Source organism: Oncorhynchus clarkii, chromosome 9 (genome assembly GCF_045791955.1).
Source record: "Oncorhynchus clarkii lewisi isolate Uvic-CL-2024 chromosome 9, UVic_Ocla_1.0, whole genome shotgun sequence".
NCBI lineage: Eukaryota > Metazoa > Chordata > Actinopteri > Salmoniformes > Salmonidae > Oncorhynchus > Oncorhynchus clarkii.
Window position 1 is genome coordinate 49916191 of NC_092155.1, and position 144179 is coordinate 50060369.

A 144179-nucleotide genomic window follows, 5' to 3' on the forward strand; every position below is an offset into this window, starting at 1 on the left:
TCTTTAACCCGTCTCCTCCCATTCATCTACACTGATTGAAGTGGATTTAACAAGTGATATCAATAAGGGATCATAGCTTTCACCTGGATTCACCTGGTCAGTCATGAAAGAGCAGGTGTTCCTAATGTTTTGTGCAGTGACATTCGGTCAGGGTAGGCAGGGAAGGCAGTGCCTACCCTGTGAAAATGAATGAAAATAGAACTGCAATGAAAAATATTGCATGATCAAATTGATTTCTGAACTAGTACTTCCCAAATGTGCAGGGATCTGGTAGAAAATGCACAAGGAGGTGTCACGCCCTGATCGTAGAGATCCTTTTATTCTCTATGTTTGTTTGGTCAGGGTGTGACTTGGGTGGGAAAGTCTATGCTTTCTGGTTATTTGTTTTTGGCCGGTATGATTCTCAATCAGGGTCAGCTGTCTATCGTTGTCTCTGATTGGGAATCATACTTAGGCAGCCTTTTTTCCTTTTCTCATTTGTGGGTTGTTGTCTTTGTTAGTGGCATGTATAGCCTTACAGAGCTTCACGTTCGTTTTGTTGTTTATTGTTTTGTTGGCGACATTTAAAAATAAAAGAATGTACGCTTACCATGCTGCACCTTGGTCTCCTTCTTCATCCGACGACAGCCGTGACAGGAGGCCAGAGGCTATTCAAACTCCAAACTCAATGCAAGGCATTGACATGACTAGCACGTGTGTTTCTACCTTATACTGCCAGCTAACAAAGGCAGAGCGCTTAGCTACCTTTCATGTGTCAATATGTCCCATTAATTTCCATTGCATTCAAATAATAAACGTTTGTGCTTATTGGCATGAAAAATATTATGGGATAGGCAGGAGCATAGACAGAGCTCAGCCCTGCCTCTGGACATTACACATTTGTTTTACTGCTAGCTAAAGTAAGCTGATCAGCATGACTAACATATTGCATCTGAATTAGTTTTAGAAGTTGGATTTTCTAGCAAAACAGAAGGTGATAAGGGATGGAAGACCCACACCTGAGCTTAAGGACCTACAGTACATCAAATGAAGGGACAGAAAATAACAATCATTTCACTCTGAGTGGAATCATCGGAAAGACTGGCTCTGTGGCTGCGCTGCTAGCATCCGACTCTACTGCTTCCCCTGCCTGCTGTTTTGCACCAGTGACAGTGTGTGGACAAAAGCCGGTTACTGCAACTTGAACAACTTGCCTATAGCACTCAACAAGCATGAGAAATCTGTGTCTCACATCCAAAGCTTATGGATAGATCTGGCATTGAATGAACAACAGAGATTGCACATCAGCATGCACAATGCAAAGGTAAAAGAGAACCGTGAGATTTTGAAAGATCTAGCTACATCATGCATTTTGTTGGCATTTCATGGTAACAATGAGATTGCCAGCTCATCAAACAGGCCAAAGGGCAGCTATGCAAAACTATTACATGCCTTTGCTGAAAAAAAGGAACAGTTAGCAACCCATTTAGAGACGCCACCGTGTTTGCTTTTTGCACATGGCCTATGATGGAATTTTCAATGAAACTGATGCTCTCTTCCGTGTTCTGCAGAACAAAGTGATGGATATTGCTTTCTGAGGTACCAGTATCAGTGACACAATGAAAGCACCGGAACAGAAACAACAAGACTAGTTTCTATGAGCGATTCGAGCAGAAATGCAAGGAACTGGGCCTGGCAGAAAGAGAAACTCGTAGTAAACAGCCGATCAGAGTATAGGGGGGCGAATCTACTACAACATACTGGACAATATCATTGTTCAAAGGAGAGCCAGGTTTGACCACTTTGGTGAACTTGACAAATGACCTGGACAGCTCTTCAGCTTTTTGTTCCAGCATGACCTGATACAGACTGTCCCCGAGGCGACAAAGTTACTGCAGCTGGTCCTCACTATACCAGCCACAACAGTATCTGAAACAAATAAAGACATACTGTTGAATCGGGACTGATCAAGGACGACTCTCATCCCTTGCCAACATCTCCATCACTTCGAAACCGAGAAACTTTTAAAACTGAGAGCCAACAGGGAAAGTGCTTACCTGGCCTCAGACCTCACCACACTTCACTGAGCCCTACCATGTTCTGATCTATAGGGATGTCTTCCGGGATCATGTCAGGAAGTAACTCCGACATATGTCTGGGTTGATTAATTAACACTTGGCTCTATGTAAACACATTAGACATTCTCATTCCAGGAGAGAAAAACAGGTTCAATGTATCTTTCTTGTCTCTCGTGTCTCCTCCTCCCCTCCCACCTTCAGCATCATTGAGGACACGCTCTTCCCATATGCACCTGATGATAGATCATCTGTGCTAACGGTACGCAGCAGACGGGTGATAATTTGCAGAGCGCTACACTTGAACACCATCCACCACCTGCACAAGTCATGCGGATTAATGCCGAAACTGATGAAGGCAGGGTGGAATCAATCCCAACGCAGAACACGACATATGAAGCGTAAATCTAATTAACACACTGCCAGCAAACAAGATAGAGAGACACAGGTAAACCACATGTGGAGCTACACAGTGACATGTCCACAGGTGGGTAGAGGACTGGGATATAATTCACCAGTAATGTTTGTGGAAGGAGTAGGAGGGAGGGGTTGTTTTCCTACATTGATGAACATTAACTCAGCCTGATGAGGCTGCTGGGGTGGATGTTATGCTTATATACAATAATAATGGACAAAAAAAGCAAGGGTAAAATAAATAAAAAATAAAAAACAAGGGTTCAGTACCAGATCAATTATGATGTAAGATTTCAGATGCTGATGATCTACTTTTTATTTTATTTTACCTTTATTTTACCAGGAAGGGCTCATTGAGATTTAAAATCTCTTTTTCAAGAGCATCCTGGCCAAAATAGGCAGCACCAAGTCATTACAAAAATGACAGACAAACAACATGGAAAAACTACAAGTAATCTAGTTAAAACCATAGAATTCACAAGAGTATAACAAAATCAAAAACAGCAAATTAAAAACATTGACAGGTCAGGGAATCAGTCTCAAGATCATTCATCAGTGATTTAAAAATACCAATCAGGACAAGTTCTTCCAGTTTAAAAGTATTTTGTAAGGCGTTCCAAGACGATGGCGCAGAGTACATAAAAGCCATTTTACCAAATTCAGTTCAGTCATTTGGAACAGTTAGCAGGATAAAGTCCAGAGAATGAAGAGAGTACCCACCACATTTCTGAACAATAAAAATGCCCAAATAAAAAGGTAGTAAACCCAAAATGGCTTTGTAAATAAAAGTATACCAGTGCCTGAGCCTACGAGTGACTAGAGAAGGCCAGCCAACCCTGGTATACAAAGTGCAGTGGTGCGTAAGGGTTTTGCTGTTTAAAATAAATCTCAAAGTGCCATGGTAAAGAGTGTCAATTGATCTCAAACACTGAGCGGAAGCATTCATATATAAAATATCCCCATAGTCTAGTAAAGGCATAAATGTAGCTGATACTATCCTCCTTCTGGCTTCAAAAGAAAAACAGGCCTTATTCCTAAAATAAAATCCCAATTTCAGCTTAAATTATGCAATTTAAAAGAGAGGCCGTCATCAATTAAAATTCCAAGATATTTATATGAGGTTACAACCTCAATCTCCTTGTCCTGACAGGTAGTAATAGGTGAAAGGTTCAGAGGTCTATTTCTTGCTTTACAAAACACCATTATTTTAGTTTTGTCAGTATTGAGGATACGCTTCAATTGACACAAGGTATGTTGAACAGTATAAAAAGCAGTTTGCAAGTTCTGGAAAGCTTTTGTAAGAGACGAGGCACAACAGTAAATAACAGTATCATCAGCATAAAAATGAAGTTTTGGCATTTTGGACATTTTTGTCTAAATCATTTATACAAATAGTGAATAAGAGAGCACCAAGTAAAGAGCCTTGGGGCACACCATTAAAGACAGACAATTTAACAGACGTAAGCCATCAAATTGAGTGCACTGAGTTCTATCAGACAGATAGTTAGCAAACCATGCAACTGCATGCTCTGAAAGACCTACACTCGACAATCTCTGCCTTAGTATAGCATGATCAACTGTATCAAAAGCCTTAGAGAGATCAATAAAAAGTGAGACACAGTGCTGTTTTTTGTCAAGGGCTTCAGTGATATCATTTAAAACCTTCATGGCTGCTGTAATTGTGATATGCTTCTTCCTGAAGCCCGATTGGTACATTGATAAAATAGAGTTAGTAAATAAAAACTAAAAACTCTCTCACTCACAAGGGTTTCAAGTATTTTCACCAGGGGTGACAGCTTTGAGATTGGCCTACAATTAATTAAAAAGAGTTGGATCTCCCCCTTTTAAAAGTGGTAGGACAAATGCTGATTTCCAGATTTTCATTACATTCCAGGGTTAGATTGAACAGATATGTAAGTGGTTCAGCTATGAAATCAGCTGCCAGATTTAAAAAGCAGGGATCCAAAAGATAAGGACCTGCAGGCTTTCTCTGATCTAAGGATTTCAGGGCTTTATGTACCACCTGCACTGAGAATGGCAAAAAGCTAAAAGTTTGACCAGCTCTCACTGGTTCATCCACACAGGGTTGTGCAAAGACAGAGGATACTGAATCAAACAGCCTACCAGATGATACAAAGTGCTCAGTGAAACAATTCAGCATTTCAGTTTTGTCATATACAGCAACAGAGCCCTTCAAAACACATGCCGGTAATTCCTTAACATTACTGTTACCAGACATAGACTTACTGACGATCTACACATATTATTCTCTAATTACTATCCAAGACCAAGTGACATCAATTTTCCAAATATAGAAGATGAACGTACCGAACTACAAATTACCTGTATTATTGAAAGCCTAAAGTTAAACCAGAAAATCCTGGATGGAGGATGGAAGAGTATCTTGATAAAAACAGGAAACCAGACAAAACAGAATCTACTTAACTTTGGAGAAAATAAAAGATTATAACAGAACATGGCCAAGATGTTCAAATGTTCATAGATGACCAGCAGGGTCAAATAATAATAATCACAGTGGTTGTCGAGGGTGCAACAAATAACACTATACAATCTGTGCAAGGGATGAACGAACATAAGATATACCATGTATGATATGTGCAGCAATAGATATATTAGGGCGAGCTCTGTCGAGTGCAGTGGCGTGTATTCATGGATGCAAGGCTTCTCCGAAAAATTGAAAAATACATATACAGTACCAGTCAAAAGCTTGAACACACATACTCATTCAAGGGTTTTTCTTTATTTTTACTATTTTCTACATTTTAGAATAATAGCGAAGATATCAAAACTATGAAATAACACATATGGAATCATGTAGTAACCAAAAAAAGGTTTTATTTTATATTTTATATTTCTCAAAGTAGCCACCCTTTGCCTTGATGACGACAGGGACAATCTTGGTATTCTCTCAACCAGCTTCATGAGGTAATCACCTGGAACACATTGTTAAATATTAATTAGTGGAATTTCTTTCCTTCTTAATGCATTTGAGCCAATCAGTTGTGTTGTGACAAGGTAAGGGTGGTAGACAGAAGATAGCCCTATTTGGTTAAAGACCAAGTCCATATTATGGAAAGAACATCTCAAATAAGCAAAGAGAAACAACAGACCATCATTACTTTAAGACATGAAAGTCAGTCAATTCGGAATATTTCAACAACTTTGAAAGTTTCTTCAAAAGTGTACAAAGCTGTCATCAAGGCGGCTACTTTGAAGAATCTAAAATATTAAAATTATTTGTTTAACCGTTTTCTATATGTGTTATTTCAAAGCTTTGATGTCTTCATTATTTCAATTTGTATTTGACCTTTATTTAACTAGGCAAGTCAGTTAAGAACAAATTCTTATTTTCAATGACTGCCTTGATCAGGGGCAGAATGACAGATTTTTACCTTGTCAGCTCAGGGATTCAATCTAGCAACCTTTCAGTTGTAAGTCCAACGCTCTAACCACTAGGCTACCTGCTGCCCAGGAATGCAGCAGGTATACAATGTATTAAATAGTACAAATAAAACAAAAACCCTTGAATGCGTAGGTGTATCCAAACTTTTGACTGGTACTGTAATTACTTGCAGAGTGGAATCTTTTGTTTAGACATGTAGCTAGCTAGCTGAACAATTAACCATAATCACACCTTAAACGTTACTACCCTGCATGAATCTGCAGGTTTCTAACCAACCAGGTTCAACCAGGTTCAGCAAACTTCCAAGATGGCGTAGCAGTCGGACGTGTGTTTTGTCTTGTCCCGTGTAAATATCGATTTTCCTTGTTTTCTTTTGTATATATTTTAATATCACTTTCCATCTACGAACTGAATATACTCTCCTGCAACCCGCCTCACCCAATGTGGTACGGATCTGCTATTTTTTATACTTAAGAACCGGAACCCCCATCAAAAGCTAGCCAGCTAACTGGCTACTAGCTAGTAGTCAGTTAGCATTCTGCTGGGCCCATCTCCCGGATAGCCAAAGAGGTCCATTAGCCACTATTAGGGCTTCAAAACCTATTTTGCCGATTGGCCTGGACCCCCGCCGAACCATCACAACTGGACGACGTGATTCGCCTGAGGGGGTTTCTCAACTGGCTCCTGCGTCACGACGTCCCCTGTATGCCCATCCGCTAGCCTGCTAGCCGCGGCCCGCTAGCTGTCTAGAGCACATTGGACTGTTAGCTTAAGAGGCTCATCGGACAAATTCTTTGGCCACTATACCTATTTTGCCAATTGGCCTGGTTTACAACACGGAGCCCTGCTGATCCCTCTGTCAACGTAACAGCATGAGGGGGCCACAACAGACTTTCTTCCATCGCAACGTTCCTCAAAGGCCCTTCTGCTAGCTTGCTAGCCCGGGCCCGCTATCTGCCTGAAGCCACTCACTGGACTTCTATGATCACTTGGCAATGCATGCCACTCCCTAACATCAATATGCCTTGTACAATGCTGTTTTGGTTAGTAATTATTGCCTTATTTCACTGTAGAGCCTCTAGCTCTGCTCAATATGCCTTAGTTAACACTTTAGTCCCACCTCCCACACATGTGGTGATATCACCTGGTTTAAATGATATTTCTAGAGACAATATCACTTTCATCGTCACTCTATGCAGAGGTTTACCCCGAATGTATTCACACCCTACCATTCCTTTGTCTGTACATTATGCCTTGAATCTATTCTACCGTGCTCAGAAATCTGCTCCTTTAACTCCCTGTTCTGAATGTACTAGACGACCAGTTCTTTTAGCATTTAGCCGTACCCTTATCCTACTCCTCCTCTATTCCTCTGGTGATGTGGAGGTTAATCCAGGCCCTGCAGTGCCTAGCTGCACTCCCATTCTCCAGGCGCTCTCATTTGTTGACTTCTGTAACCGTAAAAGCCTTGGTTTCATGCATGTTAACATTAGAAGCCTCCGCCCTACGTTTGTTATATTCACTGCCCTAGCACACTTTGCCAACCTGGATGTCCTAGCTGTGTCTGAATCCTGGCTTAGGAAGACCACCAAAACCCCTGAAATTTCCATCCCTAACTATAACATTTTCTGGAGTTGCAATTTACAGCAAGAATAGCCTGCAGTGTTCTGTATTACTATCCAGGTCTGTGGCCAAACAATTTGAGCTTCTGCTTTAAAAAATCCACCTCTCCAGAAACAAGTCTCTTACCATTGCCGCTTGCTATAGACCACCTTCGGCCCCCAGCTGTGCCCTTCACACAATATGTGAATTGATTGCCCACCATTTATCTTCATGGCTCGTGCTGTTAGGTGACCTAAACTGGGACACCCCGGCCATCCTACAATCTAAGCTTGATGCTCTCAATCTCACACAAATTATCAATGAACCCCCCAGGCACAACCCCAAATCCGTAAACACGGGCACCCTCATAGATATCATCCTAACCAACCTGCCCTCCAAATACACACAACCAGGATCTCAGCAATCACTGCTTCATTGCCTGCGTCCGTAATGGGTCTGCGGTCAAGCGACCACCCCTCACCACTGTCAAACGCTCCCTAAAACACTTCAGCGAGCAGTTCTTTCTAATCGACCTAGCCCGGGTATCCTGAAAGGATATTGACCCCATTCCGTCAATAGAGGAGGCCTGGTTATTCTTTAAAAGTACATTCCCCACCATCTTAAATAAGCATGCCCCATTCAAAAAGAAATTGCCAGCCAGCTAACGTTAGCTAGATAGCTAACAGTACTCTTTAACTTGGGGCTCTGGGTGCAGCGGTCTAAAGCACTGAATATCAGTGCTAGAGGCATCACTACAGACCTGATTCAATTCCAGGCTGTATCACAACAAGCCGTGATTGGGAGTCCCATAGAGTGGCGCACAATTGGCCCAGCATTGTCCGGGTTGGGCTTGGCCGGGGTAGGCAGTCATTGTAAATAAGAATTTGTTCTTAACTGGCTTGCCTTGTGAAATAAAGGCTCAATTAAAATTAAAATTCTTGAAATGAAAATGACTTTCTGACAAAATTAGAAACGTGTAATATCTGAAAATGTAACTAGCTAGACTCTCTTACCCATATACATGGATGGACGCATCCACTAATGGTAACCACGGATGCCAAGGTTACCCTTAGTTTGAAGATGTAATCTGGGGCCTTCTATGTGTTCTCTTTTCGACTGTCTGCATATTTGCAATCAAACTCTATAATTTTTGACATCTCCCTAGCTATCATACTCTAATTCCACTGATTTCAAAACTCAGTCCTCCAGAAAGTGGAGAGCAACACTTGCGCAGTTCTACTATGTGATGTCTTTATGTCTAAAAAAAAACATAATTAGAAAAGATTACCTACACATACTGACCAGCATATTATAGACAGAAAAGCATGTCCAGCCCATCCATTATCTCAATCAATCATGGCCAGCAGGATGGTTGCTAACTTTTTCCATGGCTAAACCGACTAGGCTCGTAATTTAACAATTGTATTCGTATTTACAGATGGCATACCAGTTGGTTATTAAGGAAGATGAAAGTTCACAGGCATTTCTGGCAAAAAAAACTCATTTTAATTTAAAAAAAAGTTTACGTTCAAATGGCGCTCCTGTGAAGTACTGACGTGTGACCTACGCCTAGTCACTATTGTCTTTGTTTTTGGGAAGAATTCTTTCAGGTATTATGTGTTGTTATTGGAGGTGCGTCTTGGCCAGTTTAGCTCAGAAAATGACACCCTCGTCAACCTGGCGCCATAGGCGGCCGCCTAATCCCTCTTAATGAGCGGGCCGCCCGTGGATGGGACCATGTCAGGTCCTTGTCAGGTCCATGTCAGGTCCAAGGAACTTGAAGCTTTTTACCCTCCCTACTGCAGTCCTGTCGATATCAATGGGTGCGTGCTCTCCCTTCTGTCTCCTGTAGTCCATAATGCGCTCCTTGGTTTTGTTGACATTGAGGGAGAGGTTATTATCCTGGCCCCCCTCCGCCAGGGCTCTAACCTCCTACCTGTAGGCTGTCTCGTCATTGTTGGTGATCAGGCCTACCAGTAACACGTCGTCAGCAAACTTGATGATTGAGTTGGAGTCGTGCGTGGACCCGTAGGTGGCCTTACGGGATAAATAAAACCCACCTACCGTACAATAATACCTATCTGAATTATGAAAATTCATCAGAAAAGGAAAGGGCACTTTGTGAAGACATATTCCCTTGAAGTGGGAACTGTGAAGGCATTCTCTAAAGAATCTGATGTTTCTCTGCTAGTTACTTATTTAGACTCCTGGACGGTCAATGTGGCTGTGGTTAATCATTGATGCTGCCTTGATGCCTTTGAGTGGGTGAAATGCCATGCAGCCATTGTTGGCTCCTTTACAAAGAGTGTCAGACCACGGGCTCCAGTTGGTGTCCCACTGAGACTAGCAGACACACAGGTCTTCAGACGAGACAACAGGCCTCCCTCTTTTTCAGACTCCTGATACAGACAATGAAGAAGAATTTACTTATTAATAGTCCTGTTTCCTGGCATTTAGGAGAGAATGACAGTGAAAGACCAATGCTGAAAGAACCAGCTCAATATTGAAGCTCATGCAAACAAACACACTCAGTGCTGTAAATCCACAAACAAATAAATAGGGCCGGGACGGTACCAGTATCACAACGCTCATTAGTATCGTGGCAAGGAAACAAAACACAAAGCAGATTAAACTTCTTTAGGAAAACAGCCCTAATGTTGGAAACAAACATCATTGTGTTGCCTAGTTAAATAAAGGTGAAATAAAAAAATAATACATTAAATGTTGTCATCCAGAGTCACATATATTTATTTTCCAATCTCTAAAGACACATTATTTTACAAATATCAGGTTTTTAAAGGATCAAAGAGTTTGGTCTGCTTCGTGGTTTCATTTTTTCCATGGAACATATAGTGTAATATTGGTATCGTCCCGGCCCTACAAATAAGTGCAACAGTTGAACGAAAGCTATTTAAATTACATGCAAAACAAAGTGAATGAGCCTGAGGGTCAGAGTCCAATTTTGGTGGGGATCTCCTCACTGACATGATAGGAGAGACAAAATGTGGCAATGAGTCAATGAAGAATGAGTCAGGAAAATAAACAATCGTGTGGTTTACCCATTGAGATGGCCTTGAAAAAAACCTGTAGAACTGTTCGTAGGGGAGAGTGAAAACATTCCCCGGTTTGTCTCTAGCTGCCATGGTAGATATTTTGTTTTATTTAGTACCTTTTTATTTACCTTTATTTAACTAGGCAAGTCCATTAAGAACAAATTCTTATTTTCAATGACAGCCTAGGAACATTGGGTTAACTGCCTGTTCAGGGGCAGAATGACAGATTTGTACCATGTCAGCTTGGGGGTTTGGACTTGCAACCTTTCAGTTACTAGTCTAATGCTCTAACCACTAGACTACCCTGTACCTTTATTTTGACAGAGAATCATATTGAGACAGAGGTCTATTTTTTTCTCTTTTTCAATACAAAAAATACACACATAAAATATACGAATATGAAATGCCAAACAGAAATAGGATGCACCAATACGTCACATTGTAGAGCATTTTAAGATTAGTGCACACGTGAGGTGTACAAAAATGAAAAGCTTTTTTGGCTAACTGCAGTGACCAAAGGAATTCCTTGTGACCAGGTAATATGGACGTTTTTGTAAAAGAGCTTTATTCATTAAAAGAACACAATGCTTCGACCTATGTGACATCAGAGAGGGCCAACCTACTTTCTGGTAGAGAATGCAGTGATGAGTACTAAACCTGTCGCCCGTAATAAAAGTAAGTGTCCTTTAAACTGCATCTAACAGCTTTAATAAAGTGGCAGTTGCCTTCATATAGATGACGTCACCATAGTCTAGTACCGGTAGGAACGTCGACTGAATGATCTGCTTTCTACTATTCTACTATTATCATGTGGTGGATATGGTGGAAATCATGTGTTCATATGCAAATCCCAAAAGTTTGAGTAAAGACTTTAGAGAAGGTTGATGGGATGGTGAGAGAAAACGGATGGCGGATATGGCCATGAAAATAACAAGATATTCCAGAAGGCTGACAAGTATCAGAGAGGAGCAAGATAAAACATTGAAGCAACGGACAGACATTGATGAGGCCAGAGAGTAGGCAGAGCAGATGCTCACAGGAGATTTTCTACAGGCTGTGGCGAGAAGAACATATACAAGGGGAGCAATTTCCTCTGTCCATGTGTATGGTGGAAAGAGTGAGGGGCTGCGCGCAGATAGGTCAGGGAGGTGCAGCTCTACAATCAGACATAACCTAAATGTTAAAAGTGACTGCTCGAGGTGCCGTAATAGGAGCAGCAGACATGTGGGTGTGCTATCCTGACAAAACACAGAGAGACTTTGGTTAGACAATTACTACCATCAGCAGTGATCAATTATTGTAATTGTTAACCCTTTTCTTGTTACACTTTATGGTAGCTTCTATGATCTGGCAAATCTGATCATCATAACTGTGTTCTCAAAATATGAAAACATGGGTTAAGAATTGTAGTGGTGGAGTGTATAAAGCAAACATTTTACCCTGTCAATAGCTCACTAGAACTTTGCAAGTTCTAGGCACATGTATTTCTGCACATATTTAAACTTATGTTATTATCAACAAAATAAACATCTAAATCATGGCCTTTTGGTGTTACTTCATTCTACAGTAAAGTAAGACATTAAAGTGGCAATATGTAACTTTTTGTCCGACCTGACTAAATTCAAATAAAAATGTGAGTTATAGATATATCATTCTAGTCTAAGAAGGAGTAGATCTGTTCTATACGCGCTATTTCTATGCTTACCATTCTTAAGTTATGTTTTTACTTTTGGTTTTGTACACCAGCTGAAACAACAATATTTTTGGTTATGGAAAATAATATTTCACAGCGGTTTAGATAGTATAGTAGAGAATTATTGTACTATGATATTTTGTCACAAACTGAAATTAGGCAAAATATTTAAGTTTTAGCAACTACGAAATGGCGGAACAATTTCTACATATTGCAACTTTAAATTGTGAGGTAAAAGGTGTTGCCTTGTTTAATGAGTTGTGGGCTGACACATCATATTGTCACATGGAATAATGCGGTAGAGACGAAACAGGTATGGGGAGTAAAACATTTAATATAGAATGGACATGGAACGAGCCAGGAACAGCGTCAGCAAACGAGTAACACAAACTAAAAACAATCAATGCAGAAGTGGGGAACAGAGCAGGGGAACTGGCAAATATAGGGGAGGTAATAACAGGTGATGAGAGAGCCCAGGTGAGTCCAATATCGCTGATGCGCGTGACGAGGGAAGACAGGTGTGTGTAATGGATGGAAGGAGTGCGTGATGCAGGGCAAGCCTGGCGCCCTCAAGCGCCAGGGGGGAAAGAGTGGGAGCAGACGTGACACATATACTGTATTAATACAAAACAATATATGTTAAAAGTGAAATATTGCCTCCCGGGTGGCGCAGTGGTTAAGGGTGCTGTACTGCAGCGCCAGCTGTGCCATCAGAGTCCTGGGTTCACGACCAGGCTCTGTCGTAACCGGCCCCACCCTTCTCAGCCAGCAACATGTCAACGGCAATGCGATTTTGAAAAGCCATAAGGGAGGTGGCAGCCAGTTGACCATGTACGGCCTCAAAACCTTGTTGAGTCCAGTTACCTAATTTTTGGACATTGAAATGTATATAGATAATGCGGTCAACATTTTTATTCACAGTGCACCACCAGCAGAGGCAAACACAAGGTGGTGCTCTTCAACTCCTGGGGGGTGCACTTAGTGACCCCCACCTCACGCCTAGAAACGGTATGGTCTTGTGGTAGATAAGAGGGAAGAGAGAGAGAGTTAGTTTCACCTGGCAGAGTAGAATTCAGTATGTGAATCTGTAGTGGGTGCATCTGTTGGTCTATAAGCCATGTGAGTGTGCATACAGTGACTCCTCCTATGAGAAGAAAAATAACAAACAGGGGTCCGGAGATCCCCAACCGTTCCCATGGGGTACGGTGTGACTTAGTCAGTGAATATGGGGCTGAACATTCCATTTTCCCTGACTAAGGAGGTGCAAGATTTGGGGCCGAATGTAGACCACTTAGGTCAGTTCTGCGGGAAGGGGTTGGAGCTGGTGTACAATGTGTGAGGTGGTGCCAAGGTGCGCCCAATTTACCTTTGACCTGGACTGAATGTGAAGTAACCTCCTTCACTTCGTACGGACCAGTCCACCTGGGTTCCAGCCACTTTCTCTTGTGGACCTTTACCCTTACCCAGTCTCCAACTTTTACCTTCAGTGGTGGCGTGTCCCCCGGCAGCTCCCCCTCCTGGACCTTGTGAACCTGGGTAGAGAGTGCTGCAGAGAGAACCGTCAGTTTTTTCACATAATTATACATAGAAATTTGTTGCACATCAAGGGCGGGCATATGACCTCCCTCCCTTGGTGGGCCAGGCATGACTCTACCAGTCATTATCTCATGAGTAGAGAGATGGGTGCCTGACCCTGGTGAGGCTCTCATGGCCATCAACGCCAGGGGCAGGGCTTCGACCCATTTCAACTTCGACCCGGCACATACGTTTGACTTGCGCGTTCCATGAGACCTTGGGATTGTGGCCTATAACTGATTTCGCATCCTCCCTCGCCGTTGGAATCGCCTCTACCCATTTGAAAAACCTATCCACCATCACTAATAGGTATTGTTTCCCATTAACCACATTATTCGTCCCCATGTCAGTGTAATCTATGCTAGTGTCTAATGGGTTTCTTAGGGTTGTGGTCACCACAATTGTGGCATTCGTCACAAAATAGGTCAGTCATTACGTCGCAAAATAAGCACACCGAGTCAGTCATTATTTTAATTTGAGGGTGCCACCAGATGTGCGAGACCTTTTGAAGGGTCTTTAGTTTCACCAGTCCTTTGTTCTTTGTTCTGTTTCCTTTCTGCTTCCTCCCCCTCTTGTTTCTGGAAAAGTTATTTAACAGAAACAGCTGTTGTCAGTTGTGCAAAACTTGTTGATGATCTGGGTGCGAGGAGGTTCATTGGTATGGGATTTCTTTATTGCCAGGGCGAGGCGTTCCCTGCCATGCCTTGGAACTGAGGTTAATTGTAGTCTAGCTGTTGCTGCTGCATGTGGCTGGGTCCTGGGTGGTTGTATTGTAGAGGAGGGGGTCCTCCTCTTCCTCTTCATCTTCCTCTTCCTGTGCTCGTGGCTCTGGCTAGTAGTGTTTTCATTGCAGTTGGTGTAGCCATTTAGAGGCTCCTCCATGTAGGCTGGGCATCTGTCCCATCAATGTGGTCTTCCAAGGCTGGTGCTCATCGAAGCATGGATCAGCTGCTGGGCGTAGGGGAAGTTGGTAGGCCCCTTCCTGCTCCCCTCTTTGTCTTTGTTCTTGCAGCCGTACAGAGCGTCTGAGAGGTTTAACGAGGTCTGTTATGTTCCCTGTTAGTACACCATCCACGCGGTAGGCACCTCCTGCCTCTTCGGTGTCCGTCAATAGGGCTCTGGCGAGGTGGAGTGATTGATCCAATTCCCCTCGAAGTCTCAGAACTTCTTCAGAAATGGGGGTTAGTCTGCCTTTGTTCTCATCGTTCTCCTCTGCAACACCTCCTGGTGGGGAAGGCGACCCTAGGCTGGCGTGCATACTGCAGTGGGAGGTGGCACTGCAGTCTTCTCTTCCTGTGGCAGTGGCGGGTATAGAGAGAGCGGGCCGATGGGGTGGGCACGGTGGGCGGTGGTGTGTTGTGGTTGTTGATTTTGCCTTCGCTGATGTCATCTGAGGCCCCAGTAAGCACACCCATCATATCAGGTTCTTTTTGTGGGCGTGTCCTTTTTGTCTCCTCTATTGCCCATGTCCCTATTCTCAGCTCAGCCTCAGCTCACTCCCTCTCCTTCGTTCCTTCATTCTTGAAAAAATGGCTGCTATTCCTTTCTGCCTCACTTTCTTTACCGTGCCTGACTGCCTCCTCTAGTTCTCTTTCCATAGCGCTGAGTTGCTCCCTTGACGGGGCAACTCCACTAATGTAACCTGCCTGGGTCCATCTCAGCCTAATTTCCCCCCATATCTTCTTTACTGATTTATACTCCTGTTTTCCTCCCGCCCTTTCCTGTATTCTCTGATCTAAATATTCGTTGAATTTGAGTTTGGGAACGGTAATTGAGGCCATATTGACGATCACTATGTCTGGGTACTATATCTATTTTAGTGCACTTAGCCCGTCACTTGTCGAAACTAGCGATGTATCCCTGGTGCCAACACAGACTTATCTCTCGTGTCTCACCCTCGTGCACAAAGAGTTTTGTAGAATTACTGTACTATAATATCGAAAAGGGATATTCGCGAGATAATTATGCGTCTAGGGTAGTTTATTTGAGTAATTTTACAACTTCACACATTTCTACTGCCTGGCGAAATGTTAGTGTCCCAAACGCCTACTTTTGGGTCAATGACAATGCATTCAGATGCCTTCTATAATATTTGTCAAATTAATTCTAGGCAACCCCAACAGCACAAAGGGAACAGAAATCAATTCGTTACACAGCACGGCGGCCGCACAACCCCGCCCAAACTTTTGACTCGGCGGTCAAATTTAGAGTCGGTGGTCGGTATCACTCTGTCTCATGGAACGGTGAATCAGTGACATTAATCTGGAGAGATCAGGTTTAATTCCTTCACTCCTAGTCCAATTTTTTTTTAGCTTATTAACTGATGCTCCTAGTGGGATGCCAACTCCACTAGTCCCAGCCTTAGTTATACGTCTCGATCAATTAACAAAACATTTCATCATCTCATTCATATTTCATTTCACTGAGTTATCGAATTCCTCACCGTAACACCTAGCTGATTGCCACATCCACTATTGCCAGACTATATGGATCCGATTAAAACAATGTATCACATTCCATCCTCCAATTCCTCACCGTAACACCTAGCTGATTTACATATCAACTATTGCCAGACTATTTGAATCAGATTTGAACAATATATCACATTCTGTCCTCCAATTCCTCACCGTAACACCTAGCTGATTTACATATCAACTATTGCCAGACTATTTGAATCAGATTTGAACAATATATCTACACAGATATCATTACGCAAATGCCTTTGGTTATTGGATCATTTTTTCATAAATTTAACGGCAATTCATACTCATGCACCCAGTACTCCTGATCATAATTTGGATATTGACTATGATATAATATGCAGATTTTGATTTAACAGGTTCTGCTTACCTTATAGTGTCGAGCTCTTTGATCAGTTTCCTGAGGCGAGTTGAATCCCCGATGGCTCCTGTAGACAGGTCGCCCGTCCTTCTAGAATCTGTCGTCAACTTGTCTTTTCTCTCATCAAGTCTATGGACCGAATTCATGGGTTTCAACCATCCTCATGCTACCATTTTGTTGATGATTAGTTACATGAGAAACGAGACCAAGATGAGACTCTGGACAAGGCGGATACGGTATAGTAAAGGCCGTTTATTCAAGCGTAATGATATTTGGCAAAACGTGCTGCACGGCCCCCATTCATCCAGCTCTTAGGGAACTATCAGAAGAAGAGACCTAAAACATGTTGTGCAGTTCATTTTATGCATTGAAATGACGTAGGTAGATTCTGGTAGTCCTGGCTTCTGGTAGGTTGCTTGTAGGTGATAGACAGTCCTCTCCAGCCTGGTGTCAGTATCCCATTGGTTCTCGACAGAGTTCTTTGTCTTTGGAGCCCATCCCGAAGGGTTTTGAGTGTGTGTGTATTTATGAGTTTCAGTGTGTATGTTATCTTAGTCAGCCACCTGTGCGGGGGGATTCCAGTGCAGTTAGTATATACAAGAAACAGGGAGAGGGGGAGGTTAGGACACAGATTGCAAGCCAGAACTGCATGGTTAGGCCACAGGCAGACAACAGTCAGTGAATGCGTTATTACATGTGTTAATATGTTATTACAGTTTCCTTATGCCATTGTTCTGCAGATCATTGCTAGTAACATAGTTTGTATCTTAGCTTGCTAACTTTACATGTTGCACATAGGCACAAGTTAGCTAGCCACTACAGGGCCTTCAGAAAATATTCGCACCCCTTCACTTTTTCCAGATTTTGTTGTGTTACAAAGTGGAATTTAATTTAATTTAACTGTCATTTTTGTCATTGATCTACACATAATACTCTAATGCCAACGTGGAAGAAAAATTTGAACATTTACAAAATGTATTATGGAAAGTAAAACACTAGTAGGGAAAGGGGATACCTAGTCAGTTGCACAACTGAATGCACTCAACCAAAATGTAACCCAACCCCTCTGAATCAGAGCGTCGCGTGGGGCTGCTTTAATTGAAGCCCATGTCATCGACGCACAGGGAACAGTTTCTGTTTGGGGTTAACTGCCTTGCTCAAGGGTGGAACGGAATAATTTTCCACCTTGTAGGCTTAAACCAGCGACCTTTTCAGTTACTGGCCCAACTTTCTTAACTGCTAGACTACCTGCCTCTGTATCTTGAAGAGAGAGAGAGAGTGAGAGAGCTAGCTACAGTGCATTCTGAAAGTATTTGGACACCTTCCTTTTTTCTACATTTTGTTACCTTAGTCTTATTCTAAAATGGATTAAATAAATAAAAATCCTCATCAATATACATTCAATACCCCATAATGACAGAAGAAAAACAAGTTTATAAATGTTGGCAAATTTATTTTAAAAAATTAAAACAGAAAACATAATACATAAGTATTCAGACCCTTTGCTGTGAGAACCGAAATTGAGCTCAGCTGCATCCAATTTCCATTGATCATCCTTGAGATGTTTCTGCAACTTGATTGGAATCTGTGGTAAATGCAATTGATTGGACATGATTTTGAAAGGCACACACCTGTCTTTATAAGGTCCCACAGTTGACAATGCATGTCAGAGCAAAAACCAAGCCATGAGGTCGAAGGAATTGTCTGTAGAGCTCCGAGACAGGATTGTGTCGAGGCACAGATCTGGAAAAGGGTACCAAATCATGTCTGCAGCATTGAAGGTCCCCAAGAACACAGTGGCGTCCATCATTCTTAAATGGAAGAAGTTTGTAACCACCAAGACTCTTCCTAGAGCCGGCCGCATGGCCAAACTGAGCAATCAGGGGAGAATGGCCTTGGTTAGGGAGGTAACCAAGAACCCAATGGTCACTCTGACAGAGCTCCAGAGTTCCTCTGTGGAGATGGGAGAAGCTTCCTGAAGGACAACCGTCTCTGCAGCACTCCACCAATCAGGCCTTTTATGGTAGAGGGGCCAGATGGAAGCTACTCCTCAGTAAAAGTCACATGACAGGCACCTAAAAGACTCTCAGACCATGAGGAACAAGATTCTCTGGTCTGATGAAACCAAGATTGAACTCCTTGGCCTGAATGCCAAGCGTCACGTCTGGGGGAAACCTGGCACCATCCCTACGGTGAAGCATGGTGATGGCATCATGCTGTGGAGCGTTTTTTCAGCGGCAGGGACTGGGAGATGAACAGAGCAAAGTACATTAATGAAAACCTGATCCAGAGCACTCAGGACCTCAGACTGGGACGAAGCTTATAGCTCATACCCAAGAGGAATCGAGGCTGTAATCGCTTCCAAATTTGTTTCAAAAACGTACTGAGTAAAGGGTCTGAATAGTTATGTAAATGTGATGAGTTTTTTATTTTTTTTTAATTTTCCAAAAAAACTAGCTGTTTTTGCTATGTCATTATTGTGTGTAAATTGAAGAGGGGTAGAATGAATAAGGGTGTAACATGACAAAATGTGGAAAAGTCAAAGGGTCTGAATTCTTTCCGAATGCACTGTATATTTGATTGTATTTTTTAAACTTTCATTTTCAATTAGCTAAATGCAGCCAGCTAGTTTAGCCTACTCAAACACGCTGCTCAACCAAATAGGGATGCTACAGTATGTTAGCTAGCTGGCTAAGGCTATCCAACACTGGAACTCTTCCAGGTCAAGGTAAAATTTTGGTTTAATTAATTTATTGCCACCACTGTAACTGCTAAACTGCTGTCTGACTGTACTCCATGATTGTAGCGGGTTTACTAGTGACTTAGTTCTAGTAGCTATGTTGACTATGAGGTGACAAAAATGTGTAGCGGTTAGCAGTCATGATATGAACGTTTGGCTCTGAAAGTTATTTTTGCCTGGCCACAGACAGCTGATGTGTTGTGCACTGAAGTCCATAAGCAAAGGGAAAATGTGAGTGGAGGAGAGCGCGTAGCAATGATGATCAAGTAAATTGATCATGTTGTCTTTATATGGCTGCTATGAAAGTGAATTGTGTTTGCGAGTGATTAGGAGTGTATTCTTTCCGCCAATTCTGTTGAAATGTTTTTTTTCTTAAACGGAAGCAAACTGAACACGCATACCTGAATTTGTCCAATAGAAACTCTAATTTGCAACTGTTGGACTACTGATTACACCCTAGATCAGCTAGATGCAAGCAAGAGTGTGCAAGGCGTTATTGAATGCGTCACTGTCTGTCACCTTGATTACTCAAAAATTCTCCCGACCTGTGCACCTACGTTGTAAACTTTCACACATAGGCTAGGTTGTAGCAACCTCATGATCGGTAAAGAGAAAATTCTGCTATCATGTAGTAGCCTAAACCTATTGATGTTACATTGAGTTGGGTGAATGGAATATGAATGAGTCATCCAATATGCTGTAATAGAAATAAGGCCATGATATTAAAATAAATCATCCTCCCTCATTTTAAACGTCACTGACTGCCACTGCCCAGTGATGCATGATGCAGCCACCAGCACTTGAAATATGAAGAGTAGTACTCAGTGATGTGCTATGTTGGATTTGCCCCAAACATAACTCTTTGTATTCAGGACATAATGTTAATGTCTTACAGTTTTAATTTAGTGCTTTATTGCAAACAGGATGCATGTTTTTGGAATGTCTTTATTCTGTACAGGTTTCCTTCTTTTCCCTCTGTCATTTAGGTTAGTATTGTGGAGTAACTACAATGTTGTTGATGCCTCCTCAGTTTTCTCCTATCACAGCCATTAAACTCTGTAACTGTTTTAAAGTCACCATTGGTTAAATCGGTTTCCTTCCTCTCCGGCAACTGAGTTAAGACTATATCTTTGTACCATACACAATCCAAAGTGTCACGACTTTCGCCGAAGTCGGTCCCTCTCCTTGTTCGGGCAGCGCTCGCCGTCACCGGCCTTCTAGCCATCGCCGATCCACTTTTCATTTCCATTTATTTTGTCTTTGTTTTACACACCTGGTTTCAATTCCCCAATTACATGTTCATTATTTAACCCTCTGTTTTCCACATGGTTTTTGTGTGTGATTGTTTCAGTCCATTATCGTGTGTGCTCGCTATTACGACATGTTATTGGAATATTTGAGTAAAGTTACTTGTGTTACTCATCTCTGCTGTCCTGCGCCTGACTCTTCTGCACCAGCTACACCCAGACCATTACACAAAGTGTAATTAATAACTGCAACATGCTCAAAGATTTAATCAATGTCTGCTTTTTTTTTACCCATCTACCAATGGGTGCCCTTCTTTGCAAGGTACTGCTCGACTGAGGGACCTTACAGATAATTAATTGTATGTGTGGTGTACAGAGAGGAGGTAGTCATTAAATAATTATTTTAAACACTATTGTTGCACATAGAGTGAGTTCTTGCAACTTATTATGTGACTTGTTGAGCAAATTTAGGCTTGCCATAACAAAATGGTTGAATAATTCGACTTAAGTCATTTCTGCTTTTCATTTTTATTTAATTTGTAAACTTTTGCGAAAACATAATTCCACTTTGATATTATGGGGTATTGTGTGTAGGCTAGTGACATAGCATCTCAATTTCATACATTTTAAATTCAGGCTGTAACACAACAAAACGTAAAAAAAGTCAAGGGGTGTGAATACTTTCTGAAGGCACTGTATGTAAGGGTGGGTGAGTGAGTGGGAGTCAGTCCCAAAAAATTATTCAGAGCAGGTGTGAAGAGTCATTGAACATACTCTCTAATGGGCAGGTGACTGCGCTTTTTCTGCCCATAAGCTTGCTTGGCCCTAATCAGGTCCTGAAACTCAGGGGAGCGCCAGGGTGGGGAGGTTATAAAAAATGCATCAGGGTCCTCTGGGTCATGACACCATGCCTTCAGTTGCCCCCGCAAATCGCTGCTTCTCTTCAGCAGAGAGTTCTTTTGACCAACTGGCTAGAGCTTGTGAAATTAATCAACAAACTTGATTATCAAAGCTGAAAAAGCACACTCTAAAATCTGGGGAATAAGTGTCAACTTTGTACTTGTACGGTATTTAAATGTATGGATTGGTTTACATTTATAAACATACCTGTCTCTGGTGAAGCTGCCTTCGTTTCTTTGCTGTCTGAGGTTTCTGACGATTTATGCCTCTGTCTTTCAGTCCAATACCAATTTGCAGCTGCATTTGAGGAGTCAGTGTAGTTTATTAGCCATGGCTATATGCATCAAAATCCTTGTGAAAATTGTAAGATGTAGAACTGTTATGGACTGACTATGCCTTTATTGGACTACTCCCCTTCATAATCTGCCATGCGCCGCTCTCCATCTGTGTATCGTAATCTCAGTTGACTGACAGGCAGACCCAGTACACAGGTGTTGTGTGGACTCTTCTTCCTGAAACATGAAGTTCAGTTCATGCATGATATTCGCACCACTCTTTCATGTAACAATGCTAAGATAACCATCATACTACAACATACCCTGGTGGCTTTTTTTAAATACACATATATATATATATATATATATATATATACATGTACTGTATATAGTACCAGTCTAAGGTTTGGCCACACCTACTCATTCTGTCACGCCTGCCCCCGCTCTCCCTTCCTGGCACTCGCTCTCCCTCCCTGGCACTCGAGGGCGCCAGGCTGCCCAGCACTACGCACTCCTAATACCATCATTATACGCACCTGTTTCCCTCGTCACGCACATCAGCGATTCTGTTTCCCTCGTCACGCACACCTGCTTTCATTTCCTCCCCTACATCTGTCTGTTCCCGAGGTTGTTCCCCGCTTCAACATAATTGTTGTTTGTCGTTGTGTTACCCGGTTCTAACGCTGTTCTTGTCCTGTTCCTTGTCTGTGCAATATTAAATGTTCACTCTCCGTACCTGCTTCTCTACTCCAGCGTCGGTTCTTACACATTCCAAATATGTCATCAAGGCTCATCAACTCTTTTTTGGTTACTACAGGATTTCATGTGTTATTTCATAGTTTTGATGTCTTCACTATTATGCTACAATGTAGAAAATAGTAAAAAATAAAGAAAAATCCTTGAATGAGTAGGTGTGTCCAAACTTTTGACTAGTAATGTAGATCAAATAGATATGCAATCAAGACATGCTACATTTTCACTTTGATTTAGACTGTAATCCTAATTCGGTCTATCTTGCTCTGCTTCTCCTTACAACAAAAATGCATTATTAGCCATTATCATTTGCCTTTCCAAATGTAATTTGTCAGCTTTCCTTCATTTTTTTATGGAAAAGATAGCAGAGTAAATATATGTTTTAATATCATCAACAACACCTTTCTCAGATATTGAAATGGATGGCACTTCTGATTTTTAATCTTTCTCTGCTATTCGAGTGTCACTGTTGACAAATGCATGGAATTTCTTAAATGTCTCCTGAGATCTCACCTGTGGGATAATGCTAATATTTCAACCCCACTTTTGCAAGTAAACGGATCGTGCCTCCATCTGGCGACCGTTTAGGTAAAAGAGTTCTCAGCTGAGGTACCAAATTTCATTCATGAATATGAAGTATTGAATAAGAAAAGAGGTGGGTGAAAAACTCACTTTAGCAAGCATTGGCCAATCAAAACCTAATATAGATGTGACTAACCATACAATTATTACATCTAGGCTAATTAGATCAAGATCTGTCTTTCTCATCCACAAAAGCCTTGAGCCATGAATAGCTGTTAAGCAGGACTCTTCTAGCTCTGAAGAGAGGCTATACTGTAGATAAGTACACTGGTAAATATTAATATAGGTGGTTGTGACAGACTGGGACTGGAGCCTGCAGACAGAGCAGAGCAGCCCTCCAGCGTAGCCAGGCCCTTTGATTAGCCTGGCCTGAGGACAGCGAGTGAGTCAAGAAAGACCCCCATCTCCCTCAGCAGACAAATGTCAGTTTACAGGGGTATAAGATAAGAATCCCTCATTGACAGATAGCGAGAACTTCTCAGTTTGACAAATGTGTCAATGTTAAAATTATGCCAAGCAACCATCCAGCTGAGAGCCAGAACACAATGAATGCTACAGTGTTGAATCCACTCAATATAGCTCACTGCGCACTGAAGCAGATAAACAAGGATGGATTCTGAGAATTATCTTTTTTAAATGCTGTATTAAAAACAACTTGTGGAGATGTGTCTGAGGTGAACTGTGTGCAACATCAGACTTGCCTGCCTCAGTGGGCTCTAAAGCAGCAGATACGACATCCCATCGCCTTTCAGAGGCTCGGCGACATTCTTTCCTTTTCTTTGAGTTTGGGTCATCATCACCAGGCGACTCATTATGTGCAATCTACCGTTTATGGTTTCCAGCTGTGAAAGAGTTTTTATTTTTAACCTCTGCACACTGTGGGGAGAGTGTGTGAGTTATGCACCTGTAACAACATGTGTGGAGCATACCAGCGCCCACTTCTTCCCACCTATGTCATCATCAACTTTGCAACAAGATGTCACGGTTTTACCAATTTCAATTTAGATTCTGACTTTTATCCACGTTTCTCGAAAGGTTACATTTTTAAGTTGTCAAATTTGTATGTTTTTTTTCACACCCTGGGTTGCTCCTCCTACTCCGCCACATCGTTCAGAATGGTTGAGAGAGAAAGAGACTTTTGGTCTTTCTTTAATGAAACATTCTCATTTCATCAAAGCCCCCCCCCCCCCCCCCCTTAAAATAAAACACCAAAATGTATCCTGTAGAGAGAGCTATCATCTACACACAACCCACTGGGCACACACTGCTTGAATCAACGTTGTTTACATGTCATTTCAATTAAATTATGTTGAACCGACGTGGAATATCAAATAAAATTGTATTCGTCAATGCATCGAATACAACAGGTGTAGGTAGACCTTACCTTGAAATGCTTACTTACGAGGCCCTAACCAACAATGCAGTTTAAACAAATATGGATAAGAATAAGAAATAAAAGTAACAAATAATTAAAGAGTAGCAGTAAAATAGCAATAGCGAGACTACATACAGGGGAGTACAGATACAGAGTCAATGTGCAGGGGCACAGGTTAGTTGAGGTAGAGTTATTAAAGGGACTATGCATTGATGATAACAACAGAGAGTAGCAGCGGTGTAAAAGAGGGGGAGGGGGGATGCAAATAGTCTGGGTAACCATTTGATTAGATGTTCGGGAGTCTTATGGCTTGGGGGTAGAAGCTGTTTAGAAGCCTCTTGGACCTAGACTCGGCGCTCCGGTACCGCTTGCCGTGTGGTAACAGAGAGAAGAGTCTATGACTAGGGTGGCTGGAGTCTTTGACAATTTTTAGGGCCTTCCTCTGACACCGCCTGGTATAGAGGTCCTGGATGGCAGGAAGCTAGGCCCCAATGATGTACTGGGCCTTTCGCACTGCCCTCTGTAGTGCCTTGCGGTCGGAGGCCAAGCAGTTGCCATACCAGGCAGGGATGCAACCAGTCAGGATGCTCTCAATGGTGCAGCGTTTGAACCTTATGAGGACCCATGCCAAATATTTTCAGTCTCCTGAGGGGGAATATATTTTGTCATGCCCGCTTCATGATTGTCTTGGTGTGCTTGGATCATGTTAGTTTGTTGGTGATGTGGACACCAAGAAACTTGAAGCTCTCAACCTGCTCCACTGCAGCCCTGTCGATGAGAATGGGGGTGTGTTCGGTCCTCTTTTTCCTGTAGTCCACAATCATCTCCTTTGTCTTGATCACGTTGAGGGAGAGGTTGTTGTCCTGGTACCACACGGCCAGGTCTTTGACCTCCTCCCTACAGGCTGTCTCGTCATTGTCGGTGATCAGGCCTACCACTGTTGTGTCATTGGCAAACTTAATGATGGTGTTGGAGTCGTGCCTGGCCGTGTAGTCATGAGTACAGGAGGGGACTGAGCACGCACCCCTGAGGGGCCCCTGTGTTGAGGATCAGCATGGTGGATGTGTTGTTACCTACCCTTACCACCATGACCAGCCTTTCAAAGCACTTCATGGCTACAGACACGAGTGCTACGGGTCGGGAATCATTTAGGCAGGTTACCTTATTGTTCTTGGGCACAGGCATTATGGTGGTCTGCTTAAAACATGTTGGTATTACAGACTCGGACAGGGAGAGGTTGAAAATGTCAGTGAAGACACTTGCCAGTTGGTCAACCTAAATACAATTAACAATGGTGTGTGTAGTCAGTAATCAGCAGTGTAAGTGAGTGGTTGCGTGCATAGATGTGATAGTGAGGGGTGTTGAAAGGTGTCAAAGCAAACAAACAAAACGGCAACAAAAATGTCACAACCAAACTAACAGTGTGTCTGCATGGAGAGAGTCTCAATGAATGGGGAAGAGGTTTATTTATCCCAGGACACACCCGATCCCAGGTGTGTCCCATTTCGCTGACAACCCTCGCGGCTCCGCCCACCGACAAGGCGGTCGAACAAGGCTTGAATACGGACAGATGTTCCTCCCAAGTATCTACATCGTCCAGATCAACAGTGCACCCGGGCCAGACTGGAGACAACCCTGCGCATTACGCAGGCCGAAACTCATAACCGAATACGAGTACAGACCAGAGATTTCACGTGCCCTACTCGTCAGTGGCATCTGCCAATAGCCCTTTAACAGTTGGGAGAAGCCCAACTGGAGAAAGAAAGCGCTGCTATATCACTCTCCAGCATGTACCTGACCTCAGCATCCAGACAAAGCAGTTACTCTGAAGAAACCCTATAGAACCACTGACGAATGGGGTCAGCATCCCTAACGTCAATATCGTGTTGTATTAAGTTTGTACGTGTAGGTGTATCAGAAAACAAACCTTGAAATCTCTGAATCAAACCAACCATCTCTTCCCGCCCATCAACATGTAGGTGAGCGTGAAGGCTGTCTAAAACATCCAGTGTCTCTGAATTGTTCAACCTACAAGTACTTTGTTTGCATCTTTTGTTACAGCTTTTGAGTTGTAATGTTTGGTAGGCCCAGTGTTAGTTGCCTTTGTTTGTTTGGTAAACTTGCCATTGCGGTGGATAGCTTGTTCTGTGCTGCGTTGGAGAGAGTACATTGGTTAGTTTCCAGGCCCAGGCTGGAAGCTCTTTCTCTACTTGCTGTTGGGACATTGGTCTGCGGTGAGTACAATCGTCTGTGTACCTCAGTGGGAGATTTGGGTAGGGTACTGACACTTGCTACCTGGAGCTATGGCCTTTCTTTTTCCCCTGTTAGGCTTAGCGACGTGTTTCATTTTGGAATACGTTGGACATGGTAATTTTGTTTGTTATTTTTGTGTGGTGTCCGTGGACTGAACAATTGTCTCGGGGGCACATCCATGGCTTTGGGGAATCTGCCAGCGTGCTGAGTGTTTTTTCCTTGCCAGCGGGCTACAGTGCGTAATTACCCACCGCAAATTAAAGACTAGGGCTCCGCCCACTGACATCCTATTAAGGAAAACAAGAGCAAAGAGAAAGCTATATATATTTTGTTACCTTTATTTAACTGGCCAAGTCAGTTAAGAAACAAATTCTTATTTTCAATGACAACCTAGGAACAGTGGGTTAACTGCCTGTTCAAGGGTAGAACGACAGATTTGTACCTTGTCAGCTCAGGGATTTGAACTTGCAATCTTTCGGTTACTAGTCCAACGCTCTAAACGCTAGGCTACCCTGCCGCCCCAGATTTTGGGTCGTCACAGCGTGATCACACAGTCTTCTGCAACAGCTGGTGCTCTCAAGCATGTTTCAGTGTTCTTTGCCTCAAAGCGAGCATAGAAGTAGTTTAGCTCATCTGGTAGTCTTGTGTCACTGGACAGCTCTCGGCTGTGCTTCCTTTTGTAGTCTGTAATGGTTTGCAAGCCCTGCCACATCCGACGAACGTCAAAGCCGGTGTAGTACCATTTGATCTTAGTCCTGTATTGATGCTTTGCCTGTTTGATGGTTTGTCGAAGAGCATAGCGGGATTTCTTATAAGTGTCTGGGTTAGAGTCCCGATCCTTGAAAATGGCAGCTCTAGCCTTTAGCTCAGTGCGGATGCCATGGATTTGTATGTACGGTCACTGTGGGTGGGGGGGGGGGGACATCATCGATGCACTTATTGTTGAAGCCAATGACTAATGGGGTGTACTCCTCAATGCCATAGATATTGTGCACCAGCTGTTAGTTACAAAAATACATAGTCCGCCCCTTGTCTTACCAGACGCCGCTGTTCTATCCTGCCGATACAGCGTAAAACCAGCCAGCTGTATGTTGATAGTGTCGTCGCTCAGCCACGATGCTGTGAAGCATAAGATATTACAGTTTTGAATGTCCCATTGGTAGTTTAATCTTCCGCGAAGGTAATCTATTTTATTCTCCAAAGCTTGCACGTTTGATAGAGGAATGGAAGGGAGGTTTATTCGATTGCCTACGAATTCTCAGAAGGTAGCCCACCCTCTGGCCCCTTTTTCTCCACCTCCTCTTCATGCAAACCACAGGGATCTGGGCCTGTTCCCGAGAAAGCACTATATCATTCGCGTCGGGTTCGTCAGACTTGTTAAAGGAAAACAAGGATTCTGCCAGTCCGTGGGGAGTAATCGTAGTCCTGATGTCCAGAAGTTGTTTTCGGTCATAAGAGACAGTAGCGGCAACATTATGTACAAAATAAGTAAAGAAATACGTTGTAAATAAATGAACAGAAAACACAATCGGTTGGGGACACGTAAAACGTCAGCCTTTTTCTCCGGCGCCATTGTTACCATAGACACTAAATTGACATCTGTCCCCAGTGGAAAGCTTCTAAGGATGTGGTAGCTTAAATCTTCTCCATGGGGCCCTGTGTAGAAATATGTAGGAGGAGAGGGAGTCGGCACCTTCTCCAACACAAAATCCATTCAAAAAGATTTAGGTGCTTCTATATCCCATTAGCAATAAGGCTGTACAAAGAGCCCTCTAAACTAATGCATGCAATCATTGTCTGCTTAGTTGATTACATTTTTGTTTACATGTTCTTTTTTTGCTGCTGTATATTTCACATTGATTAGGCATTATCCTCTGCTCTGCTGCTCTCCATACAGATGTGAGTTACTGTAACCATTCATCATGAATCTTTCTCTTGGGTACACACACACACACACACACACACACACACACACACACACACAGTCTGGCAGTCTCTGATACAAAGAGTAGTTAAGCACACCCAAGCACTCTAGTTTTCTAAAACTATTACATATCAAAATCCAGAGATCACTTGTCATTTTCATTCAGTCATTTCAATGTCCATTTTTTTCCCCCAAAATATATTAGTCAAATAGCCAATGATATTTCAGTCAACATTTATAGACATAGATGAAGGCTATCTACTTTCTAAAGCCATTAATGGAAATAATCCGTTTATAATGATCAAGTCTACTTTAGGTATTCAAGGTGAAATATCAATGCATATATCAACAAAAAAAACACAATTTACTGAATGCCACTGCGTCATCGTACAAGGTTTCGAGTCAAAGCACGCCTCCTCCTGTGCCAGATATAAAATCATCACAACTTGCCTCCTGGGCTCTAATCCGCACTCTCGCTTTGCTGCTTTTACGCGCAAACTCACTTCCCTCACTGACGCTACATGTGTTTTCTCAACGGGATTTTTATATTTTGCAGTCTTTAACAAGTGATTCTACGAGTCAATTATTTACATTACACAATATGGAGGGTAATTTTACACTGACAGGGCGCGACTTTCTAGATTTACGCGCGTTGGCTCAGAAACTTCTGACTCGGGGAAACAACTACTCTCTGCGTCTGGTGAACTACTCTCTGTTTGACAACGGATCGGGGTTCTATGAGGAGGACTCATTGGACGTGAACACTAACATCTACTCGAAAGTCCTGGTCACTGTGATCTATATCGCGCTCTTTGCGGTCGGTTGCTTAGGAAACTCCGTTACGCTGTACACCCTGCTGACCAAGAAGTCACTACAAAATCTCCAAAGCACTGTCCACTACCACCTAGCGAGTCTCGCCGTCTCCGACCTGCTCATACTTGTCCTTAGTATGCCCGTTGAACTCTATAACTTCATCTGGGTCCATCACCCTTGGGCGTTCGGGGGAGTCGTTTGTAAAGGTTACTATTTCATTCGGGATGCTTGCTCTTATGCCACAGCATTCAATATCGCCAGCCTCAGCGTGGAGCGTTATATGGCAATTTGCCACCCTTTCAAGGCGAAGAGCATCATGTCGCGCAGCCGCACCAAGAAGCTGATCAGCGGGATGTGGGTGGCTTCGTTCCTCCTGGCCTCTCCGATGCTCTTCACCATGGGCCAGAAGTACCATGGGCCCCAAAGGGAGAAGATATGCACCACAATCGTGTCACCTGTCTTATTGAAGATAGTGATTCAGGTGGGTTTGAAACGCCTCCTTATTTCACAACAATCAGTTGAGTAGTGCACAGGAGGTTGGCCCGTACCTTAATTGGGGAGGACAAACTTGTGGTAATGGCTGGAGCAGAATGAGTGGAAAGGTATAAAATACATCAAAGACATGGAAACCATGTGTTTGATGCCATTCCATTTACTCCGTTCCAGCCATTATAATGAGCCATCCTCCCCTCAGCAGCCTCCACTGGAGTAGTGGTATTTTACGCACCTATTTAGTCACTGCACAGCACACACAGAGAGAGGGGGAGAAATGGTGCAGGAGAGTAGGATGAGAGAGATACAGAAACAGAGATGAATACCCAATAATCAGAACATTTTCATTAATTTCCCCACTCATGAGAGACAACCTTGTGGTATATTTTGGAGATGCAATACGTAATACTGTTGAGTGGTCCTTGGATGGAAGTGGTCTGGTTGTCATGGTGATGGGCTGCTGCAGTTGTTTGTGGAAGTGTGTGACTGGTGATATTGTGGCATCAAGTAGCCTAGTGACTAAAAAAGCGGGCCAGCAACTGGAGGGTTGCTGGTTAGAATCCTAGCTCAGAAGATTTATTGCAGAGGGTTGCTGGCATTATCCTAAATTCTATCGCCTGCTGTTGTGCATCTAAACTAGGCACTTAACCACCTATAATTGCTGCACTGTGATTTCTTCCCACCACCATATGTGTGTGTCTCAGGGGGTTGGGTTGTGCATAGAGATATGTTTCCAATCCCTGTACATTAATGCACTATAAAGTACATATAATCTTGTCCCTCCTTGCAATGTCCCCACACCCTCTACTTCCATCCTCACATATCATTGTCATATACAAAAACTGAGAGAACAGCAAGCAAATACAGGAAATCCTGTCTTCTAAGGGTGCTGTTGTTGCGCAACATATTTCTTCAGAATGAATGGGATAGCAAGGTCGAGCTCGGAGCTTGATGGAATGGGACCATAAATTGTATGAATTTTGCGCTTCCACAGAACTTATCATAATCTCCAAACTCATAAGAATTGCATTGCCAGAGCTGTCAGTTTTTTCTTTCCACTTCTCTTTTCCCTACATGACCATTTCTTACATCATGTAATTTCACTTCTTCTCCTCCTCCTACGCATAGGGATGTCATTACACATGCTGCAGGAACACACACTCTCCTCCGCAACAAACCATGTGTAGCCTAGGATACCTGGAGGGCAGCCACAAATGTCTTCGCTTATTTTATTTTGTTGGGCATAAATACTGACATTGTCAAGCATCAGGACACGGGAGGCAGTTTATCAACCTAAGGAATGGTGTGTGTGCATGTGTCAGAGATGTATTAGTGACTCCCATTTCAGAAGCAACTGAACTAATAAGTCTGTTGACCTTTCAGTTTAGCTTCCTGCTGTTTGGTAGTGCAGGGCCCTATAACACTTCATCCACCAGTTTGACCACTACAGAGAAAGAAAGAGAGTCAGATAGTTGCTCCACCAGCTGCCCACAGATGTTTTTGGGTGTGGTGGAAAAGTAGCCCTCTAAAATTGTTGACACAGCAGTGTATACTTGTTTGTTTGTCAGTGTATACGTGCATGTTTGTGTGTGTGTGTCAGTGTTTGTGTGTTTGTGTATGTGGGCGTGTGCAGTATTACTTAGTTTTTGGCATAGAGCACCACAGAATAATAGGGGAACTCCGGGATTAACATGAGTGGTGTCCCTCTGTGCAGGGAACTCTCTGGTTGTATTTCTGGAAAAGTCCATGCTGTGTGAAACACTTGGGATTGTGGTCTTTCTTATTCCAACCACCTCAGCCTGCTGTGACGTCACTGGGAAACAAACCAAACTCTAACACTCATGACTGATGACAGAACCGTGGCACAGCTTTCTGTGCCTTCCAGGTAACACCTCACAAACTCAGCCAAGGCTCGACATGAGTCTTAAAGTGTCTTGCTGTGTTTAGGCAGCCCAATTCTGATCTTTTGCCCAAGTATTGGCCAAAGATCTGATCTGATTGCTCAAAAGACCAATTAGTGAAATTGGTCTGCCTGTGCACTGTATAAAAGTTGAGATTCAGTCAAAAGGTCTCATCTTATCAAGCCAAGTCAACAAAATTAGGAAAATGTTAAGTTGACTCACTGAGAAAAAAAAATAATTCAGTTGAGTAAACAAAAACAATGTGTTTCCTCAAAGTAGAAGTACACAGCCATGAAGTCAAAGAAACTGAAGCAACATCCATTTTGTTGACTAAAAATGTGACTGAATGGCTCAAATCAGTCTAATGTAGCAAAATTTGAAATTGTGTTTTTTACATTGGAAAAAAGTAGCGACTCAGAGGTACAAAATGGTATATCATACACTACAGTTAAGGAACAATGGGGAAGTAATTCTGCTTTGAAAGTTGATAAACTTGTGAACTCACTTTTGAGGAAATGGATTTAAAAATGTTTTGGTACTACTACTGGAGAGCTGTTCTTTATCTACACCCATTCAGCATCGTTCACACCCTCTTAAGCTTTAACCCCACCCATCCCACCCACCCACACCCACACCCAGTACATTTGGTGTTAGTTTGGAAAACTCTACATTTAAAGTTATAACTAAAATTGGCTAGGAAAATTGTAGGTTTTTGTTGTTTTTGTTGTTGTGTTATTTTTTACATTATTTGCTCAGAACATTTCTAATACTATTACCTACAGCTGAAAATAACTTTTGGATATTAGATCAACAGTCACTTACCTACATAAGGGACGCCGATGGCAGCTTCCGTATGGTTGATGAGCAATTTTACAAGGCATGACTTCCCTTACCAGAAAAGTCCCTTTGTTTGAACTGCCCGAGTCAGCCCCGTTCATCCCGGAGATACTCCAAAATGTCACCGCTGGAGTGGGGTCTTAGTCAGACTCGGGAAGCAGGCATACCACTCACCGCTTCTGAGTATATTACTCTCTAACGTTCAGTCCCTGGAAAATAAAATAGATTAACTCAGGGCGAGGATCTCCTTCCAGAGCGACATAAAGGACTAACATACTCTGTTTTACGGAATTGTGTCGCTCTCTGGATATATTGTCCCCGTCCATACAACCAGCGGGGTTCTCCATTCATTGCGCGGACAGGAACAACAAACTCACCGGGAAACACAGAGGTGGAGCAGTATGTCTCATGAAAACTCATGGTGTGATTGGGGTAACGTACAGAAACTCATCCTTTTATTGTCCCGATCTGGAATACCTCACCATCAAATGCAGACCACATTACCCCTCAAGATAATTTTCTTCCATTATAGTCACTGCCGTGTACATTCCCCCACAAACCGACACCAACACGGCTCTCAGGGAACAACACTGTACTGGGCGGCAGGTAGCCTAGTGGTTAACCTGTCTGGGAACGGGGTTCCGCTAGCGCCAACAGCCAATGAAATTGCAGGGCGCCAAATACAAATCAACAGAAATCTCATAAATCAAATTTCTCAAACATAAAAGTATTAGGCACCATTTTAAAGATAAAATTCTCGTTAATCCAGCCACAATGTCTGATTTAAAAAATGCTTTACAGTGAAAGTTCCACAAGAAAATCCCAGCCATTTTTCCAGCCAAAGAGAGGAGTCACAAAAAGAACAAATAGAGATAAAATGAATCACTAACTTTTGATGATCTTCATCAGATGACACAATACATGTATGTTTTGTTCGATAAAGTGCATATTTATATCCAAAAATCTAATTTTACATTGGCGTGTTATGTTCATTAATGTTGCAGAGAGCCACATCAATTTACAGAAATACTCATTATAAACGTTGATGAAAATACAACTGTTATGCATGGAACTTTAGATTTACTTCTCCTTAATGCAACTGCTGTGTCAGATTTCACATTTTTTTACAGAAAAAGCATACCATGCAACCAGCCAAAAGAAATATCCGCCATGTTGCACAGTCAACATTAGTCAGAAATAGCATTATAAATATTCAGAATCAGAATGCACTCCCATGAATCCCAGTTCCACAATAAATGTTTGATTTGTTCAACAAAGTTAATAATTTATGTCCATATCCCTCCTCTTGTTAGGGCGTTTGGTAAACAAATCGAAACGCGCGTGCTTCCAGCGGAAAGGTCGGACGAAAATTCCAAAAAGTTAGATTACTGGTTGTAGAAACATATCAAACGTTGTATAGAATCAATCTTTAGGATGTTTTTAGCATGAATGTTCAAAAATGTTCCAACCGGAGAATTCCATTGTCTGTAGAAAAGCCATGGAACGAGAGCTAACTCTGTGACACTCTGCCAGAGCACTGACTCAAAGAGCCCTCATTCCCCCCTCCTTTATAGTAGAAGACGGTTGACATCTATTGGAAGCCTTAGGAGGTACAATTTGACCCCATAGACACTGTATTCGATAGGCCAAGCTTTGAAAAACTACAAAACTCAGATTTCCCACTTCCTGGTTGGATTTTTCTCAGATTTTCGCCTGCCATATGAGTTCTGTTATACTCACAGACATCATTCAAACAGTTTTAGAAACTTTAGAGTGTTTTCTATCCGAATCTACTAATAATATGCATATATTAGCATCTGGGACTGAGTAGGAGGCAGTTTACTCTGCAGTGGAAAGGGTCAAAAGCTTCAAGTTACTTGGCATGCACATCATTGACGACCTGAAATGGTCCCTTCACACCGACAGTGTGGTGAAGAAGGCGCAACAGCACCTCTTCAACCTCAGGATTTGGCTTGACCCCTAAGGCCCTCACAAACTTCTACATATTGAGAGCAACCCGTCAGGTTGAGAGCAACCATTGAGAGCAACCTGTCAGGCTGTATCACCACCTGGTACAGCAATTGCACCGTCTGCAACCACAGGCCTCTTCAGAGGGTGGTGCCCTCCAGGACATCTACAGCAGCTGGTGTCACAGGAAGGCCAAGAAGATCATCAAGGACCTAAGCCATGGCCTGTTGACCCCCACTACCATCTAGAAGATGGAGACAGTACAGGTGCATCAAAGCTGGGACCGAGTGACAAACAGCTTCTATCCCCAGGCCATCACACTATTAAACAGCCACCACTAGACGGCCTCCGCCTATTACCCTGCCCTCTGCCCAGTACGCTGCTCCTCAGTCACTGTCACTAGCCAGCTACCATCGGGTACTCTACCCTGCACCTTAGGGACTGCTGTCCTACAGAATTTACATAGCCATTGAACACTAGTCATTTTAATATTGTTTACATACTATTGATATATCTGCTGCTGTACTAAACTTTTGATATTTTTTTTTATTTTGTATTATTGTGTGCTTGTTGACATTTACTTTTTCACTTTATTGATTGATAGGTACTAGGAGCATTTCACTGCAGCCACCACAACACCTGCTATACTGTGTATGGGACCAATAAATACAATTATTTTATATTTTATTAGTACATTTTGTGTAAGCTAAGTTGATCGAGCTTGATAGAGGCCATGCAACTTTATGACTAGAAATAATAAGTTGAAACAACAAATACTTTTTTACAGTGGTCTAAACACAGCCTATTAGTGACTATTGCTGTGACTTGCAAACATACTCCATCTGCTTTATCACCAAAGCTTACATTCGGCAAACAAATCCCTTACAATTTGGGTAAGATTCAGGGGTAAATTACCACTTAATAACATTTTAAAGCTAGCTGTGTCTCTTCACCCACCGAACATATTAGACACAAAGGGACACACAAACATGTCCTGTCATTCCCACTACCATGCCAATTCATCTGCCATTCAGAACCTAGCATTAGGGTTGGCCAATGCCTCTGCGATATTGACATGTTGCACAGAAACACTCTCACAGAGAGTTGGGAGGATGGACACTAACACCCGTTTGGCTCTCTGGCCTGCTGGCATGTGGTCCTGGCACCACTCCCCTTGGAGAGAGAGCCTGTGCTGGGGTCTGGACACTGGTTTCCTGGCCCGTCTGGTCCACCTAGCTGCTGGCTAGCTGGTGATGCGATGACTCCTCTATCCCCACTCCTTCCCTCCTACATCCCCTCCCAACACTCAGGCTCAGAAAGAAGAAGATATTTGGTTTGAGAATTTGAAAACCCTACAATATGGCCAACAGGAACTAGTCCACCAAGCCTTGTGTAAAAAGTAGATACACTTTCTCAATGCAATCTAATCAACTTTTATGTTTTGTGATTATTCAGACCAAAGCATATTTTCTCCTGTGTGTTTGTATTGTAGGCTTCTGGCCTCAAACTCAGATACAATAACACATGATAAAGAGTTAACAACACCGCAGGGAAGGCAGTACCCAGACTCCTGTTTCCACTGTTCCATCTCTGAGGCTGGAATTCAGCACAAACTTGGCTGACAGGCAAACATTGTTTTCAACCAAAGCAATTGAGAATAAACAAAATAAACTGAGTTTAAACTGAGAGTAGTTTGGGTCTCATGTTGGTGATGCCTGTGGTTTTGTTTTGTTCATGCCAGTTTTTTCGGTGCCAACAAGTTTATTTGGGTGTCTTTTCCAAACTAGCCAAAGCAAAATATGCCATTGTGGTGAGGTTGGCATGCTCATGTGTGAGGGGGAGGATATTTGGAAGGGTTGTGCAACCCGATGTATCTCTGACTCTAGAATTACTTCAACAATGGATGATCAGTGAACTGCTGTTCAATGTGCCCTCATAGGAAAGGGAGAGGACGCATTGTAAATGATAATATGGATTGAACCTTGGGGCTAAGAGTTAATTTCTTTATTACAAAGGTATTACATTTTTTGGAATCCCATACCCAGGGCATAGGTATCAAAAACATTAATCATTTGTAATTTGCTCTCCATCACCCAGAGAGCTTCTAGACACCAGGTGAATTTAATCTCATTTCAGCTCCAGACTAAAAGCTATATCAATAGCATGAGTTACACCATTCAGAGAACTGCTCAGCTTAGTGTGCCTACGTGACCCAGGGACCCAGGATTTTTTTTGGCACACTAAGGGCTATGCTGGCCATAAGATTAACAGTAAGGTAATCACAACCTACAGTTAATTAATTAATTGATCTTCTACAGGGCAAACAGTAAGAGTTATTGCTTTTTTGGTGTGTGTAATAGCCTGCTAAATCCTAGAATAAATATTAAATCTATCCTGGTGCCATTCTAGTGATTTGGTTTTAGATTAAAATAAGAAAATCTAACAGAATAGCAAATGACAGTTTTCTTGGCTCATCTATGTATATTGTTATGGCTCAGAGAGCTATCCAGTTGATTCCCTTGCTCTGTCCATCCACCAGGAAGAGACAGAGATCGTGAGCAAAGTATGTGAGCGGAGTATGCCCAATTTGACTTGAGTGCGGAGCGAGTTTCCCAAAGGCTGGAGAATCGGCCTTCACGCCCTCTCCAATTTCCGTAATGAGTTCAGGGCATGCCCAGCCCAGCATGTATTTGTAGGCTACTTGTGTGCCGCCATAACCCCTGTCATGGAGTTTGCTAAATATTTAAATAAATAAACTGATAAAAAACACAGGTGCAAAATCAAGGTGACTTACAAAGATGAAGTGGACCAAAAGCAAGAGAGGGAGTGCAGTGATGCAGTGTCCACAACTAAAGAATCATTGTGGAATCTAGATGCGTATTCCTGAAAGCGTGATGCTATACTACATGTACATGCTAACAGAAAGGAACGAGATGGGTAGCCAACTAAGTGTGTCATTTGAGCAAAGTATTTTATAAGCAAACAATCAGATCTCTTAAAAGTTTTGTTAATTTTCAGTTCTATTATCTATACAATAGGCTATCATTGATTTTGGCCCAATAGGCCTGACATATTACCTCTTTCAAGGAGCTTTCCGTTTCTATTGGGTTATTTTGCCTAAAAACCTTTAGGCCTACCTATAGGAAAAAAACTCTGCATCCCTGCCCATTCTGGGAAGAGTGGCCTGAAGGGTGTTAAACATCTCCAGTGGCTCTGCAAGCGCAGAGAGGGTATTCTCTGCTGCTGGCCTGCTTTCCAGGCACCATCGCATGAGCCTGAAGCCACAGACTCTGGCCAAACACCTCTTTCTAAAAGTTAATTCAAAGGAATATTTATTTAATTCTAAGTCACAGCCTATTTGCGCTATTTATAGACTCTAATAATTTAAATAAATATTTTCGTTCCTTCTTCTGATCTATTTAGTGTTTATATACTGTTTTAATATATGATATGTAGCCTATGTAAGAAGCGCTCATCATTTCAAAGTCACCTTTTCATGTTGTTTATTGAAATGCTTTTTATTCAGATCATATGGTTTGGTTTCAGTACTTCAAAACCAAATGGTAGGTCCAGATAATCACAAAAATAGATAGGTGTTGGTTAAATTGTGATTTTAATGAATGAACGAATTTGGAGTAGCAGTGTTTTTTTCCTGTGAGCCAGGAGTGGTTGAAAAAGAAGTAGGGCGCTGGAACGGTGGAGCGATCGCTGTCTTGAAAATGACCGGATCAAGGTGCAGCGTTGTGTGCGTACATTGTCTCTATATTTTTAAATGTCGCCAAAAAAACAATAAAAAACAAAAACGAACGTGAAGCTCCGTAAGGCTATACATGAATTAAACGAAGACAACTACCCACAAATACAAAAGGAAAAAAGGCTGCCTAAGTATGATTCCCAATCAGAGACAACGATAGACAGCTGTCCCTGATTGAGAACCATACCCGGCCAAAACACAGAAACAAAGAACATAGAGTTTCCCACCCGAGTCACACCCTGACCAACCAGACGGAAAATAAAAAGATATATATGGTCAGGGAGTGACAGTACCCCCCCATACCCACAAACCTGACACTATAAGGGGGGGGGGGGGGGGTCCGGGCTGGCATCTAGTTTGGTGGCAGCTCAAGACCACTGATAATCTCCCTTGATCTGGGGCTCCACGCAAGATCTCACCCCGTGGGGTCAAAATGATCACAAGAACGGTGAGCAAAAATCCCAGAACCACATTGGGGGACCTAGTGAATGACCTGCAGAGAGCTGGGACCAAAGTAACAAAGCCTACCATCAGTAACACAATACGCCGCCAGGGACTCAAATCCTGCAGTGCCAGACGTGTCCCCCTGCGTAAGCCAGTACATGTCCAGGCCCATCTGAAGTTTGCTAGAGAGCATTTGAATGATCCAGAAGAAGATTGGGAGAATGTCATATGGTCAGATGAAACCAAAATATAACTTTTTGGTAAAAACTCAACTCGTCGTGTTTGGAGGACAAACAATGCTGAGTTGCATCCAAAGAACACCATACCTACTGTGAAGAATGGGGGTGATTTTCTGTAAAGGGACCAGGACGACTGATCCATGTAAAGGAAAGAATGAATGGGGCCATGTATCGTGAGATTTTGAGTGAAAACCTCCTTCCATCAGCAAGGGCATTGAAGATGAAACGTGGCTGGGTCTTTCAGCATGACAATGATCCCAAACACACCGCCCGGGCAACGAAGGAGTTGCTTCGTAAGAAGCATTTCAAGGTCCTGGAGTGGCCTAGCCAGTCTCCAGATCTCAACCCCATAGAAAATCTTTGGAGGGAGTTGAAAGTCTGTGTTGCCCAGCAACAGCCCAAAAACATCACTGCTCTAGAGGAGATCTGTATGGAGGAATGGGCCAAAATACCAGCAACTGTGTGTGAAAACCTTGTGAAGACTTACAGAAAACGTTTGACCTCTGTCATTGCCAACAAAGGGTATATAACAAAGTATTGAGAAACTTTCGTTATTGACCAAATACTTATTTTCCACCATAATTTGCAAATAAATTCATTAAAAATCCTACAATGTGATTTTCTGGATTTTTTTTATCTCATTTTGTCTGTCATAGTTGAAGTGTACCTATGATGAAAATTACAGGCCTCTCTAATCTTTTTAAGTGGGAGAACTTGCACAATTGGTGGCTAACTAAATACTTTTTTGCCCTACTGTACTGGAGGCCTGGTACGTGGAGCAGAGACGCACTGGAGGCCAGGAGTGCTGTGCCGGCACCATTCGTCCTGGCTGGATGCCCACTCTAGCCCGTCCAATGCGGGGAGCTGGAATGTAGCGCACCGGGCTGTGAACGCGCACTGGAGACACTGTGCACTTCACCACATACACGGTGCCTGACCAGTACCACACTCCCTACCGTGAGCACGGGGAGTTAGCTCCGCCAACCTCCCCGTGTGCCTCCCCAAAAATCTTTTTTCGAGTGGCCTCCCGGTATTCCTTGCCAGCCGTGAACCTGTGTAATGCTGGTCCCCTTTTCTCTCTGCTTCCGCCGCCTTCCTCGCTGCCTCTGCCTGCTTCCACGGCAGGCTCTCGTGTCCTGACATCACCTCCTCCCAGGTCCATGATGTCCTCCACTCTGTCTGCCCCTCCTGGCCACTCTGCTTGGTCCGTTTGTGGTGGGTAGTTCTGTCAAGATCGCTGTCTTGAAAATGACCGGACTAAGGTGCAGCGTGGTGAGCGTACATTTTCTCTTTCTTTTTTAATGTCGCCAACAAAACAATAAACAACAAAAATTAAACGAAGACAACTACCCACAAATACAAAAGGAAAAAAGGCTGCCTGAGTATGATTCCCAATCAGAGACAACGATAGACAGCTGTCCCTGATTGAGAACCATACCCGGTCGAAACAAAGAACATTTGTTTCCCGCCCGAGTCACACCCTGACCAACCAAACATAGAGAATAAAAAGATCTCTATGGTCAGGGCATGACAGCAGGATTTCCGACTGCTCAAGTCAGCTCACATACTCTGATCATGAGAGATGATAGGTTGGGATTAAAGTGCTTTAGAGAGACGAGTCTGGACCTTAAAGGGATACTTTTTGATTTTATCTCTTCCCAATAGTCAGAAGGAAGTTGGAGGTAGTTTTGCGAGCCAATGATAACTAGCGTCAACGTAATGGCTGGAAGTCTATGGGTATCTGCTAGCATGCTCATTTCCACAATCCTAAAGTATCCCTTTAAATGTATTTCAACCCTGAAAGACGAGGCAGAAATGGAAAGGTGAAGGAGAGTTCTGTGTTTGAAGATATATTGTCATTATCTGAGAGAAAGAAGAGGAAAAATAGAGACCTTTACAGCAGGGCTGCAGGAAGATGTTTTGGTTTGGGGGTGCTGTCGACAGGGGATGCTGAGGAAAAATAGAGACCTTTACAGCATGGCTGCAGGAAGATGTTTTGGTTTGGGGGTGCTGTCGACAGGGGATGCTGAGGAAAAATAGAGACCTTTACAGCAGGGCTGCAGGAAGATGTTTTGGTTTGGGGGTGCTGTCGACAGGGGATGCTGAGGAAAAATAGAGACCTTTACAGCAGGGCTGCAGGAAGATGTTTTGGGTTGGGGGTGCTGTCAACGGGGGGTGCTAAGGAAAAATCTAGACCTTTACGAGTGGAGGGAGATTTAATTTCACCGTATTTTCTTTCATTCCAGTGAAATTTGTTCCACATCTGCCCCTACTGTTTCTGAAAAGTGTAAATAAATTCCTTTGCATATTCAAGGTCCTTTTCATTATTACATCAATAGTAATATCAAATGCCTTCATTGCATGTACAAGTTGGTAACTTGAAAAAATGTGAGGTGTGAAATGGAAATCCAAACTAGGGCTGTGGTGGTCGTGAAATTTTGTCAGCTGGTGACTGTCAAGCAAATAACGGTTAGTCTCATGGTAATTGACCGTTAATTAACAAAAACATTTAGCATCTCCTGGCATCTCCTGATGCAGACCTTTGGCACATCTACATTTTAAGGCGTCTAATAAATCCATGTAATATAGTCTACACCTTCACAATAAATCCCTTATTTATTTTAGACAGGTCTAAAGAAGCATGATATGAAGAAAATGTAGTCTATTTCAAAAGGACAGAATATCATACTCTGAGAGGTCCTGATATGGCTATGCCAAATGGCTGTGGGCTACACTAGTTGATTTGCTTAGATTTCCTCTGCATTATTTTATATTATTTTATAGTATGAAGAATACAATTGTACATAGCTGAATAAAATACACTGGATATTTTCTCCAAACGATTTGAGGGAGTGCTCACATGCTGCTATTCTGTATTGAGCGGTTAACAAAGAAATAGGTACCCCTTTGTGCTTCATTTAGAGTTGTTAATATAACTTTAGTTCTACAAACGTTGGGCTATATGTTTTGATTTTTAATACATTGTAAGGCTGCATGATGGGACACTAATGATGATTTGAAAAAAAGTTGCATGAAAGGCATGTGCTCTGCTTTGTTTTTTTTGCGCAAGCTGTACACACTTCAGTCTCTCATTCAACATTTGACAAGCACTTGATAATGCCTCAAATTTCACGGTGGCATCCCTTTTGGGTGGCCCTAATGCACCCCAAAAAAATCCATGTCTTTTGTGGCCATTGTGCCCTTGGCCCAGAGTGCTGCGTTGTGCCCTTCTCCCTGAGTGCTGCGCGCTCCAAAGCACCTCTCACTCACATGGCTCTCTGTCACTTGATCGGGTCTTTCTCACAGGCTACAAGTGAAGACAGACACAGAGGCAACTGCATGCGCCCTTATCCAATTCCGAACTGTCCACATTTACTTTTCATCAGCCAACAAGAACAGCAAAAGCACTAGCCTATGTCAATCTACTATCCCCCATAGTATAAAAGTTGACCTATTCTTTGTGAGAAATAAATATTCCAAACATGGTCTAGGACAGTTGTGGGATGCGATAGATCCCAAATTAATTCAACCGCTACCGTCAAAAACCTTTTTTTCACTATGAGGCTGACACAACAGATCAGAACATTTAGCTTTAAATGTTGATCAACTATTAGGCTATTTCTTCACATTATAAGCGCAGCAATGTGCACATGGCAGTAGGTTATAAGTGGGAAAACACCATTATCAAAAGTGACCACAAATGTGACTGACCGGCTCAAATCGGTCTTATGAAATTGTGTTTTTTACGTTGGATAAAAGTAGAGACTCAAAGCTACAAAATTATATATCATACAAAAATATAACAGTACTATACACTAACATACAACAGCACGTTCATCTCTAACCAACACCAGGGTTACAATATTCAATCCCGCACAAAGAAACGGGTGGGCCGGCTGACTAATAAAGCCCAACTAATTACAAACTTAAAACAGGTGCTATCAATAAACATATAAGGAGGGGGAGGAAAGAAATCAGTGGCAGGTAGTAGTCCGGCGACGACGACCGCCGAGCGCCACCTGAACAGGAAGGGGAGCCACCTTCGGTTGGACTCGTGACAGTACCCCCCCCCCCCCCCCGCGGCTCCAGCAGCACGCCGACACTGGGCTCGAGGTCGACCCGGAGGACGAGGTGCAGGGCGATCCGGATGGAGGCGATGGAAATCCCTCAACATTGACGGATCCAAGATGTCCCCCACCGGTACCCAGCACCTCTCCTCCGGACCGTACCCCTCCCAGTCCACAATGTACTGCAGGCCCCTCACCGGGGACCCCTCGATGTCCAGAGGGGGAGGAGGGACCTCCGGCACCTCACTGTCCTGCAGGGGACCAGCTACCACCGGCCTGAGGAGAGACACATGAAACAAGGGGTTAATACGATAATAGGAAGGGAGTTGTAATCGATAACACACCTCGTTTATTCTCCTCAGGACTTTAAAGGGCCCTACACACTGCGGCCCCAGCTTCCGGCAGGGCAAGCGGAGGGGCAGGTTTCGAGTCGAGAGCCAGACCCTGTCCCCCGGTACAAACACGGGGGCCTCACTGCGGTGGCGGTCAGCACTCCTCTTCTTCCGTCCACTCGCTTGTTGGAGGGATTCCTGGACAGCCCTCCAGGTCTCCTTGGAACGCTGCACCCATTCCTCCACCGCAGGAGCCTCGGTCTGGCTCGGATGCCATGGTGCCAGTACCGGCTGGTACCCCAACACACACTGGTGTGTGGCGTAGTGAGTTCTGGGCCATTTCAGCCCAGGGGATGTATCTCGCCCACTCCCCTGGCCGATCCTGGCAATACGACCGCAGAAACCTACCCACCTCCTGGTTCACTATCTCCACCTGCCCATTACTCTTGGGGTGATAACCGGAGGTCAGGCTGACCGAGACCCCCAGACGCTCCATGAACGCCCTCCATACTCTGGATGTGAACTGGGGACCCCGATCAGAAACGATGTCCTCCGGCACCCCGTAGTGCAGGAACACGTGGGTGAATAATGCTTCCGCAGTCTGTAGGGCTGTAGGGATACCGGGCAACGGGAGGAGACGGCAGGACTTAGAGAACCGATCCACAATCACCAGAACTGTGGTGTTTTCTTTAGACGGGGGAAGATCGGTCAGGAAATCTACGGATAGATGAGACCATGGCCGTTGTGGAACGGGGAGGGGTTGTAACTTCCCTTTAGGAAGGTGCCTAGGAGCCTTACTCTGGGCGCATACCGAACAGGAGGAGACATAAACCTTAACGTCCCTAATCAAGGTGGGCCACCAATACCTCGCCCGAAGGCTCCCACTGTCCTCGCCACCCCAGGGTGACCCGAGGAGGGTAGGACATGAGCCCACCGAATCAGTTGGTCCCGGACACCAAGCAGCACATACTTTCGCCGCGCCGGACACTGAGGAGGCGCGGGTTCCGCCCGTAACGCCCGCTCGATGTCCGAGTCCACCTCCCATACCACTGGTGCTATCAGCCTCGAGGCGGGAAGGATGGGAGTAGGTTCGGTGGACCTATCCTCCGTGTCGTAAAGGCGGGACAGTGCGTCAGCCTTTACGTTCTGGGAGCCCGGTCTATAAGATAATGTCAACTGGAACCGGGTGAAGAACATGGCCCACCTTGCCTGACGTGGGTTCAATCTCCTAGCTGCCCGAATATACTCCAGATTCTGGTGGTCGGTCCAGATGAGAAAGGGGAGCTTAGCCCCCTCAAGCCAGTGTCTCCACACCTTCAGAGCCCTGACCACCGCTAGCAACTCCCGGTCCCCCACATCATAGTTACACTCCGCTGGGCTGAGCTTCCTTGAGAAGAAAGCGCAGGAGCGGAGTTTTGGTGGCGTACCCGAGCGCTGTGATAGCACGGCACCCACCCCAGCCTCGGAGGCTTCCACCTCCACAATGAATGCTAGAGAGGGGTCCGGATGCGCCAACACGGGAGCATCCGTGAACAGCGCCTTCAACCTGTTGAAAGCTCCGTCCGCTTCTGCTGACCACTGTAACTGCACCGGGCCCCCCTTCAGCAGTAAGGTAATGGGGGCCGCTACCTGGCCAAAATCCCAAAACCGCTGCACCTCTTTTACCGTGGTCGGAGACTGCCAATTACGCAGGGCCCTAATGCGGTCACATTCCATCACCACCCTCGAGGAAGGAAGGAGACAGGAAGGAGACAGCTCGTTTGGAGAACACGCACTTCTCAGCCTTGATGTATAGGTCATGCTCCAGCAGTCTACCAAGCACCTTGCGTACCAGAGACACATGCGCGACGTGAGTGGCTGAGTAGATCAGAATGTCATCGATATAAACAACCACTCCCTGCCCGTGCAGGTCCCTGAGAATCTCGTCTACAAAGGATTGAAAAACGTCTGGAGCATTTTTTAACCCATACGGCATGACAAGGTACTCATAGTGGCCCGATGTGGTACTAAATGCGGTTTTCCACTCGTCTCCCTCCCAAATACGCACCAGACTATACGCGCTCCTGAGATCCAGTTTTGTGAAGAACTGCGCTCCGTGAAATGATTCCACCGCCGTAGCGATGAGAGGTAGTGGGTAACTAAACCCCACTGTGATGGCGTTTAGACCTCTATAATCAATACACGGACGCAAACCTCCCTCCTTTTTCTTCACAAAAAAGAAACTCGAGGAGACGGGCGAGATGGAGGGCCGAATGTACCCCTGTCCCAGCTACTCCGTGACGTATGTCTCCATAGCCAACGTCTCCTCCTGGGACAATGGGTACACGTGACTCTTGGGAAGCGCAGCGTTTACCTGGAGATCTATCGTACAATCCCTTCCCGGCCGATGAGGTGGTAATTTAGTCGCTTTCTTTTTACTGAAAGCGATTGCCAAATCGGCATGCTCGGGAGGAATGCACACCGTGGAACCCTGGTCTGGACTTTCCACCGACGTGGCACCGATGGAAACTCCCAGACACCTTCCAGAACACTCCTCTGACCACCCCTGGAGAACCCCCTTTTTCCACTAAATTTTAGGATTGTGCCGGGCCAGCCAGGGAATCCCTAGCACCACTTGGAAACGCAGGCGAATCAATAATAGAGACTGATACGCTCCCTATGATTCCCCTGCGTCACCATGTCCAGTGGAACCGTGGTCTCCCTGACCACCCCTGACCCTAATGGCCGGCTATCTAGGGAGTGCACGGGAAAGGGAGAAGCGGCACAAGCGGAACACCTAACTTAAGGGCGAGTCCGCGATCCATAACGTTCCCAGCTGCGCCTGAATCGACTAGCGCCCTATGCTGGGAAGAGGGAAAAAAGGGGGTTCTGGGTGAGTTTGGTGCTGACTCACCTGGGGTGATCGAGAAGTGTTGCGCCTGCCCCCCCAGCACCGATCGGCCGTGTGTCCTCTCCGACCACAGCTGGTGCAGGGTGGGCCTCCTCCTCCGGTACCCCTCGGCACGGCCCCTCCCAACTCCATCGGAATGGGAGCGGAGGGGCTGGGTGGTGGAACACACAGGACCCTCTCCGAACGCCCTCGGGCAGCCAGCAGATTGTCCAGTCGGATGGACATATCAATCAGCTCATCAAGGGAAAGTGCAGTGTCCCGACACGCTATCTCCCTGCGAACGTCCTCCCGGAGACTACACCGGTAGTGGTCGATAAGGGCCCTGTCGTTCAACCCAGATCCTGCTGCCAAGGTCCGGAACTCCAGCGCGTAATCCTGGGCGCTCCTCTTCTCCTGCCTGAGATGAAATAGTCGTTCTCCCGCCGCTCGGCCCTCTGGAGGGTGGTCAAACACGGCACGGAAACGGCGGGTAAACTCTGGGTAGTGCTCCTTCGCTGAGTCTGGGCCATTCCAGACTGCGTTCGCCCACTCCAGAGCACGACCAGTGAGGCAGGAGATGAGGACACTCACCCTCTCCGCTCCCGAGGGAGTGGGTCTTACGGTGGCCAGGTACAGTTCCAGTTGGAGTAAGAACCCCTGGCACCTCGCCACCGCTCCATCATAAGCCCTCGGGAGCGTCAGACGGAGAGCGCTGGAGTCGGGGGATGGGGAGTCCGGAACTGGGGGAGCCGAAGATGGAGAGAGGAGACCACTCCTCTCCCATCGGTCCATTCTCTCCATCATCTGATCCATAGCCGATCCGATCCGATGAAGAACAGTGGTATGGTGGAGAACCCGTTCCTCCATCGATGGGAGAGGATTGGCCGCTGCTCCTGCTGACTCCATTTTAAAGGATGGAGGGATTCTGTAAGATCCTGGGTGTCGTGAATGTGGAGTCAGGCGCAGGGAAACAGAGAGTTCAGTATAGTGCTCTTTTAGTGAAAACATGGCTACTAAACACTAAACACTGGGTGCTTAAAACAAAATGCCCCAGATACGGGGAACAAAAATATAACAGTACTATACACTAACATACAACAGCACGTTCATCTCTAACCAACACCAGGGTTACAATATTCAATCCCGCACAAAAAAACGGGCGGGCCGGCTGACTAATAAAGCCCAACTAATTACAAACTTAAAACAGGTGCTATCAATAAACATATAAGGAGGGGGAGGAAAGAAATCAGTGGCAGCTAGTAGACCACCGAGCGCCACCCGAACGGGAAGGGGAGCCACCTTTGGTCGGACTCGTGACAGGTACCTAGTGAAGAGCCCTTCTTTGTCTACACCCATTCAGTATTGCTCTTAAGCTTTAGCCCCACCCATCTCGTTTCACTCTTGGCACATTCAGAGTGCACACTTGATGCTCTGGCCGATGACTTGTTTACCTCTGGATAACATGAAAACAGCCTAATCAGCTCTGCTGGCAACAATTTCATTAGCCTTTTTGGCCGACTTTTACTGACACTGAACATATTCAATGGGTGTTGTGCGCTTTTTTGCCAATGTTTACTGACACCGGATATATTCAACGGGTGTTGTGCATTCGTAAATTCATCAGTTATTCTGAACCCTGGCATACTCAAACTGAATTTACCAACGTACCCGAAATGGTTACTTGCATAGTGGAGTCTTTTGTTAAGACATGTAGCTAGCCAGCTAGGTAAACAATGTGTAAGATCATCACTGGGGCCAAGCTTCCTGCCATCCAGTACCTATATAATAGGCAGTGTCAGAGGAAAGCCCATAAAATTGTAGACTCCAGTCAACCAAGTTATAGACTGTTTTCTCTGCTACCGCACGCCAAGCAGTACCGGAGCGCCAAGTCTAGGACCAAAAGGATCCTCAACAGCTTCTACCCCCAAGCCATTAGACTGCTTAACAAATCCTCAAAATGCACTGGTTGGTTCAGGGCTTGTAAGTAAGCATTTCACGGTAAAGTCTACACTTGTTGTATTCAGCGCATGTGGCAAATAAAGTTTGATTTGATTTCAACAACATAAAATTCAATGTGGAAAACTGATTTGGATTTGCAAAAATGAATCAACCTGAGGGATTTTTGTTTTCTCTCAACTTTTAACCTAAATCCAATTACATGGTGACATTTTCTGTTGAATTCACGTTAGTTGCCAACTCAATTAAACCTAAATCAAAACTAGATGTTGAAATTGGGTCACATCAACTTGTGGTCACAGTGAGTCACAGTGAGTCACAGTAAGCAATCTGTATACCCCCCCAATCTGTATCGTTGAAGTGTTACAGATAGCACACTAGAAATGTAAAGGTAATTTCCGATTGAGCCAACATATGCAGCGTTTACCATGAATGCATTGTCTGCTAACGTGGGAACATTGCCTTAAATTTCAATCACGCTGTAACGCTGAACTTCTGTTTATGGATTGAATAGAGCCCAAGTCATAGTGACCCATAGGGCAGGAGGACCCCCTGTTTCTGTAGCGAGTGTCACGCCCTGACCTTAGAGAGCCTTTTTATGTCTCTATTTGGTTTGGTCATGGTGTGATTTGGGTGGGCATTCTATGTTTTGTATTTCTTTGCGTTTGGCCGAGTGTGGTTCCCAATCAGAGGCCTCTGTCTATCGTTGTCTCTGATTGGGAATCATACTTACGTAGCCTTTTTTCCCACCTAAGTTGTGGGATCTTGTCCTTGTATTGTTGCAGTTGAGCCCTTCATGGCTGTAGGTTTCGTTGGTTTTCTCTTTCTTCTTGTTCCTGGTTATCATTAAATAATGAGTAACCTACCTCACGCTGCATCTTGGTCCACTTCTTCAGACGAGCGCTCCTGAGATCCAGTTTTGTGAAGAACTGCGCTCCGTGAAATGATTCCACCGCCGTAGCGATGAGAGGTAGTGGGTAACTAAACCCCACTGTGATGGCGTTTAGACCTCTATAATCAATACACGGACGCAAACCTCCCTCCTTTTTCTTCACAAAAAAGAAACTCGAGGAGACGGGCGAGATGGAGGGCCGAATGTACCCCTGTCCCAGCTACTCCGTGACGTATGTCTCCATAGCCAACGTCTCCTCCTGGGACAATGGGTACACGTGACTCTTGGGAAGCGCAGCGTTTACCTGGAGATCTATCGTACAATCCCTTCCCGGCCGATGAGGTGGTAATTTAGTCGCTTTCTTTTTACTGAAAGCGATTGCCAAATCGGCATGCTCGGGAGGAATGCACACCGTGGAACCCTGGTCTGGACTTTCCACCGACGTGGCACCGATGGAAACTCCCAGACACCTTCCAGAACACTCCTCTGACCACCCCTGGAGAACCCCCTTTTTCCACTAAATTTTAGGATTGTGCCGGGCCAGCCAGGGAATCCCTAGCACCACTTGGAAACGCAGGCGAATCAATAATAGAGACTGATACGCTCCCTATGATTCCCCTGCGTCACCATGTCCAGTGGAACCGTGGTCTCCCTGACCACCCCTGACCCTAATGGCCGGCTATCTAGGGAGTGCACGGGAAAGGGAGAAGCGGCACAAGCGGAACACCTAACTTAAGGGCGAGTCCGCGATCCATAACGTTCCCAGCTGCGCCTGAATCGACTAGCGCCCTATGCTGGGAAGAGGGAAAAAAGGGGGTTCTGGGTGAGTTTGGTGCTGACTCACCTGGGGTGATCGAGAAGTGTTGCGCCTGCCCCCCCAGCACCGATCGGCCGTGTGTCCTCTCCGACCACAGCTGGTGCAGGGTGGGCCTCCTCCTCCGGTACCCCTCGGCACGGCCCCTCCCAACTCCATCGGAATGGGAGCGGAGGGGCTGGGTGGTGGAACACACAGGACCCTCTCCGAACGCCCTCGGGCAGCCAGCAGATTGTCCAGTCGGATGGACATATCAATCAGCTCATCAAGGGAAAGTGCAGTGTCCCGACACGCTATCTCCCTGCGAACGTCCTCCCGGAGACTACACCGGTAGTGGTCGATAAGGGCCCTGTCGTTCAACCCAGATCCTGCTGCCAAGGTCCGGAACTCCAGCGCGTAATCCTGGGCGCTCCTCTTCTCCTGCCTGAGATGAAATAGTCGTTCTCCCGCCGCTCGGCCCTCTGGAGGGTGGTCAAACACGGCACGGAAACGGCGGGTAAACTCTGGGTAGTGCTCCTTCGCTGAGTCTGGGCCATTCCAGACTGCGTTCGCCCACTCCAGAGCACGACCAGTGAGGCAGGAGATGAGGACACTCACCCTCTCCGCTCCCGAGGGAGTGGGTCTTACGGTGGCCAGGTACAGTTCCAGTTGGAGTAAGAACCCCTGGCACCTCGCCACCGCTCCATCATAAGCCCTCGGGAGCGTCAGACGGAGAGCGCTGGAGTCGGGGGATGGGGAGTCCGGAACTGGGGGAGCCGAAGATGGAGAGAGGAGACCACTCCTCTCCCATCGGTCCATTCTCTCCATCATCTGATCCATAGCCGATCCGATCCGATGAAGAACAGTGGTATGGTGGAGAACCCGTTCCTCCATCGATGGGAGAGGATTGGCCGCTGCTCCTGCTGACTCCATTTTAAAGGATGGAGGGATTCTGTAAGATCCTGGGTGTCGTGAATGTGGAGTCAGGCGCAGGGAAACAGAGAGTTCAGTATAGTGCTCTTTTAGTGAAAACATGGCTACTAAACACTAAACACTGGGTGCTTAAAACAAAATGCCCCAGATACGGGGAACAAAAATATAACAGTACTATACACTAACATACAACAGCACGTTCATCTCTAACCAACACCAGGGTTACAATATTCAATCCCGCACAAAAAAACGGGCGGGCCGGCTGACTAATAAAGCCCAACTAATTACAAACTTAAAACAGGTGCTATCAATAAACATATAAGGAGGGGGAGGAAAGAAATCAGTGGCAGCTAGTAGACCACCGAGCGCCACCCGAACGGGAAGGGGAGCCACCTTTGGTCGGACTCGTGACAGGTACCTAGTGAAGAGCCCTTCTTTGTCTACACCCATTCAGTATTGCTCTTAAGCTTTAGCCCCACCCATCTCGTTTCACTCTTGGCACATTCAGAGTGCACACTTGATGCTCTGGCCGATGACTTGTTTACCTCTGGATAACATGAAAACAGCCTAATCAGCTCTGCTGGCAACAATTTCATTAGCCTTTTTGGCCGACTTTTACTGACACTGAACATATTCAATGGGTGTTGTGCGCTTTTTTGCCAATGTTTACTGACACCGGATATATTCAACGGGTGTTGTGCATTCGTAAATTCATCAGTTATTCTGAACCCTGGCATACTCAAACTGAATTTACCAACGTACCCGAAATGGTTACTTGCATAGTGGAGTCTTTTGTTAAGACATGTAGCTAGCCAGCTAGGTAAACAATGTGTAAGATCATCACTGGGGCCAAGCTTCCTGCCATCCAGTACCTATATAATAGGCAGTGTCAGAGGAAAGCCCATAAAATTGTAGACTCCAGTCAACCAAGTTATAGACTGTTTTCTCTGCTACCGCACGCCAAGCAGTACCGGAGCGCCAAGTCTAGGACCAAAAGGATCCTCAACAGCTTCTACCCCCAAGCCATTAGACTGCTTAACAAATCCTCAAAATGCACTGGTTGGTTCAGGGCTTGTAAGTAAGCATTTCACGGTAAAGTCTACACTTGTTGTATTCAGCGCATGTGGCAAATAAAGTTTGATTTGATTTCAACAACATAAAATTCAATGTGGAAAACTGATTTGGATTTGCAAAAATGAATCAACCTGAGGGATTTTTGTTTTCTCTCAACTTTTAACCTAAATCCAATTACATGGTGACATTTTCTGTTGAATTCACGTTAGTTGCCAACTCAATTAAACCTAAATCAAAACTAGATGTTGAAATTGGGTCACATCAACTTGTGGTCACAGTGAGTCACAGTGAGTCACAGTAAGCAATCTGTATACCCCCCCAATCTGTATCGTTGAAGTGTTACAGATAGCACACTAGAAATGTAAAGGTAATTTCCGATTGAGCCAACATATGCAGCGTTTACCATGAATGCATTGTCTGCTAACGTGGGAACATTGCCTTAAATTTCAATCACGCTGTAACGCTGAACTTCTGTTTATGGATTGAATAGAGCCCAAGTCATAGTGACCCATAGGGCAGGAGGACCCCCTGTTTCTGTAGCGAGTGTCACGCCCTGACCTTAGAGAGCCTTTTTATGTCTCTATTTGGTTTGGTCATGGTGTGATTTGGGTGGGCATTCTATGTTTTGTATTTCTTTGCGTTTGGCCGAGTGTGGTTCCCAATCAGAGGCCTCTGTCTATCGTTGTCTCTGATTGGGAATCATACTTACGTAGCCTTTTTTCCCACCTAAGTTGTGGGATCTTGTCCTTGTATTGTTGCAGTTGAGCCCTTCATGGCTGTAGGTTTCGTTGGTTTTCTCTTTCTTCTTGTTCCTGGTTATCATTAAATAATGAGTAACCTACCTCACGCTGCATCTTGGTCCACTTCTTCAGACGAGCGTTACAGCGAGAGACAGCTTGGTGTACAAGTACGCCCCCTGGATAGAACGCTAGACAGGATGCTAGTCTGTCACAGGGCTTTACCCCTAATTCATCTCCTTAATGCTGAGTGCCAATCAGAGAGGGATATGTTGGAGTCTTTGGTATGACTCGACCGAGGATCCAACTCCCAACCCGCCAATCGAACACCCAACCTTCCGATCACCTTACTTTCCACAACTTTTTTTTAACCTAAAAAGACAGACCCCCACATACTGAGAACAGAATAATCACACATTTCATTAGGATCTTCAATAGACAAATCTGATTGTTTAATGAGTCAATTGTGCAAAGAACTTTTTTTGATTAGTCAAGACATTGTCTAATGCAATGTACCTGGCTGTTATGAACACACATGTTTATAGAACACTGCTGAACTATAAATACAATTTTATTTCACATACACATGGTTAGCAGATGTTAATGCGAGTGTAGCGAAATGCTATAGCTATATGGTTTAGTGGTATTCAAATCATAATTACATTATAGTATAGAGTGAGGGTTTCAAGGGAATTCATAATTCATATTTTCTTATCATGAAGCCTTTATTCAGGTCTGTGGGCACAGAAACTCCAAATTGGCCTGGTCATAAAAGGGTGGTCAAAACAGCCAAACTAAGAAAGGTTCACACAACACCCACCATAAGGGAATGGATGGAGAACAAAAGGGTAAAGAACTGTGAAATTAATTGCTACAGAAATTACGAAAAGAGACTTACAAAAAACATCTGTTAATTAAAGAGAAACGCGGTTAGCAGCGTTTGAGTTTGGATCAGGAGCAGGAGGGCTGACAGAATATGGCTACCCAGGACCAGTCATCATCAGAGCAACAGCCAATACTGCTGTTGGTAATCATGCAATTTCCACACATTGTATTTCCAAACGGAGCCAAAGTGTGTTTGATTAGTCCTGCTGGGTCCCTGTATGCGTAACGCCACAGAGCCAATAGCCTGACGTCAGCTGTCCTCTGATCATAAACAAAATTAATTTTTATTGAACTTAATGAGATTGGAGAGGAAAGGAAACATGCCACTAAACATCAAGACACTTCCATCTACTTCTAAAAAAAACAATATCCTCTCCCCATCTGTACCTGCATAATTTTATGTATATGAGAGAGAGAGAGAGCAAGAGAGAAAATTGAATGCATGGGCATTCCCGGGAGGAGTGTTTTCATGGTGCTGAGGTTTCTGGGCAGGTATTCTTTGTTTTGTGTGTGAGACTGGCCTTGAGCCCAGAGCAGACAGCTCTCCCTGGGACCCAGTCAGAGACAGCACCGGGGTTAAACCCAGGGGCAAACCCAGAGCCAGCCTGTCAGATGCTCAATGGACTCGCACATTCCACAGACTGCAAAACAAACAAAAAATGTGTGTGTGCGTATGAAAAGCAACAATCATCGCCCATCATTGACAATGCAATCTAACTCAACTGTATACCCACAAATGACAACTGGACGCCCACAGAGGAAGTTTCTGAAAGGTAGCGTTCATGACATTGCATTAAACAGTTAACATAGTAACAAAATAAAGCTGTTTTGGCTTTTCATCTTTTACTGGAGGCTAGGAGCTGCTGTGGCTGGAACATACTGTATTGATCTTGGGGACAGACAGAGACACAGTATGATTTAGAGATGTTTTATAGTCTAGACGGGTGTCCTCAGATTCATGATCCTTCCCTCAATCATGTCAGTTCCGCTGAACAAATGGGGAATGCTTAACGAGTGATACAGTATATGCTCTGAAGTTCAAAGGTCTGCTAAAGCTATGGAGTGCTAATAACATGGCATTCTCAAAGCATGCAACAGAGCATGCGAGCAAATTGTTTAAATCCTAATTTAGCCTATTTTTTTTCTCACAAAGTACAAGTTCAGAGAAAAAAATATATAATTAGAAAGTTCTAATCATTGAAAGCTGTCATTGAAAGTGGCTCAGACTGGCTGCAGCTCGTTAGGGTCTTGTCTCCTCTAATTGCCTGCCCCAGCTTAGCCTCGTTAGGGCCATGCAATCAGATGGTTCATGTTTTCCCAAAGCATGTTCTGCCCTGCCGTTTCTGACCCTGTTCATTACGCACACTAAGTCCTCTCAGGTTTTCAGAAGGGGGAGCTTTTACACCAATTTTCCTGGCAGACAGACCAACCACCTAATTTCCAGTCATCTGTCTAAAAGCAGGAGGGCAGAACAGGGCAAAGGGAAACCCCAAACTCCCCGGGACCAGTGCCAAGACAACAGTCTTATGCCGTGTCTGAATACTTGCATTCTAAATAGTAGGCATTTTGGGTATGCGAAAAAACTGTTTTATGAGAAATGTAGAATTGTTTTAGCTTTTAAATGCCAGGATATCATACTCATTTTGTCTTTTAATCTATCAGAATTCGCTGCACACTTGAGGAAGATAATCATCTTCAGAAACCCATGTGTGTCTGATAACGTCTAATAATCATCTGAGGAGACGCACTGTACCAAAATGAATGAATGGCGGGACACAACCTTTGGAGTGTAGGGGTATAAAAAAAACTATGTACTGGCTGATCCTACTTTCAGTCATGTTAAATAGAAGTCACAGGCTCTCTGATTTGAAAGGTCACAGGTGTTTTGAGGGTCCATACTGCTGTCGTGTCTTTGGCATCATTAAAACTGAAGACTTATTTATCAAATAACTCTGTAATTATTATTACGCGATGTAACTGTAATTAACTAGGAAGTCGGGGCACCAAGGAAAATATTCAGCTTAGAAAGTTATTTTCCTAATATCTGATCAATTAGTCTTCGAATTAATGAATGGGGAGTTGGACGTGAATGAATTTGCAAAAGCAAATTAAATTAATCGATAATGATTAATCATGCCTGGATAGGCTATCTGGGAAGTTGGTTCATCTAGGTTACTATTGCAAAGTTTAAGATGTCTCATTTAATTGGAAGAACCTAGAAAGGTATGTTCGACAATTTAAATCAATTCAATGAGACGATGATACCCAATTGAGATTGCTGGGTTGTCATAAAAGTAATGTTAGGTACATTCACCACTATGGTATACTTTCCCCTCAGGCCACAGCCATATGGGATTCCCGCTGGAGGCGGGACAGATTGATTGTGCTTTGCAAAAGCAGATTTTACTGATTGATCAAACCTGTATAAGTTAAAACTTATTAGGGCTGCAATCCTGTTCACGGGATGATATGACAACAGCCAGTGAAAGTGCAGGGCGCCAAATTCAAAACAACAGAAATCTCATAATTAAAATTCCTCAAACATACATGTATCTTATACCGTTTTAAATGTAATCTTGTTGTTAATCCCACCACAGTGTCTGATTTCAAATATGCTTTACAGAGAAAACACCACAAACGATTATGTTAGGTCACCACCAAGCCACAGAATAAACAGCCATTTTCCAGCCAGAAATAGGAGTCATAAAATGAATCACTAACCTTTGATGATCTTCATCAGATGACACTCATAGGACTTCATGTTACACAATACATGTATGTTTTGTTTGTTAAAGTTTACATTGGCGCGTTGTTCACTAGTTCCAAAAACATCCAGTGATTTTGCATAGCCACATCGATTCAACAGAAATACTCATCATAAATGTAAATGATAATACAAGTTATACACATGGAATTATAGATATACCTCTCCTTAATGCAACCGCTCTGTCAGATTTAAAAAAACTTTACAATAATCTGAGACGGCGCTCAGAAATATAATACAATTAGCCGCCATGTTGGAGTCAACAAAAAACAGAAATTACATGATAAATATTCCCTTACCTTTGATGATCTTCATCAGAATGCACTCCCAGGAATCCCAGGTCCACAATAAATGCTTGATTTGTTCGATAATGTCCGTTATTTATGTCCAATTAGCTACTTTTGTATGCGAGTTTGGTATACTTATCCAAAACGCTCGTGCATTTTTTCGGACACAAACTTTAAAAAGTTATATTACAGGTCGAAGAAGCATTTCAAACTAAGTACAGTAATCATTAGGATGTTTTTATCATACATCTTCAATAAAGTTCCAACCGGAGAATTCCTTTGTGTCTTGAGGGGGAATGGAACACAAGTCGATATCATGTGGAATACGCGTGACCAGGAAATGGCTCTCTGCCAGTAAGCTGACTCATTCAGCTCTTATTCAGTCCCACAACACAGTAGAATCCTCATTCAAGTTTCTAAAGACGGTTGACATCTAGTGGAATCCCTAGGAAGTGCAACTTCATTCATATCCCAATGTGAATTCAATTGGGCCTGGTTTGAAAATCCACCAACCTCAGATTTCTCACTTCCTGTTTGGATTTCTTCTCAGGTTTTTGCCTGCCATATGAGTTCTCTTATACTCACAGACATCATTCAAATAGTTTTAGAAACCTCAGAGTGTTTTCAATCCAATACTAATAATAATATGCATATATTAGCAACTGAGACTGAGGAGCAGGCCGTTTACTCTGGGCAGCTCTGGGCACCTTTCATCCAAGCTACTCAATAGTGCCCCTGCAGCCGTAAGAAGTTGATGTGGAAAACCTTAATCTTGTCTCATTGTAGAAGCCCAATAAAATTGGATATTATTTAAAAGGTAAATCTGTCAATTTCACTTGTTAGTTAACTTGAATGAAACATCGATATCCAGTCAATTGCGATTGGCTGGATATCTTAACGTGATCCACGTTTGGATTTACCCTACTTCTTTTAAGAGATGTACTTGCGATTCTTCACCATCAGTGATGCAGAATGCTGAAATCAAACGGAAGTACAAAGGGCTGGACTTCCGTCGCGCAAGGCGGAGGAATTTAAATGGACACAGGAAATAATGTTTCCATTTTGTTAGCTTAGCATCCCGTGCAAGCTAATCCTACGTTGTTCAGAAATATCACTTCCAAGCACAAAATAGGGTCCTCTCACCATGGAAAGGGTGGGTTTACTAGTGACGTCTCACAATAACCCATTCGGCATAGCGTTATGTTGACCGGAGCGACACGGTACATAAATACAGATATGCCTGTGGTCTGCCCACACTTGCTTAGTGCGGTAGGAGGACAGAATACTTCGGCTCGGTCACGGAACAGATATCTTCTAATTTCTAACCTTACTGGCTCTATGTACTTGCTCTAGAAGTTAATATTGACCGACAGAAATAGTACCGTTTGGCCTAACAGACTAAATCTGGAATGTTTCACTCATTGCTCTGACGCTAACGACACACAACCGGAGGCGCTCCGTAATAGCTTGTTCCAATGGGAATACACACACACAACCAATTTGTATAGAAAGCAGTCTGTTTGTACAATTCTGTTTGCACAATTGATATATAGAATTCCACAGCTGTCACGCCCTGACCTTAGAGATCCTTTTTAGGTCTCTATTTTGGTTTGGTCAGGGCGTGAGTTGGGGTGGGCATTCTATGTTTTGTGTTTCTATGATTTTCTATTTCTACGTTTTGGCCGGGTATGGTTCTCAATCAGGGACAGCTGTCTATCGTTGTCTTTGATTGGGAACCATACTTAGGTACCCTTTTTCCCACCTGTGTTTGTGGGAAGTTAACTTTGTTTGATGGCACATAGTCTGAAGCTTCATGGTTTGTTTTGTATTGTTTGTTTTGTCGGCGTCATTTCGAATAAAAGAGAAAATGTACGTTTACCACGCTGCACCTTGCTCCAGTTCCTTCAACAGCCGTGACAACAGCAAAGTCTAGTTCTCTTAGATTCCTCGCACGGGGGCATCAAATATGTCGTGTCTTTGGCATCATTAAAACTGAAGACTTTTTTTTTTTTTTAACTCTCTGTAATTATTATTACGCGATTAAACTGATTAATCATGTAACTGTAATTAATTAGGAAGTCATTACCTCATTCCAAACATTGTAAATTGTTGGTTATCTGCACGAACCCAGTCTTCACTATGAGTCATCCATACATCAATTGTCTTAAAATGATTTATTTACTAACTAAGTACTCACAGAAATGCACAACAAACAGTAGATATGGTTACAAGGAAATTATAGGAGAATGTGCCCTAGTGGACTAAACCGGCATGGTGGCTTGTAAGAGACAAAAGGGGAGTGGGGGGGGGGGGGGGGAGGGGGGGGGTCAGCTGAGAAGACACTACAGAGTTGATAATTATAACCATTGAAATGCTAATCCTTTGCACATGAACGCTCACTCATTCGGAAATAATTGCAATCAATATATACAGTGGGGCAAAAAAGTATTTAGTCAGCCACAAATTGTGCAAGTTCTCCCACTTAAAAAGATGAGAGAGGCCTGTAATTTTCATCATAGGTACACTTCAACTATGACAGACAAAATGAGAAGAAAAAAATGCAGAAAATCACATTGTAGGATTTTTTATGAATTTATTTGCAAATTATGATGGAAAATAAGTATTGAATGGGTGTGGACAAAGAAGAGCTATCCAGTAGGTTTACCAATTCATTTAAGGGCCATTTTCTCAAAAGTGGGGTTACAAGTTTATCAATTTTCAAAGCAGAATTACTTTCCCATTTCTTCTCAACTTTAGTGTATAATATACCATTTTCTAGTCCCTACTAGAAGTCCCTACTTTTATCCAATGTAAAAAACATAATTTCAAACGTCGCTACTTAAATCCGAATTGAGCAGGTCGGTTACATCAGATTATTTTTCAAAACATGTGCTTTGTCATTATGGGGTATTGTGTGTAGCTTGATGAGGGGGAAAACAACACTTTTAATCAATTTTAGAATGAGGCAGTTGCATAACAAAATGTGGAAAAAGAGAAAGGGTCTAAATATATTATTCTTTAACCTTTCTTTAACTAGGCAAGTCAGTTAAGAACAAATTCTTATTTACAATGATGGCCTAACCTGGCCAATCCCGGACGACGCAGGGCCAATTGTGCGCCGCCCAATCACAGCCGAATGTGACGCAGCCTGGATTCGAACCAGGTACTGCAGTGTCTTAGACCACTGCACCACTCAGGATTCCGAATGGCGCAGCACTTTCCGATGCACTGTAAATGAGATTTTTCTGTATTTAATCTTCAAACAATTTCTCAAAAATGTCTAAAAACATGTTTTCCCTCTGTTATTATGTGTTATTGTGTGTAGATGGGTGAGCTGTTTTATTTATTTAATCAATTTGGAATTCAGGCTGTAACACAACAAACGGTAGAATTAGTCAAGGGGTATGAATACTTTCTGAAGGCACTGTAAGAGCGAGGAGTGTAATTCGACCAGATACAATTTCTCTGTGCCTGCTCTACCTAGCATTTTTCATTTCCTTTATAACTATTATTTTAATTAGCCTACCCCACCCTCATTAGCCAGTATCTAGTTTATATTCTACTTTATAACATTATGATATGTCGTTTCTATTTTAAAGGAATTCAAATCTATTAACGAATGTTTTAGGTAGGAAAGACATAGGCTACTGTAAAATGTAATTGAATTTCTCTTGGAATAGAAGCACCATAATATAAATTAAATCCTGTCTCGGCGCTCTGCAGACAATTTCTTCAACCTCATGGCTTGATTTTTGCTCTGACACGCACTGTCAACTGTGGGACCTTATATAGACAGGTGTGTGCCTTTCCAAATCATGTCCAATCATTTGAATTGACCACAGGTGGACTCCAAGTTGTTGAAACAACTCATGTATGATCAATGGAAACAGGATTCACCTGCACTCAATTTTGAGTCTCATAGCAAAGGGTCTGAATACTTATCTAAATTATGTATTTCTGTAGTTTTTTAAAAATTATATAAATGTGCAAAATAAAACAATTACAACCCTTTTCGCTTTGTCATTATGGGGAATTGTGTGTAGATTGATGTGGGGGATTAAAATAATTTAATCAATTTTAGGATAAGGCTGTAATGTAACAAAATGTGGCAAAAGTCAAGGGGTCTGAATACATTTAGAATGTGTGGGCATGTGGACTCAGCAGACCAAAAACATAAAGCATGGCACGTCTTTGTACTTGAGCGGCTGTGCCTTTTTAGGTCTTCTTAGCTCAAACTCCTCTCCTAATGTGCATTATGTCATTATACATACATTGAAGAAAGACTGACAGTTAAGTACTGTGGTCAGTTTGTATTACCTTATAAATTAAAGTATAGTGGCTGTTGGGGTCTAATTTGGGAGAGAGGGTCCACCTAGAGACTGAAATGGGATCAGTGGAGGCACCACACACGCCTAAGATAAATGTCTGATGCCCTCCCAGTCACCCCAACCCAATCCCCTGGCTAAAGCCCCTCTCCATTCTCACCAATAACCACCATTGAACCTTTGTTATTATGACAAGCAAGGTATAATAAAGATTAAACATCCTTTCTTATCTGTCCAGAACTCTTATTCATTTTACAATGGGTTTGCAAGTCACACAAAAAAAGCATTGTAGTATATATATTTAAGTCCTTCCTTCTCACTTTCTCTCTCTATCCCAAACCAAATCCATCCCTCTCCACCACCCCTCCCAGTTCTCCCCCCTTTACCCCACCCAAGTTTATTCCAACCTCACATTTGTACTTTTTACTCACCCTTTTTGCCAAACAAGCTTGTTCCACCCTCCCATCCATACCCATCCTTGCGCCCCCAAGACAAGCTTATCACCACCTCCCATACATGTCCTCTCTTACCCACCTAGGGCAAGTTTTCCCAACATCCATCTTTTCCACCCTCCCTTCTTCTCAGACATGTCTACACCCCTCTCTAAATCAAATAAAATCAAATGTATTTGTCACATACACATGGTTAGCAGATGTTAATGCGAGGGTAGCGAAATGCTTGTGCTTCTAGTTCCGACAATGCAGTAATAACCAACAAGTAATCTAACTAACAGTTCCAAAACTACTACCCTATACACACAAGTGTAAAGGGATAAAGAATATGTACATAAAGATATGTGAATGAGTGATGGTACAGAACGGCATAGGCAAGATGCAGTAGATGGTATCGAGTACAGTATATACATATGAGATGAGTATGTAAACAAAGTGGCATAGTTTAAAGTGGCTAGTGATACATAAAGATGCAGTAGATGATATAGAGTACAGTATATACGTAGACATATGAGATGAATAATGTAGGGTATGTAAACATTATATTAAGTAGCATTGTTTAAAGTGGCTAGTGATATATTTTACATCAATTCCCATTTTTAAAGTGGCTGGAGTTGAGTCAGTGTGTTGGCAGCAGCCACTCAATGTTAGTGGTGGCTGTTTAACAGTCTGATGGCCTTGAGATAGAAGCTGTTTTTCAGTCTCTCGGTCCCAGCTTTGATGCACCTGTACTGACCTCGCCTTCTGGATGATAGCGGGATGAACAGGCAGTGGCTCGGGTGGTTGTTGTCCTTGATGATCTTTATGGCCTTCCTGTGACATCGGGTGGTGTAGGTGTCCTGGAGGGCAGGTAGTTTGCCCCCGGTGATGCGTTGTGCGGACCTCACTACCCTCTGGAGAGCCTTACGGTTGTGGGCGGAGCAGTTGCCGTACCAGGCGGTGATACAGCCCGACCCGATGCTCTCGATTGTGCATCTGTAGAAGTTTGTGAGTGCTTTTGGTGACAAGCCGAATTTCTTCAGCCTCCTGAGGTTGAAGAGGCGCTGCTGCGCCTTCTTCACGATGCTGTCTGTGTGGGTGGACCAATTCAGTTTGTCTGTGATGTGTACGCCGAGGAACCTAAAACTTACTACCCTATCCACTGCTGTTCCATCGATGTGGATGGGGGGGGGGGGGTGTTCCCTCTGCTGTTTCCTGAAGTCCACAATCATCTCCTTAGTTTTGTTGACGTTGAGTGTGAGGTTATTTTCCTGACACCACACTCCGAGGGCCCTCACCTCCTCCTTGTAGGCCGTCTCGTCGTTGTTGGTAATCAAGCCTACCACTGTTGTGTCGTCCGCAAACTTGATGATTGAGTTGGAGGCGTGCGTGGCCACGCAGTCGTGGGTGAATAGGGAGTACAGGAGAGGGCTCAGAACGCACCTTGTGGGTCCCCAGTGTTGAGGATCAGCGGGGTGGAGATGTTGTTACCTACCCTCACCACCTGGGGGCGGCCCGTCAGGAAGTCCAGTACCCAGTTGCACAGGGCGGGGTCGAGACCCAGGGTCTCGAGCTTGATGACGAGTTTGGAGGGCACTATGGTGTTAAATGCTGAGCTGTAGTCGATGAACAGCATTCTCACATAGGTATTCCTCTTGTCCAGATGGGTTAAGGCAGTGTGCAGTGTGGTTGAGATTGCATCGTCTGTGGACCTATTTGGGCGGTAAGCAAATTGGAGTGGGTCTAGGGTGTCAGGTAGGGTGGAGGTGATATGGTCCTTGACTAGTCTCTCAAAGCATTTCATGATGACGGAAGTGAGTGCTACGGGGCGGTAGTAGTTTAGCTCAGTTACCTTAGCTTTCTTGGGAACAGGAACAATGGTGGCCCTCTTGAAGCATGTGGGAACAGCAGACTGGGATAAGGATTGATTGAATATGTCCGTAAACACACCAGCCAGCTGGTCTGCGCATGCTCTGAGGGCGCGGCTGGGGATGCCATCTGGGCCTGCAGCCTTGCGAGGGTTAACACGTTTAAATGTTTTACTCACCTCGGCTGCAGTGAAGGAGAGTCCGCATGTTTTGGTTGCGGGCCGTGTCAGTGGCACTGTATTGTCCTCAAAGCGGGCAAAAAAGTTATTTAGTCTGCCTGGGAGCAAGGCATCCTGGTCCGTGACTGGGCTGGTTTTCTTTTTGTAATCCGTGATTGACTGTAGACCCTGCCACATACCTCTTGTGTCTGAGCCGTTGAATTGCGATTCTACTTTGTCTCTATACTGACGCTTAGCTTGTTTGATTGCCTTGCGGAGGGAATAGCTACACTGTTTGTATTCGGTCATGTTTCCGATCACCTTGCCCTGATTAAAAGCAGTGGTTCGCGCTTTCAGTTTCACGCTGCCATCAATCCACGGTGTCTGGTTTGGGAATGTTTTAATCATTGCTATGGGAACGACATCTTCAACGCACGTTCTAATGAACTCGCTCACCGAATCAGCGTATTCGTCAATGTTGTTGTTTGACGCAATACGAAACATATCCCAGTCCACGTGATGGAAGCAGTCTTGGAGTGTGGAATCAGATTGGTCGGACCAGCGTTGAACAGACCTCAGCGCGGGAGCTTCTTGTTTTAGTTTCTGTTTGTAGGCAGGGAGCAACAAAATGGAGTCGTGGTCAGCTTTTCCGAAAGGAGAGCGGGAGAGGGCCTTATATGCGTCGTGGAAGTTAGAATAGCAATGATCCAAGGTTTTGCCAGCCCTGGTTGCGCAATCGATATGCTGATACAATTTAGGGAGTCTTGTTTTCAGATTAGCCTTGTTAAAATCCCCAGCTACAATGAATGCAGCCTCAGGATATGTGGATTCCAGTTTGCAAAGAATCAAATAAAGTTTGTTCAGAGCCATCGATGTGTCTGCTTGGGGGGGAATATATACGGCTGTGATTATAATCGAAGAGAATTCCCATGGTAGATAATGCGGTTGACATTTGATTGTGAGGAATTCTAAATCAGGTGAACAGAAGGACTTGAGTTCCTGTATGTTGTTGTGACCACACCACGTCTTGTTAACCATAAAGCATACGCCCCCGCCCCTCTTCTTACCAGAAATATGTTTGTTTCTGTCGGCGCGATGCGTGGAGAAACCAGCTGGCTGCACCGACTCCGATAGCGTCTCTCCAGTGAGCCATGTTTCCGTGAAGCAAAGAACGTTACAGTCTCTGATGTCCCTCTGGAATGCTACCCTTGCTCGGATTTCATCAACCTTGTTGTCAAGAGACTGGACATTGGCGAGAAGTATGCTAGGGAGTGGTGCGCGATGTGCCCGTCTCCGGAGTCTGACCAGAAGACCGCTTCCCTCTTTTACGAAGTAGTTTTTTGGGGTCGCCGGCTGGGATCCATTCCGTTGTCCTGGGGGAAAGGCAGAACACAGGATCCGCTTCACGAAAGTCATATTCTTGGTTGTACTGATGGTGAGTTGACGCTGCTCTTATATTCAGTAGTTCTTCTCGACTGTATGTAATGAAACCTAAGATGACCTGGGGTACCAATGTAAGAAATAACACGTAAAAAAACAAAAAACTGCATAGTTTCCTAGGAACGCGAAGCGAGGGGGCCATCTCTGTCGGCGCCATCCATTCTCCTTCATTCACACACAACACACAGAGGGGACAAAACATTAAGGACACCTGCTCTTTGCATGACATAGACTGACCAGGTGAAAGCTATTATCCCTTATTGATTTCACTTGTTAAATACACTTCAATCAATGTATATGAAGGAGTGGAGACAGGCTATAGAAGGAGTTTTAAGCCTAGAGACAATTGAGACATGAATTGTTTATTTGTGCCATCCAGAAGGTGAATGGGCAAGTTCAAATATTTAAGTTCCTTTGAACAGGGTTTGGTAGTAGGTGCCGGGTATACCGGTTTGTGTACAGAACTGCAACGCTGCTGGGTTTTTCATGTTCAACAGTTTCCCTTGTGTATCAAGAATGGTCCACCACCCAAACAACATCCAGCCAACTTGAAGCAACGGTGGAAGAATTGGAGTCAACATGGGAATGCTTTTGACACCTTGTAGAGTCCATGCCCTGATGAATTGAGGCTGTTCTGAGGGCAAAAGTGGGGGATGGGGGGGAGACTCAATATTACTAATGTTTGGTATACTCAGTGTATATCTATATGCACATACACCCACTCACACCCTCTCTCCCACACAAACAGGTCAATTATTGACAATTACTAACATACATGCTATATTTCCCATTTATATTGTGTTTTAGTGTCCATGTATCTCATTGGCATCGGCTAATTCCATGCCTACTTCCTAAAGAAGAACAGTTACTTGGGGACAATAGATTGAGTCTTGATTGTATTGGAGGAGGGGGAAAGAATATTGTCTGAACTTACAATAAACTGGTATTGGGCATCACTGTATGTAGCCTAGTATGCCTATCACTTATTTCAGCTTCTTCCTCTCCTTAGGGCATTGGGCTCTCATGTCACGCCCTGGTCAAAGTATTTTGTGTTTATCTTCATTTATTTGGTCAGGCCAGGGTGTGGCATGGGTTTTTGTATGTGGTGTGTTGGTATTGGGATTGTAGCTTAGTGGGGTGTTCTAGTTAAGTCTATGGCTGTCTGAAGTGGTTCTCAATCAGAGGCAGGTGTTTATCGTTGTCTCTGATTGGGAACCATATTTAGGCAGCCATATTCTTTGAGTGTTTTGTGGGTGATTGTCCTTAGTGTCCTTGTTCCTGTCTTTGTGGTTTGCATCAGATAGGGCTATTTTGAGTTCTCACGTTTATTGTTTTCGTTAGTTTATTCATGTATAGCGTCTTCATTAAAGAAACATGAATAACCACCACGCTGCGTTTTGGTCCGCCTCTCCTTCACCTAAAGAAAACCGTTACATCTCAACTGGAAAGATTTCCTGCAACCTGTTCAGGGCTTCATTGGCGAATGTGAACTCCATCCTCTGTGTTCCCTTCCATACCCACAGCACTGCCGGGAATCGGAATTGAGTCTTTATTACTTTTTCCTCCAGTGACTGTTTGAACAGAAGGAATTGCTTACGTTTTTCCCTCGGTTTAGCAGACAGATCCTAGATTAATCAAATGGACTGGCCATGGATTTGAATCTCTTTTCCCCCTTGTCTTCAGAATATTGAGTTTGGTCGCATAGTTTCACAGTTTACAGATTACCATGCAAGGGTATTTAGCGTTCTTCTGTTTTATGCCGATCTGATGGCATCGCTCCAGATCCTCCGGTGATACATCCACGCCAAGCTCCTCCGATAGTTTGTGTTCCTTTTGGGTCTGTTTTGGGTAGTTTGGGGTGATTCAGTTGGACCCCCTATCTCCCCCCATGAGCACAGCAAAGTGCATGACACAAATAATTATCCAAAGGTTTAGCTTGGGCACACATTACAGCACCAGCTTTGCAAAAGCACTTGCCCAAATTATTATTTTGACAGCATATCATGGCATTATCCGTTTTCTCCCATTTCAAGCCTAATCAGTATGTAATCTAGGCAAACTGAGAGCCACTAAAATTCTGCAATCTGTTAAGACGATTAACATCTTTCATCCGAAATTATCGTTGCGCTTGAAAAAGCAATGGACGGGGTGGGGATAGGGGTTCCCAGAATACTAATGATGAAACGTATATTGTTCAAGCACCACCACTGATATTAAAGGACAGCAGCTAATAAGAGAGGGGAACTTGGCTGAAACTTCTGGTCTGTCTGGTGTAGCATTCAGATATCAGATAACATATAACTATATAACTAATTATTTCCAGACACAGGTACAGGGCCATCTTCCACATTGTCCTCTCCTCTACTGTTTACTCTCTCTCTTTCAGACCAACTTTTAAACAGACTTAAAAGGAATCAATATGTCTATTGATCGTTGATGATTGCATTTCCAAAACTGTTTGAGGCAAATACTATATTGGCTCATTGGCAGAATTCCAAAAAGTACACAGTCTTACTAACTTTATCTCACTGCCCCTCCCTTTCGCTGGACAGGTGAATGTGTTCCTGTCCTTTGTGGTTCCCATGGTAGCCATATCTGCTCTGAATGGGGTCATCGCCAGTCAGCTGCTGCGTATGTTCAGAGAGACGAAGCAGGACACCCGCATCTGCATCATTGAAGGCAACCCTACCATGCTGAGTATCGCTGTGGAGCCAAACCGCACACAGTCGCTGCGTCATGGAGTCATGGTTCTACGTAAGTATACAATGCTCACTTGTGTACACATACAAGCATGCACGCACACACACACACAGCTATGAAGAGTTAAACACAAGACTATGCCTTTTAACTGGCAGAAATGCTTAAACAGGTATGTGCAGTTGAAGACGTAAGTTTACATACAGTTAGGTTGGAGTCATTAAAACTCGTTTTTCAACCACTCCACAAATTTATTGTTAACGAACTACAGTTTTGGCAGTTTCTAGAAAATGATGTCATGGCTTTAGAAGCTTCTGATAGGCTAATTGACATAATTTGAGGAAATTGGGGATGTACCTGTGGATGTATTTCATGCCTACCTTCAAACTCAGTGCCTCTTTGCTTGACATTGTGGGAAAATCAAAAGAAATCAGCCAAGACCTTAGAAAAAGAATATGTAGGCCTCCACAAGTCTGGTTCATCCTTGGGAGCAATTTCTAAACAGCTGAAGGTACCACGTTCATCTGTACAAACAATCGTACGCAAGTATAAACACCATGGGACCATGCAGCTCAGGAAGGAGACACGTTCTGTCTCCTAGAGATGAACGTACTTTGCTGCGAAAAGTGCAAATCAATCCACAGAACAACAGCAAAAGACCTTGTGAAGATGCTGGAGGAAACGGGTACAAAAGTATCGATATTCACAGTATATAGTATTCCTTGCCTCTCAGCAAGGAAGAAGCCACTGCTCCAAAACCGCCATAATAAAAACATACTACGGTTTGCATCTGCACATGGGGACCAAGATCGTACTTTTTGGAGAAATGTCCTCTAGTCTGATGAAACAAAAATAGAACTGTTTGGCAATAATGACCATCGTTATGTTTGGAGGAAAACGGGGGATGCTTGCAAGTTGAAGAACACCATCCTAACTGTGAAGCACAGGGGTGGCAGCATCATGTTTGGTTCTTTGCTGCAGGAGGGACTGATGCACTTCACATAATAGATGGCATCATGAGGAGGGAAAATTATGTGGATATATTGAAGACATCAGTCAGGAAGTTAAAGCTTGGTCGCAAATGGGTCTTCCAAATGGACAATGACCCCAAGCATACTTCTAAAGTTGTGGCAAAAAGCTTAAGGACAACAAAGTCAAGGTATTGGAGTGGCCATCACAAAGCCCTGACCTCAATCCTATAGAAAATTTGTGGGCAGAACTGAAAAAGTGTGTGCGAGCGAGGAGGCCTACAAACCTGACTCGGTTACACCAGCTCTGTCAGGAGAAATGGGCCAAAATTCACCCAACTTGTTGTGGGAAGCTTGTGTAAGGCTTCCCAAAACTTTTGACCCAAGTTAAACAATTTAAAGGCAATGCTACCAAATACTAATTGAGTGTATGTAAACTTCTCACCCACTGGGAATGTGATGAAAGAAATAAAAGCTGAAATAAATAATTCTCTCTACTATTATTCTGACATTTCACATTCTTAAAATAAAGTGGTGATCCTAACTGAACTAAGAAAGGGAATTTTTACTAGGATTAAATGTCAGGAATTTAGTTTAAATGTATTTGGCTAAGGTGTATGTAAACTTCCGACTTCAACTGTATGTATGTATTATGTATGTATGTTTGTAAGAACTACTACATATCGAAGAACAGTCATTAGTCATTAGAGACCCCATCTCCAAGCCAATAAATAACATATTGGTAACAACTGAGATTAAGGTTGTTTATGTCCTGATAAAATTGTAAGTAGCCTTGCACGAGCAATAACAGCTCATAGGAACAGTAGTATGTCCTATTTCTGTAGTGTGAGCCGGCTTGATGTACAAGTAAAACCCCTGGACAGGACGCTAGTCTTTCGTAGGGCCTTACCCCCTATCTATCTATTTAATGCTGAATGCCAAGCAAAAACGCATCAGGGCCCATTTTTACAGTCTTTGGTATGACTCGGCCAGGGATCAAACTCCCAAACTTCCAATCTTAGACACACTAACCATAAGGCCACTGAGTTGGTTGATATAATAGCGTACTGGAGCTATAAAGAGTACATTTATCCAAGGACGCCAAAGTAGTCCTCCCTCCCATGACAAATATGCGTAAAGATGTTTAAAAGAACAGACGCCGGCCCATCCAGCCTGAGCCTCACTCTTCATATCTCTAAGCACCACTGATTTCATTTGCAGTAAGGGACACACTATCTGAGAACCTGCAGCCAAATCTACTACCTGAATAAATCCTTTCCATTAGCTAGGTTTTCATCTAATTGGTGACAAATTTTCATGTGAATATCCTAAAATCTGCATACAGAAAATATGCAAATCTTCCCACAGTGGCGTTTCCAACAAATGGACTTGTTACAGAAAACAGTGCGTGAGGATGTAGTGCACACAAAATGTACTTTTTCGCTTAAATTTTCATGTACTAAATAAAAATCTGAAGTTCAATGTGTTTCCATCGCATTTTCAACTCTACTTAGAGTTTTGTCACAAAAACTCTAGTCGTCTTGGCACGTGCGCTCTAGCCAGCAGCTGGAGATACATAATTAAATGATTATAGATCAGAGCAAGAATATACAGTACCAATCAAATATTTGGACACACCTACTCATTCAAGGGTTTTTCTTTATTTTTACAATTTTCTACATTGTAGAATAATAGTGAATACATAAAGTATAAAATAACACATGGAATCATGAAATAACAAAAAAAGTGTTAAACAAATCAAAATATGTACATTTTATGGACACAATGTATTTTTACAATAGTTATATTTTGTTTGTTTTTAATTCCGTCCTTCAGCTACGTACAGTGCCTTGCAAAAGTATTCATCCCCATTGCCGTTTTTCCTATTTCGTTGCATTACTACCTGTATTTTAAATAGATTTTTACTTGGATTTCATATAATGAACATACACAAAATAGTCCAAATTTGTGAAGTGAAAATAAATAAATAACTTGTTTAAAAAAAAAGTGGAAAAGTGGTGCGTGCATGTGTATTCACCCCCTTTGCTACGAAGACCATAAATAAGATCTGGTGCAACCAATTACCTTTAGAAGTCACATAATTAGTTAAATAAAGTCCACTTGCATCCAATCTAAGTGTCACATGATCTGTCACATGATCTCAGTATATATACACCTGTTCTGAAAGACCCCAGTGTCTGCATCACCACTAAGCAAGAGTCACCACCAAGCAAGCGGCACCATAAAGACCACCATTAAATCTATTATTAAAAAATGGAAAGAATATGGCACCACAACAAACTGCTAAGAGAGGGCCACCCACCAAAACTCACAGACTAGGCAAGGAGGGCATTAATCAAAGAGACCAAAGATAACTCTGAGCTGCAAAGCTCCACAGCGGAGATTGGCGTATCTGTCCGTAGGAACACTTTAAGCCGTACACTGCACAGAGCTGGGCTTTACGGAAGAGTGGCAAGAAACAAGCCATTGCTTAAAAAAAATATATCTATACAGTGCCTTGCGAAAGTATTCGGCCCCCTTGAACTTTGCGGCCTTTTGCCACATTTCAGGCTTCAAACTTAAAGACATAAAACTGTATTTTTTTGTGAAGAATCAACAACAAGTGGGACACAATCATAAAGTGGAACGACATTTATTGGATATTTCAAACTTTTTTAACAAATCAAAAACTAAAAAATTGGGCGTGCAAAATTATTCAGCCCCTTTACTTTCAGTGCAGCAAACTCTCTCCAGAAGTTCAGTGAGGATCTCTGAATGATCCAATGTTGACCTAAATGACTAATGATGATAAATACAATCCACCTGTGTGTAATCAAGTCTCCGTATAAATGCACCTGCACTGTGATAGTCTCAGAGGTCCGTTAAAAGCGCAGAGAGCATCATGAAGAACAAGGAACACACCAGCAGGTCCGAGATACTGTTGTGAAGAAGTTTAAAGCCGGATTTGGATACAACAATATTTCCCAAGCTTTAAACATCCCAAGGAGCACTGTGCAAGCGATAATATTGAAATGGAAGGAGTATCAGACAACTGCAAATCTACCAAGACCTGGCCGTCCCTCTAAACTTTCAGCTCATACAAGGAGAAGACTGATCAGAGATGCAGCCAAGAGGCCCATGATCACTCTGGATGAACTGCAGAGATCTACAGCTGAGGTGGGAGACTCTGTCCATAGGACAACAATCAGTCGTATATTGCACAAATCTGGCCTTTATGGAAGAGTGGCAAGAAGAAAGCCATTTCTTAAAGATATCCATAAAAAGTGTTGTTTAAAGTTTGCCACAAGCCACCTGGGAGACACACCAAACATGTGGAAGAAGGTGCTCTGGTCAGATGAAACCAAAATTGAACTTTTTGGCAAAACGTTATGTTTTTCGTAAAAGCAACACAGCTCATCACCCTGAACACACCATCCCCACTGTCAAACATGGTGGTGGCAGCATCATGGTTTGGGCCTGCTTTTCTTCAGCAGGGACAGGGAAGATGGTTAAAATTGATGGGAAGATGGATGGAGCCAAATACAGGACCATTCTGGAAGAAAACCTGATGGAGTCTGCAAAAGACCTGAGACTGGGATGGAGATTTGTCTTCCAACAAGACAATGATCCAAAACATAAAGCAAAATCTACAATGGAATGGTTCAAAAATAAACATATCCAGGTCTTAGAATGGCCAAGTCAAAGTCCAGACCTGAATCCAATCGAGAATCTGTGGAAAGAACTGAAAACTGCTGTTCACAAATACTCTCCATCCAACCTCACTGAGCTCGAGCTGTTTTGCAAGGAGGAATGGGAAAAAATGTCAGTCTCTCGATGTGCAAAACTGATAGAGACATACCCCAAGCGACTTACAGCTGTAATCGCAGCAAAAGGTGGCGCTACAAAGTATTAACTTAAGGGGGCTGAATAATTTTGCACGCCCAATTTTTCAGTTTTTGATTTGTTAAAAAAGTTTGAAATATCCAATAAATGTCGTTCCACTTCATGATTGTGTCCCACTTGTTGTTGATTCTTCACAAAAAAATACAGTTTTATATCTTTATGTTTGAAGCCTGAAATGTGGCAAAGGGTTGCAAAGTTCAAGGGGGGCGAATACTTTCGCAAGGCACTGTATATGCAAACACGTTTGGTGTTTGCCAAAAGGCATGTGAGAGACTCCCCAAACACATGGAAGAAGTTACTCTGATCAGATGAGACTAAAATGTAGCTTTTTGGCCATCAAGCAAAATGTTATGTCTGGCGCAAACCCAACACCTCTCATCACCCCGAGAATCTCATCCCCACAGTGAAGCATGGTGGTGGCAGATGGGGATGTTGGGAAACTGGTCAGAATTGAAGGAGTGATGGATGGCGCTAAATATTTTTGTTAGTTGCATGTGTGACAACTCTACCAGTCTTATTTATGATATAATTGACAAAGATTATACCTTTTTATTAAAACAATTATAGATATATATTTTTTTGTTGATCAATTAGTATATTTGAGTTTAACCATAATATTTGCTGTATTATTTGTTGTGTCTTTTCTGGTGGATTAAACTGAAATTGCAACCAACTTTCTATCCCTTGTTTTAAAAAATAGTGATATTTTGGAGATGATTTCAATAAAAAAAAGAATGAAAGTGAGATATTGTAATCTGAATAAAGGGAAAAAGGCAATTGTTGAACTAGGGGTGAGACATTCTTACTAATCTACCTGAGAACCAGTTTGGATTTAAGTATGACTGAAGCCTTTTGTGAGAGATCTAATGCTTTAATATTTAATAATTTCTTCCCCCGGAATTCATATTCATTATATAAATAGGCCTGTTTAATTCTGTCTTGCTTGCCGTTCCAAATCAAATGTAATATTTTTAGCTCATATAATAAAATAACAGGTTGCAAGGCCACAAGCAAATAGGTAAACTGGGATACGACTAAAGAGTGAATCAGGGTGATTATTCTTCTTCACAAATAGACAGGTATTTTTCTTTTCATGGTACCAAGATCTTATCTATTTTTTGTAACTTTCTATTAAAATGTATTGTAGTGATAATTTCTTTTGGGATATGAATACCGAGTATGTCCACATCACCGTCAGACCATTTTATTGGTAAACCACACGCTAATGTAAAAGTTGTCTTTTTTTGTGATCCAATACGTAATATAGTACACTATAATACACTCTGAGGCTGTTCAGGGATCCAAATTGTGGATTTAAAATAAAACATGAACCATCAGCGTACAATGACACCTTTGTTTTTAAGCCCTGGATTTCTAGCCCCTTGATATTATTGTTGGATCTGATTTTAATAGCTAAGATTTTGATGGCCATAATAAATAGATATGCCAATAGTGGACAACCTTGTTTTACTCCTCTTTGACAGTTTAATACTTTCGGAGAAAAAGCGATTATTTACTATTTTACAACTTGAGTTACTATAGATAACTTTAACTCATTGTATAAGATTTTCTCCAAAATTTATATATTTCAGGCATTTATACTGTATATAAATTCCAGTCGTACTTTATCAAAAGCCGCTATGAACACCAGGCCTGGTTTCCCAAATTTCTCATTGTGTTCTAATTATTTCCAATACTTGTCTTATATTATCTCCAATGTAGAATCATTTGTTGTCAATTATGGATCATCATGTCACCAGAATCAGACCCTCGAGATTTATTGGAAAGGAGCATCAAGATCACGTGCACTTTCACCGCACTGTGAAGTTCATAAGTTATTTCATCTGTAGCCTAATAAACTGCATGGTTTCCCTAGTCGTAGTGGGAGGACCACACACAAGCGTGACTCCAAGTTTGCTTCGATATGATGGTCATTATATCAATAGTTGCACATAAAGGCGTTTCTATTACAAATCTCGCATAGTTAATTTTACCGACACAGAAAGATCCCACCATGTCGAAGGAAGGAATTATCTTTCTGCATTTATAAAATTGTACCGAAGCGTCCTATCTCCATCCCAGCTGTCATTATTTATTTTTTCTAAGTTATGACTTTACTCACCTAAAAACTGTGGATGGAAATGTGGTTAATGAAGTACCAAAAAGGAGAATAGTATCTCACAGCTTTCTCCATCTGCTGTGGCTAGTTGGGTAGACACATGACCAAAGTCTTCAAAGGACAAGTTTAACCTCCTTCAACTCCTGATTACCATAATAATAGGATGGAGTTGTTTCTTTATGCCTGGCGTCAGGCTGTCAGCATTATTAGCTCAATGCCTCCTCCTCGTAGAGGGGAAGACGGACGGACGCCACTCAGTGATTACATGCACTTGAAACAATAGTGGACCATAATCATCAGCCTCTGTCCTCTTAGTGAACTAGCTGCCCGCTGATAAATACAGGCAAAGGGAATCTTTCTGAAAAACTGCCACATAGTAGTAGGACAAGGCCATTACTGTTGGCACTTGACCTCAGTGACAGCACTCAGAGTCCCACTCAAACTGATGCAACTGGCTTGTTTTGGTAACAGACATTAACCTCCCCTGAACACACTAGCCCATGCCTGTCACTCCGGCCTCTGATCACAATCATGACAGGAAAAAATGGAAAGGCCCCTTCTTTTTTATTTATTTTACCTTTATTTAACCAGGCAAGTCAGTTAAGAACAAATTCTTATTTTCAATGACGGCCTGGGAACAGTGGGTTAACTGCCTGTTCAGGGGCAGAACGACAGATTTGTACCTTGTCAGCTCGGGGGTTTGAACTCGCAACCTTCCGGTTACTAGTCCAACGCTCTAACCACTAGGCTACCCTGCCGCCCTCTTAATTGATTGGCAATCACAAAGTGGAACTAAGTGGACTTAATGTGAGTTAATGAGTTAATGTGTGTATGAGCGCGTTCAGAAATTAACCAACCCCGGAAAAAATCAGAGGCTTTAATCACTGTGACAGTATTATCCAGTCTGTCCGAGCTGAGTCACTGAGAAATGACTGTTTTACTCTTTCATGTTTATTTGCTCTGTGTTAATGTTTAAGTGTGTGTCTTTGCCCGCCTGCTGCTTCGTGTTGCTAACGCTGGATGGTGGGGTTAAATAGACTTTGATCAGAGCCACAGTGGAGCTCCACATGGAGACAGACAGCGCTCTGACTCACAAAACTACAGCGAGATGCCCTTTCTTCCCGCTCTATCATCTCTTTCATGAGATAATGAGCCAACATGATATCATATGCCATTTGTAAAGGTAAGACAATGAAACCTGCAGCTTTCACCCATCTGAGGTAACGTTTCAGCCCTTGCAAATATCCAATTAAAATAGTTCAATTATTTTTTTATTTGGACCCCAGATCAGCGCTCGCTTAAACTAATCTTGGCACTGAGAACCAATTCTCATGTGTGACATCACATCTGTCACAAGAGACTAGTAAAAACAGCAAACTTGATTTTAAAATGTAAAGTAATTTCGTATAGGGACGAACTTTTCTGCTCTGTTTCACACACATTTTTAACTGCTTCCACGGACCACAACAGGGTGGTCATTGTGTGGGTGTCCAGACTGAGGAAGAGAGATTGGCTTGGACTGAGAGCAGGATTGAAACCGCCAGCCTGTAATGTACTCATCATGACAAAATGTGACCGACAGAAAAACAAATGTAAAGAAGAAACAAAGGATGTCTCCATGAAACTGATGTACTCCCACAGCGCAGAGACACATTGAAGACTATGGAAAAGGACAAATTCACACATCATGGTTGTCACGTCTACTCCCGCTCCTTCCCTCCAGCGTTTGACGTCGCCGGAATACTAACCCCCGGTCCTGGGATCCATCATTACGCACACCTGCACGTCCTCATCAGACACACCTGGACTCCATTACCTCACTTATTACCACCCCTATAGCTGGCACTCCCTCAGGTTCTTTCCCCAGTCAGTATTGTTCCTGTGTTTATGCGTAGGCACTAGTGTTATGTTGTCTCGTTCCAAGTTTGTTGTTTTATTAAATGTTTCACCTGCTTCTCGACTCTTAGCATCTCCGTTACAACGGTGGTTGTCAATAAATATCATGGATCACGGAATCTGTTCAATTTCAGAATTGACTGGCATCGATGTGGAATTGACTCAAATTCCAAGGGACAATGGTCTGATTATGAGAAAAAGTTGTGTTGAGTTGCATTGAACATACTTGGTAATTTGTTACACCTTTGCTGGCTATCATCACATGAGAAAGAATGTTCTGTTCAAAGAGACCATTACAAAGTACACAGACACTCCCTTTTTAAAACCTCCCTCAATAAAATGTAGTCTTTGACCACACCACACACACCCACGTCAATGTCCCAGTTTAGGCCCATGTCCCACAGTACCTGGATAGGGAAGATGGGGCAGGTGATCCCTATAGCCCTACAGTCCCTGACAAACTTGAGGAAGGGGTCGATACGGAAAAAGAGCTGGGTGATGATGAAGTCGGCCCCGGCGTCCACTTTCTCCTTCAGTCTCAGGTCCTCGTCGTAGCTCTCCGCCTCCGGGTGGCCAGTGGGGTAGCCTGCCACAATGAAAGGGTTTTAATGCTAATTCGTGTGTGTTTGAGTTTATATAGATCACATTTGTGACCCGTTTCAAGAAACTAGGCGTATGTCACACATCACTACTTCACAGGAGAGGAATTTTAACGTTTTTTTTTGTTTGTTTTTTATCTAGAAAATGCCTTCTTGAACATGTGAACTTTCATGTGCCTTAATAACAAACGTGTATGCCATTTGTAAATATGAATACCATTGTTAAATTATGGGCTGGACATGCCGAGAGATGAGTTCGGATTGGCCCGCCATGTAGCTCGCTTCTTTCTATAACATGAGCTGCTCAGTATTTATAGATAATCCTTGCTACCGCAGCTTTTTGAAAGATATAACGTTAGCCATGGAAAACTGCAAAAGTGTTGCTACAGCTCTCAACATCGCTGCGCAGAATTTAGCTATCGACAAAGATCCGTGGGAAAATTTATGGTGGACCACTTTCTGCACATGGTCAGTGTGAACTGGAGCAACTTGACACAACAACGGGCCAGGTATTCTAGTGGAGCGGCAGGTAGCCTAGTGGTTAAAGCGTTGGGCCAGTAACCAAAAGGTTGCTGGATTGAATCCTCAAGCTGACAAGGTAAAAATCTGTCGTTCTGCCCCTGAACAAGGCAGTTGTTCCCCGGTAGGCCGTCATTGTAAATAAGAGTTTGTTCTTAACCGACTTGCCTAGATAGTACATTTTTTTTCAAACTAAAAAACAGGCTGTAGCTATCTACAAACCAAAACGGAAAAGACACGCTGCCGTGAAGCGTTCATCCATGTATACGGGTAACAGTCTAGCTACATTTTCAGATATTACACATTTCTAATTTTGTCAGAAAGTAATTTCATTGCAAGTTAAAGTGTACTGTTCACAAGCTACATGTCTAAAGAAAATACTTCACTTTTTCAGAGGATTACATGACCCATCAAGTTAGCCAGGTGTGTCTAGGGGTGATTATGGCCATCTATTATATTTCATGAACATGTGTACAGTATCAGTCAATAGTTTGGACACACCTACTCATTCCAGGGTTTTTCTTTATTTGTACTATTTTCTACATTGTAGAATAATAGTGAAGACCTCAAAACGATGAAATTACAGATGTGTAATCATATGGGGCGGTAGGCTCACGTCACTATGCAGCTCACGGATGCGTTTCCCTTTTGTAATGCATTATAATTTTCAAGGCCTGCCACATCCAACGAGCATCAGAGCCGGCATACTAGAATTTGATCTTAGTCCTGTATTGACGCTTTGCCTGTTTGATTGGTCGTCGGAGATCATAGCGTTATTTTACATAAGCGTCACGCTCCTTGAAAGCGGCAGCTCAAGCCTTTAGCTCAGTTGCCTGTAATCCATGGCTCCTGTGTGGATATATATGTACGGTCACTGTGGGGACGACATCATAGATACACTTATTAATGAAGCCGGTGACTGATGTGGTAAACTCCTCAATGTTTTCAGATGAATCCCGGAATATGTTCCTGTATCTTAGCATCTGCTTCATCGGACCACTTCCGTATTGAGCGCATCACTGGTACTTCCTGCTAGAGTTTTTGCTTGTAAGCAGGAATCAGGAGGATAGAGTTATGGTCAGATTTGCCAAAGGGAGGGCAAGGGAGAGCCTTGTATGTGTTTCAGTGCGTGAAGATCTAGCATGGTGTCATCTTTAGCAGCACAGGTGACATGCTGGTAAAAACAGAATATTTCAGGTCCCGTTGATGGAATAGTCTCGAACAGAGGTCATCCAGTTTATTCTCTAGTGACTGTATGATAGAACGGAGAGTAGAGGCAGTTTATTTGCTTGCCAACATAGTCCCGTCAGGATACCGTCTCCTTTGCCTCTCTTACTCCGTCGCATCCTCTTTCAAGTTCTGGGATTAGGGCCTGGTCCGTAGTAAACACGTTGAAGTAGAAATTGTCATCCAAATCAAGGTTAGTAATCTCTTTTCTGATGTCCAGAAGCTGTTTTCGGTTGGCAGAGATATTATGTACAAAAACAGTTAAGATCAGCATCAGAAAATAGCAGAATTGGTCAGGAGTCTGTAAAATGGCTGCTATCCACTGCAGCGCCATCTCACCCTGTAACAATTAAGCTAATTAGTCTTTGGTTTATTTAGTAGAATGTCAAATACCTACAGCGCGGTTCCCCAACTGGCGGTCCGCGGCCTGTGTGTGGCCCCCCAAGTTTTTAGAGCCTTTTTAAATGTATTTTTATTTCAACCACCGGGAAATCAGCGATTTTTATTGAAGAAATCTGTATTCCCACGCATAATTTGAGAGAAGTGATCGTATACAAATGTGAGCAAGGTTCGAAATGATTTGGTTTTAGTTAAACATCTGTTTGGGCTTCTTGCGGTCAATTTGCAGTCTACAAACTATTTGTAATTATGTTGCGAGCTCCCGACCATCAGCTCAAGAAAAAATCGTCCCGCGGCTGAATCTATTTGATGATCCCTGACCTATAGTATACTGCTGATATATTACTGTACTGCTATTGTAACTGTGAAAGCAATGTTTGTCTTAAACCCACTGCACCTAATTCAACTGTGCAGGCTTTGATCATGTGTTACCCTGATGACTATATAAGGGATAGGGTACCATTTCAGATGGAGCGTCTGTCTCTGCCTGAATAGTATAACATGTCTTTACATCTCTCTCTCGCTCTCTCTCTCGGCAGGGGCTGTGGTTGTTGCCTTTGTGGTGTGCTATCTACCGTATTATGTACGGCGCCTCATGTACTGTTACGCAGAGTTCACAGAGTGAGTAACCTGCAGACATTTCAATGGGTACATATACCAGTAAATAAGTGTTTTGTATACTTTATTTCATACATAGTACACACACATTTGTTGACTGGTCAGAGAGTCATCCATCAGAGCAGGGTGACAGAGGGGAGCTCAGCCACCCATTCAGAGTAGATAGATCTCCCTGATTAAATTAGCTAAGTCTTTCTCTCGCCAATGTCCAAACGATCGCCTGACTACTATCAATATATGTTTTTTTAATTGAACCAAATGCACACCATTGAGTAAGTGATTGCAGAAGGGTGCTTAAAGCTAAGGAAGCACGTCCCAGAAAGGATTCAAATAAAACTTCACAGATGGAGAAGGTGGTTGTGTATATATATTTATACTGGGTGTACAAAACACTAGGCATGCCTTACTAATATTGAGTTGCACCCCCTTTTGCCCACAGAACAGCCTCAATTCGTCAGGCATGGACTCTACAAGGTTTCGAAAACGTTCCACAGGGATGCTGGCCTATGTTGACTCCAATGCTTCCCACAGTTGTATCAAGTTGGCTGGATGTCCTTTGGGTAGTGGACCATTCTTGGTACACACGGGAAACTGTTGAGCGTGAAAAACCCAGCAGCATTGCAGTTCTTGACACACACAAACCAGTGCGCCTGACACCTACTACCATGCCCAGTTCAAAGGCACTTAAATATTTTGTCTTGCCCGCTCACCCTCTGAACGGCACACATAAACAATCCATGTCTCAATCGTCTCAAGGCTTAAAAATCCTTCTTTAACCTGTCTTCTCTCCTTCATCTACACTGATTGAAGTGGATTTGACAGGTGACATCAATAAGGGATTATAGCTTTCACCTGGTCAGTTTGTCATGGAAAGAGCAGGTGTTCCTTATGTTTTGTGCACTCGGCGTGTAAGCCTTCTGTAAACAAGTTTTCCCATCTGACATTCTTCAATGGTTTACTTCACCCCTCTATCATCTGAGACCTAATGCTCAATTTAAACACATTTGTCTTGGAGATGACAGTAGAAGTACATGTTGTTAACAGTTGTGGTTAATAAAGATAAACTATGGGCAAACAATTATTTAAATTTACAATGACACATTAATTGGCATACATGTTGGTGATATGAAGCTTTTCAGTATTGCATCAATCAATGAAAACCACTGATTGTTCCTCCCTGTGCTCCCCTCCCTCCACCTCCCCGACAGGGAAGGGTATGATTACTACCACTACTTCTTCATGGTGACCAACGTCCTCTTCTATGTGAGCTCAGCCATCAACCCAGTCCTCTACAACCTGGTCTCAGCCAACTACCGGGAGATCTTCTTCAACACGCTCCGCTGCCTCTGCCTACCATGTCGTCGCAAGAAACAGAGACGTCCTCTGACCAGACACTCCATCAGCATCTGCAGTAACCACACCTTCTCCTCCAACATCATCAAGGAGACCGTCTACTGACGACGACAGAACCACACCCCTGATAACATTCCATTTCAGAACTGCAATGTATGTATTCTAGTACTCGGCAGGACTAAATATGGGCTTGATGGGGACTCTGGCACTTTGAATCACTGACACGTTGTGCTACATAGGCTACACACACAGAACATATCCAAAATGTGATATTGGTATGATTAATAGAAAGAAAGAAAGATTAAGTGTTGGATGTAATAGTCTTTAACGCTGTAAATAATGTAACATCTATGTACATTCAGATTTTTATAGAACTATCAATGCTACTCGGTTTTAACCACACAGTAGTTTATAAAATGATATGATGACGATCAGAACACGTATCTTTGAAGTAGGAGGCAAAAAACGTTATGCTGTGACAGTTACCAGGAAGTGACTTCCCCTCAGTTTTTGAACATTGTAAGCTTTTTAATTGGTCTTCAATGGGAAAAAACTAAGGGCAATGGTGTTTCAAGGGCAAAAACATAATAAAAGGCATCTGGCAGAAGTAAATTCATCCACATACACAAATATGTGTATATATATTTATCTTTAATGCGTTTTCACGAATTGTATGTAATAATCGTAAAGCCAGTGCATAAGATTAGGGGACATGACGTGGCAGTAAAGTGGAAGGGGCTCTTTTTTTGTGCCTGGAAAGAGTATTGATAAAAACAAAATGTCTGGTCATTAAAAAAATTAAATGCTCTGCTTGAACTGTGAATGTTAATGAAATGCTGAGAGAAGATGTAATATTGTGAAGAGGAGCAACAGATGGCAGTTACAGTTCATGGATGATCTGCTGTGGGGTTGAGCCCTATAGGCTGTTCTAGTATGCCAACTCCTGACCAATTACAGCAAACACAGTTGAAGTCAGAAGTTTACATACACCTTAGCCAAATACATTTCAACTCAGTTTTTCACAATTCCTGACATTTCATCCTAGTTAAAATTCCCTTTCTAAGGTCAGTTAGGATCACCACTTTATTTTAAGAATGTGAAATGTCAGAATAATAGTAGAGAGATTTATTTCATCTTTTATTTCTTTCATCACATTCCCAGCGGGTCAGAAGTTTACATACACTCAATTCGTATTTAGTAGCATTGCCTTTAAATTGTTTAACTTGGGTCAAATATTTTGGGTAGCCTTCCACAAGCTTCCCACAATAAGTCGGATGATTTTTGGCCCATTCCTATTGACAGAGCTGGTGTAACTGAGTTAGGTTTGTAGGCCTCCTTGCTCGCACATGCTTTTTCAGTTCTGCCCACACATTTTCTATAGGATTGAGGTCAGGGCTTTGTGATGGCCACTCCAATACCTTGACTTTGTTGTCCTTAAGCCGGTTTGCCACAACTTTGGAAGTATGCTTGGGGTCATTGTCTATTTGGAAGACCCATTTGCGACCAAGCTTTAACTTCCTGACTGATGTCTTGAGATGTTGCTTCAATATATCCACATAATTTTCCCTCCTCATGATGACAATATTTTGTGAAGTGCACCAGTCCCTCCTGCTGCAAAGCACCAACACAACATGATGCTGCCACCCCCGTGCTTCACGGTTGGGATGGTGTTCTTCAGCTTGCAAGCCTCCCCCTTTTTCCTCCAAACACAACGATGGTCATTATGAACAAATAGTTATATTTTTGTTTCATCAGACCAGAGGACATTTCTCCAAAAGGTACGATCTTTGTCCCCATGTGCAGTTGCAAACCGTAGTCTGGCTTTTTTATGGCAGTTTTGGCAGCGACATCTTCCTTGCTGAGTGGCCTTTCAGCTCATGACAATATAGGACTCATTTTACTGTGGATATAGATACTTTTGTACCCGTTTCTTCCAGCATCTTCACAAGGTCCTTTGGTGTTGTTCTGGGATTGATTTGCACTTTTCGGCACCGAATTTCATTCAACTCTAGGAGACAGAACGAGTCTCCTTCCTGAGCGGTATGACGGCTGCGTGGTCCCATGTTGTTTATACAGATGAACGTGGTACCTTCAGACTTTTGGACATTGCTCCCAAGTATGAACCAGACTTGTGGAGGTCTACAATTTGTTTTGGGCTGACTTGGCTGATTTCTTTTGAAAAGAGGCACTGAGTTTGGAAATAGGCCTTGAAATACATCCACAAGTATACCTCCAATTGGCTCAAATGATGTAAATTAGCCTATCAGAAGCTTCTAAAGCCATGACATCCTTTTTGGGAATTTTCCTAGATGTTCAAAGGCAGTCAACTTAGGGTATGTAAACGTCTGACCCACTGGAATTGTGATACGGTGAATTATAAGTATGTCCTAACAAAGTAGGTGTCCTAACCGACTTGCCAAAACTATTGTTTGTTAACAAGAAATTTGTGGAGTGATTGAAAAACTAATTTTAATGACTCCAACCTAAGTGTAGGTAAACTTCTGGCTTCACCTGTATTTTGTAGGGCTGGTTTTGGAATAATTTGGATGTATCACATCACTACACACATGGCGTCAATTGGTCAAGTAACCAATATCTTTCCTACTGAGGCTTTTACCTAACTGTGATTTAACTTACCTTTTAACAGTGTTTTATTTGAAATAATAATGTTTAAGAGGCTTGTATGAAATGAATGATGCATTACAAAACAGAGAACTACGGACACAATATGGACTCTATTCTTTGAAGCATGGAGAGAGCACTGTAGCTAACCTGGATGTAGTTTACACCACACTGTCATGACCACTGAGTGTCTTTACAATATGTTGTGTACCATGGAGAATGGTGAACATTTCAGAAATCGAGACAGTGAGTCAGAAACTGATCACGCGGTTCCAATTAATCAAACACATTGAAAGAAGAAAAGTCGATTTAAAGTGGATGCAGGAAATCGACCAGATTATTTTTTTAGGACAAAGGAGGGGAAATAAGTGTATTCTCCTGGACAGAGGGAAGGCCCACTCAAATCAAAATCAAATGTATTTGTCAGAGACTTGTCCCGATCCACAACCTGCGTTGTCTTGGCTTTGTGCTGAGGGTCGTTGTAATTTTTGTCCTCATCAGTCTACACCCAATAACGCATAACGACAAAGTGAAAACAGATTGACATTTTTGCAAATGTATTAAAAATAAATAGAAAACATACCTTATTTACATAAGTATTCAGAACCTTTGCTATCAGACTCAAAATTAAACTCAGGTGCATCCTGCTTCCATTGATCATCTTTGATATGTTTCTACGACATGATTGGAGTCCACCTGTGGTAAATTCAATTGATTGAACATGATTTGGAAAGGCACACACCTGTCTATGTAAGGTCTCACAGTTGACAGTGCTTGTCATAGCGAAAACCAAGCCATGATGTCGAAGGAACTGTCCGCAGAGCTCCGAGACAGGATTATGTCGAGGCACAGATTTGGGGAAGGATACCAAAACATTTCTGCACCATTGAAGGTCCCCCAAGAACACATCATTCTTAAATGGAAGAAGTTTGGAACCAGCAAGACTCCCTAGAGCTGGCGGCCTGGCCAAACTGAGCAATCGGAGGATGGTCACTTTGACAGAGCTCTAGAGTTCCTCTGTGGAGATGGGAGAACCTTCCAGTAAGACAACCATCTCTGTAGCACTCCACCAATCAAGCCTTTATGGTAGAGTGGCCAGACGGAAGCCACTCCTCAGTAAAAGGCACCTAAAGGACACTCAGACCATGAGAAACAAGTTTCTCTAGTCTGAACGAAAACCAAGATTTAACTCTTTGGCCTGAATGCCAAGCGTCACGTCTGGAGGAAGCCTGGCACCATCCCTACAGTGAATCACAGTGGTGGCAGCATCATGGTATGTGGATGTTTTTTTAGCAGCATGGACTGGAAGACTAGCCAGGATCAAGGGACAGATTAATAGAGCCAAGTACAGAGAGATTCTTGATGAAAACCTGCTCCAGAGCACTCAGGACCTCAGACTGGGGCGAAGGTTCACCTTCCAACAGTACAACGACCCTAAGCACACGACCAAGACAACTGAGGAGTGGCTTCCGGACAAGTCTCTGAATGTCCTTGAGTGGTCCAGCCATTCAAACATCTTTGGAGAGACCTGAAAATAGCTGTGCAGCGACGCTCTCATTCAACCTTACAGAGCTCAAGAGGATCTGGTGAAAAGAATGGGAGAAACTCCCCAAATACAGTTGTGCCAAGCTTGTAGCGTCTTACCCAAGAAGACTCGAGGCTGTAATCGGTGCCAAAGGTGCTTCAACAAAGTACAGAGTAAAGGGTCTGAATACTTATGTAAACGTGATATGTTTCAGTTGTTTTTTGTATACATTTGCAAAAATGTCTGACAAACAGTTTTTAATTTGTCATTATGGAGTACTGTGTGTAGATTGAGGGGGAAAAAACAATTTAATCAATTTTAGAACAAGGCTGTAACCTAACAAAATGTGGAAAAAGTCAAGGGGTCTTAATACTTTCCAATGGCACTGTTTTAAGTGCATTAATGACAGAGTAACAGTTTGTTGTACAAGGCTATGCTCAGGATATCTAGGCACAAATCTATTACCACTTTCCCAGCCATTGCCATGGTGATGGTTTGAATGTGATCCTAATTTGAACACAAAAGTTATGTTTTTCTCCCCAAAGATAGCTTGGATATGAGGTGAATGTAGTCAACAGTAGCACAGCGTAGCCTAAATGTTTAAGTCTGGAATCCTAAATCAAAATAATGAGTAATGCTTTAATTCTTTGAATAATGATAATCAAATTCCTGAACTGAACGTGGGTGCAGTATGAACAAGCATGCCCCTCTTCAACGCTGCCGGCAGGCTTTGATTAGTAACACTCAGGTGTGCAGGTTCCACAGCTTAGTATGCACCAACAAACGCCCTGGAGCCTTCAATATAGTTTGGAGTTTCAAAGTTTATTCCCCACATGCACAGGATACAACAGGTGTAAATAGTACAGTGAAATTCTTCGTGGCTAAGGAGGGTGTGTCACGCACCTCAATACGCCACAGTACATTGAAAGAGATCCCAACCCTGAACCATGGTACTTACCTACTGGACAAAAACTGGTTAAATCAATTGTTTTCACGTCATTTCAACCAAAAGAAATCTATGTGATATTGTTAAATCAACGCGGAAAACTCATTGCATTTGCAAAAAGTCATCAACGTAAGGGCATTTAAAATGTTTTTCACATAGCTTTTAACCTAAATCTAATGACATGGTGACATGTTTTGTTCATGTCACATTGAATTCACAATAGTTGACATTTCAACCAAATGTATATCAAAACTAGATGTTGAAATGACATCTGTGTCCAGTGTGTAGCTTCTGACAGGTGCTGTTGTATGTATTCATACCGTTTGTCTAAGTATTTTCTCATGATGTACCCCTGCAGCTTACTGTAACTACTGTGCTCTATGCCAATGGTGATGTCTGAGTTCTGTTATGGAAAATGGAGGCTTATTTCTGCTTTATCTAAGAGTGATATACTGTATAGATAGATGGCTCTGCTTTATAAATGTTTTGAAAATAAATAGTTCCATCTCATTTTGCTATATATGAATAAAAGAGTGAATATAGTGATATCAGTTTTCTTGATGTGTTGTTCATGATCTTCCACACACACAGGCACATCGTGCATTCATACTGCCACACAGACAGGCACACACTCGCACACCAAGTACACACACTCCCAGATGGATACACCAAGCACACACACAGAGGCAGGCACATGCACCATTTAGCACAGATGTGTCTGACCTTCTCTAAAGTGTACCCTGGTGGCTTATCAGCTCTGCCTTTATAATGGAGCTGTCAATCACGGGGGTCATGGGACAAGCTGAGATAGTGTGTTCTTCATCCACCTAGCCTCATTGAGTGTTTTGTGGTGGTGAAAGTCCTCAGCCATAACTACAGTTGAAGTCGGAAGTTTACATACACCTTATCCAAATACATTTAAACTCAGTTTTTCACAATTCCTGACATTTAATCATAGCAAAAAAATCCCTGGTCAGTTAGAACCACCACTTTATTTTAAGAATGTCAAATGTCAGAATAATAGTAGAGAGAATGATTTAGTTCAGGTTTATTTCTTTCATCGCATTCCCAGTGGGTCAGAAGTTTACATACACTCAATTAGTATTTGGTAGCATTGCCTTTCAATTGTTTAACTTGGATCAAATGTTTTGGGTAGCCTTCCACAAGCTTCCCACAATAAGTTGGGTGAATTTTGGCCCATTCCTCCAAACATAACAATGGTCATTATGGCCAAACAGTTCTACTTTTCTTTCATCAGACCAGAGGACATTTCTCCAAAAAGTACGATCTCATCCCCATGTGCAGTTGCAAATCGTAGTCTGGCTTTTTTATGGCAGTTTTGGAGCAGTGGCTTCTTCCTTGCTAAGCAGCCTTTCAAGTTATGTCGATAAAGGACTCATTTTACTGTGGATATAGATACTTTGTACCTGTTTCCTCCAGCATCTTCACAAGGTCCTTTCCTGTTGTTCTGGAATTGATTTGCACTTTTTGCACCAAAATACGTTCATCTCTAGGAGACAGAACGTGACTCCTTCCTGAGCGGTATGACGGCTGCATGGTCCCATGGTGTTTATAATTGCGTACTATTGTTTGTACAGATTAATGTGGTACCTTCAGGTGTTTGGAAATTGCTCCCAAGGATGAACCAGACTGGTGGAGGTTTACAATTTTTTTCTGAGGTCTTGGCTGATTTCTTTGGATTTTCCCATGATGTCAAGCAAAGAGGCACTGAGTTTGAAGGTAGGCCTTGAAATACATCCACAAGTACACATCCAATTGACTCAAATGATGTCAATTAGCCTATCAGAAGTTTCTAAAGCCATGACATCATTTTTGGGAATTTTCCAAGTTGTTTAAAGGCACAGTCAACTTAGTGTATGTAAACTTCTGACCCACTGGAATTGTGATACACTGAATTATAAGTGAAATAATCTGTCTGTAAACAATATTTGGAAAAATTGCAGTAGATGTCCTAACAGACTTGCCAAAACTATCGTTTGTTAACAAGAAATGTATGGAGTGGTTGAAAAACTAGTTTTAATGACTCCAACCTAAGTGTATGTAAACTTCCGACTTCGAATGTACCTCTATGTGATGAACAAAGAAGGCAGTACATCACTTATGAAGATTTGTTCAACAATTTAGCAAATGATAAAGCTGTTTTGAGGCATTGAACATGCATGCAGCTGCCTTGAGTTTATTTTCAAGTGCTTTCCCTGTTTCACTAGTCTACCCTATACCGTACTGTCTCAGAGATACAGATGCAGTACACTGTCACTCAAGATAACTCCCCATTCATTTGAATACCAAATTAACAGTGCAGAAGTTTACAGTTTGTAAACCCTTTTTCTGAGAGCAATAGCTTTCTGAAAGTCCAATCCTGATGCAGCTTAATGTTCATGCCATTTCACCCATCTGTGCTGTTCGTTCTCACCCAATTCCTTATTCCCCTCTGCCTCTCTCTCTAACTCCATTTTCTCTCTCTCTCTCTCTGCCTGTCCTGTCTCTGCTCTCTCCAGCAGGTCCTTGTTAGGGTTCAAGGAAACAGTTACCCTATTGGGCAAAAACTGGTTGAATCAAAATTTTTCCACGTTATTTCAACCAAAAAATGTATGTGATGGTGTTGAATCACTGTGGAAAACTGATTTGATTGGCAAAAAGTAAAGGCATTTACTCTTTTCACCAAACTTTTATCCTAAATCCAATGACATGGTGACATTTGTTGTTGATTTCACGTTGAATTCACGGTTAGTTTTGACAACTCAACTAAATGTAAATCAAACTTAGAAGTTAAACTGATGTCTGTGCCCAGTGGGATGGCTCTGCCTTTCTCTCTCTGTCCAGAGAGGAGGGGATGAGTCACCCCCCTCATGATTATGTCACGAAGGCAGGACTTGATTTACAGCAGGTGTTGGGGGATTGCACAAAATAGGAACATGTGGATTAAAACAACCGGCATGGCACACCGGGTAGAGTTCACCTCAGTGACCAGCCTTCTCTTCTCAGGAAATCATGCAACATAAATCATAATCTCCTCTCATTTCTGCTCTGTCACCCGCTTGGCTACTCCCGTTCAGGGAGGGAGAGGAGCTTACAAGATTCCTGCCTGGCAGAGTGGAGAGAGAATAACTTGCAGACTGAATAATTCACTACAGCCAGGTTATGTTCGTTTTGTTTTCAAGCTGGAACCCAAGGGATTGTCTATTCCTGTAAACTCAATCTCCTTACTCTCACTAACGATAAATGCAGTGATCAGATGACAGCCTGAGTTAAGGAACGTATATAAGATAGAAAATCATCTAAGACTTGCTTCATCTAAGACAGGTGCAGAAGATCTTCGATATTACCAGTGGCGTCATTCCCATAGGGAACACAAGGGCATGTGCCCCCTCAGATATTGTTTTGTTTTTTGGGTTCAACTAACTACTAAACTTCATTTTTAGGCCCATGGTTTATCAGAATTATTTATAAAAAGATCTCTCAACAGTATTTTATTTAGGGGGCACACTGACTGGAACCCCCCCTCTATTCTCCCTAGTATGTGGTTCCTTCCAAGGTGCACAAAGGAGCAAAGATATGCTAGGCTGGACGCTAGCATATCTGAGAGAGAGGGTATCATCAGTGGAGGAGGAGAAAGAGTGTAGCGTTTGATTGTTTTTTAGCTGCCGGTGATGGGAAGGACTCGCAAGATGTATGTTTTTAAATACATTTGATCAAGCTATGTAGCCTATTAATTCATTTTTGATTAATAAAAATAAAACAATGTTTTGTTATTTCTCTGTAATACTAGCCACCTACTGTAGCAATTTTATGAAGTTGGCTTTAGCTAGCCAGCTATATAAGTTCCCAATCTCCCAACTTCAGATCTAGCAACCAATCCAATTCAGGCTATCAATAAAGTAGAGAACCTTGCCTAACTATCTTAGCCGGCATGCCTGTTGGCAAAGTTGCTACATTAGAAAAGTAATCCACTACTAAATGTACTGAATAAGACTCACATTCCTTTCAATCTATTACCCAGATTTTAGCAGAGATGCAGGGAAGCATATTTACAGTGCCTTGCAAAAGTATTCACCCCCCTTGGTGTTTTTCCTATTTTGTTGCATTACAAACTGTAACTTAAATTGATTTTTATTTGGATTTCATGTAATGAACATACACAAAATATGTCACGTTCTGACCTTTATTTCCGTTTTGTATTTATTTAGTATGGTCAGGGCGTGAGTTGGGTGGGCAGTCTGTTTGTTTTTCTATGTTTTGGGGAATTTCTATGTTTTCGGCCTAGTATGGTTCTCAATCAGAGGCAGGTGTCATTAGTTGTCTCTGATTGAGAATCATACTTAGGTAGCCTGGGTGGCACTGTTTGTTTGTGGGTGATTGTCTATGTCAGTGGCTTGTGTCAGCACAGGTCTATTTTGTTAGCTTCACGGTCGTCATTTGTTTATTGTTTTGTATGCAGTGTCAGTGTTTTCTTTATTAAAGATTTACCATGGACACTTACCACGCCGCATTTTGGTCTTCCGATCCATCTCGCCTCTCCTCTTCAGATGAAGAGGAGGACGGCCGTGACAAAATAGTCCAAATTGGTGAAGTGAAATGAAACAAATAACTTTTAAAAATTCTACAAAAAACAAAACAGAAAAGTGGTGCATGCATATGTATTCACCCCCTTGCTATGAAGCCCCTAAATAAGATCTGGTGCAACCAATTACCTTCGGAAGTCACATAATTAGTCCACCTGTGTGCAATCTAAGTGTCGCATGATCTCAGAATATATACACCTGTTCTGAAAGTCCCCAGAGTCTGCACCACCACTAAGCAAGGGGCACCACCAAGCAAGCGGCACCATGAAGACAAAGGAGCTCTCCAGGTCAGAGACAAAGTTGTGGAGAAGTATAGATCAGGTTTGGGTTATAAAAAATATCCAAAACTTTGAACATCCCACAGAGCACTATTAAATCCATTATTAAAAAATTGAAAGAATATGGCACTACAACAAACCTGCCAAGAGAGGGCCGCCCACCAAAACTCACGGACCAGGCAAGGAGTGCATTAATCAGAGAAGCAACAAATAGACCAAAGATAACCCTGAAGGAGCTGCAAAGCTCCACAGTGGAGATTGGAGTATCTGTCCATAAGACCACTTTAAGTTGTACACACCACAGAGCTGGACTTTACAGAAGAGTGGCCAGAAAAAAATAAGCAAACATTGTTGTTCGCCAAAAGGCATGTGGGTGACTCCCCAAACATATGGAACAGGTACTCTGGTCAGATGAGACTGAAATTGAGCTTTTTGCCCATCAAGGAAAACACTATGTCTGGCACAAACCCAACACCTCTCATCACCCCAAGAATACCATCCCTACAGTGAAGCATGGTGATGGCAGCATCATGCTGTGGGGATGTTTTCATCGGCAGGGACTGGGAAACTGGTCAGAATTAAAGGAATGATGGATTGCGCTAAATACAGGGAAATTATTGAGAGAAACCTGTTTCAGTCTTCCAGAGATTTGAGACTGGGATGGAGGTTCACCTTCCAGCAGGACAATGACCCTAAGCATACTGCTAAAGCAACACTTGAGTGGTTTAAGGGGAAACATTTAGATGTCTTGGAATGGCCTAGTCAAAACCCAGTCCAATTGAGAATCTGTGGTATGACTTGCTGTACACCAGTGGAACTCATCCAACTTGAAGGAGCTGGGGCAGTTTTGCCATGAAGAATGGACAAAAATCCCAGTGGCTAAATGTGCCAAGCTTATAGAGACATACCCCAAGAGACTTGCAGCTGTAATTGCTGCAAAAGGTGGTTCTACAAAGTATTGACTTTGGGGGATTTGGGGGGTGAATAGTTATGCACGCTTTTTTTTGTCTTATTTCTTGTTTGTTTCATAATAAAAAATAAATTTTGCATCTTCAAAGTGTGTAAATGTTGTGTAAATCAAATGATACAAACCGCCACAAAAATACATTTTAATTTCAGGTTGTAAGGCAACAAAATAGGAAAAATGCCAAGGGGGTGAATACTTTCGCAAGCCATTGTAGTTTCTTAAGAAAAAGAACCACCAGTCAGAAGGATACAGTTATGCTTCGATATGCAGAAAAATACTTGGTTTATATGTACAGTAGCCTGGCACCTTAATTAAGATATTATCATGATATTTTTGCATTTATTATGATGCCATGACATGTGCCTGTATTGACGATGTGTGTTATGATATCATGTATGGTGTTGTCATTTGGATGGAATATTCTAGGCATGTTAGTGCAGTATATTGAGTGATTTAGGAACGGTCAGAATGACAATTGAACAGGTAAAGAGGTATGATTAGATAACCTATGTAGAAAAATTTACATTTTTTACACAAAATTAGCCATAATGATTATGGTTCTGGATTGCAGGTGTTTGAAAAAAATAATATTCTCCAACTTCTTCATGCTCAAGTACTTCGTGGCCCCTCTAAAATAATGGATGCATGACACCCCTGGATATCCCGCATAGAAAAGTAGGTGAAAGGTTGTGCTATTCATGTTTATGGCAATGTTCGCTAGTCACGGTTGGGAACACAATGTACTGATATATATATTGCATTTCCCTTTTCACCTTGCAGTGAGCATATAAGGGAATTAATGTGTAAAACTAAAACGATACATCAACACATTATTGGATGCAAACCAATCTGTTTGAAATGCAAGGTCATCTGGTCATAATGTGAAGTGTGGCTCTCATCTTGTCCCAGTCCATTGATGAAAGGTCATAGCCAGGTCACGTTTGTTTCCCCAATGACAGTTCGAAAATAAATACGAGTTTCCATTTCCTTACTCTAGAAATGGCAGCATTGGTTTCATTCTGTGCTTTTCTCTCCCCATTGCTCTTTCACATTTCTTTTTCTGTCCTTAGTGTTGTCTGAAATTGGACTGGTTTCATGGTTGTTTTTCGTACACTGTGGGATGTGCCTCCTCTGAGCCAGTCTTTCTCTGGAGCCGGGAACACGGGGGAACACGGACCAGTCAGGCAGAAAATGCTCTCAATACACACCCAGAAGGAAAAGAGAAATAAAATACTGAGTGATATGAAGCGTATGAACCCCATGTTATTGTCCAACCACATGGGGCTGTCAAACTGATACAGGTGCAAATAGTCTCAGGTCTGGGAACCTGGTCTGCAAATTATTTTTAAGGAAAACATTGGAGCACGAACCACACTGTAAACAATACATTTTTGGATCAACCAAGTACATTTGTTTTCTCAATTGGAAAAAAAATGTTTTTTGTTAAAACCCAATATATGATTCTGCCACCCCGAAATTGCCCCCACTGCTATTCAAATAGCAAGTGCTGAAAGCAATTTAGAAACACATTGATCTGACAAATTCGTTATTGGATTTCAGACAGTTTGAATAAAATAGTTTGAACGCACCAAAGCGTAATTTTTAATCATTCCAGTCAGTAAAAGCACTTCAGATGAAAACCAGCGCTTTCCCACTTTTTACAGTGCAGCTTCCCACAGACTTTGGCAAAGCAACAGAGGCATGCCCAGGCAGTGGACTGGAAGAGTCAAGTTGGCAAGCCAAAGAGGGCATTCCTCACTTTCTTCCCTTTCTTTTACAGAATGATCACTTTCTTTTACAGGAGTTTAAATGAAAGGGGCTAAACAGGGGCTTATTGGAATACCACCTGGAGGGGCTCAGATATCCCTGGACGTGTCTGAAGATAGGTGACACAAGCAGCGCATCCATCAGGACCAATTGATGCCACTGCTCATTAGTGTCACAGCATCGTAGATACCAAATTCATTAATGTAGACGAATAATTGGTCCCATCAATCAAGCAGGCGACAATGTCCATACAACACACACAGACAGTTACAGTGTGTGTGTGTCTGTGTCTGTGTGCTGAATAAACAGTATTAACAGGATGTGATTCAATTTATCTAGAGGAATGAGAAATATTAAAAGTGTGGAAAGTAGGTGTGAAAGGAGAAGGAAGTGAAAGGAGAAGAGAATTTGGCTTCAAGATTTGAAAACAACTGTAAAAAAAAAAAGCTTATGCTTGCTTTGTTCATCACTTATTTGATGTCTTATCTCAGTGTCACACAAAGCCGCTGGGCAAGCCAAAATCAATACATTCAAGACAGTTGAGATAAATTGAACACATTTGGTGTTCAATAGGGAGGCTGTTTTTGAGTGTGGAGAAAAATGCAAAAAGCTATGGTAATAAACTTAACATTTACAAAAACGTGATGAGCTATTGCTTTCTCCTCTTTCTTACTGGATCTAAAATGTGATAATCAATACTAGGCAATCCTTGACTAAACTTTAGGCCTCTGTGGGAATATCATTATTTAGATACGTGTCTTCATGTTGCTTGTGTTGTGACAGGGACAGTTAAACTGAATAACGCGTAATCATCTCGCATGAATAAATATAATAATAAATATTAATTTATTCTCTATAGCCATTATTATTATCTCTCACACTGCTGTTCATAAATCATCTTCTCATTCCATATTTCCCCCCTTGTTAGACATTTCGGCTCTTCTCACCCATTTCTCCATTCCTTCCCTCAAAACGTATTTCCTCTCCTAGTTGTTGCTACCATGATTTCTGCTATGTAATAATTAGATCATTATCTTTTCTTTCTGAATATGTCTTTCTGCCTGTCTTTCTGTCTGCCTGCATGTACAGAAGTTTAGACCCCTTGACTTTTCCCACATGTTGTTACGTTACAGCCTTATTTAAAATGTAATAAATATTTTTTTCCCTCATCAGTCGACACACAATATCCCATAATGAAAATAATCTTGTTTTTCATGGTCTGAGAGTCCTTAAGGTGCCATTTGGCAAAAGCCAAGTGGGCTGTCATGTGCCTTTTACTGAGGAGTGGCTTCCATCTGGCCACTCTACCATTAAGGCCTGATTGGTGGTGTGCTGCAAAGTTGATTGTCCTTCTGGAAGGTTATCCCATCTCCACAGAGGAACTCTGGAGCTCTGTCAGAGTGACCATCAGGTTGGTCACCTCCCTGATAAAAAAAAATAAATAAATTTTAGAATAAGACTGTAACATAAGAAAATGTGAAAAAAGGGTCTGAATATTTCCGAATGCACTGTAATTGCTTACAGTGTTTACAACCAATGTTTCAGTGATGTAAAAGTATAATTTAGATTTTCAAAACAGGTGAAAAATATGTTTTACAAAGCAGACTTCCTATGCCTGTGTAAAAAAAAAAGTGGGGGGGTGAAAAACGTATAAACACCTCCTTGCAGATAACACACTTATACAGCAAGGCCATTATGGCCAAGGCAGCTACCATGGTGACAAGACTGACTGCAGAGGGATTACATGTGTCAAAATAATAGGTCAGAAGGTCCTATTATAAAAAAACGATGTTTTTGTTTTAATTGATTGGCATTTCCATCTAAATGACCTTTAGGGAAGCACTAAGATGCCATGATGGGGCGGCAGGGTAGCCTAGTGGTTATAGCATTGGACTTGTAACCGGAAGGTTGCAAGTTCAAACCCCCGAGCTGACAAGGTACAAATCTGTCAGTCTACCCTTGAACAGGCAGTTAACCCACTGTTTCTAGGCCATCATTGAAAATAAGAATTTGTTCTTAACTGACTTGCCTAGTAAAATGAACATAAAATGGTTGTGACCATTCAAAAGTTTGGGGTCACTAATAAATGTCCTTGTTTTTGAAATAAATGCATTTTTTGTCCATTAAAATAACATCAAATTGACAAGAAATACAGTGTTCATGATGTAAATTACTATTGTAGCTGGAAACAGCAGATTTTTTTGGAATATCTATATAGGCGTACAGAGGCCCATTATCAGTAACCATCACTCCTGTGTTCCAATGGCATGTTGTGTTAGCTAATCCAAGTTTATCATTTTAATAGGCCAATTGATCATTAGAAAACCCTTTTGCAATTATGTTAGCACAGCTGAAAACTGTTGTCCTGATTAACGAAGCAGTAAAACTGGCCTTCTTTAAACTTGTTGAGCATCAGCATCAGTGGGTTCGATTAGAGACTCAAAATGGCCAGAAACAAAGAACTTTCTTCTGAAACTCGTCAGTCTATTCTTGTTCTGAGAAATGAAGGCTCTTCTATGCAAGATCTCGTACAATGCTGTGTACTACTCCCTTCACAGAACAGCACAAACTGGCTCTAAACAGAATAGAAAGAGGAGTGGGAGGCCCTGGCCTGGCACAACTGAGAGCAAGACGATAAGTACATTAGAGTGTCTAGTTTGAGAAACAGACAAGTCCTCAACTGGCAGCTTCATTAAATAGTACCCGCAAAACACCAGTCTCAACGTCAACAGTGAAGAGGTTACTCCGGGATGCTGGCCTTCTAGGCAGAGTTCCTCTGTCCAGTGTCTGTGTTCTTTTGCCCATCTTAATCTTTTCTTTTTATTGGCAACTCTGCCTAGAAGGCAGGCATCCCGGAGTCGCCTCTTCACTGTTGACAGTGAGACTAAAGCCATGACATAATTTCCTGGAATTGTCAAAGTTGTTTAAAGGCACAGTCAACTTAGTGTATGTAAACTTCTGACCCACTGGAATTGTGACAAAGTAGATCTCCTAACCGACTTGCCAAAACTATAGTTTGTTAACAAGAAATTTGTGGAGTGGTTGAAAAATGAGTTTTAAGTGTATGTAAACTTCCAACTTCATCTGTATATTATCACAGAGCTTCTAAACCAAGAGGCACAACATCGTGACGCTTCTGAGAATGCTTACCAAACAGACCAGGCCCGGGGTTTGGGGTTTGAGTAGTCAATTAGAGAAGTTAAAGATTCTTCCTTAGTTGTTAATTTCCTCGAAATCTAAAGCCACAACCTAGATTCGAGCCAATGTCTTTTCATATTATTTTTTTAGATCAGCTTTAATATTGCAGATAGATTGTAATCTAATTGTATATGTTTGTTAATATATGTTCCTTTATTATTTTCACCTAACCCTACCACCTCTCCCCTAATTGGAGTAAACTAATGGACAACAACACTTACGCTTCTAGTTACAGCTAATGCATACTATATACATTTTACGGACAATGTATATTTTTCAATAGTTATGTTTGTTTTTTGTCCCATCCTTCAGCTACCCTCAACCCATCCCATCTATCTCTGAAGACCATCCAGTTTTGATTTCTATTTGCCATATTATTTTCTTCATACTGGACACAGAGACATAAAATGGAATCCACAAATTGATCTGACTCTGGTGAGGTAGATTAAGGGCCTCATTGCCAAAATCTCTAAGTATCCCTTTAAGAAGCATTTTTCCCCCTCTGTATCTCATGTCTGATTTATGATCTAAATTCAGAGGTGAATTATGGGTATGCTGCCCAGGGGATGGGGGTATAGGAGAACTCAGGCTGGTGAGCCAGAGATCATTAATCAGGTTGGTACTAACCTATATCACCGCCATGAACTAGCATTCCCCATTTACCCACTCCCCTCACAGCTCCCACTCACTCGTTCATTCACTCACCTCTCTCTCTCTAACTCACATGCTCTTACTCAACTCACAACTCAAATTCTAAGAGTCTAAATCGTAACATAACATATACTGACGACACTGGGAGACTGGGGATTCTTGACGAGAAAAAGAAAGACAAATACAGACCATGACCCTGAACGAAATGCAAAATAGAGAGGGACAGGAAGAAGATTAGAACATGTAAAGCTATAAGTTAAAATAATTGGGAGGAAAGACATTGAGGCTGAAATATAGAAATAACAACGGAGAAGATACTGAAGGCAGTATGTCCTATATTAGGAAGCGGAGACAGAGGGTAGATCACTGTCTCTGCTATGCTCCTTTTCCCTGAGGCAGGACAGGGCAGAGCAGAGCGTTGGGGGAATTACTTATGAGAGCGTGTAGACTGATCGCTGACACAACACACTTCGTTATCTCCCATCCCCATCACCATTATCCCCCGCATACTCCCTCCCACTCACCCTAAAATGTAACTTAACTCAGACAAAAAAAAGTAAGATAAATACAGTCGATATGGAGTAACAATTAGAAGCCTCAACTAGGGAGACGCTGCTAACAACTGTTTTTCTCTGCTCGTACAGGAGTAATAATGGCCTAGTGCACTAATTTGGTGGGAGGAAAAAGCACCCCAACTTCCCGCAACTATGAATACACATGTGACACAAACGCAGATGTATATTGGAACACATAGATGCATAAGAACACACGTACACACCAGCAAACCCAAGGATTCATCAATCAATTATAGAGCCAATTCATAACGCAGCTTGCCCTCAAACATATAGACCTTCAATGAGGCAATCTGTTACAGATTCATAAGACATGAAATAGACAACAATTGAATCTGAGAGAACGAGAAGGATGGGGTACAATGATCCCATTGTGGCATGAGCACGAAGGGGCCAATAGACTGACCACTGTGCAGCTTAACAAAAGATGTGCAATAAAATAAGCATTTTCCTTTACGAAGAGAACAGTACAACTGAGAAAGAGTGTGTTGCAATGGAATCAATGGAAAATGTAAAAGTTCTGTCGGTAAAAAAAAAAATGTATATGGCTACAACAACACACTATAGAGGAGTTAATTCTGATGATGAGTAGCATGACTCCCAAACTTACTCCATATTTGAAGGTTTAAAATAAAAATGTAAAAACGTAAAATAATATTATCATCAATATTATCATCAAACTTGAGACCAAGAATGCTGCCATCCTCAATAGAGAGGAAATACTCATTAGAAATCAATGCCTGATTTTAAGTACAGACTTGATGAGAGAAAATGCTAATTAAATAGATCAACCCTGAGGAAATCAATTATAGTGAAATCATTTTCAATAAAGGAGTTTTGGAGACCACTTTCATAATTACTCCAATATGAAAGGAGTAACCACTTAGCCTTACAAGGTTGTTGTTTATTGTCTATTACTCCTCAGTTGTCCTGGACACGAAGCAGTCATCTAAGACCAAATGGGATAGGAATGAGAGACTGCGCACCACACCACAATTAAACATTCAAGACTCAATGAGGTATACATTTATGGGGAAAGAGTTCTCTGGAATAGCATCATCCACTCTTGTATCAATTTTATAGCACTAACACTGCAGTCAGAGTTTCAATTTCAATTTCAATTTGATCAGAGAAGTAACGCAGTGATGTAACAGACCCAGAGAACAACTGAGAGCTCATGAGTGTGCTTTAGAGGAGACAGATGAATCTCTATCAACAAAAACATCACAACAATCTGGCCCATAGCCCAGCTCAACCAAACAGCTGGTATAGGGTGCTGGGGGTGAGGTGTACGAAGGAAGGTTTAAAAAGTGATTATTTATTTATCTGTGGTCATCTTCAACAACATTGTTGTCAATCATTGTGACAGCTTAAAGCCCCCATGCAGTCTTTTTAATAAAATGTGTAAATCATCACTTTGTGTCTAATAAATCAATGTGTGTTTAAAACATTGTTTTTTTTAAATGATTCCCTTGATCCTCCTTGGGCCGCTGAAATGCTCAGTCTGATCGTGTGGGTGAAAGGAAAAATAATGAAATATGAATTTAGATATTTACATACACAACTTGATTGGCTGATAGGATGGTCTAGAGCCGCCTCCTTTACCCCTTCAAAAATCAATAACATAGGCACATGGTAGTCTACCTGTCAGTCAGAGTCAGAGTTGGAAAGTGAAAGAAACAAATCTCCATAGCTGTGTAGGCTACTTTGTTTTGTGATCAAAACAAAAGGCATACTTAATACATCTTCATTTGCTGTACCATTGTTGTACTGTTTTCAATAGGTCACCAGAAGATTCAGGACCAGAACAGCCTGTTTGCATGCTGGACCATCCTGGCCTATACCGTGTCTGCGGTCTATTCATTGCAGAGTGCCATGATTATCTACAGGGCAGACTACAGGCTGTGTTAGTCCTCTGAGATGCAATGTTATAATCTTCAGTATCATCACAATTTCTATTTTATCAATTCAGTTTTCTTTATTGTAAACTGTGCTCCATCTCATATTGTAAACAAATCATGGCATGTAAGTATCTTTTCAAGTTATTGTTTTACAAGTCGAGCTCTGGAAGGTTTAACTCATTAACAGTAAAATGTATTTATATTCTGATCCTTAGAAAATAAGGGTCACCTGTTTTATTGACTGATGGTACTTTAAAAAAATTCTATGGAATTTTCCGGGATCAGACACTTTCTTATCCGGATAGTAAATTAAACACATATCTGCGCCAAAACAAATTTCAGAAAGCTTTGAGTCTTAAATATGATAAGGAAAGACATACACAGGTAATATAATATGAATAAAACAATAACATTATTGAAAGAATAAGGTTTGGGGAATACGTTGTCTCATTCAAACCTGAAAACACAATGCAAGTTACATCACTATCATAATCATCACATCACACAACCGCTTACCCTTGCATTCAGTTGCCACACAAGGAAATCACATAATATCCTCCTTTCTATCTTTCCTGTAAACAAAGCCAACATTTTCTAGAGTAATCCTCAAGTACATTGAAGTTTCATTCTTTCTGTTCTGACAATCAGCCAAATGTTAGCTTGATTTTTGATCTGTTTGTGATATATAGCTACAGTGGGCCAAAAAAGTATTTAGTCAGCCACCAATTGTGCAAGTTCTCCCACTTAAAAAGATGAGAGAGGCCTGTAATTTTCATCATAGGTACACTTCAAATATGACAGACAAAATGAGAAAAAAAATCCAGAAAATCACATTGTAGGATTTTTAATGAATTTATTTGCAAATTATGGTGGAAAATAAGTATTTGGTCAATAACAAAAGTTTATCTCAATACTTTGTTATATACCCTTTGTTGGCAATGACAGAGGTCAAACGTTTTCTGTAAGTCTTCACAAGGTTTTCACACACTGTTGCTGGTATTTTGGCCCATTCCTCCATGCAGATCTCCTCTAGAGCAGTGATGTTTTAGGGCTGTTGCTGGGCAACACAGACTTTCAACTCCCTCCAAAGATTTTCTATGGGGTTGAGATCTGGAGACTGGCTAGGCCAATCCAGAACCTTGAAATGCTTCTTACGAAGCCACTCCTTCGTTGCCCGGGCAGTGTGTTTGGGATCATTGTCATGCTGAAAGACCCAGCCACGTTTCATCTTCAATGCCCTTGCTGATGGAAGGAGATTTTTACTCAAAATCTCCCGATACATGGCCCCATTCATTCTTTCCTTTACACGGATCAGTCGTCCTGGTCCCTTTGCAGAAAAACAGCCCCAAAGCATGATGTTTCCACCCCCATGCTTCACAGTAGGTATGGTGTTCTTTGGATGCAACTCAGCATTCTTTGTCCTCTAAACACAACGAGTTGAGTTTTTACCAACATTTTCTATTTTGGTTTCATCTGACCATATGACATTCTCCCAATCTTCTTCTGGATCATCCAAATGCTCTCTAGCAAACTTCAGACGGGCCTGGACACGTCTGGCACTGCAGGATTTGAGTCCCTGGCGGCGTAGTGTGTTACTGATGGTAGGCTTTGGTCCTAGCTCTCTACAGGTCATTCACTAGGTCCCCCCATGTGGTTTTGGGATTTTTGCTCACCGTTCTTGTGATCATTTTGACCCTACGGGGTGAGATCTTGCGTGGAGCCCCAGATCGAGGGAGATTATCAGTGGTCTTGTATGTCTTCCATTTCCTAACAATTGCTCCCACAGTTGATTTCTTCAAACCAAGCTGCTTACCTATTGCAGATTCAGTCTTCCCAGCCTGGTTGCAGGTCTACAATTTTGTTTCTGGTGTCCTTTGACAGCTCTTTGGTCTTGGCCATAGTGGAGTTTGGAGTGTGACTGTTTGAGGTTGTGGACAGGTGTCTTTTATACTGATAACAAGTTCAAACAGGTGCCATTAATACAGGTAACGAGTGGAGGACAGAGGAGCCTCTTAATAAAATAAGAAGTTACAGGTCTGTGAGAGCCAGAAATCTTTCTTGTTTGTAGGTGACCAAATACTTATTTTCCACCATAATTTGCAAATAAATTCATTAAAAATCCTACAATGTGATTTTCTGGATTTTTTTTCTCATTTTGTCTGTCATAGTTGAAGTGTACCTATGATGAAAATTACAGGCCTCTCATCTTTTTAAGTGGGAGAACTTGCACAATTGGTGGCTGACTAAATGCTTTTTTGCCCCACTGTAATTCCTATGTATCGCCAAGCCAAATGGAATAGCAACATGGCATGACAACTATCAAACATTAGTTTGTTATCAAGACAGCATAAACCGATCTGGGACCAGGCTATAGCATTTCTACAACCTGCACCACCATAATTGTATGTAGAGCAGCCAGTTCCACCAACATTTGTAAATTATGTGTTGGATTGTGCCCCTGGCTATCCGTAAATTTAAAAAACTATAAAATCGTGCCGTCTGGTTTGCTTAATATAATGAATGTGAAATGATTTATGTACATTTTACCAATTTACATTTACTTTTGATACTTAAGTATATTTAAAACCAAATACTTGTAGCATTTTACTTTTACTTTACTAATTATCTATTAAGATATCTTTACTTTTACTCAAGTATGACCATTTGGTACTTTTTCCACCACTGATTCCCAGTCATGTGAAATCCATAGATTAGGGCCTGAACTGTAACTCAGTGAAAACGTTGAAATTGTCGCATGTAGCGTTTATGTTTTTGTTCAGTATAATTAGTAGGAAACAACATTCCTCCTTTAGAAATGTCATTGTTTTTCCAAGTCACTTCAATGTACTTTAGACTAAATCTTCATCAATATATGGCGGCTCAGAGAAGATCATTGAGTAGCTAGTAAAATGTTCACTTGGGCATCAGTCCTCAAGAGAACATTCAGAACAATATTGTGCCAAAGCATGCAACCCATGAAAAATATGTCCTTTACTTATAATAGAAAAATAACTAACTATCTTTCCTTCCAGTTCTCTGCTGCCAGTGATTGGAACGAATTGCAAAAATCGCTGAAGTTGGAGACTTTTATTTCCCTCACCAACTTTAAACATCAACTATCTGAGCAGCTAACCGATCGCTGCAGCTGTACAGCTGCAGCTGTGTTGTTGTCTGTGCCACACTGCTTTGCTTTATCTTGGCCAGGTTGCAGTTGCAAATGAGAACTTGTTCTCAACCAGCTTACCTGGTTAAATAAAGGTGAAATAAATAAAATAAATAAAAAAATAGATACTTCATGAATGGTTGCTACTACCGATTTCAAGATCTATGTGATGATGGAGCTGCTTGGAAATCCACATGTACCTAGCCTGGTTTGCAATGTAGTCAGATACAAAGTATGCCATGCCGGAAGTTCCACTGAGGCGTCACTACAGACACCCTGGTTCAATTGGGAGTCCAATAGTGCAGCGCAAAATTGGGCCAGCGTCGTCCGGGTTTGGCCGGTGTAGGCCGTCATTGTAAATAAGAATTTGTTCTTAATTGACTTGCCTAGTTAAAGGTTACATTTTAAAACATATTTTAAAAAACTTCTCTGACAGTTGATTATGAAAAATAAATTGAAGCCAAATCAGACGAAGTGATTGCTCGGATGGAATTACAGTGCAAAGGCAACCATACCTCACAATCACTCTTTTTTGAGGGCGGGACCAGCACCAAAAGTAGGAACGAAAATGCAAATAAATGAACGTTAATTGACCTATTATAATCAGATCACCGGGTGGCGTCATGCGGTGGGCCAAAATTACATCTCACATGCCATCTCACCTGAACAAGCTGCAATTCCAGGTGGGTTTTTTTTTCAAGCAGCTCTTACACAAAAAAAGGCATTTTCATAATTTTCACAATTACCGAGTGTTATTTCAACCTCATAGTGTAGAAATCTATTACTTTTTTTACAACAGAGAAAACATGTTTTTAACTGCACTGCCCTTTTAATTAACATTATCAAATCACATTTGTCACAAACGCCAAATACAACATTAAATGTTTACTTACAAGCCCTTAAACAACAATGCCGTTCAATAAATAGAGTTAAGAAAATATTTATTACATAAATTAAAGTAAAAAGTAACATAAAATAACAATACCGAGGCTATATGCAGGGGGTACCGGTACCGAGTCAATGTGTGGAGGTAGAGGTTAGTCGAGGTAATTTGTACATAGGTAGACATAGGTAGAGGTAAAGTGACTATGCATAGACATTGCACACCAACTGTTATTGACAAATAGACACACACCCTCACCCCTCGTCTTACCAGACGTAGCTGTTCTGTCCTACTGATGCATGGAAAACCCAGCCAACTGAATATTATCCGTGTCGTTCAGCCACATAAGATGCTACAGTTTTGAATGTCCCTTTTGTAGGATAGTCTCGAGCAGAGATCATCCAGTTTATTTTCCAGTGATTGCACATTGGCCAATAGAACGGATGGTAGAGGCGGGTTACCCACTTGCCGACAAATTCTCACAAGGCACCCCCATCTCCACCCCCTGTATATCCGTCACACACGTTAGCAGAATCCCTCTCCCCAGTCTGCACGCATTACAGTGATATATATTGCATGCAGAAAGTATTCACACCCCTTTACTATTTCCACATTTTGTTGTGTTACAGCCTGATTTAAAAATGTATGAAATTGAGATTTTGTGTCACTAGCCTACACACAATATCACATAACGTCAAAGTGGAATTACATTTTTAAAATGTTTTTCTAATTAATAACAAATGTAAAGCTGACGTATCTTGAGTCAATAAGTATACAACCCCTTTGTTATGGCTAGCCTAAATAAGTTCAGGAGTAGTAATGTATTTAACAAGTCAGATAATAAGTTGTGTGGATTCACTCTGTGGGCAAAAATGGTGTTTAACATGATTTTTGAATGACTACCTCAACTCTGTATCCCGCGGACATGCGAGCAGTACATTTCTAAAAAAATAATCAACCACAAAGATCAGGGAGGTTTTCCAATGCCTCGCAAAGAAGGGCACCCCTCTCCCGGCTTAGACAGGGGTTGAACTCTGATGGGCTAAATTAACGATAGGGTAATTAATTAAACCACTTTGTCTCACATGATGTGAATAATAGTAGGTAAGTAGTTGTTGGAATGAGCCCAGTGTCTCTCTGTCTATGACATCTGCAGGGGAGTAAAGTGTGTGTGTCAGGAGAGTTGTAGAACTCCAGCTCCAGTGGATGTCTGAACCAGACAGACCTAGTCTCATCAAGTAGAGGTCTTCACGGATCCACCTGTACCCGAGTGGGTGTCACGACTTCCGCCGAAGTCGGCTCCTCTCCTTGTTTGGGCGGCGTTTGGCGGTCGACGTCACCGGTCTTCTAGCCATCGCCACTCCACTTGTCATTGTTCCATTTGTTTTGTCTTGTTTCCCCTAACCCTAACCCTGCTCCCCTTGTCACTGTTCCGGAGGAGAGGTGCTGGGTTCTGGTGGAGGACGTGTTGGACCCCTCAATGCTGCGGGAGTTCCACCGTCTCTGGCCGGTCGTCCCTGAGGCCGGGGTCGGCGCGCTGCTTGAGCCGTGCGTCAAGGGGGGGTACTGTCACGACTTCCGCCGATGTTGGCTCCTCTCTTTGTTCAGGCGGCATTCAGTGGCCGACGTCACCAGTCATCGCTGCTCCCCTTGTCACTGTTCCATTTGTTTTGTCTTATTTCCCCGCACACCTGGTTTTCATTCCCTAATCACATTACATATATATTCCCTCTGTTTCCCCCATGTCTTTGTGTGGAATTGTTTTGTTACATGTTTCCTGTTACTGGCCAGGCTGGTTTTTCCCCGTACCGTGTTGAATCCGAGTGTGTTTAATCGTGTGACTGTTGTCACGCTTTGCACTTTTGCTATTTGGCTGGAGTTATGATGCAGTTGTCCATCTGTTGTTAATTCTGCCAATTAAAGTGTGCGCCTGATCACAACTCTCCGCTCTCCTGCACCTGACATCTTACCAGTAGCGCACAACCTGACAGTGGGTCCGGATCCAGAATTTGAAATAATGTCACGAGTCTGTGTCGGATCTAATATGATTGTCACGGGTCTCTGGTATGTGTAATTTTAACTGACTTGTCAGTAAGGGCTGTACAGATCCAAAAGTGACTGCTGCAGTAGAAAGAGAGAGCAAGAGAAAGGATTTATGCTGCTGCTCGCGCGTGTAGATTGTTGTTGTTGGCCAATCATAAGTCAAAGTGGCAATAGGTTAGTCATAGAGCCTCTGTGTTAAACAAGTTAGGAGATATCTAATCAATGGAAAATGTAATTAAATTATAGATTTAAAGAATAAAGGGGAAGGATAGGCTACAACGACCAAGAGACAACAGGTAGGCTTCTACTTAATATTCTAAATGGAGTTGTTATTTGTAACTGTAGGATGAGAAAGCGCATGCAGAACAGCCTCAGTTAGCCTAGTTAGCTAGCTTAAAGGTGCAATATGCAGAAATCGCTCAGCCATTTCCTGGTTGCAAAAGTTCTACTAGTTTGCCTAATTTCAGTTTATGTGACAAAACAACCAATGTGTAGTGTAGATAATCATTGTCCCATCCAAAACACTGTGAAATATATTTACAATAGCCAAACATCAAATTTTTTCAGGTGTTTGAAGCTGGTGTACAGAACCAAAAGTAAAAGACTCAAAAACAAAACTTAAAAATGGGAAGCATAGAAACAGTGCACATAGAACATATATACCACTTCTTAGACTTGCTTTCAATGAGAATGACAGATCTATAACTCAAATTTCTATGTGAATTTGGTCGGGTCATCCAAAAAGTGGCATATTTCAGCTTTAACTAGCTTTTCCCGGTTTGACACAGTCAAGACAGATACTATGTAATCATATTTGATGACAAATAACCTAGCTAGGGCAGCTGTTCATCTATTTTTATTTTTGACCTTCGTTTAACTTGGCAATTCAGTTATGAACAAATTCCTATTTTTAATGACAGTCTAGGAACAGTGGGTTAACTGCCTTGTTCAGGGGCAGAACAATAGATTTTTACCTTGTAAGCTCGGGATTTCGATCTGGCAACCTTTCGGTTACTAGGCCAACGCTCTAACCACTAGGCTACCAAAAGTAGCTTAAAAAATCATTTTCTGCTGTTTCCCTCACTTGGAACGGGTCTAGTTGTCCTCAGGTCCATTCGGAAAGGGTCTCTATATTTCAAACATTTATTTATGCATATTGGGTCCAAGTGGGAAAGCCCCAGGTCCATTTCGGAACGGGTCCAACTTCTATGGTCAAGTCATCTCACTATTTTAGTGATGGCTGTTTAACAGTCTGACACGGAACACAAACCGGCTGCATGCGTCCCATCGTGCATAAATGTATTTTGTCCCCCCACACCAAACGGGATCATGACACGCAGGTTAAAATATCAAAACAAATTCTAAACCAAGTACATTAATTTGGGGACAGGTCGAAAAGCATTAAACATTTATGGAACTTTAGCTAGCTAGCTTGCACTTGCTAGCTAATTTGTCCTATTTAGCTAGCTTGCTGTTGCTAGCTAATTTGTCCTGGGATATAAACATTGAGTTGTTATTTTACCTGAAATGCACAAGGTCTTCTATTCCACCAATTAATGCACACATAAAACGGTCAACCGAATCGTTTCTAGTCATCTCTCTTATTCTTCTCTTGACTTTATATTGCGATTGGCAACTTTCATAAATTTGGTGCATTACCGCCACTGGCCTCGTTCGCCTTTCAGTCACCCACGTGTGTATAACCAATGAAGTATACCTGCTTCTATAAACCAATGAGGAGATGGGAGAGGCAGGACTTGCATCGCGATCTGCGTCAGAAATAGAACTGACTTCTACTTTAGCCCTTGGCAACGTACAAGCTCGTTGGCGTGCGCAAGCAGTGTGGGTGCAATAATTTAATAATATAGATTTCTAAATTGTGACGCGAGCAGTGTAGTCAGCCTGTTATGGCCTTGAGATAGGAGCTGTTTTTCAGTCTCTCGTTCCCAGCTTTGATGCACCTGTACTGACCTTGCCTTCTGGATGATAGCGGGGTGAACAGGCAGTGACTCGGGTGGTTGTTGTCCTTGATGATCTTTTTGGCTTTCCTGTGACATCGGGTGGTGTAGGTGTCCTGGAGGGCAGATAGTTTTCCCCCGGTGATGCATTGTGCAGACCTCCTTACCCTCTGGAGAGCCTTACGGTTATGGGCAGAGCAGTTGCTGTACCAGGCGGTGATACAGCCCGACAGGATGCTCTCAATTGTGCATCTGTAAAAGCTTATGAGGGTTTTAGGTAACAAGCCAAATTCCTTCAGCCTCCTGAGGATGAAGAGGCGCTGTTGCGCCTTCTTCACCACGCTGTCTGTGTGGGTGGACCATTTCAGTTTGTCTGTGATGTGTACGCCGAGGAACTTTTCCACTACTGTACCGTAGATGTGGATGGGGGGTGCTCCCTCTGCTGTTTCCTGAAGTCCACAATCATCTCCTTTGTTTTGTTGACGTTGAGTGTGAGGTTATTTTCCTGACACCACACTTCGAGGGCCCTTACCTCCTCCCTGTAGGCTGTCTCGTTGTTGTTGGTAATCAAGCCTACTACTGTACTGTTCTGCAAACTTGATGATTGAGTTGGAGGCGTGCATGGCCACGCAGTCATGGGTAAACAGGGAGTACAGGAGAGAGGTGATTACGCACCGTTGTGGGGCCCAAGTGTTGAGGATCAGCTGGGTGGAGATGTTGTTTCCTACCCTCACCACCTGGGGGCGGCCCGTCAGAAGGTCCAGGACCCAGTTGCACAGGGCTGGGTCGAGACCCAGGGTCTCGAGCTTAATGACGAGTTTGGAGGGTACTATGGTGTCAAATGCTGAGCTGTAGTCAATGAACAGCACTCTTACATTGGTATTCCTCTTGTCCAGATGGGATAGGGCAATGTGCAGTGTGATGGCGATTGCGTCGTCTGTGGACCTATTGGGGTGGTAAGCAAATTGGAGTGGGTCTAGGATATCAGGTAGGGTGGAGGTGATATGATTCCTTGACTAGTCTATCTTCATGATGACGGAAGTGAGTGCTACAGTCATTTAGTTCAGTTACCTTAACTTTCCTGGGAACAGGAACAATGGTGGCCATCTTGAAGCATGTGGGCACAGCAGACTGGGATAGGGATTGATTGAATATGTCCGTTAACACACCAGCCAGCTAAGTCTGTGCATGCTCTGGGTCGCGGCTAGGGATGCCGTCTGGGCCGGCAACCTTGCGGGGGTTAACACTTTTAAATGTTTTACTCACATTGGCCACGGTGAAGGAGGGCCCACAGGCTTTGGTAGCGGGCCGGGTCAGTGGCACTGTATTGTCCTCAAAGCGAGCAAAGAAGTTGTTTAATACAGTATGTCTGGGAGCAAGATGTCCGCTCCTCTCCTGATTTAGCCAGTAAACCCACACACTAAAGAGGAAGACAAACAGCCTCACACTTGACCACTAACACACTATTAATAATGAGTTGACTATACAGTCTCTTAGTATACAAGATGTTCTATGTTGTATAGGCCTATGTTTTTTTGAGTGTTGTATATTACATTGTCATGTATTTATTTTCTGTCTCTTGTCTAGACAATACATACTGGTTTCCTACAGGATCACTTTGGAGTGGATGCTGAGGGAAGAATGTCTCGGTCGAGGCAATTCGATCTAAATACCATGTGAGAGAAGTTGGAGCTCAGGTTGATAGATGAGTGCAGGAGGTCTACATAGCAGTCACACACTACATGTAACAGGTGTGAAATGGTGATGGGTAACAACGCTTCCTGTATGACTGATGAGTTCAGAAGGTCCCTGGTTCCAGCAGAGGCCTTGGCAAAGAGAAGGACGGAAGCAATGCGAGCAGTATAGCAGCTTAAAATGAAGTGTAACAACTTGTAAATGACATTGTAATTGTGCAGACATTACATGCGTTCTGTGGGGAACTAGTGTGTTTATCCTCCAACTTGGATGGCGCTTCCAGAAGTCTTAAAATAAAGGACAGGATGAGTAATGTACTATAGAAGTACATATTAATTACAAGTATTTATGCCTCAAGAACAAACACTTAATTTTAACTAGCAAAATCCTGTGTAACACCTAGTAATTACACATGCACCAATGCAGATATTATATATACACTATACTTATGGGTTTATCCTCTCACTTGGATGACAAGGAGGTTCAGGTTGTCCTAATTGGTAATGTGCACATTAAATATGTTATTTTGTGTCATAACTTTACATTTTAGTCATTTAGCAGACGCTCTTATCCAAAGCAATTAGGGTTAAGTGCCTTACTCAAAGGCACGTCGACAGATTTTTCACTTAGTCTGTTTGGGGATTTGAACCAGTGATATTTCGGTTACTGGCCCAACACTCTTAACCGCTAGGCTACTTGCCGCCACCTGGGATGACAATTATATGATAGATCCCAGTCAGTGAGGTTGACCTATATCTGATCTGTTTTTGTAAACTCAACCAAGTTAACCCAGATACAATCTTGAGGGGCAAGTGCCAACAACAACATTGAGTGGAGATTTTTACGAGTGTGCCTTCACGGGTGGGTAATTAGAGCCTATTGAGCCTCCAACCTTTGTAATCTCGGACACCCAGCACATCTGTCCACAAGAGATTACAACCTTGTGACAGTTATTATTAAATTGGATGCAACTGAGAAGAAAATAAACACTAAATGGGTGAATTTAGTGGAAACTTTCCCATTTGGAACAAGCATGACAACAAGCATTTGTTGTTACCACTATGTAATTACATACTGCATTTACCTCCATTTATATTTTGATATTACAGTATAACTATGAGTTAATACAATTAACTACAATACTTGGAGTGTAATTACACTGTAATAAGGACCCTTAAAATGAAGTGTTACCAAATGTTTATGTAAAATTGGTATAGGGATCAATGGCGGCCACTGATTGGCTGAATACCCAGGGCACAAGGTGGTTGGAGATGTCAACAAAGCAGCATGACAGAAATATGATGCCAAGTTTTTTGAACTACTCCTCCTACTGTTTGAGCAGATTAGATTATACTATTTACAATGAACAGTCAGCTCACGAACGAATGAGTGCCCCAGGAAGAACGCAACTAGCATGCAGATGCAATAGGTGAAAACATTATCTAACTGGGAACAGCAAGCTAACAATGTCACAAAGCATGATGCGCTAGCCAGTTAACTATCATTCTGAAATAACTTCATATTTTCAATTTAGTCAGATATTAGTTTAGAAAGACTTGAAATTAGCATGGAAGCTAGCAAGCTACTTATCAAAGGTAGATAACTGGTTCATTTGACCCAAAAATCGCACAAATTATTTCTCAATATTTAAAAACATTACTGTAGCAGGCTAATTCCTTTGATCGTGCTTTGTGATTGTTACGAATCCCTTTTGGCCCGACAATCTAGGGGGGATGGTAACGAGACCTGTAACATGACTCATGCAAATTACAATAATGAAAAAGTAAGAGTGAGAACGAAATAACCACAGACAATTAAATTACTGTCAAACACTCATGGTTTATTTGAAAACCCACGGTAATGGGGGGAGCAGGAAAAGGGGCTGAGCTGGACCCAAGGAAAAAAATAATAAGTATCCAAAAACACCCCTAAACTAGACTAGCCTACTTCACCAACAGCTAACTAACTAACCAAAAATACAGTGGGTGGTCCGCCCAGTTCTAACTAGTGTTTTTATACAAAGTATTCCTACGGGTAATGTATGCCCATGGGTGACTTATCTTGGTACCCCCTTTGTCCTCACAGGTGGGGACAAAGTGACATGTAGTTGCAAAAACCAAACAAGAGATCTACAGACAGATGGCATTGACAGAGAGATTGAGCTCCAGAGGAAACATGGGACAGGGTTTTTAAACCAAGGGAAAGGGGATGTGATAGGGTAATGGAAATAGGAGGTGTGTCTTCTGATTGATGATCAATTGGTGACTGATTAGGGAGTATTGATTGCCACCTGTGAGGAGAGAAGGAGAGAAAAGAACTATACACACACAGAATACCTGTATCCGTAACAGTGATACACCTGGTTTTATGCTGTTTTAGTCCACACAACATGTCACACTGTCACCTAAAGTAGAATCTGATTATAAACAGCAGTGGAGGCTCCTCAGAGGAAGAATGAATTTCATTAAAACAACGTTTTTAAATTAGCCCTTTTAGATAAAACTATACTCACCAAATAATTGATTAAAACACACAGTTTGCAATTATGGCCTACAGTAGCCTCAGCAGCACTCTGTAGGGTAACACTATAGTGTAGCTGGAGGACAGCTATCTTCTGTCCTCCTCTGGATACATTGACTTCAATACAAAACCTAGGAGGCTCATGGTTTTCACCCCCTTCCATAGACTTACACAGTAATTATGACAACTTCCAGAGGACGTCCTCCAACCTATTCGAGCTCTTGCAGCATGAACTGACATGTTGTCCACCCAATCAAAGGATCAGATAATTAATCTAGTACTGAAAGCATAAGCTACAGCTAGCTATCACTGCAGTGCATAACATGTGGTGAGCAGTTGACTCAAAGAGAAAAACAATAGTTGAAGATCCATGAACAAATTAATTTCTTCCAAAATTAAGGAGAATCGAGAGAGAGAGAGAAAGCTAGCTATATTTAAGCAATAAAGCCTGAGGGGGTGTGACATATGGCTGCAGAGTGCCTGGATACAGCCCTTAGCCGTGGTATATTGGCCATATACCACAAACTCCCAAGGTGCCTTATTGCTATTATAAACTGGTTACAACGTAATTAGAGCAGTAAAAATACATGTTTTGTCATCCCCGTGGTATATGGTCTGATATACCACAGCTTTCAGCCAATCAGCATTCAGGGCTCGAACCACTCAGTTTATAATTGGTTGTATTTTTTTAACTTTCACTTTCCCTTAGCTAGTGACTGCAGCTAGCTAGTTTAGCCTACTCAAACACCTGGCTCAAACAAAGTGTGATTCTATGTTAGCTAGCTGGCTATGGCTGTCCAACACTGGCACTCTTCCAAGACAAGGTAAGTTTTTGGTTTTATGAATTTATTGCCCATCGGTGTAACTGCTAAACTGCTTTCTGACTGAACACTGTACAGCATTATTGTAGTAGGTTTACTAATGCATTCGTTTTAGTATGTTGACTATGAAGTGACAACGATGTAGGCTGTGTTTAGCAGTCATGCTATAAAGGTTTGGCTTGGAAAGTTTTTTTTGCCTGGTCACAGACAGCTGATGTGTTGTGCACTGAATTCCACAAGTGAAGGGAAAAGGTGAGAGGAGAAAAGTGCGTATATTTTTGTGAGAAGGAATTATATATTCAACAAGCAAAGTGATAATGCTGGTCTTATGTGGCTGCTATGAAAGTGAACTGTGTTTGCATGTGATCAGGGGTGTATTCATTCTGCTGATTCTGTTAAAAAAAGTTGATATAATCTAAGGATTGCACAGTATGTCTATGTTGCTGTATTTTCAATTGTATATACAGTAACTGCCGTAATTTAGCTGGATCCCAGGAAGCTAATGGGGATACTTAATAAATACAAATGGCCACAACGCAACAAGCTGTATATTTAGCGCGAATGCTGTCCAAATTGCAGCGTTCCCACTGTAGGCAACCAGTAACTGCCAAAATAAAGTAAATACTTAAGTAAATGAGGGCTACAAAGTTTATGTTATTGTGTGGGGTGCATTTTCCTGGCATGGTTTAGGTCCACTTGTAGAATCTATTCTGGAATTCTGACTGTTTGTTGTGGCTCAACACCCTTTCAAGACACATTATGCTGTTTCCTTTATTTTGGCAGTTACTGTTACGTTCCTCATAATGATTGGACCAAGGCGCACAGCGTGTGTAGAATTCCACGTTTAATAATAAATAATAAACTCACCAAACAAAACAGAAGAAAAATGAAATGTGACGCTAACAATAGTTCTTACAGGCAACTAACTATACATAGTCAAGATCCCACAAAGCACAATGGGAAAATGGCTACCTATAGATATGATCCCCAATCAGAGACAACGATAAACAGCTGCCTCTGATTGGGAACCATACTAGGCCAACATTTAAATATAATTCACCTAGATAACCCCCACCCTTAAATCACACCCCGACCTAACCAACATAGAAAATAAAAGCTCTCTATGGTCAGGGCGTGACAACCTGTGTGCCACCCCCTAAAAATGTTGGGGCTGCCTCTCGGGCTTCCATCGTGGTCGTGAACTTCGGAGTCGCCATTGATCCTCCTTCGCTGCCTCCGCCTGCTTCCATGGCAGGGTCTTATCTCCTGCCATAATTTCTTCCCACGTCCATGATGTCCTCCACTCCTTTTTCTCCCGGGCCCAGGATGTCCGCTCCTTCTGACCACGCTGCTTGGTCCGTTTGTGGTGGGATCTTCGTCATAATGATTGGGCCAAGGCGCAGCGTGTGTGGAATTCCACATGTTTAATAAACTCAAACAAAACAGAAGAAAAACGAACCGTGATACTAACAGTAGTTCTAACAGGCAACTATCCATAGTCAAGATACCACAAAGCTGTTACGGTTTTCTTCAGGTGAAAGAGAGTCGGACCAAAATGCAGCGTGGTTGTTATTCATGGTTTTTTAATAAAGAAAAACTATACATGAATAAACTAAACAAAACAAGAAAAGTGACGTGAAAACCTATACAGCCTATCTGGTGCAAACAAACACAGAGACAGGAACAATCACCCACGACACACTCAAAGAATATGGCTGCCTAAATATGGTTCCCAATCAGAGACAACGATAAACACCTGCCTCTGATTGAGAACCACTCCAGACAGCCATAGACTTTGCTGGAGAACCCCACTAAGCCACAATCCCAATACCTACGAAAACCCCAAGACAAAACACACCACATCAATAAACCCATGTCACACCCTGGCCTGACCAAAATAATAAAGAAAACACAAAATACTAAGACCAGGGTGTGACAGAACCCCCCCCAAGGTGCGGACTCCCGGCCGCACAACTAAACCCATAGGGGATGGTCCGGGTGGGCGTCTGTCCACGGTGGCGGCTCCGGCTCGGGACGTGGACCCCACTCCAACCAAGTCTTAGTCCCCTTGTAACGAGTCCTTTGATCGGCGACCGCCTAATAACCGCCTAATGACCGCCTAATAACCCTCACCAAGGACCCCACTGGACTGAGGGGCAGCTCGTGACTGAGGTAGCTCGGGACTGAGGGGAAGCTCGGGACTGAGGGGAAGCTCGGGACTGAGGGGAAGCTCGGGACTGAGGGGTAGCACAGCACTGAGAGGAAGCTCAGCACTGAGAGGAAGCTCAGCACTGAGAGGAAGCTCAGCCAGGTAGTTGCATCTGGCAGATCCTGGCTGGCTGGTGGTTCTGGCAGATCCTGGCTGACTGGCGGTTCTGGCAGATCCTGGCTGACTGGCGGATCTGGAAGATCCTGGCTGACTGGCGGATCCTGGCTGAATGGCGGATCCTGGCTGAATAGCAACTCTGGCTGCTCCATGCTGACTGGCAGCTCTGGCTGCTCCATGCAGACTGGCAGCTCTGGCTGCTCCATGCTGACTGGCTGCTCTGGCTGCTCCATGCTGACTGGCTGCTCCATGCTGACTGGCTGCTCTGGCTGCTCCATGCTGACTGGCGGCTCTGGCTGCTCCATGCTGACTGGCGGCTCTGGCTGCTCCATGCTGACTGGCGGCTCTGGCTGCTCCATGCTGACTGGCGGCTCTGGCTGCTCCATGCTGACTGGCGGCTCTGGCTGCTCCATGCTGACTGGCGGCTCTGGCTGCTCCATGCTGACTGGCGGCTCTGGCTGCTCCATGCTGACTGGCGGCTCTGGCTGCTCCATGCTGACTGGCGGCTCTGGCTGCTCCATGCTGACTGGCTGCTCTGGCTGCTCCATGCTGACTGGCGGCTCTGGCTGCTTCATGCTGACTGGCGGCTCTGGCGGCTCCTTGCAGACTGGCGGCTCTGGCGGCTCCTTGCAGACTGGCAGCTCTGGCGGCATCCTGCAGACTGGCAGCTTTGGCAGCTCTTTGCAGACTGTCAGCTCCTTGCAGACTGGCAGCTCCTTGCAGACTGGCAGCTCCTTGCAGACTGGCAGCTCCTTGCAGACTGGCAGCTCCTTGCAGACTGGCAGCTCCTTACAGACTGGCAGCTCCTTGCAGACTGGCAGCTCTGAACAGGCAGGAGACTCCGGCAACGCTGTAGAGGCGGAAGGCTCTGGCAGCGCTAAACAGGCGGGAGACTCCGGCAGCGCTGTAGAGGAGGAAGGCTCTGACTGCGCTGAACAGGCGGGAGACTCCGGCAGCGCTGTAGAGGCGGAAGGCTCTGGCAGCGCTAAGCAGGCTGGAGACTCCGACAGCGCTGGAGAGGAGGAAGGCTCTGGCAGCGCTAAACAGGCGGGAGACTCCGACAGCGCTGGAGAGGAGGAAGGCTTCGACAGCGCTAAACAGGCAGGAGACTCCGGCAGCGCTGGAGAGGAGGAAGGCTCTGGCAGCGCTGGACAGGCGAGGCGCACTGTAGGCCTGATGCGTGGTGCTGGCACTGGTGGTACTGGGCCGAGGACACGCACAGGAAGCCTGGTGCGGGGAGCAACCACCGGAGGGCTGGTGTGTGGAGGTGGCACAGGATGGACCGGACCATGAAGGTGTACTGGAGATCTTGAGAGCAGGGCTGGCACAGGACGTGCAAGGCTAGGGGGTGCACAGGAGGCCTAGTGCGTGAGGCTGGCACAATCTTCACCAGCCGACTAACACGCACCTCAGGACGAGTATGGAGCGCTGACCCAGGTGCCATCAAATCCCGACACGCTCCGTCGGGCGAATTCCGTACCTAAAGCACCAACACAGCAACTCCCTCATAACTCTCTCCTCCAATTTCCCCATTAACTCCTTCACAGTCTCTGCTTCGCTCACCTCCAACACCGGCTCTGGTTCTGGTCTCCTCCTTGGCTCCTCACGATAAACAGGGGGAGTTGGCTCAGGTCTGAACCCTGACTCTGCCACACTCTCCCTGAGCCCCCACCCAATACATTTTTGGGGCTGACTCTCGGGCTTCCGTCCGCGCCGCCGTGCTTGTCTCTCCAACTCCATTCTCCTATACCCCTCTTCGCACTGCTCCAGCGAATCCCAGGCGGGCTCCGGCACTCTCCCTGGGTCGACCGCCCACCTGTCTATTTCCTCCCAAGTCATATAATCCAAACTTCGTAGCTCCTGCTGCCGATGCCTGTCACCACGCCTCTTGGTCCTGTTGTGGTGGGTAATTCTGTTACGGTTTTCTTTAGGTGAAAGAGAGTCGGACCAAAATGCAGCGTGGTTGTTATTCATGGTTTTTTAATAAAGAAAAACTATACATGAATAAACTAAACAAAACAAGAAAAGTGACATGAAAACCTATACAGCCTATCTGGTGCAAACAAACACAGAGACAGGAACAATCACCCACGACACACTCAAAGAATATGACTGCCTAAATATGGTTCCCAATCAGAGACAACGATAAACACCTGCCTCTGATTGAGAACCACTCCAGACAGCCATAGACTTTGCTGGAGAACCCCACTAAGCCACAATCCCAATACCTACGAAAACCCCAAGACAAAACACACCACATAAATAAACCCATGTCACACCCTGGCCTGACCAAAATAATAAAGAAAACACAAAATACTAAGACCAGGGCGTGACAAAAGCACAATGGGAAAATGGCAACGATAAACAGCTGCCTCTGATTGGGAACCATACTAGGCCAACATAGAAATATAATTCACCTAGATAACCCACCCTTAAATCACACCCCAACCTAACCAACATAAAGAATAAAAGCTCTCTATGGTCAGGGCGTGACAGTTACCTGTATACACTTGGGATTTAAAAAAAATACTGTGTATAAAATGTTAACTACTGATCCTCCTGTTGTTGGATATTTAAAAAAAGTAATATTTTGGGGGGTTTTGTTTTGACTCTTGGGCCACCTATGGGCTTGGGCCCAGCCTCAGACGACTCACACAATTGACCAGTCACATTTATTTATTATGCAGTTGATTTTATTTTATTAAATCAGTTACCAAATCAAGAAAGGACCCCACAGGTATCCATATGGGCCCCCTACCTCCTCTCCTCCCCCCATCTGATGATTAGCAGAGTGGCAGTAGGCAGCAGCACGCTGTCTACACTCCTGTAGTTGGTGGTTGCAGTAAAAAAAAATACAAAAGCTCAGCAAAAAAAGAACCGTCCCTTTTTCAGGACCCTGTTTTTCAAAGTTAATTGGTAAAAATCTAAACTTCACAGATCTTCATTGTAAAGGGTTTAACCCATGCTTGTTCAATTAAGCATAAACAATTAATGAACACGCACCTGTGGAACGGTCGTTAAGACACTAACAGCTTACAGACGGTACACAATTAAGGTCACAGTTATGAAAACTTAGGACACTAAAGAGGCCTTTCTACTGACTCTGAAAAACAAGAAAGATGCCCAGGGTCCCTGCTAATCTGTGTGAACGTGCCTTAGGCATGCTGCAAGGAGGCTTGAGGACTGCAGATGTGGCCGGGGCAATAAATTGCAATGTCCGTACTGTGTGACGCCGAAGACAGCGCTACAGGGAGACAGGACGGACAGCTGATTGTCCTTGCAGTGGCAGACCACGTGTAACAACACCTGCACAGGATCGGTACATCAGAACATCACACCTGCGGGACAGGTACAGGACGGCAACAACAACTGCCCGAGTTACACCAGGAACGCACAATCCCTCCATTAGTGCTCAGACCTTCCGCAATAGGCTGAGAGAGGCTGGACTGAGGACTTTTAGGCCTGTTGTAAGGCAGGTCCTCACCAGACATTACCTGTAACAACGTCGCCTATGGGCACAAACCCACCGTCGCTGGACCAGACAGGACTGGGAAAAAGTGCTCTTCACTGACGAGTCGCGGTTTTGTCTCACCAGGGGTGATGGTCGGATTCGCGTTTATAGTCGAAGGAATGAGCGTTACACCGAGACCTGTAATCTGGAGCGGGATCAATTTGGAGGAGGAGGGTCCGTCATGGTCTGGGGTGGTATGTCACAGTATCATCAGACTGAGCTTGTTGTCATTGCAGGCAATCTCAACGCTGTGCGTTATAGGGAAGACATCCTCCTCCCTCATGTGGTACCCTTCCTGCAGGCTCCTCCTGACATGACCCTCCTGCATGACAATGCCACCAGCCATACTGCTCGTTCTGTGCATGATTTCCTGCAAGACAAGAATGTCAATGCTCTGCCATGGCGAGCGAAGAGACCGGATATCAATCCCATTGAGCACGTCTTGGACCTTTTGGATCGGAGGGTGAGGGCTAGGGCCATTCCCCTAAAAAATGTCTGGGATCTCGCAGGTGCCTTGGTGGAAGAGTGGAATAACATCTCACAGCAAGATCTGGCAAATCTGGTGCAGTCCATGAGGAAGAGATGCACTGCAATACTTAATGCAGCTGGAGGCCACAGCAGGTACTGACTGTTACAATTGATTTTGACCTTCCCCCCCTTTGTTCAGGGACACATTATTCCATTTCTGTTAGTCACATGTCTGTGGAACTTCTTCAGTTTATGTCTCCGTTGTTGAATGTTGTTATGTTCATACAAATATTTACACATGTTAAGTTTGCTGAAAATAAACTCAGTTGACAGTGAGAGGACAATTGTTTTTTTAATGAGTTTATATACCACGTACATATCTAATATATAATGTATAATATACATTGCATTTTGTAGCTCATTTTTGCTGCCTCTTGGGGCCCCCCATGGGCCCTGTTAAGCCCCTACATTAATCTGGTTCTGCACATACAGATAATTCAGTTACATTAGTTTGAAGGACAGCGGTTGCCTGTGTCTGTGTAAAGCCAGCATTGCGTGGTTTCCATGCAAAAACATTCCAATCCTAGAAACGTTCGATCTCAATCTTTTTGTATCAGAGAAAACTATCAAACCCGAAGCTCAAACTTCTGTCAAGGTTATTAAGAGGCTGGTATTACTGAGAAATATCAGGGATTGGACAGTGTGCCCTTTATCAGTGTCCAGAATCTCTTCCAAGTTACCAAAGAGTGCTAAGCAGGTTTGGTGGTGTACACACACACATACTTTACAGTGCAGGGATCAGTGTGTTCATGTAAAGCATGAATCGTTGAAAATAAAACCTGATTTGTGGGTAGTTAAATTGCTTCGCTAACCCCTTTGGCATTATCATTCATATCCACAAGTCGGCTGTGCTAAGTATTTGGCCATTTAGCTACCTACTCACCCTGCCTGCCCAGCATTCCATCTCAAGCAAAATTATTGTCAAGAGAGGCTGACTGTCTGACAAGTGGAGCGTTTTATCAATGAAATTGCTTGATCAGCAATGCATCAGCTTTTCTGTATAAACCCTCAGCTCACTTTCTCAAACATGCCTCAAGCCATCACAATTAGAGGCAATAGGACTGTCAGGGTGTCTGCAAAATGCATCTATACTACATGACACCATCTGAGAAACACAGAAGAACAACCTGATGCAGAAACAGGCTGGGGGGGACGCAGAGTGAGTGGCTTGAAGACATGCGCACAGGCTGCCTCCAGGTATTTATGCTTTCTATGTGATGAATGAAAACGTAATATCCCTGAATGAGGGAATCAGATTAGCCTGGTAGGGAAAGGGCAGGGACATACAGGCTAATGGATCTTTGTTTGGCATCAATTTATCAAATCAAATATCAAATACCGTGTTCTGGGAGAGAGCTGGGCGATGTAAGATTGTGACTCCTTTGTGTGTTGTTGTTTGTAGGAAAATCCTATTAAAAGGGCGACTCAGCAATTTGACGTCACCACAATTCCATGTCAAGAGAAATTGCGAAATGTAATTTTTCGATGCATATCTCTTCAAGGAATGCAAAAGTGTTCCTGTGATTTGTAGCGTGCCCACCCTACAACACTTGCATAGTGGAGAGAGTTAATTCCACCCAGGCACTCTCTGCTCCTGTTCCATAGACCCTAATCAATCATTTAAATTTTTTTTTTTTTTACCTTTGTTTATCTAGGCAAGTCAGTTAAGAACAAATTCTTATTTTCAATGACGGCCTAGGAACAGTGGGTTAACTGCCTGTTCAGGGGCAGTTGTCACACAACTATGTACACTGATGACTTGCTACTCTCAAACCATTTCTCTGCTCAGTAAACGGCTGTAATAATCCTGATCCCTTTTCAGGTTCAGAGAGAGAGAGTGGAAAGAAGCGAGAAAAGGACAGATGAAGTGCTTGAAAGGTAAGAAGATACAGAGGGAACAAAAGAGAGGGATGGAGATGATGGTGGCAGGTGAGGTGATGGAACTTAACTGGTTGTGATGGAGAGGCAAAAGTGTTGAGGCAGACGCTATTTTTTCAACCAACAGACATAAACAACTTGCAAATTACCCACTCATCTGAAGCCTTCAATCTGTCAGACTACAAACACAAGGTTTCTGATCCTCCAGTTCTGAGCATTATGTTTGAATTTGAGTCTTTTTGGCTCACAAATGTAAGAGGTGTTCTCCTATCCTTTCTGACACACAGTGACCTTTTGTACATTTCACGTTGGCTGTGGAAGCAAACGTGTGTGTAAGATGGAAGGGAGGAAAGTCTGGCAAAGAAATGTGTATTGATGAGGGTGAAAAAATACACTTATAAATGGTTCGGAGACAAGGGAGCTGAAAGGTGTCAAATACCAAATGATAGCTGAATTACAACAGTTGCAACACCGCTGAAATTGAATGAAGGTGTAGAATGTTTTCAATCAGACAGTACATAAACACATGGCTGCGGGAAGATGGGGGGGGTTAAGTTGCTTAGGAGTTTTTTACTCCACTCATGCAGGAGTAATAAAGGCCTAGTTCACTAACTTCGGGAAAATTGTATTTTAATTTCAATCTATCAGGGAGTGCTGCACCCTCAGAATTCCTACTGAAAAGCATTATCTGTGCTTTGTGCAATGTTTTTCAAATGGAGTAGAAGTCAGAAACAAACACCGCACTAATATCACTAATGCGCTTGTGTAAAACTGTGTCTCTGCCCTTATGTTTCCGTTCACTTTGGGGTGGCAAGGCAACATAATTACAAACATGCTAAGTCTACAATAAGCTCCTTATGGATCACTTCCCTGTCTAAAGTATGATCTTCTTTCAAATCATTACCTCTCTCACATTGCACAAACCTAACAATCATGCTCTACCCCACATCAGCTACCTCAGGTACAACTGGACCATATTAGCTGTTGGAGACCATGATGGACTATATCAGGGGAACAAACAATAGACAGAGGGGGACACAGCTACACACACTCATCACAGAAGGGATGGTGTAGCATCCAGCCCAGTAATAAGAAACCAAGCCTGGCGTGATCCATAGGACTAACACAGGATTAGGCCTGTAGCCTGCGCTGGCCTTCTGCTCATGTGTGTGCTTCTGTCTTGAAAGGTTGTTGGGTCACAACGAGCTGCCAAAACAGCTTCCAATGCGCCTTGGCATAGATTCTACAAGCAGAGCTAAACCATTCCATGAAAATGCACCCCACACCATAACATAAACTTTGTATCCCTCATTTACTCAAGTTATTATTTTATTTTGTCTGTTACCAGTTGCCTACAGTGGGGAAGGCTGTAACTCTCTGAGATAAGCTGGAGTCAAGTACACTAGCACACAGAGTCCTGAGGAACAAGAGTGTGCTTCCCTGGTTCTATAGGGGGAAGCAGTAAGTGCCACAGAGAGACAGGCAGAGTGGTGCCCAGACAAGAGATGACAGGACTGAACCAGGGGCCAGCTGTATATTTCAGTTCCGTCTGATGAGGTGAGGCCAGGAAGAGGCAGCGGAAGAAAGTGTCCACACATACCGTAAGGCATGTCACTCCTGTTACGACTACTGCTGTTAACGCCTCAGTTACTTGAATGTGAACACCTAAGCAAACAAACACTGTCTTCAAACCCTCAGGCTCCAGGCTGACTCACTGCACGCTATCTCCTCATCGGAAACATCTGTGAAGGGGGGTTAGTATATTTTCTTTAGAACTTCTTAGCATATGCTATTATAGGAAAGTATTTTGTGCAATCCTCTGTTGGCATTTGCTCTGACTTTGTTTTATAGCTGGATAGATGGCTAAGGGAGTAATGTTCTGATGTATGTGACATTACAACCCAGTACCATAAAATAACTGTCCTATTACCTCATCTACCATTCCAAAAAATATTCATAAGTGAATTGTGATTGTGAGCCCTTTCATGCTACACTGTAGTGTCTCTGGTTGATTTGTTTCTATATGAAGACATAGGGGTGCTGTTCCTCTGAGAGTATTCTGACCTTCTCAAACAGAATGGAAAGATTAGGAGTGGCGATGAGGGCTCCTAGATACCTGACAAGAATACCTGACAAGATAGCACAGCTAGAGGGGACAGAGAGGATAGAAACAGAGAGGAGATGGACGAGGAGTGAGAGAGGGACGAGGAGCGAGAGAAAGAGGTGGGGAGGTGGGCGGGCGCATCCACTCAGGCATACCATCCCAAACTGGCTTTCTTTTTGACAGGAGAGAGGTAAACGTGAGAGGAAAGGAGAAGAAAATAGGAATATAAGACAGATCAAAAGAAAGCACAGACCGAGATGGAGAAGAGAGAGGGAAACTGCCCAAATAAAAAAAAACACCAACATAAAGTGTCAATAGGGCTTGGGACCACCACGAACCGCCAAAACAGCTTCAATGCGCCGTGGCATCGATTCTACAAGTGTCTGGAACTCTATTGGAGGGATGTGACACCATTCTTTTGCGAGAAATTCAATAATTTGGTGTTTTGTTGATGGTGGTGGAAAACGCTGTCTCAGGTGCCGCTCCAGAATGTTCCATTGAGTTGAGATCTGGTGACTGAGACACACACTGTCACGCCCTGGCCATAGAGAGGCTTTTATTCTCTATTTTGGATAGGCCAGGGTGTGACTAGGGTGGGCATTCTATGTTCATTTTCTATGTTTTGGATTTCTTTGTTGTTTGGCCGGGTGTGGTTCTCAATCAGAGGCAGCTGTCTATCGTTGTCTCTGATTGAGAACCATACTGAGGTAGCTTTTTCCCCACTGGGTTTTGTGGGTAGTTGTTTTCTGTTTAGTGTTTGTATCACCTGTCAGAACTGTTTTGGTTATTCCTTTTGTTATTTTGTATTTAGTTTCGAATAAATAATATGAACACGTACCACGCTGCACCTTGGTCCTCACCTTCTTCCTCTGAATGCCGTTACACACACACACACCCTTTAATCCCCCTTTTCTCCTTTGAGACCCTGCTTTAAAAGTCACTGAGATCTCTTCTTCTTCCTATGGTAGCCAAAATAATGGGCAACCGGGGTCAATATTGTTATAGTGACCCTAAGCATGATGGGATGTCAATTGCTAGGTTAACTCAGGGTCCACACCTGTGCGGAAACACCTGCTACATTGTATCCCTGATTTACTGAAGTGTTTCCTTTATTTTGGCAGTTACCTGAACTTCCTCTCCATAATACCAAGCTGTGAAGTTAGGTTTTGTAGATTGTGTGTAGTTTTATAAAACTACTAGAAAGTATCTCTGTACTGTCCTCTGTATGCATTACTGTGCATATTTTGACAAGATAAACGACTTCACATCAATAATCCTCAAAGCATGAACTCCATGTTCACAAGATTTATTGAGTTGAAACAGCGTGAAACTGAAACAAAGACAATGATGTCTGCATAAGACAATGTAATCTGTCCTAAAATACAAACTAGATATGAACGTAACCTGATATTTTGCTCACACTGACAACTAGCATAAGCTAGGCTAACATACTGTAGCAATTAAGCTAGTGCTGTCCATTTCTTCCACAAATAATGCTCTGAAACAAAAGATATATGCAAAAGGTATGAAAATACTCACTGACAAAGCTTTCTAAGGCATACAACATAAAGGATGGATGAAGATTGTAAGCTGACAATTAAAACAGAGCACTCTGAGCTCTACATGAGGCAACAATGACCAACTTCTTCCTAACATGTCACATAACGGGTCAATTTTCAAGGAAAATACTCCAGATCAATACTAGGTGGAGCCAAATTCAAGGTAAGTAATATAGGTAAGTATTACAACTAAAACAAAACACTATGGAATGTCCATATAAGAGACCTTGTTTGTGTAGACCTCTTAGTTCCTTCTTGCTTGCAGTCTAACCTAGACTTTACCATCCTTGCTGGGAAAGACCAGTGATCAGTGAGTGATCAGGCAATTCATTACTCTTGACTTGTTTGTCTTTGAATCAATCAATCAAATGTATTTATGAAGCCCTTCTTACATCAGCTGATGTCACAAAGTGCTGTACAGAAACCCAGCCTAAAACCCCAAACAGCAAGCAATACAGGTGTAGAAGCACGGTGGCTAGGAAAAACTCCCTAGAAAGGCCAGAACCTAGGAAGAAACCTATAGAGGAACCAGGCTATGATGGGTGGCCAGTCCTCTTCTGGCTGTACCACGTGGAGATTATAACAGAACATGGCCAATATGTTTAAATGTTCATAGATGATCAGCATGGTCAAATACTAATAATCAGTGGTTGTAGAGGGTGCAACAGGTCAGCACCTCAGGAGTAAATCATTCAGAGTATCGATCATTCAGAGTATCTCTACCGCTCCTGCTGTCTCTAGAGAGTTGAAAACAGCAGGTCTGGGACAAGGTAGCACATCCGGTGAACAGGTCAGGTCATAGCTGCAGGCAGAACAGTTGAAACTGGAGCAGCAGCATGACCAGGTGGACTGGGGACAGCAAGGAGTCATCAGGCCAGGTAGTCTTGAGGCATGGTCCTAGGGCTCAGGTCCACTGAGAGAGAGAATGAAAGAAAGAGAGAAAGAGAGAATTAGAGAGAGCATACTTAAATTCACATAGGACACCGGATAGACAGGAGAAATACTCCAGATACAACAGACTGGCTCTAGCCCCCCGACACAAACTAGTGCAGCCTAAATACTGGATAAATTTGAAGAGCACAATGCTTACAGGCTCGAGGCTGGGCTGGTTTGACTGCCACTTCCCTCTTATCTGAAGTGAAGAGAGGTATTGTTTCCTCCACCTATCCCAGAAGGTATTAGCAAGATGTTGAACCTGAAGCCACTGCCGCTTAAAGAGGTCCTTGGCTCCGTAGTCGCCAGCAGGACTCTAAGGGATACCCACTTTCTGTGTGAGGAGAGTAGCAGGTGTAAGTAAGAGGGGGTCATCTGGATCTGTAGAGACTGGAACCAGAGTTCTGGCATTGATGATGGCAGCCACTTCTGCCATCAGAGTAATGAGCGTTTTGTGACTTACCGTTAAATGACCCTGTTGGAGGAACATAGAATCCAAGTTTTTCCTTGCTATGCCAATCATCCTCTCCCAGGCACCACCCATGTGAGAGGCATGAGGCGGGTTGAATATCCAGGCCCTGTTCTGACAGGTAGAATTTCTTGTGTTCTCTTGAGCAGGGTGACTGCATCTTGGACTGTAGGAAATTACTTTAAGCCATCGTCGACATAGAAGTCAAGTTCCACAAACTCTCTGACATCAGGATTGTACTCTGGTTCTCCTTGTTGAACAGACTGTCTGAGGCCGTAGATGGCCACTGCTGGAGAGGGAAGACATGGTCCTTCATCCGGTAGTCGATGATGTCTTTGGACAAGTCATTGTCTTGGAACCACAGAAATCTCAGGAAGTTTCGGTCATCTTCTTTCACCAGGAAACAGTGGAACATTTGGTGAATATCCACAAAATCTTTTCCATGAAAGAGACAAAGTGATCTTTCATCTCGGGCTTCCTAAGGAAGTTCCATCTGAGGGAGGAAAAACGTTTCAGCGCTAGAGGTCTATTGTCGAGGAGACGACTTGAATGGTAATGGTGCCACCCATCTGTTGCTGTCGTCCTTCCTGATCCCTTCCTTCATGATTTTCAGAACAGAGCTGTCTTCAATGGAGGCCACTTTATTGTCATCTCTAGTTTTCTGGAACACATTTCAGCCCATGTGAACTTCCTCTTTGTCACAAGGAAGACTTTTGTAGCAGCATAATGCAAGTTGATTGGGAGCTTGGACATTCCGGAATCTTTGTTTCATCAAGAAGATGTTGGGACATGGCTGAAAGATGGCGTCCTTTCTCTAGTGTTTGTGTAAAAGGTACTCACTGAGACAGGCTTGTGAACGCTCCACAGGCAGACATTGCCTATTATGACCCATCCGAGATCAAGCTTCTGGGTGTATGTTGAGACATGGGGCCCATTAACTTATGGACTCTGATAATGTCTCTTCCAAGAAGGAGCATGATGGGAGCCTTGGGTTCGAGTTCTGGGATGAGGTGAGCAAGGGGTTTCAGGTGAGCATGGTGGAGCGCTGTGTCTACAGTTGGGATCTCAGATCGGTTGTTCGGGATCTCATTATACTCGATGAGAGTTGGCAGTGGAAGATTGACTTGCCCATCCATAGATTCTACCTAGTACCCGTTGGCTCTTCATCCTACTGTCTCCATCACTCTGGCACAAGTCTTAAAGGAGTAGGGAGAGCTGAGGCCTTGTACCCTGAAGATATCGAATAACTCAGAATGAACCAATGATCTGTTGCTTTACTCGTCGAGGATGGCATAGAATTTCACTGCTCTATCTCGGTAGCCTGTTGGGTAGATTTTGACGAGGCATATCTTAGAGCAAGACCTGTCGGTGAGGTTCCCACCGCAGACTTGCGTACACTGAGACATTGCGTCAGAAGTAGGTGTGAGCTCTTCCTCCCCACCGTACTCTGTACTCTTCTTTTTTGACCCAGGGGGGTGTTCCTGGATGAAGAGCGGTGTTATGACTCTCACTCTCACATTCTGCGCAGCTAACGCTTGACTTGCAGTTCTTGGCAATGTGAAAAGAGGATGAACAACATCTAAAGCATATGCCCTTCTCTTTTAGGAAAGCCTTGCGTTGGTATAGTGGTTTCTCGCAGAAGGCGCAGCACTTCCTTAAGGGGTGAGGCTTCTTGTGGATAGGGCACTGCCGTTCGTAGTTCTTGGCTTTCTTGATAGGCTTGTCGGAGGAGGTAGTGGGGGATACCTCTGTTTTGTGAACTGAGACTTCTGTCTGCTTTGCTCCCAGGGAACTCTGTCTGCTTTAGCAGGAACATCGGCAACAAGGTTGAAACTGGGGTCGTTCCTGATTCTGGCTTGCTGGATGACGAAGTAAACAAAGAAGGCAAAAGGAGGGAACAGAACATGATATTGTTGCCTGTAGTTGGTACCAATGGAGATCCATTCCGCTTGTAACCCGAAGAGCAGTTTCTGGACTGTAGGGTTAACACCTCGAGCTGTATCGAGAAATGCTAGGCCAGGGAGGTCTCCTTCGACCTTGGCGGACCGAAGCTCCATAAGCAGATTGCCCAACTCCCTCAGCTTTGGGTAAACCTTGTTGGAGATATTGGGGAAACTGTCTTTGTTTGGTGAGCGCACGCTCTATCACCTCTGGCGAACTGTAGCATTCCTCAAGTCTATCCCAAACCATCCTCAGACCTTGTTCTGGATGGTTTACATGAACGGCTCAGATTAGTTTTTATATGTTTAGCTGTAGGTTAAGTCTAGGCCTCTGAGGGCGTTGTGAAAGGAGCGCCACCAAGCCCTGTAGCTCTCCGGTTGGTCATAAAATTGGAGTAGACCCGTGGTGATGAGCTTGCGACGAGCGAAGTACCTCACATGCAAAAGAAATCTATAAAATAGGATTCCTCCTGAATCCTCCTCACGATGGTTACAGAAGCTGGAGTCCTTGGGATATGTTGCCTCCTCTGGATTTGAGGTCTCACCCATGCCTTGCCCTGCTCCTCACAAAAAAAGCTTTCTCCTCTGGAGCTACCCTCTGTTCCAATCTGGTTTCAATGCCATCCAGATGACAAGATGTTTAATAATATCACAAGTGGCCAGCGTAGGGTTCAACTTCTGCAGATATAGCCAGTCACCAGCTTGTCTAAATTGTCCACCCCCCCTTTTGTGGCATTGTAATCCATTATGATTTCAGTTTTTTATGTTCCTGGCCACAGATTCTCCCATCCCTATGCAGCGTACTCATGAGTTCCACATTTTTGCCTTTCTTTGGCACGTAGGACACTAGGGACGTGTCGGCCGTGAACACAAACTTAGAGAAATTGATAGGCCTGTTCCGTGTATTCAACAGCAGAATTTGGAGCTCTGGAGCTCTGGCTATTTTTTTCCTACCACCGTCAGCTTCCTCTTGAGGAGCTCTTGTCCCAGCTTGTGCGAAGTGAATAAGTTATTGCATGTTATGTTGTGGCCACGGAGTCCCTGTGTCACGTCCAGGACAACCCGCATCCCTTGTTTCTTCTCAGGGGCTCCTCCATCTGGCTTCCCCGTATACACTTGCAAGGTCACACATATGATGAAGCAGCATCACAGGCAGCCCAGATCTTGATTCCATCATTTGTGGCATGTACTGCCTGAAGGGGCAGCGTCCCCTAAACAGCATAAGCTGCTCATCATCGATAACGTTGGTCCCAGGATTGTAAAACAGGGGAAGGCGGTTCACCCACTTGTCGCACACTGACCTGATTGCAGCTAGCTTGTCTCTCTGCCACCAAGCTGGTCTGGTGTCTCAATTATCGAAGCAGATAATCCTGGAAATAATGTGGAAGTTTTCCAGAGACATTGTTGCACAGAACGGTTCTCTGTCAGTTTCTGCATCCCACAGGGATTCTGTGGATTCCCCATTGGATGTGAAAACACCATCAAGGACAAGAACCCAAAAGTATGCATGTAAATGAGTTTGGTCCATCTCTCTCCAAAAGCATGCCTTCCCTCCAAATTAGTGCAGTCCTGAATGATTTTCTCAATGGTGTCTGGGATGAACAATTCAAAAGAAGACATTATGTCCTGCACATGAGTAATCACCATCCTGGGGTAACAGCAGGTAGCCTAGTGGTTAGAGCATTGGACCGGTAACCGAATGGTTGCTGGATCGAGTCCCAGAGCTGACAAGGTAAAAATGTTTTGTTGTCAACCAAGGCAGTTAACTCACTCTTCCCTGATAGGCTGTCATTGTAAATAAGAATTTGTTCTTAACTGACTTGCCTAGTAAAATGTTTAAATCCGCATCGGACCTGGTTGAATCCTTATCACAATGGCAGCCATGCAAGGTGGCTCATTCCTTTGGCATGAAGACCATTTTTTGACATCCATATTTCTCCTCCTGCAGGCTGCTGATGAGCTGGTTGCTCATGGGCTAGTCCTGGGTCAATCTCATCCTCTTCTTCCAACTCACTGTCAGACTCCGAATTGACGGAGACATGATCCTCATATTCTGAAAATTCTTCATCTTCCAAAGTGAGAGACGCTCCTTCCACACTAGCTTCTCTCTGCAAAAATGATTTCTAAGGCCCTCTGAGCAGAGATTATTTTTTCTCTACTGATTGATTCTGGTAAGGGGCCACACATGCAAAGCTATTTATTTGTTGTGTCCCTCCCCAAATTTGCACCTGGCTGGGGTAAAGTGTGGGGAAATACTGAATTTTTTGTATCGAAATAATGTATTGAAATACTGTATTGTAATATCATTGTGCAGGTTCCCGCAAGACATTGTGTAGTTTCACACACTACAAAGGGTAAAGAGTGCGAGAAAAGCTGGAGATAGGCAGACAAGCAGGGAGACAGACAGGTTCTTGGTGCTATGTTGAAACAGCAGGCCCAGGGAGGAGGAAGACAGAGTGAAGGCACACAGCAAACCATTTTGTTTCATTTTTACTTGTTTTCACCTACACACACACACTTCTCCACACTTTTATTACCGAAACAGCCCAGGGGACCCGAACACCGCATATGTAATATAAATGTGTAGGGGGGTGCACAGTTATTTGTATTGTTATTATTATTTTGGGGGGGGGGGGGGGGGTTGGTTCTCCAATTGTTCCCATGTTGGGAAATAAGAGATTTGAAAGTCTAGATTTGAAATAAAATGTAAAAAATTACTGTTCCAAAAGGATTATATATATATAGAGTACCAGTCAAAAGTTTGGACACACCTACTCATTCAAGGGTTTTTCTTTATTTGTTCTATTTCTACATTGTAGAATAATAGTGAAGACATCCAAACTATGAAATATGGAATTATGTAAATGCCCAATTTGGCCCTCATACCATCACAAGTCACCTAATAATCCCCAGTTTACAATTGGCTCAATCCCCCCTCCTCTCCCCTATAACTATTCCCCAGGTTGTTGCTATAAATGAGAATGTGTTCTCAGTCAACTTACCTGGTAAAATACAATTGTAAAAAATGTAGTAACTAAAAAAGTGTTCTACAAATCAAAATATATTTTATATTTGAGATTCTTCAAAGTAGCCACCCTTTGCCTCGATGACATCTTTGCACACTCTAGGAATTCTCTCAACCAGCTTCATGAGGTAGTCACTGCATGATGTCTTTGATGTCTTCACTATTATTGTACAATGTAGAAAATAGTAAAAATAAAGAAAAACCCTTGAATGAGTAGGTGTGTACACACTTTTGACTGGGTCTTTGAATCAAAATGCAGTAAAGAGCAATAACAAACGGGGCCTTTGAGAACCCTCAACTGTCAGTGCCGATAGCAGACAAACATGAGCTGATCGGAAGATGAAAGCAGAGACTAACACACACTATAACACCTGAGACGAATGAACTTACACGGGGCTTAAGCAATTTACATCAAATGAAAGATGAGAAGAGTTGGGGATAGGGAAAAGAGAGACAGATGGAAGCACTTCTCTAAGCGATGTGTAAAGCCATAGTCAATCAATAATATAATAAAACTCGTAGGAAAGTGTTTCATCTTTAGCTCACAATCTACGGATACTATGTGATTTGAAAGGTTCAGAATTCATGTAAAACATCACAGCACAATTGAAAAATATATGGCACATGGAAACCAAACGAGGGTGGTCTACGGTGATAGGTGGGATGTGCTGAGAGTGGCTGAGGGTTGGGATTAAAGAGCTGAGGTCTACGGTGATAGGTGGGATGTGCTGAGAGTGGCTGAGGGTTGGGATTAAAGAGCTGAGGTCTATGGTGATAGGTGGGATGGGCTGAGAGCGGCTGAGGGGCGGGATTAAAGAGCTGAGGTCTACGGTGATAGGTGGGATGGGCTGAGAGTGGCTGAGGGGCGGGATTAAAGAGCTGAGGTCTACGGTGATAGGTGGGATGGGCTGAGAGTGGCTGAGGGCTGGGATTAAAGAGCTGAGGTCTACGGTGACAGGTGGGATGGGCTGAGAGTGGCTGAGGGGCGGGATTAAAGAGCTGAGGTCTACGGTGACAGATGGGATGTGCTGAGAGTGGCTGAGGGGCGGGATTAAAGAGCTGAGGTCTACGGTGACAGGTGGGATGTGCTGAGAGTGGCTGAGGGGCGGGATTAAAGAGCTGAGGTCTACGGTGACAGGTGGGATGTGCTGAGAGTGGCTGAGGGGCGGGATTAAAGAGCTGAGGTCTACGGTGATAGGTGGGATGGGCTGAGAGCGGCTGAGGGGCGGGATTAAATAGCTGAGGTCTATGGTGACAGGTGGGATGTGGGATGTGCTGAGAGTGGCTGAGGGGCGGGATTAAAGAGCTGAGGTCTACGGTGACAGGTGGGATGGGCTGAGAGCGGCTGAGGGGCGGGATTAAAGAGCTGAGGTCTACGGTGATAGGTGGGATGGGCTGAGAGTGGCTGAGGGCTGGGATTAAAGAGCTGAGGTCTACGGTGACAGGTGGGATGTGCTGAGAGTGGCTGAGGGGCGGGATTAAAGAGCTGAGGTCTACGGTGACAGGTGGGAGGGTCTGAGAGTGGCTGAGGGGCGGGATTAAAGAACTGAGGTCTACGGTGACAGGTGGGATGTGGGATGTGCTGAGAGTGGCTGAGGGGCGGGATTAAAGAGCTGAGGTCTACGGTGACAGGTGGGATGTGCTGAGAGTGGCTGAGGGGCGGGATTAAAGAGCTTGTGTTCGGTAATGTATTATTGTTATGTGATTGCTGTATATAAAAGTACCATGTATGTAAAATGTATGTACAGTATATGTAGCAAAAAAACTGTAAAAACTAAAAAAATATATATGTTTCCTCTGAAGAGGGTAGATGGGTTATTATATTTTCTGTATTATTTTAAAAAGAAAAGAGAGAGAGTGATTATCACCCTCTCTGGGATTTTGGACATGTACACATCACAAACTCTTTAATCCACCATAGCAGCATCAACACACCCTTCTCTTGCCTGTCTTCTTGACATCCTCCCTTGTTCCTACCTAACCCTTCATTAGTTCCCGCCTGTCACTCTGTCAAATCACTTCATTTGCACATCAGAGCAGTACTCAAAGACACAGCAGCAGAACTCTTCAAGGCGATAAGGTTACACATATAAGACTGATGTCCCGAGACACTATCCAGACCTAGACTTTGTTTGAGAAATCAACTAGAGTTGTTGTTCATAGTACATCTCTTTGAATTTCCCGCAACTATAATGAATTGTCACATTAGAAATGCTCTCACATTAGGATGTTAGGAGGACTCAAGAAACAGACAGGGACTTATCTGGTTAATTTCTCAAGCATGTTCCACAAGTACATTTTGGCAGTCAACATGATATGACAAAAATGAATTGTAGTGTGGTTGAGTACATTCTAGCACAAATCAAAAACAAAGAGTATTGTGGAACATCACGTAGTACAGTGTAAGTCGATGTTTATTTTCCTCCATTACTTTTACAGTGACACCATTCATCTAATGGTCCCGACAGTGTTTTGAAATGTTATTTCCTGCTTTCCTCCTTCACACACACACTCATTCTGTAGTGGAAAGTATTAACTGTGGTTCTGATTAGAGGCATTGCTGAAGGTCGTGCAGTGCTGGGAATCACGTTGTTCGCTTTGCTAACACTACAATACAAGTTCACAATCATGATTGCCATGATCAATGACCTCTGTTTGGCTTCTGAGTATTCTGATTGCGTCGAAAGCTACTGCTACTGCACTTAGGTCTAGCATAGCAATCACTGTCCCTCTCTTGCAAAACACTGACACAATATACTCTCACTCACTAAGAATAATTAGGTACATACAGTACTTTAAGGGGCACACGCATCCAAACACACACACCAGTTGAACCCATTCAAAAACAAACACTTCACCAACCCAAATTATAACGCTTTTAATCACTCTCCTTCTCCTTTCTCCCCTTGTACTAATATCTAATAGTTGCCTATTTATGTATCTTCTTGTTTTGTTCTCACAGCCAAATCAAGCTGTAAAGGCGCCCGCAGACTAGGTTCTTACTGCTCCTAGCAGAACTCGTCTAGGCGAAAGCGAACGTCTGTGCTTGCATACTCCCTTAAAAAACCTTTGCTTAAAAAACAATAAAAAAGTGGCAATATTACTGTTGTTTATCCCTCTTGAGTCACCATAGCAACAACATACCCAGTAACACTTCCTCAAAATCGGCAGAATTCATCAGTAAAACATTTTGACGTTACTGACGAGGAGGTCTTAGTCGTGCAATTTTACAACTAGCAAATGGTGCAGTAACTCTGAACTGAAAAAATGTGCATGAAAACGAGTAGTCCCAATGACAAGAAACAATTCATGTTCCCACTCCTACTAGCCTATTTTTATCCATGTCGGCACCAACGATGTTAAGATGAAACAGTCAGAGGTCACCAAGCGCAATATAGCATATAACTTAGCTAGAAAAATGTGTCGGCACTAGTGATGTGCAGTTTGGGAAGTATTACTTCTTTTAGAATGACTTTTTACTGACTCGAGTGCCATGATTCGTTTTTCTAAGTGACTCGTTCATTTTAGTAATTCGTTTCACCTGCTAGTGCTGGCCGCAGTGAGTCCTACAGCAGTATTACTACACGCTGTCATGACGTTGCCCTGTTGGGTGATGTTTTCTCTCCACTCTACAGAATGGACTCTTGGAAAGCCCTTTGTTAACATAGAGAAAGTATGGTAACATCAAAAGGTTGGGGAATGGGACAATATTTCCCTTTCTCAAACAGTTGAAAGTGTTCATTGGTACTTAAAGAATATGATGTCAGATCAGTTGTTGTCTGGGACATTATATCTGATGATAGGAAGACAAATTGTATCTTGGAAAGTCAGATTCACATGGAATTGTTGTGCAATTTAAATGTTTAAATATTAATCTATTTGTGAGAAGATGAAATGTGATTTTAGCTTCTAAATGAGAGAATTGTTTTCATAAGTAAACTTATGCTCACTCAGTGGCCACGCCCAAGTGAACAGACATTGGTTGAGAACTATGAAACATGGCCTTCTCTCCCTCAGTACAAAAGCACATTGACGGAAGTCTGAGTTTGAGTTTATTTTTAGTGCACATTAATCAACGTTTCACAGTGCACATTAACAGTGCACATTAATCAACGTTTCAGTAGAAGTGCCAGTTTTAGCCAGCCGGCTAATTCTCAACCTCAGTCCCTGGTCAGGTTATTAAAAACAATTACAATACAGACAATCATTGAGCAGTGAGCACACGCAGAGCAACATAGGACAAGCAAGACGTAGCATACAGACAGAGCAACATAGGACAAGCAAGACGTAGCATACAGACAGAGCAACATAGGACAAGCAAGACGTAGCATACAGACAGAGCAACATGGCACAAAAAGCAACAAAACAAAATCCATAAAAGCAAAAAAGTGTTTCCACATTTCACAAGCTACAGACAACTGACAATATTGAAAGCGGCACTACACAGCTAGGGATTATGTTCACAAATCTGATTGACCTTGTCTTCATGTTTTTTGTGAAAGTGTGAGAGGTGGTACAGTTATATGTGTCTGATGGCAGTGTATTCCAGACATGGGAAGCTCTCACAGAGAAAGCAGATTTACTAAAGGTGCTTTTCCTTAAGGGAACTATACAGTCACCTCTCATGGCAGACCTTGTGGTTCTGCAGCCATATGTTTGGGTTTTCTGTTTAACAAAAATACTGAGTGAAGGGGGAGCCAGACCATTTAGGATCTTGAATACAAGACATGCGTTGGTGTATTGCACAAGATTTTCCCAACTCAGGAGCTCATGCTTTCTGAGGATGTAACAGTAATGATGGCTATTGGGCTTCCTATCAAGCACTTTGAGAGCCTGTTTGTAGACAGACTGAATGGGTTTTAATGTTGTACAGCAAGCTTGGGCCAAACTAGTCAAGCAGTATGTTAAGTGGGGGAGTATCATAAATTTGAAGTACAGTTTTGCAAACAAATCGGAAATTAGATGAATTAGTTGAAATTAGTTGAATTTGGTTATTTGACTTACCTTTTTCACCTGCTTTTTAAAAGAGAGGTTGGAATCAAGTATGATGCAAAGGTACTTAAAATCAGATACCAGCTGGAGCTTCTCCCCTGACACATAGACATCTGGCTCAGTAGCATCTGTTGCCCTCTTTGTGAAGAACATGCAGACAGTTTTTTTCCCATTGAGATGCAAGCACGAGTCACTGAGCCACTTTGTAACCTGGACCATTACAGTAGTGAGTTCTTGTGCAGCTTGTTGTTTGCTCTTTGCATGTGTAGCCGGTGCTATACTACACCGCTGTAACTCTGCGTTGTGTGTCGTTGATAGAGACCATAAACGTGGACTTTGGAGATCAGGTAGTTTTAATCAAGCAGAACTGACTCTCTGCATCTTGCATCTCTCTCAGTGCATCAAAATGATTTTGAATACAAAAATTAATACACTCTCTCCTTATTATACATAACATATTTTACATTGATAAAACCACATACCTGCATCCAAAAGGAAATAAAACATTTGTAGAGCACATCTGTTCTGAGAATCGTCGCCTCTTTCTACAACAGATGCACAATAGGAGGGACTGGGATCATTCGAGGAGCTAGCCATCGTTCACACATACAATAGCCTGCTAATACCTTAGCTAGCTATTAACCACATGTTGAATTCAGAATATTGATATCATCCTAAAAAGTACAATTACAAGTGCATCTTAACAATACCATCCATTTATGAGTAACCTCTAAATATACATCATTATTCATGAACAAAACATTGTGTGTATGACTTTGTACTTAAAAGAATCAAACTTTTCTGAAGACAGAAAAAGCGTGCCTACCTCTCTCAGTGCATCAAAATGATTTGAGCACGAGCACGCCGGGCAAAACGTAAGTACACACTCCCCTTCTCCCAGGATGCAGGCATGCATAACAAATCAACACAACATATTGATATATGAACCTGGTGAAATTCACATAGTACTTCAACAACTGTTACATTCACCCCTCCTGAATTTCACCAACCTTGTAAAACAACAAAATAACCTACCAAGCTCAAGGCTTAATTCTGAATTCAGCTCAAAGCTACCCATAGGGTTCAGGGCAAGCGAAAGTTGGTCAGGCCTTCAACTGCCCCTAGATGCATAGTGCCTCTTACACTATATCTACATTCTTAGCCTTAAAAAAAAATCCTGTACTAAATCATCTCTGTGCTATGTTAAACTTACACCTTCTGGTGGGTTGACTCTATTAGTCTCTTTACTGGTTTAACTACCCTCCCCGCCCTTGTGCGACCTGCCACTGGGCTAGGGGCCATAGTAACTAACGGTGGCTCTGGCCTTAGATCATTGATCAGAGGTGAGTTTGAAGGAATCAGCTCCAGAATCTCAGAGGTGCTTCCCCGGTCATTTTCCTCAAGAAAACAAGGTTCTTCTGGGTCTGACTTTCCATCCGATGTCCAGAGTTCGGCGTAATCGCTTGAATCCTCCGCCAGCCAGGATGCACTTTCCTCCCCAGAGTCCTCCATGTCTTCCCTGTCCAGTCCATCGCCGGAGTGGGTGGCCTCTCCTGCATCTACATTGATTGAAGGCCCTGCAGCATCACTGTCATTGAAGTGTACTGAATCATCAATTTCAAATGGCAGGAAATTCACCTGCAGCAGTAGATTCCTGTGAACCACTTTCTCTCTGCCATAACGATCTTGGATTATGTACGTGTGAGTTTGTGGATTGACTGAAGTCACTGTGAAAATCTCGGGGTTCCACTTGTCAGCCAACTTGCGGCGGCCCCTTTCACCCTTGTTGGCGATGAGGACACGATCCCCCATGGACAAACCGATGCCTTTAACCCGCTTGTCATACTCCCGACCTTGTCGTCTCTGTTGCTTGTCAGTGTGCCTTTGGGCAACACTCATAGCTTCCTTCAGCCCAGTGATCAGAGTCTCGACATACTTGTTGCAATCCACAACACTGGAGTCATCCAAAACATTGCGGAACATAACATCCACTGGTAGCCGAGGGACTCTACCAAACATGAGAAAGAATGGAGCATAGCCCGTAGTCTCGTGAACAGTGGCATTGTAGGCAAATGTTAATGACTGGATTTGTTCAGGCCAATGTTCTTTGGTTTTCAAGGGCAGACTCCTGAGCATGCTACCTAAAGTCCTGTTGAAGCGTTCAGTTTCTCCATTCCCCATTGGGTGATATGCTGTGGTTCTGGACTTTTGGACACCGGAGAGCTTAAGCAGTTCTGCTATTAGCTCACTCTCAAAATTTGCGCCTTGATCAGTATGGATCCTTGATGCAAAGCCGTAGACACAGAAGACATGATCCCACAGTTTACGAGCTACTTGCTTGGCTGTCTGGTTTCTGCATGGCCATGCATGGGCAAGTTTAGTGAAGTGGTCAGTCACCACCAGAACATCAACTGAGTTCTTCTTACTGTCTTCCGCTGTCCAAACACACCAACTCCATGGGAGAGCAAGTTTTGATGCTCTCTAACGGGGCTCTAGCCGCTGGCTCTGGTGTCTTTGCTAGAACGCATCTCTGGCAGCAGCGCACATACTCCTTGATGTCTCTCTCCATTGCCGGCCAGAAAAATCTCTGCCTGGCCAGAGCTAGAGTTCTAGCTTGGCCTTGATGTCCTGCAAGGTCGTGAATGCCAGTCATCGCTTTGAGTCTCAACACCTCTGGCAAGACATACTGGAACCTTCTCCGGTTTGTGTGACTCTCCTTAATGACACGATACAGAACTCCCTCTCTTAGGATCAAGCGATCCCACTGTTTCATCAGCAACAACACTTTAGAAGAAACACTGTATCGATCTCGTCTGGTGGGCCGTTTCTTATTGAAGACGAAAGGGATGACCTTGGAAGTCACAGAGTCTTGCAGCTGGAAATCTCGAAGTTCCTCGTGCGAGAGTTCAGGCAAAGTGTCAATACCAGGAGAAAGCAGCCGTTGGGTGTTGGAACCAAGCTGGATTGCTTGCATCTCCATTGAACATTCCCAGTCAATATGGAGCTGACATATGGCCTTCACTTCAGCAGTGGTCAAAGAGGTTATCTCCTGGGGATAAGAAGCCCAACGGAAGGCATCTTGGACATCATCATTCAGTGTCCCAACAGCCTCAGACAGAAGTGCTAGGTAGGACTCCCTCATCAGTCTCTGCGCGACAGTCACTGCAAAGGGATCGCGGCTCAGTGCATCTGCTACTGTGTTCCTGCTGCCTGGGATACGCTTCAAATCAAAGTTGTACGGTGCCAGCTTGGCAACCCATCTTTGCTCGCAAGCGTCCAGCTTGGGTTTTGTCATGATGTACGTTAACGGGTTACTATCTGTCCAGACAGTGAACTCGTGCCCCTTAAGCCAGTGACTGAATTTCTCACACACACTCCATTTCAGTGCTAGAAATTCAAGTCTGTGTGCCGGGTACCTTCTCTGCGACTTACTCAGTGTCTTGCTCGCAAATGCTATGGGCCTTGCCTTATCTTCACCTTCAGGTACTTGGCAAAGCACAGCCCCAAGACCATCCAAGGAAGCGTCAGTGAAGAGAATGAACGGCCTCTCGAAATCAGGGTGAGCTAGCATGACACAATTCAAAAGAGCATCCTTCAGCTTCTGGAATGCAACGACACACTCCTCAGTCCAATCCGATAGCGTCAGCTTCCGGAAAATCCCACTGTTGCCCTTCTTCCCATCTCTTCCTCTTCTCTTTTGACCCCCAGTGAGTGCAAACAAAGGTCTGGCTATAGCAGAACAGTCAGGAATGAAGTGCTGGTAATATAATACCATACCCAAGAAGGATTTCAGCCTCCGAGCAGAGGGAGTGCATCCATCTGCCTCCATCAGCTGAGCTTGGCTCATCTTGGCAATGGCCTCCACCTTCTCAGGATCCACTGACACACCGTCCTCTTTAATGATATGTCCGAGGAATTTCACTGTTCTTCGTAGAAAGTGGCATTTTTTGGGTGCTAGCTTGAGATTGTTGGCTCTTAGACGGCTAAACACAACTTCAAGTCGCTGTAGAGCCTGTTCCTCGGTGGGTGCAAAGACCAACAAGTCATCTAAGTAACAAAGGAGATTTGAGAAGTTTAGGTCCCCAAATATACTCAACATCATTCTCATGAAAGAGGCCGGGCTGTTACACAGACCTTGTGGCATGCGATTGTACTCATAAAGTCCCATTGGTGTGGTAAAGGCTGTGTACTTCTTGTCCTCTTCGTGAACTGGAATGTTATAAAATCCTGAGGTCAAGTCCATGGTGCTGAAAAATGCACTGCCACCAAGGGCTGCGAGGCAATCTGCTTGATGAGGAAGGGGATGAGCGTCCTTCACCGTTCGTGCATTCATCCACCTGAAGTCAGTGCATAACCTCAGACTCCCGTCTTTCTTCCATACCATGACTAAAGGGGAGGCATACTCACTAACTGACTTGCGTATAAGACCTACTTCTTCCATATCTGTCAATACCTTCCTCAGCTTCAGGTAATGAGCAGGCGGAACTCTTCTGTATGGTAGCCGGAAGGGTCTGTCATCAACCAGGTGGATACGGTGAACATAACCCCTGGCTTCTCCGCAGTCCAGATTATGTCTTGAGAAGATGTCTTCATATTTTGTGATGGTATTCACAAGCTTTTCCTTCCACTGGTCAGCTACCTGGCATCCATCAATGTCAATGTCTACTAATCCTAGATCAGACAGTCTTTGTTTCAGATTGTGGCAGCCATTGTCATCCTGCTTCTGTTCCATTGGGGTTTTCCTCACCTCATGAAGGCCCTGAAATATTGTTGCATCCTCAACAGCCAAGCATGTAGACACATCTGCCAACTTCATGTTACGTCTTAGGGTGAGATGTTTGTCAGAACAGTTTACTACCTTTAAAGGCACCCAGCCATCTCCCCACATGGGTGTAATAACTCTACCCACGAGTATGTTTCTGGGCATGACCTTTGACCTGGTAGGTTCGACTATGACAGTGCTGCCTGGAGACAATGCCACATTTTTAGGAAGTTTACCCCAAACTAAGTGTTCAGTCTTGGGCGAAAGAGTCACAGCTTGAGTGAGCTTCACTGTCCCAATCTTGCCATCGACTTGCTGTCCCTTCCATCTTGTGACACTTGTCATCATCTGCAGAAACTGCTCACCCTCTGGTGAGTGGGTCTGGCCATCCATGTTGTTGACGAGCTTCCAGTATTCATCCGTGCCTTTCATCTCATGCAATAGATGCTTAATGACATTCGATCCCAGGATGAGATCATCACGCTGTCCAGGAACAACTAGAGTGGGCACTTTAACATCAATCCCATAGATTTGCATCTCCAAATCATAGAAACACTTTGTTGAGGTCTTCTTCCCCCCACACCCCACTAATACTAACTCTGTGGGAGGCTGATAATGCTGAGGAAGGGCACCTGCTTCCAAAAGTCTCTGCTCCGCATGTTCACTTAATGTACAGGCCATAGACCCAGTGTCAAGCATGCCCTTAAGCTGCACTTTCCCATGTACAGACACAGAGGTGTAAAACAAATCTGAAAAAGCCTCAACTTCTTGTGAACCTAACATAACAATTTTCTCTCCTTCTTTCGCATCAGAGCACAAAATCTCATACGTTTTCTCAAGATCATCAAATTCTTTCTTGGGGGTAGACAGTTGAACACCCACATTTCCCCCCTTCACCTGTGGGCGTGTCAGTTTAACGGTTGCTGCTGTGGTGGTGAGTTTCTCTGCTGTTGTGGTGGGCGTCTTTCACCACCGGGATTGGCATAGCGTTCCCCCGGTTTAGGACAATTTGACTTCCAATGATCTGGGGAAAAGCACAGGAGGCACAGGTTCTCATGTCTACAGTGCATCACAGTGGAGTGATCTGTTGAGCCACAAACCCTGCATTCCCTACGCCTGAAGGGCTGGGTGGGGAAAGATGGTGCCTTGGCCTGTGTCTGTGAAACCATAACGGGTGGTATGCTCTTCTCTAAGGTACGTTCAAGCAGGTGAATGAGTCTCTCGATACTTGCACTCTGCCCATCTTGTTTGGCGCTTGATGTGAGAGAAGTGTCACTGCACGTACCAGCATTGACCCCGCCTTCACATGGAGTTATCTGGGGATGTACTGTTACTTGCTTTGAGGATACAGCGGTAGATTGACACATGGTGGCCTTCCTGCGGCGTTCATGTTCATAGATTCTCTCCTGTACTTCACTCGCAGTCCATTTCTCAGCAGACTTGTATTGGAATACTGCTGCCAGTTTGGGGTCAGGGCAGTATGTTACAAACATCCTAACGACATCAGAGTTGGAGCTGTCAATCTTCTGTCCTTGTCTCTTAAGGCCCTCGTCAGCGACATCTACAGCCTTGTTCAATCGAACCCAGTACTCCATAACAGCCTCTCCGGGTACAGGTTTAGTATTGTAAAAATCAGCCAAGGGCATGCACGAATAGGCCAATTCACTGAAATTCTGTTTCAGAATGTCAAATACAATCTCTGGCTTCTCTGTAGGATCAACTGTTGTCTCATTGCGTAAATTTATCTTTACCATGTCTCTTGCTTTGCCAGATAATCGACTAATCAACTCATCTGATTGTTCCCCAACAAGACAACCCTTTCTCCTCAAGTATATTCTCATCAACTCCTCCCATTCATGAATGGAGCATTTGTCTGTACCATCTCCTCTATATGTAGGAGGTTCCTTTATGTCTGATTGCATGATGAACTTAATTTGACTGAGATCTACATATCCTACTGAGTCTGAATGATGATCACTTATCTTTTCTGTACTTACTGGTGGCTCATAAGTACTGGACCTGCCACTCTGTAGTTCTTCCCTAATGGAGCTCCCTATTTCCCGGGCTAGCTGAGTGACCAGCTCAGCTAGACCATCTACAGGGGCATTTGGATTAACACTAGATGAAGGGCTTTCATCCAATTTTTTTGTGGAGCAAAACATGGGGGAACCTCCTGCACCTACACACTTTACCGGGGTTTGATCAGAGTATGAGAAAAACCTCCCCCTCCCAGCAGTGAATTTGGGTTCATCACCATTATAAGATGCCATGCCACTAAAGTTACGTTAAAATGTCTGTTGATGAACACACTTCTATGTTGGTTAACGATAAACAGCGCTCTCAATACATCGTTGTCAGAAAAAAGAAAAGAAAAAAAACTGTAGTTCCGATTTCTGCCACAAGGCGGCAAGAGTACCTCAATGATATTTTTAGTCTCTAGAGCAGCAGCGCCGCGGTGATTGAGCTGACGTCGATCAACGATGAATCCGGGTCTAGAAGGCACCAATGTAGCCGGTGCTATACTACACCGCTGTAACTCTGCGTTGTGTGTCGTTGATAGAGACCATAAACGTGGACTTTGGAGATCAGGTAGTTTTAATCAAGCAGAACTGACTCTCTGCATCTTGCATCTCTCTCAGTGCATCAAAATGATTTTGAATACAAAAATTAATACACTCTCTCCTTATTATACATAACATATTTTACATTGATAAAACCACATACCTGCATCCAAAAGGAAATAAAACATTTGTAGAGCACATCTGTTCTGAGAATCGTCGCCTCTTTCTACAACAGA

The 144179-nt window shown here is 43.2% G+C and overlaps 1 protein-coding gene across 2 annotated transcripts; it reads left to right on the top strand.

The window, feature by feature from the left end:
- The first annotated feature begins 29134 nt into the window (after positions 1–29134).
- On the top strand, positions 29135–86901 carry LOC139416465 (neurotensin receptor type 1-like). 2 transcript variants are annotated; one of them, XR_011635102.1, is made up of 5 exons: positions 29135–29999; positions 67517–67718; positions 79831–79912; positions 81118–84975; positions 85345–86901. XR_011635102.1 is itself a non-coding variant. In XM_071165089.1 (4 exons), exons 1-4 carry the CDS (start codon positions 29307–29309, stop codon positions 81365–81367), a joined length of 1227 nt encoding a protein of 408 aa, XP_071021190.1. In that variant the 5' UTR covers positions 29135–29306; the 3' UTR covers positions 81368–86901. The 2 variants fall into 2 exon arrangements, 1 of the variants encoding a protein (XP_071021190.1); XM_071165089.1 differs by having other exon boundaries at positions 81118–86901.
- The last annotated feature ends 57278 nt before the right edge of the window (positions 86902–144179 follow it).

Coding starts and splice junctions, on each gene's coding strand:
- LOC139416465 (XM_071165089.1), top strand. CDS start 29,307: ATGGAGGGTAATTTTACACTGACAGGGCGCGACTTTCTAGATTTACGC. Junction 30,000..67,516: donor TATTGAAGATAGTGATTCAG/GTGGGTTTGAAA, acceptor TTCGCTGGACAG/GTGAATGTGTTCCTGTCCTT. Junction 67,719..79,830: donor TCATGGAGTCATGGTTCTAC/GTAAGTATACAA, acceptor CTCTCTCGGCAG/GGGCTGTGGTTGTTGCCTTT.